This window comes from Melanerpes formicivorus, unplaced genomic scaffold (genome assembly GCF_026170545.1).
Source record: "Melanerpes formicivorus ecotype bairdi unplaced genomic scaffold, bMelFor1.0.p_v2 SCAF_502, whole genome shotgun sequence".
Classification (NCBI taxonomy): domain Eukaryota; kingdom Metazoa; phylum Chordata; class Aves; order Piciformes; family Picidae; genus Melanerpes; species Melanerpes formicivorus.
In genome coordinates, this window is record NW_027142854.1 from 1 (window position 1) to 131188 (window position 131188).

General features: G+C 60.6%; 4 protein-coding genes and 1 long non-coding RNA gene across 13 annotated transcripts; 4 read left to right on the forward strand and 1 right to left on the reverse strand.

The window, feature by feature from the left end:
• Positions 1 to 243: 243 nt before the first annotated feature.
• LOC137460073 (sentrin-specific protease 2-like) lies at positions 244 to 10897 on the reverse strand. The gene is made up of 11 exons (XM_068170671.1): positions 10845 to 10897; positions 10272 to 10701; positions 3369 to 3442; positions 3107 to 3165; positions 2321 to 2427; positions 2027 to 2158; positions 1693 to 1896; positions 1487 to 1566; positions 845 to 929; positions 649 to 744; positions 244 to 323 (listed from the first exon to the last, which is right to left on the reverse strand). Exons 1-11 carry the CDS (start codon positions 10895 to 10897, stop codon positions 261 to 263), a joined length of 1383 nt encoding a protein of 460 aa, XP_068026772.1. The 3' UTR covers positions 244 to 260.
• Positions 10898 to 15499: 4602 nt separating this feature from the next.
• On the forward strand, positions 15500 to 47370 carry LOC137460072 (obscurin-like). 9 transcript variants are annotated; one of them, XR_010992640.1, is made up of 9 exons: positions 15501 to 15778; positions 16316 to 16480; positions 23249 to 23365; positions 28705 to 28980; positions 32511 to 32786; positions 33357 to 33632; positions 34242 to 34395; positions 34850 to 34939; positions 45014 to 45649. XR_010992640.1 is itself a non-coding variant. In XM_068170670.1 (6 exons), exons 2-6 carry the CDS (start codon positions 27317 to 27319, stop codon positions 34358 to 34360), a joined length of 1191 nt encoding a protein of 396 aa, XP_068026771.1. In that variant the 5' UTR covers positions 26718 to 26750; positions 27285 to 27316; the 3' UTR covers positions 34361 to 34475. The 9 variants fall into 9 exon arrangements, 1 of the variants encoding a protein (XP_068026771.1); XR_010992636.1 differs by lacking the exons at positions 15501 to 15778; positions 16316 to 16480; positions 23249 to 23365 and adding exons at positions 26718 to 26750; positions 27285 to 27560; positions 46580 to 47370 and having other exon boundaries at positions 45014 to 45280; XR_010992639.1 differs by lacking the exons at positions 15501 to 15778; positions 16316 to 16480; positions 23249 to 23365; ... (1 more) ...; positions 34850 to 34939; positions 45014 to 45649 and adding exons at positions 26718 to 26750; positions 27285 to 27560; positions 39139 to 39300; ... (1 more) ...; positions 40979 to 41245; positions 43571 to 43705.
• Positions 47371 to 52589: 5219 nt separating this feature from the next.
• On the forward strand, positions 52590 to 72131 carry LOC137460069 (uncharacterized). Its single transcript, XM_068170667.1, has 21 exons — positions 52590 to 52851; positions 53083 to 53143; positions 53853 to 53963; positions 55652 to 55719; positions 55883 to 55953; positions 56316 to 56398; positions 56711 to 56822; positions 57123 to 57263; positions 57566 to 57669; positions 57957 to 58044; positions 58335 to 58634; positions 59001 to 59126; positions 59677 to 59865; positions 60360 to 60524; positions 63012 to 63130; positions 63668 to 63791; positions 64340 to 64457; positions 66571 to 66727; positions 68618 to 68687; positions 71379 to 71522; positions 72090 to 72131. The coding sequence occupies exons 1-21, from the start codon at positions 52590 to 52592 to the stop codon at positions 72129 to 72131; spliced, it is 2655 nt and encodes an 884-aa protein (XP_068026768.1).
• A 17080-nt stretch (positions 72132 to 89211) lies between these two features.
• Positions 89212 to 92060, forward strand: LOC137460071 (uncharacterized). Its single transcript, XR_010992634.1, has 3 exons — positions 89212 to 89350; positions 91281 to 91383; positions 91984 to 92060. It is a non-coding gene; the product is annotated as an uncharacterized lncRNA (long non-coding RNA).
• Positions 92061 to 92344: 284 nt separating this feature from the next.
• Positions 92345 to 100317, forward strand: LOC137460070 (hydrocephalus-inducing protein homolog). The gene is made up of 8 exons (XM_068170668.1): positions 92345 to 92406; positions 92514 to 92778; positions 93661 to 93812; positions 95164 to 95356; positions 96020 to 96125; positions 97584 to 97726; positions 98411 to 98617; positions 100086 to 100317. Exons 1-8 carry the CDS (start codon positions 92345 to 92347, stop codon positions 100203 to 100205), a joined length of 1248 nt encoding a protein of 415 aa, XP_068026769.1. The 3' UTR covers positions 100206 to 100317.
• The last annotated feature ends 30871 nt before the right edge of the window (positions 100318 to 131188 follow it).

Sequence of the window (131188 nt, forward strand, 5' to 3'; positions counted from 1 at the left end):
GCCCTTGGTGCCATGGTTGAGTTGATCAGATGGTGTTGGGTGAGAGGTTGGGCTCGATGATATCGAAGGTCTCTTCCAACCTGGTCTATTCTATTATTCTATTCTATTCTATTCTATTCCTATTCTATTCTATTCTATTCTATCCTACCTAACTAAGCAAGTAACTAAGTAAGAAATAAGTAAGTTAACTAACTAACTAACTGAGAAGCCAACCAACAGGCAACAAGGAGAAACCAACAAGGAGGCAAAGGAACCCAAAGTCAGAGGAGCTGCTGGTGAAGGATCTCCCAGACCATCTTCTTCCTGAAGCTGGGCATGTGTCTCTGGAAGGAAAGCAAAGAGCCATGACATGGGAAGCCACAGCAGGCAGAGGCAGACAATGGCCACGACCCCCTGGCTGCTGCCTCTTGCCCAAGAGGAACCTCACAGGTTCCGCTAGGAAGCAGGCACAGGACACAAGGATGGAGAAGAGAGCTCTGCCCTGCTGAGCCCCCTTGGAACTTCCAAGCCAAGGCAGCCATGCCCCAAAGCCAGAGAGAGGGAGGCACAAAAACTCAGCCCCTGCCCCCAGGCACAAGGCAGAGCTGCTGAGCAACCTCCCTGGCTCTCGTGCCCAGAGCTCTGGAGCTGCCCACAGCCCTCACTCACCTGGCTGAAGGTGATGGCTCTGTCCCTGCAGATGGACTCAGCATATTTACAGAGGAAGACCCCGCAGTCACTCTGGTTCCTCTGCTGAGGGATCTCCTGGGGGAAGGCAAAGCAGAGGGAGAAGTTCACTCCCTGGGCAAGAGAAGCCGCCTGGCAGCTCAGGCTCCCAGCTGGCAGCCCAGCAGTGCTCACGTACCTGGGCCCCCATGCTGTGCAGAGCCCACTCGGCAGAAGCCAGCTCCAGGCCTCTCCTGCTGCGGCTTTCCTCTTGCAGGTATTGGCTGTGCAAAGCAAACCCAGCCCTCACACCCTGGGCCTCACCTCTGGCACAACCAGTGCCAAAGCTCTGGGGCTAAGGCTGCTGGCTGCAGAGGGGCCCTGGCCACCAGCTCTCCAGGCAGCAATGGTTGGATGCAGAGCTGCTCCACCCTTCCCCAGGCAGCTGCTGTGACCTGCTCAGGAGAGCACAGGGCTCCAGGGACACTTGACTTGGCTCTGGGGGGCCACTCTCCTGCCCTGGCTCTGCAGAGCTGCTGGAGCTGCTCCTCCCTGCTTGTGCAGCACTGGCAGAGACATCTAAGGAGGAGCAGCTGCCCCAGTGCCCTTCCATGGGGACCTCTGGGGCGTGGGTGGCAGACTGCAGGCCCCCAAAACCCTGAGTGCAGGGCCTCAGGGGAGAGCAGGCAGGTAGCCAAGGGCATGCAGCTGGCAGCAGGCACATCAAAGGCTGCTGCTTTCTGCCTCCAAGAAGTAGGAAACCTTGCAGCCAGGAGGCAGAGACAGCCTCTGAACCCCTCCGAATGCACAGCACAGAAGCATTGGCTGAGCAGCTACTTACAGCAGAGCCTGGCAGATCTTCATGCCCCTCTGCCCCAGCGAGTGATAGTAGCTGATGGTCTTCCTCCTGACATCAATGACCTGTGGTTGGAAGGGGACTGCTGGACAAAGCACAGCCTTCTGCTGCACACACAGCCAGAGCCTCCTGACTTCCCTGGTGAGGATTTCACCCCCACCCAGCTCTACCAAGAAGCCACTTGGACTCACCACCAGTGCCCAGTGTATCCCCAGGTGGATGGGAACCAGGATGATGTCCTTCTGGAAGATGTCCAGGCCCCTGGTCCACCTTCTCACCCCCTCATAGCCACCAGACACCAGCCTGGGGTAGAAGAAGGTGCTAAAGGCATGGACAGAAGGGTATCCAGCCTTCCTGCTCCTCTCTGCCACCAGCTGCAGGTAGAAATTGATGACCTGTGCCAGGAAGAAGCAGCTGGGGATGTAAAAGGGGACCCAGCTGCCCCAAAGCAGAGCAGGGCAGGCAGGGCAGCAGCAGTGGCAAAGCCCTGCTGAGCTCCATGCCCCTGGGCTGCAGCTGCTGTACCTCATCGTTCAGCCACTGGCCCTCCCTGAGCGTGCCCATGGCCTCCCGGGTGACACGGAGCTTGAAGGCACTGCTCAGCACCTCCCGAGGGTCACCTGGGCCCAGGGCAGCTCTGGCTGCTGCCTCCAGGGCCTGCAATGCACAGGGAGAAGCACTTGTGAGGCACAGACCCCAGCACATGGGCCCCTGGGCAGCTCCCCGCTCCAACAAGGGCTGGCAATCGAGGTGCCCGAGGGGGAGCAGCTTCCTCTGCCACCTTGCACAGCCTCTGGCAGCTGCCAAAGCCTTGCTGACCTCTGCTGCAGGCCCCCTGGCTGCAGAGCCCTGGGGCTTCTCCTTGGCCTTCAGCGGCCTCTTCCTCGCCACCGAAACCTCCCCGGCGGCGTCAGAGGTGACCTCAGCTGGGGAACAGAGAGCCCACAGGAGACCAGGGTTGGAAAGGGCACCAGGAGCTCTCTTTGGCCTAAAGGCCTCTCCTCAGCCCCCCCTGGAGCAGTGGCACTGGCTCCAAGGCACAGAGCCCTTTGCCCCGAGCAGCTGCTGCTGGCTTCGGAGGGGTTGGCTCCTGAGCAGTGCTGCAGAGCTGGAGCTCAGAGCCCGAGCCCCGAGTCTGCCAGCCAGAGGGGCCAGCCCAGCCTGCTGGGGGGCACATTCCCTGCTGCTGCAGCTCACAGCAATGCCATTTCCCTCTGCCTGCCAGCACCGGGCAGGCACCTTCCTTCACAGCCCAGCTGCAAGGCATTTCTCCTCAGGCAAGCAGGCGCTTGGAGCTGGCAGAGCCACAGGGCAAGGACAGGGAGCAGGGAGCTCCCAGCTGGGACTTCAGCTCCTCCTCCTGCTGAGGGCTCTGGGCTCCCCGGCACAGAGAGGGGCCTGGGGGAGCTCCTGAGAGCGCCGTGCGCGGGGCCGTGCCCCAGGAGACATCCTCAGGCACTGGCTACAGCCATGGCCAGGGGCACAGAAGGGCTGCAAAGGCCACGGGCTCAGTGGCAGTGCTGAAGGACAAGAGCCAGAGCTTTCCCAGCTCCAGGCAACCCAAGGACCATCTGGCAGCTTGACCTCTCCTGCCATGGCCAGTACCTGACTTCTGCTTCTTGCGAGGCACCTCCTGCTCCTCATCCTCCACAAGCTGCACAGCTCTGAGGGAAGAGCACACAGAGCAGTGCTTGGCAGCCAGGGGCAAGCTGCTGCCAGGCTGAGTTCCCTGCACTCCCACCTCTGCCAGGCCATGGAGCCCTCGCAGAGCCCTGGCTGCCTCACTAGAGCGGGGAGGCTCTGCCTCTCCTTCTGCTGAGGCTTCCCAACCCTTCCTGCCTCTTCCCAGCCCCAAAGCATTGCTGACATCCAGCAAGGAGCTTTCCTCTTTGCTCCAGGCAAGAGCGCACCGGAGGCCCTCTCAGCTCCCAGCTCAGGACGCTGGTGGCAAACAAGAGGAGCCCAAAGCGCCTGGAACCTGCGCTCGGGAGCTGGCTCCGCACGGGAGCAGAGATGCTTCTCGGCTGCTCCTATCCTCGGCAGCCGCCGAGAGCAAGGGCAGAGAGCCTTCTGCTCCGGGAGCAGCCCCTGAGGGACCTGCCAGGCTGCGACCCCGTCCAGCCGCAGAGGGCACAGCAACCCCGCAGGGCACAGCAGCCCCGGGTGCCCTTCCCCAGCCAGCGCTGCCCGCGGCAGCAGCCCCGCTCCGCCCCAGCCCTGCCCGCCCCGTCCCGCCCGCGGCTGGCTGCGGGGCCTGCGCAGAGCTCTGCAGCGCCGCTGCCTTCCCGAGCCTCGTCCTGCCTGGGCGAGCGACGCTTCTCGCACCTCCTCCGTCCCGCTGCCGGCGCAGCGTCCGGCGGGGCCATGGCTGCAGCGCCACTGGAGGGGACGTTGCCAGGGCGGCTGCTAGGGACGCTGCCGGCTCTGACGTGCCACCTCTGTGACCTGGCCCTGCCACCCTGCCGATGCCGCAGCACCCGGGGGCCCCGCTGCAGCCTCTGCTCTGCCCAGCCGCTCCCGGCTGCCACGGATCCTGCCTGCTGTTGAGTTCGGCCTCTGGCTCCTGAGCTGTGCCTCCCCCAAGGCTTTGCCTCAGGGGCTGCCCTGCTGTGCCCCTGCCGGGGGGCTGAAGCAGTGCCAGAGTGCCAGAGCAGTGGGGGAGCAAAGTCCTTGCCCTGCAGAGCTGATGTGGGGCTGGAGGCATGGCTGTGATTGAAGGGGCACAGCTCTTTGCTGTGAGGTCAAGCACCAGCGACCCTCTGAAGCTGCCATTGCCACCTCTGGGCTTGACCTGTGCTCAGCATGGTGCCCAGCTGGCACAGCCCTGGCCCAAGGAGGTCTTGGCCAGAGAGATGTTTCCCTGCTTCCCCACCACCTCCTCAGGCAACCTCCTGCAGTGTTCTACCACCCTCACAATAAAGAATTCCTTCCTCGTGTCCCAGCTAAGTCTGCCCAGCTCTGCTTTGAAGCCTGGCCCTCTTGGCCTGCCACTCCCAGCCCTTGTCAGAAGTCCCTTCCCAGCTCTCCTGGAGCCCTCTGCAGGTACTGCTCTAAGGTCTCCCTGGAGCCTTCTCCAGGCTGAGCAGCTCCAACTCTCCCAGCTTGGGAATGTCCCTGGGCTGCATCAAGGGAGTGTGGCCAGAGATGGAGAGAGGGGATTCTGTCCCTCTGCTCTGGGGTGACCTCATCTGCAGGACCAGGTCCAGCTCTGGAGCCCCCAGCACGAGGAGGACAAGGACCTGATGGAGAGGATCCAGAGAAGGCCACAAGAAATGATCAGGGGGCTGGAGAACCTCTGCTGTGAGGACAAGCTGGGACAGCTGGGGTTGTCCAGCCTGGGGAAGAGAAGGCTCCAGGGAGACCTTAGAGCTGCTTTTCCCTGTCTGGAGGGCACCTAGAAGAAGGCTGGGGAGGGGCTGTGAAGAAGAGTCTGAATCTCTCTCCGTGTCAAACCATCCTCCCTTGTCCTGTCACAAGAGGCCCTGCTCAAAAGTCTGTCCCCAGCTTTCTGCTCTGCCTCCTGAGGTACCCAAAGGCCCCCAGAAGGTCTCTGTGCAGCCTTCTCCAGGCTGATCAAGGCCAGCTGCCTCTGCCTGGTCTCACAGCAGGTCACTGGATCGTTTCTGTGGCCTCCTCTCCCCCACTCCATGGCTCCATGGCTCTGCTGTGCTGAGGACTCCAGAGCTGGCCCTGCAGGGGGGCCTCAGCAGAGCAGAGGCAGAGGGGCAGCCTCTCCTCCCTGCCTCTGCTGCCCAGGCTGCTGGGGCTGTCTTGGTGTCCTGGGTGTTGCCAGGTGCTGTGACACTCTGTCCTGCATGCCAGCTGCCCTTAGGCACCTGGGATCCTGCCCTGGAGTTCTGCTGTGCCTCAGCAGAAGGCCCCAGGGCCGTGGCCGTGCTGCAGCTGTGTTGGGGCAGTTCCATTGCCTCTGGCTGTGGTCAATGTCTGCTCTCCCTGAGCTGCTGTTGCTGCTGGGAGATGCTCTGCAGGCATCCCCAGGGCCTTGTCCCAGCCAGCCAGGGGCACGCAGCTGGTTTGTGTCTCCTGGGGCAGCAGGAGCTGTGTGTGGGCTCCCTGCGGGAGCAGCTTGGCAGCCCTGGCTTCTGGGAGGCTTCCTAGGGCTGCTCTGGGTGAGCTGCAGCAGAGGGGCCACAGGCAGCTCCCCTATGGGCTCTGGGCAGCCCTGTGTCCTCTGCTGTGGCAACCAGGGCACAACCCAGCACTGGGAGTGCCTTGGGGCAGAGCCAGAGCTGCTGGCTGCTGCTGGCTGTCTGCTGGCTGTCTGCTGGTGGATCCTGGTGGCTGCTGGTGGCTGTCTGCTGGTGGATCCTGGTGGCTGCTGCTGCCTGTCTGCTGGTGGGTCCTGGTGGCTGCTGGTGGCTGACTGCTGGTGGATCCTGGTGGCTGCTGGTGGCTGTCTGCTGGCTGACTGCTGGTGGATCCTGGTGACTGTCTGCTGGCTGTCTGCTGGCTGACTGCTGGTGGATCCTGGTGGCTGTCTGCTGGCTGTCTGCTCGTGGATCCTGGTGGCTGCTGGTGGCTGTCTGCTGGTGGATCCTGGTGGCTGTCTGCTGGCTGTCTGCTGGTGGATCCTGGTGGCTGCTGCTGGCTGACTGCTGGTGGATCCTGGTGGCTGCTGGTGGCTGTCTGCTGGTGGATCCTGGTGGCTGCTGCTGGTGGATCCTGGTGGCTGTCTGCTGGTGGATCCTGGTGGCTGTCTGCTGGCTGTCTGCTGGTGGATCCTGGTGGCTGCTGCTGGCTGACTGCTGGTGGATCCTGGTGGCTGCTGGTGGCTGTCTGCTGGTGGATCCTGGTGGCTGCTGGTGGCTGACTGCTGGTGGGTCCTGGTGGCTGCTGGTGGCTGACTGCTGGTGGATCCTGGTGGCTGCTGGTGGCTGACTGCGGGTGGATCCTGGTGGCTGCTGGTGTATCCTGGTGGACACTGGTGCTGGCCCCGGGCCGAGGTGATGATGGCTGTGTCCCCTCCCCAGCCAAACCCCGGAGCGGGGCTTTGGGTGCCCCAGGAGGGAGGGCTGGGAGCAGGGCAAGGCTGGGAGGGGGGAGGCCTGAGCGCCGCTGTCCCACGCCGCAGTGCTGAGGACATTGCCGGCACGAAGCTGCTTTTGGGGCAGGATTGAGAGAGGAGGTTGTCCCTGGAGCCAAGCGGAGGTTCTTGTGCTGGGGGAGAGGCCCTGGGAGCTGCAGCACTTGCCATGGTGGGGACCCCCGGGGGCTGGGGCCCCTTCTCTTCTCCCTGCCCCCACAGCTGGACAGGCAGCAAACTTTCCATGACTCTGATCTTCTCTCTGGGATTCTCTGAAGTCAACTTCTTGCAGACTTTCACTACTTCAAGAGGCCTCTAAGCAAGCTGGGGACAGACTTTTGCCTAGGAGCTGTAGTGACAGGACAAGAGGGATGGTTTGAAACTCAAAGAGGGAGGTTTAGAGCAGCTGTCCTGTGAGAGCTCAGTGCTGCCAGGTGGGAAACTCCAGCTGCCTTCCCCTGGATCCTGCCCGTGCTTGGCTTGTACCCAGCCTGCCAGCACATTGCTGCCTCCTGTTCCAAAGGGAAAAACCTCTCCTAGGATGCTGCAGGGTTTGAGCTGAGCAGGGCCTGATGGCCCAAGCACAGCCCTGAAGCATGGAGCATGTCCCACTGCCACCATGCTGGACCCTTGAGAGCTGCCAGTGTGTTGCCTGCTGGCCAGGGAGCAGGGCCTCCAGGAGTCCTCTGCCAGCTTGCTCCCTCTCAGTGTGCTGGGGATGGGCTGGGGGTGCAGCCTGGAGGAGGCTCAGGGAAGACCTTCTGGCTCTCTGCAACTCCCTGGAAGGAGGCTGGAGCCAAGAGGGGGTTGGTCTCTTCTCCCAAGGAACAAGTGATAGGAGGAGAGGACATGGCCTCAGGTTGCTCCAGGTTGGACATGAGGAACAAATTCTTGCCCTTGAGGGCTGTCAAGTCCTGGCCCAGGCTTGTCCCCATCCCTGGAGGGGTTTCCTGGAGCGAAGGGTGGCTGTGTCTGCCCAGCTGCAGTTGTTGTTTCTCTCCATGAAGGAACTTCCATTCCCATGGGACATTCCCTTGGGTTTCTGTCTAGCTCTGGTTGAGTGTCTCTGGCTGTGGCTCTGTTCCCTCAGCAGCCAGAGCTGGCCTGGCTGCCCTCCTCCTCTCAGCCACACTCCTGATCTGTGTTCTTAGGCTCAGTGCTCTTTCTAAAACACAAACCCAGCTGCTCTGGTCAGCAGAGGGTGATCTGCTGGGGGTGATGAGGGTTGGATGCTTCCTAAGGGATGCCAAGGCACCCTACCAGCGAGGCCAGTGGTGCCCAGACTGACAGATAGAATCCTGGAATGGTTTGGGTTGGAAAGGACCTTAGAGATCTTCTAGTTCCATGGGCTGGGCCATGAGGAGTCCATACCCTGCAGCTCCCCACTGACATCTGCAGAGGAAGCCATCTGAGGCAGCAGCTGCCAAGGGGGAGCTGCAATGGCCTGGAGCTCTTCCTCCATCCCCTTGCAGCCAGGTCAGGCCAGCTCAGGCTCTGATCCAGGGCGACCTGCAGGCAGCTCCTTGGAAAAACACTGCTGGGTGGGAAGCACCAAGGGCTGCTGCTGGCCTGCCCACAGCAGCTGAGAGGATGTGCCTGACAGGATTATGGTCATTAATGTGATGAATGGAATGATAATTCCTGTCAATTAGGTGATTTTGATTAAAGCAAAAGCAGGAGCATGAATGGTGAAGCAAGGGATCAGACACTGGGAACTGACATATGTAACTAGAGTGAGATTCTTTTTAGGCTTCATTATAATCAGTTGTTGATGATTAATTTGACTTGCTTTACTCCAGAGTAAGATTTTAGCTTTCATTATAACCTGTTGTTTATTAATTTGATTTGTTTTAACACATGTATACAAAGGCCCTAGGGAAATGTTAGGAACTAACAGCTAACAGTTGAAGTATTATGAAACAAGAAGTTGTTCAAGGATGAGAAAGGAAGAGAGGTTGCTACAGGAGATGTGAACACAAGAGACAATTGTGACAGTCACAAGAACCTATGTGAAAATTCACCCCTGGGAAGGAGGTTGATGGCAACAACAGAGCTAAGAGGACACAACCACAAGGACTCAGCACACAACCCACCGGCTGTGCTGACCAGAGGATTACATCATGGAAAGCCCACCAGAAGGACAAGCTAATTTAAATAAACCCACCTTGCTATGCATATGTATTAAGAGTAGGAGATTTAAAGGGGAGTTAGACTGTGATGAGTGTGCACTGTGCACCCAGCGCTGTTTTGCATGTCTCTCATTGCCTTAAAATTGCTCCTTTCAAACTGTATTCCATCGACTGTCATTAATAACAGTTAATAACTGGCAGAACTATTAATAATGATATTGATAACTGTATTAATCCCAAAGTCCCCCAGAAAACGTCAATACAACTTTTGTACAGTTATGTTCAGGTTCCTGTGCCCGGCTGGGAAGGATCCACATCAAATGCACCTTCAGGAACAGCTGAACGACTTAGGCAGAGGAAGGGAAAAGACAACTCTGAGCCTAACATCAAATCCAGAGCTAGAGAGAGCCAGGAGCTGCAATTTCTGCTTCGGTCACAAGATGGACTCCCTTCAGCTCCTTCATGGAGCAGAGGCAGAGGAAAGAGGGGGAAACCCCAAACTCTGGAGCCTTTGCTCAAGCTCCAGAGTCAGGTTCCTCACACAGCAATGCTCAGGCTGGGAAATTCGGTCAGTCCAAGGCGCTGTGCCGGGAGCTGCAGGCAGGAAATTTCATAAGCCCAAGCTGTGCTCTGGATGCAGTTGCAGAGGCAAAGCGAAAGCAAGGAGCTAAGCTTCCACCTTGTCCACAGCGAGAGAAGTGGAGCCGCTGGGCACCGGCGGAGGGGGAGGCACCAGCAGCACTCCCCCAGCCGGCCAGCAGCCGGGCAGAAGCAAGGGGGGAAAGGGAAGGGTTTACCAACCCCCCTCTCTTAACTCCTGTTGGAAACAAACCAGAGCAGCAGCAGAACAGCAATCTGAAATGTAGCCAAGTAGCTGCTGAGCAGCTCACAGCAGTGAGCGGCCAGGGCCCTGCCCAGCAGCTCTGCTGCTGGCTTGGTGCCGCCGGCAAGTCCGGACCCAGCTCTGTGCAGAGCCTCTGGCATCTACCTCCAGCTGCTGCTGCTGTCCTCCGGCTCTTGGTCAAGGATGGCTGGGCTTGGCTATGCCCCATCGGGACAGTTCTGCAGGAGGATTTCCCTGGCTTGGGTGCTGTAAGGCACCTGAACATGTATCTGGCTCAGCATCGTGGGGGAAGTCATTGGGCATAAAGTTTTGGCATGGGGGAGCTTGGCACTTGGCCCCTGGGCTGAACAGGAGCCAGCAGTGTGCCCAGGTGGCCAAGAAGGCCAATGGCATCCTGGCCTGCATCAGGAGCAGTGTGGCCAGCAGGAGCAGGGAGCTCATCCTGCCCTGTGCTCAGCACTGCTCAGGCCACACCTCGAGTCCTGTGTCCAGCTCTGGGCTCCTCAGGTTAGAAAAGATGTGGAGATGTTGGAAGGTGTCCAGAGAAGGGCAGCAAAGCTGGGGAGGGGTCTGGGGCACAGTTCTGTGAGGAGAGGCTGAGGGAGCTGGGGTTTTGTCCACTCCGTTGGATTGCTCTTTGTGTCCTTACAGCTGCTTTCAGCCTTCTTTCCCTCTGCCTCGGTCTCCCTCCTTCAGTTCCTTCTCTTCCCCTTTGGTAAGCAGAGGGCTTCATGGGGAGCAGCTGTCACTCACCTGGGGGCCAGCCCAGGGCTCACCCCTGGCACCAAGATTAAACTGAACCTGCTGGGTTTCCCGACCCAAACGACTCCGTGTCTCTGCGGCTAGGCTCAGCAAACGCCGGCCGTGCAGGCGCAGAACCCGGCGCCTCCGCTCCCTGCTTCCCGCTTGCGGGGCAGCCGGAGCCGCGGCGGAGCGGCTGAAGGGGCCACGGGGTGCGCTCGTAGCGGCGCTCTGGCCACGGCGGGTCCTGGCTGTGCGACTCGGCAGCTGCAGCCTCCCCGTGCGGATCCGGGGGCCGCCGGGCCAGAGCCGCCCGGCTGGCAGCAGCGCCTCTGGAGCACCGCCGGGAGCACTGGGCGTGGGGGCTGGCAGGAAGGGCGGAAGTGACGTCACGACGCAGCACTGGAGAGCACCATGGTTGCTGTGGGTAGCACGGCCTCCCCTGCGGAAGGAAGGGCGGAAGTGACGTCTGAGGGCACCCCCGGCGGCGCCATGCCAGGAGCCTTTGGGCTTTTGGTGGCGGTGTTCAGCTCTCCCTGATCACTGAACTGATGTGGAGTGGCCAAAACAGTTCCTTGCCTGCACCCGAGCAAACGAGATTCCTTCTGCTGATCCACTGGTAGGGCATTATGTGGCATATGGTGCCACATCCAGCTGGTGGCCAATCACTAGTGGTGTGCCCCAGGGATCAGTGCTGGGCCCCATGCTCTTTAACATCTTTATTGATGATCTGGATGAGGGCACTGAGTCCATCGGCAGTGATTTTGCAGGTGACACCAAGCTGGGGCAGGAGTTGATCTGCTGGAGGGCAGAGAGGCTCTGCAGAGGGACCTGGACAGGCTGGGCAGATGGGCAGAGGCCAAGGGCAGGAGATTGAACACAGCCAAGTGCCAGGGGCTGCACATTGGCCACAACAACCCCAGGCAGTGCTGCAGGCTGGGGGCAGAGTGGCTGAGAGCAGCCAGGCAGAGAGGGACCTGGGGGTACTGGTTGATGGTAGGCTGAACATGAGCCTGCAGTGTGCCCAGGCAGCCAGGAGGGCCAATGGCATCCTGGCCTGCATCAGGCAGAGTGTGGCCAGCAGGAGCAGGGAGCTCATCCTGCCCTGTACACTGCACTGGTTAGGTCACACCAGTTCAGGGCCCCTCAGGTTAGGAAGGAGGTTGAGCTGCTGGAACGAGTCCAGAGAAGGGCAACAAAGCTGGGGAGGGGTCTGGAGCACAGCCCTGTGAGGAGAGGCTGAGGGAGCTGGGGCTGCTTAGCCTGGAGAGGAGGAGACTCAGGGGTGACCTTCTTGCTCTCTACAACTACCCAAAGGGAGGTTGTAGACAGGCAGAGGTTGGTCTCTTCTCCCAGGCAGCCAGCACCAGAACAAGAGGACACAGTCTCAAGCTGCGCCAGGGGAGGTTTAGGCTGGAGGTGAGGAAGAAATTCTACACAGAGATTGCCCATTGGGATGTGCTGCCCAGGGGGTGGTGGAGTCACCGTCATTGGAGGTGTTTAGGAGGAGACTTGTTGGGGTGCTTGGTGCCATGGGTTAGTTGTTTAGGTGGTGTTGGATTGGTTGATGGGTTGGACACGATGATCTTGAAGGTCTCTTCCAACCTGGTTAATCCTATCCTATCCTATCCTATCCTATCCTATCCTATCCTATCCTATCCTATCCTATCCTATCCTATCCTATCCTATCCTATCCTATCCTATCCTATCCTATCCTATCCTATCCTATCCTGTCCTATCCTATCCTATCCTGTCCTATCCTGTCCTGTCCTGTCCTGTCCTATCCTACCCTACCCTACCCTACCCTACCCTACCCTACCCTACCCTACCCTACCCTACCCTACCCTATCTTTGACCTGGCTTTGGGCACAAGTGGAGTTTGCCCATGGTGTTTCCCCTTGCTCTGGTTCTGCCTCCAGCCGGGGGCGCTGGCGCAGCCGCCCCAGGGGCAGGAGGAGCTGAGCAGAGCGGGAAGGGTCCCCCTGGGGGAGGTGTCCCCAGCCGGCAGCTTGGCAGCGCCGCAGCATTGCAGGGGGCCGGGAGCGAGGCCGGGCCTGGGCCAGAGCCCGAGAGCGAGCAGGGCAGAGCCTGGGTGCCCGGAGGGAGGCGCAGCCGAGCGAGGCCTGCCCTGGCTGCCGGCTGCTGGCGGCAGCGGCCCCGGGCCCTGCTGCCCCCCCCCCGGGCTGCCCCTTGGAGCGGGCACGCAGGCTGCGGGGGGCTGTGGGCTGAGGGGGCTGCTGCAGGGGAGCTGAGCTGGGGCCGGGGGTGTCCCCGGGCGCTCGTTAGCCGCGGCCCAGCCCCCTGCCGCCCCAGCCGCTGCCGGAGCCGCTCCGAGCCGGGCGGGAGCGCAGCGCAGCGCTGCCAGCCCCGCGGCAGGGGCAGGGGCAGGGGCAGGGGCAGGGGCAGCGGCAGGGGCAGGGGCAGGGGCAGGGGCAGGGGCAGCGGCAGGGGCAGGGGCAGGGGCAGAGGCAGGGGCAGCGGCAGGGGCAGGGGCAGGGGCAGGGGCAGGGGCAGGGGCAGGGGCAGGGGCAGCGGCAGGGGCAGGGGCAGGGACGGGCAGGGCAGGGGCAGGGGCAGGGGCAGGGGCAGGGGCAGCGGCAGGGGCAGGGGCAGGGGCAGGGGCAGGGACAGGGGCAGGGGCAGCGGCAGGGGCAGCGGCAGGGGCAGGGGCAGGGACAGGGGCAGGGCAGGGGCAGGGGCAGGGGCAGGGGCAGGGGCAGCGGCAGGGGCAGGAGCAGGAGCAGGGGCAGGGGCAGCGGCAGGGACAGGGGCAGGGGCAGCGGCAGGGGCAGGGGCAGGGGCAGCGGCAGGGGCAGGGGCAGGGGCAGCGGCAGGGGCAGGGGCAGGGGCAGCGGCAGGGGCAGGGGCAGCGGCAGGGGCAGGGGCAGCGGCAGGGGCAGGGGCAGGGGCAGCGGCAGGGGCAGGGGCAGGGGCAGGGGCAGGGGCAGCGGCAGGGGCAGGGGCAGCGGCAGCGGCAGGGGCAGGGGCAGGGGCAGGGGCAGGGGCAGGGGCAGCGGCAGCGGCAGGGGCAGGGGCAGCGGCAGGGGCAGCGGCAGCGGCAGGGGCAGGGGCAGGGGCAGGGGCAGCGGCAGCGGCAGGGGCAGCGGCAGGGGCAGGGGCAGCGGCAGGGGCAGCGGCAGGGGCAGGGGCAGGGGCAGGGGCAGCGGCAGGGGCAGGGGCAGCGGCAGCGGCAGGGGGGCAGGGGCAGGGCAGGGGCAGGGCGGCAGGGGCAGGGGCAGCGGCAGGGGCAGCGGCAGGGGCAGGGGCAGCGGCAGCGGCAGGGGCAGGGGCAGGGGCAGGGGCAGAGGCAGGGGCAGCGGCAGGGGCAGGGGCAGGGGCAGGGGCAGGGGCAGGGGCAGGGGCAGCGGCAGGGGCAGGGGCAGGGGCAGGGGCAGCGGCAGGGACAGGGGCAGGGGCAGGGGCAGGGGCAGCGGCAGGGGCAGCGGCAGGGGCAGGGGCAGGGGCAGCGGCAGGGGCAGGGGCAGGGGCAGGGGCAGGGGCAGGGGCAGGGGCAGGGGCAGGGGCAGCGGCAGGGGCAGCAGCAGCAGCAGCAGCAGCGGCAGGGGAGCCCTCGCCGGCCTTGGGCAGCGGCGGGGCCCGGGCCGGCTGCTCCCCGCCCTGCAGGAGGCTGCCCGCAGCGGGGGCGAGGAGGAGGTTCCGGGGTGGCTTTGGGGTGCCCGGGCTGCCGTCCGTCCTGCCGGGGCCGGGCCCTGCGTCTCTGCGGGGCGGCAGCCGCGGAGCCGGCCGTGCCCCCACGCCGCCCCCTGCCCCGGCACCGCGGCTCCCTCTGAAGCGCTGCTGCAAGGCTAAGCCTGGGCAGAACTAAAGGCCAAGAGCTGCTTTCGGTGGCGGTAAGGCAAGAGAAGAGTCTCGATCTTGTGTTTGCCGAGCAGGCTTCATTCTAAAGCCTGAGCGAGGCCAAGCCCCGCGGCACGGAGCCCTTAGCCAGGCAAGGCTGCGAGCAGCTGCAGTGCAGCTCGGTGCTGAACCCGGCTGCTTCCATCCGGTGAAGTCTGGCAGCCAGGCAGCTCCAGGGTGCCAGGGAGCCTCAGCACTTCAGCACCTGGTGATACCCGGTGGCAGGGCTGTGACTGCTGTGCTCTTCCACATCCTGCTTCCCCTGCCCAGTTCCATCAGCAGAGCAGCCACCAGACATAGTGATGATTGCACAAAGTCTCCCTGCTGAAGCTATCCCCAAGGGCAAGGGCAGGGGATGGTTGGTGGCGTTTGCTGGATTTGTTGTCTTGCTTTTTGTCATCAGATCCTGCTGTCTGCAGCTGCACTGGAGAGGATTCCCAGGGATGCAGACCAGTTGATTCCTGCTGTTTCCCAGGGTGCAGGCTTCCAGCCAGGGGAGAGATCACCCAGCAGAGGCATGGGAAGGAGCTGGCCTCTTTACCAAGGGCTTATTTAGCTGCTGGCAAATCTCATCTCCAAAGAGCTGCATTGTTACTCTGAGCATGCAGGGCCTGCTCTTCCCAGGCACAAAATGTTTGGCCCTGGGCAGGGGGCTGCTGGCAAACATCTCTGTGTCTCTGTCCCCAAGTCAATGCAAACTGGAGGAGTCGCTGTGCCAGGGCTGCTGCTGGGGAATCTTGGGAGCTTGCCTGACACTGCTGTGAGTAAAACAGTGAGCAGGGACAAGTTACTAGCCCTGGAGTGTCTCTTTTGTTGCACTCTTGAGTTTGGTCACAGCAAGGTGGTGTTTCCCTCACCTGAGTTCAGCTCTGGAGCTGGGCTCAAAGTTTTATCCCTTTGGCATCCTTTGCCCTTGGGTTTTCCCTTGCTCCCCCCTGGGCTTTGTTGGTGGGACAGGGAAAAGCTTCAGGCTTTCCTGCCCCTTTTTACCTCTCTAGAAGGAGATTTCCTGTGAGTTTTGGATGATAGACTTAGCACCTTTAGGAGCTGGCCTCGTTCTGGCTCCTGTTTCACATCTCCTGAGTGCCTTCATCAGAGCCTCTGCTCCCGGCTGTGCTTCTGTTACTCTGTTCCATTCAGCCCCTCTGCTGTCCAGCTGCAGCTCTGGACAGGTCTCAGGCTTTGTGCTCTGACAGCTCCAAGGCTCCTGTCAGGGTCATTCGTTTGGATCCAGGCTTCTGTTTCTTTCCCTTATCACAAGGTTGCCTCCCATCAAAGTGTTCTGTAGCAGCTCAGGCCTGAGTCCATAGGTGACACAGTGGCAGCCCCCAGCCGCTCTTGGCTGGCTGTGTGCTTTGGCTTTGGGTTTGCTTGTTTGTCTGGAGTGCAGGGGGGGGCAGAGGCTTTTCAGCTCCCAGCCTCCTGTCCCCAGGGAGCATTTTGCTCTCCATGAAACACAGTGTCTGTGCTGCAAGAGGGCAGCTTTAGCTTTCTGCCTTTGCTGTTGTTCCACTTTCTCTGCCAACACCTTGCTGAAGATGGTCTCAGGGCTGGTTTCAGGTCTTGCAGGAGGCTGGTCCAGCACAGCTGCATTCTTCCTCCTGACTCTGTTTCTCCAATGGAAGAGCAAAGGAAGCATCTTCTGGATTCAGGATGTTCTGGTAGGCATCAGAGTGAATGATTGTTGTTAATCTGATTTACAGCCCTTGGGGTTTGTATAAGGCTCTATGCTGAGAGTGTGGCTGCTTTAAATAGCTTGTTACTTCCCTCTTGGGAGTGAAGTGCAGAACCCCATCCACAACAGGCCTTGCAGTACCTGAGGAGGGCTATGTCATGTCAAAGAGTTTCCTTTGTTGCCTTTTGGCTGGAGATATTTCTGTGGGTTTGTGCCTCAGTCCCTTTCCAATCCATGCTCCCCTTGCTCCCCCTGTCACAACAGCAAATTCTAGTGGGGGCAAAGGTTTCAAATGAGTTTGGTTCCATTGTGCATGAACAGTGCAGCTTCCAACAGCTGCACAGAGAGAGCTCCAGTGCTAGATGGTGACAGCAGGGAAGGGAGCTGGAGTGAGCTGAGCATGGGGGCCATGGGGGTGTTAGGTTGAGGCTGGGGCTGGGTGACCTTGTTCTAAGCAAACCAGTTCCAGGGTTCCATGACTCTCTCAGGATTTTCAGTGTAAGAGGTTCTGTTCTGTTTCCAGCCAGAGGAATCCACTGCCCCTGCCTGTGCCAGGGCTGCTGCCTCTGCTCCTCCAGCACAGCCTTTGACACAGGAGCAGCTGCTGAGGCAGCAAGTGCTTGAGAAGGAAAAGGAGCTGCTGGAGCTGCGGCAGAAGCTCTCAGAGCTGGAGCAGGCCCAAGCACAGGTGAGCAGGACAGGTGGTGACACTTTGCTGGGGGGGTTTCAGGTTCTTTGGGACAGTTCTTGGCTGTGCTGGTAGCTGCCAGCCCTCAGCTGGTGCTGCTGCCTGGGAAGCAGAGCTCTGTGAGGTGTGGAGCAATGCCAGTTCATCTGGGGGGCTTGGGCAGGATTTTGTGACCTGAAAACTAAGACTTGCACTCAAAATCGAGGCAAAAAAAGGTGAATTTGTTGGGGTTTGTTCTGAGTTTCCCTCCACAATGATCCCTGCCTCTGACTCTCCTCTTCTACCCCTTCGCCGGGCCCAAGGGAAACCTAAGCCTGAGAGAGAGAAGCCAGCCAGGGGTAAAGATGCTGCCCCCCAGGAAAGGGAAAGCAGAAAGGTGTCTGAAGTCAGCAAGCAGCAAGCAAGGCTGAAAAGACATCTTGAGGATAAGGCAGAGGGTGAGGAGAAGGAGGGGAAGAAAAGGAGGAGCTGCAGGGAGAAGGAAGCCAAAGCAGAAGCCGAGACATGCAGAGGCAGAGCAGCAGGCAGCAGAGGCAAAGGGCTGAGTGGTGCTGCTCACAGAGCCTCAGAAGAAGGCTTAGAAGTTAGTCTCCTCCTTCAGCAACTCCTCAAATTAGAGAGCTGCCTCAGATAGCCCTGAGCAGGCTGAGGGGGCAGGGGGCAGGCCAGTGGCCAGAGCCGGCGGAGATTGCCCAGAGAGCAGAGTCTGGGAGGAGCTGCAGGAGCCAAGGGCAGAAACAGAGCCCAAGGAGGCTCCCTACAGCCTCAGCACTCAGAGGTGAGGAGCTCAGCATCCTGCTCTGCTCTTCAGGCCAGGCTTTGCCTGTTCCTGGCTGCTTTCTAGGCTGGGATCTCCTGGGCCAGGAGCTGCCTTGCCATTTGCAGCTTTTGAGGTGAGGTTTCTGGGTGGCAGGAAGCCAGGGTGAGGCTCTGAGTGCCAGCAGCTCTTCCAGCCCTGTGCTCTCCAGCAGCCCTGCTCTGGTGGCATTGCCAGCAGCTGGGCTCTGCAGCCTCACTGCAGGGAGCTGGATGCAGTGTATGGGGCACCTGGTGTCATTCTCTACTCTGGGACCTTCTGAGTGCTGAATCTCTTCAGCACTGAGCCAGGAGCTGACAAGAACAGAGGCAGGGACGACAGCACTCAGTATGAGTGACAGTAATCATCCCACTTTATTGTTCCACACTTTGTTATTCATAGTCTTATCTTATGCATAGTTAATTCTGTTCTAATTTAGCACACACTGTTGGTTCCTCTCTAGAAGGTTACAGCATTGTTTTCACAACTCTGTGGAATTCTTCCTACTCAGTCTAGTTGCTCTCTTTCCCAGATCTCGCCTCCTGCTTATCTTGCTTGCCTCCCTTCTCAGGGGCAGCTGGACTTCAGCATACCAGGCAATCAACTCTTTCCCACAGCTCCTACTCCACCGCTCTATTATCAACAGAGAGTTCTTCAAGGCCTGAATTGCACAGGTGTTGCTGGGACCCATGTCCCCTCTTGCTCAAAACAATCCCCAACAAGGAGCTCTCTTTCTGATTCCATGGGGTTGGTTTTCCTTCTGCTTTCAAGTGAATGGAGCTAACTCCCCTGGGGGTCTGGTCACCAGTGGTGTTCCCCAAGGCTCAGTGCTGGGGCCAGTTCTCCTGAACACTTGATCAGTGCCCTGGGTGAGGGCATTGAGGCTCCCTCAGTCAGTTTGCAGACAGGCCCAAGCTGGGCAGGAGTGTTCATCTGCTTGTGAATGTACAGAGGCACCTGGCCAGGCTGGATCAAAGCTCAAGCCAATGGCATGAGGTTCATCAAGGCCAAGTGGCAGGTCCAGTACCTGGGTCACAGCAAGCCCCTGCAACACTGCAGGCTGGGGGAAGAGTGGCTGGAAAGATGCCCAGCAAAGACCTAGGGTGCTGGGCAACAGAGGCTGCAGATGAGCCAGCCTGTGGCCAGGTGGCTGAGCAGGCCAACAGCATCCTGGCCTGGGTCAGCCATGGTGTGGCCAACAGGAGCAGGGCAGTGTAGCCTGCACTGGGTACTGGATGCACAGCCTGAGTACTGCATTGACTTTTGGCCCCCTCACTGCAGGGAGGACACTGAGGTGCTGGGGTGGCTCCAGGAGGGACTACAAAGCTGGTGAAGGGTCTAGAGCAAAAGTCTTGTGAGGAGCAGCTGAGGGAACTGGGGATGTTTAGCCTGGAGGAGGCTGAGGGTGGATCTTCTGTCTCTCTTCAGCTCCCTGACAGGAGGCTGGAGCCAGGCAGGGCTTGGTCTCTGCTCCCAAGGAACAAGTGCTAGGCCAGGAGGAAATGACCTCAGTTGTGCCAGGGAAGGTTTGGGCTGAGACATGAGGAACAATTTCTTGCCCTTGAGGGTTGTCAAGGCCTGGTCCAGGCTGCCCAGGACAGTGGTGGAGTCCCCATCCCTGGGGGGTTGGTGTGGTGCTGAGGGCCATGGTTTGGGGGTGCCCTGGCAATGGGAGCATGGTTGGAGTGGAGCTGAAAGATCTTTTCCAGCCAGAAAGGTTCTCTGCTTCTGCTGCCTGTGGCTACTTTGCTCCTTGCTTGCAGAAGGCAGCTGCAGAGCAGTGGCCTGCAGCAGGGCTGTGGTGCCCAGATCTCTGCAGCAGCCCTGCTGTGTCTCTCTCTTGCAGCCCATTCTCTGCTGAGCCCTGGCTGGGAGCTCTGGGGGCCGGGGACGCCATGCAGATGGCTGGGGAGCTGCTGCCGCTGCGGCCCGAGGACCACTGCAGCTCCCTGAGCCTGCACTGTGACTCAGGTCAGTGCTGGACACTGCCTGCCTGCACTCTGTGTCCCTGGCTGCCCACTGCAGAGGCTGACCTTTGGTTTCCAGCCAGTGCTGGGCCTGAGGGCTGACAGGAGGAGGGCAGGGCTCTGTCAGACGCTGTGGTGCCCAGGGCCTCTGGCACTCCTCTGTCCCCTGCTCTGCTTCTCCCTTGCCTTGCCTCAGACCCTTTTGCTACACTGTCCTCCACTGTAGTGGTTTGAGCCTTAACTGAGAGTTAAAAGCTCAAATGGGGAAAAGGCTGAGAATCTCTTCCCCACTCCCCCCCCCCCCCCCAAACAGGGAGAGGGAAAAAAAAAGGGTAAGGAGCAAATCCACTGAGCAACAATCTGGAGTCAGCTTGGGAGTAGAGAGGCAAAGAATTTTCCTTTAAACTATATATATATATGGCAATAACAGGAAAAGTTCACAAGGGCAAGGAGCAAGAGTGGATGGGAGGGGGACAGAAAAGAATAATACAGAACCAGTCTCTCTCTGAGGAGGGGCAGAGGCAGCAGGGAGAAGGATCAGGTCTGGCCACGTGGCTGAGGAGCAGGAGGGCAGCTGCAGTAGCTCTCATCCAGCAGAGGCAGGAGCCAAAAAGGAGCTCCAACAGCTATGATGTCCTGCTTTTTCTACCCTAGCTGGGCAGGGAGGGGGCAGTGGAACAGCCTCAGCTTTCCCAGGGGAAACGCCCTGCAGGGAGGGTAAAGTACCCGCAAGCCTCCCCCCTGCTTGCTTCTTTTGTTTGCAGAAAGAGGCCTTAACCCACCACAGCTGCCCAGCTCCATCCCACACCTCACAGCTCCAGGACTCTTCAGGCTCTTGGGCTTGGGCAGGAAGCGCTCACTGCCTCCTTGGAGAGGTGTCAAACTCCTCCTGGGGCAGGAGAAGCCAAGAGCAGGCCCCAGGAGAAGTGTCAGCCTCAGCAGGCCCTTGAGGAGGAAGTGGGGAGCGGAGCTGGGACCTCCAAATGCTGCCCACAGCCTTGGCTCAGCAGAGCTGATGCTGAGGCAGAGCCTTGCTGACAGGTGCCCTGGGGCTGTGTTGTCTCTGCCTGCAGCAGAGCTTTGCTTTGTGCCTGGGGCTGCCCTTGGCTCCTGGGCAGCCTGCTGTGCTCTCTGGGTGCTGCTGTGGTGCTGCAGCCCTGCAGTGAGCACTGGAGCTGGCTGGAGCTTGTAGAAAGGATCCAAGTGCTGCTCCAGCTGACAAGTGAGATGAGCAGAGGCTGCCCTTGGCTCTTCTGCCGGGGTGGGACCCCCTGTGCCCCCGGGGCAGACACTGTCCCAGAGCCTGGGTCCCTGTGAGCTTGAAGAAGAACCCCAGGATGTTTAACTGGGCAGTCAGTTCCTGTTGCTCCTTGATTCTTCCAAGCCCCCTCCAAGCCCAAGACTTCCTCATACTTCCAGCATGTTTGACACTGAGGGTGATTCACCTCTCTGGGCATTTTCAGATCCCTTTGCTGAGCTTGCTTCTGCTGAAAGGCTTTTAGAAGAGGCCTGTCCCAGCTGACCAGCTCAGCTGCTCACACTCACCTAGGATTTCTGCCCTGTGCCTGCTCCCTGTCAGCAGCTTGTTTGCTCCTCACCCACCTGCAGCATCTGTCATGACTTGGATGGGAAGGGGCTGCTGCTATCTAGAGAGTCAGGCTGGTTGGCTTCCTTCTGCTGCCTTCACTGAGGGAGAAGGTACAACACAGAGATGTTCACAAGGGCAGAACTGATGAAGGTGATGCTCCAGCAGCTTGCTCAGGCTGCTTGGGATTAGAGCAAACTTCTCTGTGTGCTGCTGTGGGGCAGGGACTGCCCTTGGGGCTTGCTCATCTTTAGGTAAGACCTTAACATTCTTCTGCTGGGATCCAGGATTGCTTTCAGCTGACAGCAGAACACTTCCTGCAGTAGGGCTTGGCTGAGAGTTCAGGACAAACCAATCTCATTCCTGAGAGCTGCTACTTACTTTAGTTTGATTCTGGTGACTTATTTCCTTGCCCCTCCCACTGCAGCCCTCCCTAAACTCTGCTCTCTCCTTTCTGCTTCTCTCCTCTTAAGAGCCCTCAGTACCCTTCAAGAAAAAGCTGAGGGATCTTGAAGTGAGGGAGAAGGAATCTGCCACCTTCCAGTGCAGTGCCTGTTGCTAGCACAGAGGCAGCTTGGCTCAAGGAGGAAAGCAAACTCAGGCAGAGCAAGCAATGCAGCATGGAAGCAGAGGGCAGCGATGGCCGGCTCAGCGCCCAGGGCCTCACTGCAGAGGGTGATGCTGTCTGCTCTGTGAGATGAAGGCAGGCAGCAGGAGCATGGCAGAGTTGTCTGTCCCAGGGAAGAGACAAGGTTGGCCAAGTCTCACCTGCCAAGAGTGTGATTCACAGGTGAGCCTCCAGGCTTGACCTTGTGAATAACATTCACCCCAGGCATGTGCAGAGCAGAGGATTCCCTCATGGGGTGAGAGGAGAACCACCTGTGGGCAGCCCATGGGCCCCTGGCTCTCCTGCCAGGGTGTACCTGGGCCACAGGATCAAAGAGCAGGGACAGATTGGGTTGCTGCACAAGCTGTGTCACCTGGTAGGGAGCCATGCTTCAAGGGGCTCCCTAGAAGGCCAAGTCCTTGAGCTGTAACCCAGCACTCCAGAATTCCCTTCACATGATCCCAAACACGACCTATGCCTCCTCCCACTGCCTTACACTTGTCTTGGCTGTGGCCTGGGGAGCACAAGGCTGCATTCTGCCCAAGAGTGGTGTTGACCTCCCTGGGAAGCTGATGGAGGAGTTGTGGTTTATGGTCCAATGTGTGGTGCAAGTGCAGTCAGCACCACTCTGGTTTCAGACTGGAAAGCAGATCCATTCTCTGGATCCCTGAGAAGTAAGCAGCTGCTTCCTGGTAACTGGGATGGAGGTCAAATCCCAAAGGCAGAGCAGAGCCCTCCCTGGTTTAAGTCTGCCCTGCTTTAGCAGAGGTTGGATGTGAATTCCCAGCTGCTGTGGGCAGCAGAAGCTGCACTGCTGTCAGATCTGTTCTGGGCAAGGCCACTTAGCTGCTGGGTGCCTAACAAGGGGCTCCCCATGGTAGGCTAGAAACAGGAGTGACTGCAAGCCAGACAAGACTGCTTTTCTCTCTGTGAAGAGCACAATGAGTCCTTGGGATTGTCTGTTCTGTGCCACTTGGAGCCCAGGAATTGGCTTAGGGATGTCTGCACAGTGTCCACAAGACTGGGGCTGGAGGGACAGTCCTGTGAGGAAAGGCTGAGGGAGCTGGGGGTGATCAGCCTGGAGCAGAGGAGACTTAGAGAGGACCTTATCACTCTCTCCAACTACCTACAAGGAAGCTGTAGTCAGGTGGGGGTCAGGCTCTGCTCCCAGGGGACCAGTGACAGGACAAGAGGGCATGGGATGAAGCTGTGCCAGGGGAGACTGAGGTTGGATATTAGAATAGAATAGAATAGAATAGAATGAAGCAGGTTGGAAGAGACCTTTGAGCTCATCCAGTCCAAGCTATTCTCCAACACTAATCAACTAAACCATGGCACCAAGCAGCCCATCCAGGCTCTTCCTAAGCAGCTCCAGGGCTGGGGACTCCACCACCTCTCTGGGCAGCACATCCCAGTGGCCAATCTCTCTGGCTGGGAAAACTTCTTCCTAAGCTCCAGCCTAACCCTCCCCTGGCACAGCTTGAGACTGTGTCCTCTTGTTCTGACCCAGGAAGCACTTCCTCACAGAAGAGCTGAGTAGGCACTGGGATGGACTGTCCAGGGGGTGGTGGAGTCACCATCACTAAAGGGCTGGGAGCAAAGCTTGGATGTGGCACTGGGTGGCATGGTTTAGCTGCTGTGGTGGTGTCAGACCACAGGCTGGACTCCATGAGCTCAGAGGTCTTTTCCAGCCTCTCTGTGACTCCAGGAGAGCTGTTGGCTACTCCTGGGGCAGGCTGGGAGGTCCTTTGCTGTCAGAGACTTCAACCTCTGCTGCTCTGTTTGCTGACCACCCTTGGTCTCTCCTTGCCAGGCACCATCATTAAGAAGCTGCCCCAGGAGGCTGCAGTCTCTGTGAAGGACACAGGCATCTTCTGGTGGAGCTGGACAGCGAGTGCCAGGAGTGCCCTGGCTGCAGAGCAAGGCAGAGGTGAGAGCCGGGGGCCGGAGCTCCAGTGCGCGCTGCGGCGAGCGGCACAGCGTGGCCAGCCGAGAGTGGGAGATGGGAGATGCTGCTGAGATTGCCCTCCTGGCTGAGCAGAGCAAGGCTGCCACCCAGGGCACTGGGAGCAGCAAGCTGCACTTCTCTTGGGCCTGGGGTGCTGTGTCACCCCCAGCACGCAGGTACTGTGCCAGGGGAGGTTTCGGCTGGAGGGGAGGAGAAAGTTCTTCCCAGAGAGAGCTGTTGGCCACTGGGATGTGCTGCCCAGCGAGGTGGTGGAGTCCCCAGCCCTGGAGGGGTTCAGAAAGGGATTGGATGTGGCACTTGAAGCCATGGTTTAGTAGTCCTGAGGCCTTGGGTGCCAGGTTGGACTTGATGATCTCTGAGGTCTTTTCCAAGCTTATTGATTCCACGACTCTATGCTCCAGGGGCAGGGCTGCTGTTTGAGTACCATCCTGGGAAGTTTGTTGGCCAAAGAATGCAGAAGGTTTTGATGTCTGCCAGGAAGGGCCAGGAGGATGAGCAGAGGGCTGGAGCACCTCTGCTCTGAGGGCTGAGGGAGTTGGGGCTGTTCAGTCTGGAGAAGAGAAGGCTCCCAGCAGACCTAACTGTGGCCTTCCAGGAGCTGCAGGGGGCTCCAAGAAAGCTGGGGAGGGACTGTTGAGGGTGTCAGGGAGAGATAGGACAGGGGGGGATGGAGCAAAGCTAGAACTGGGTAGTTCTAGCCAAGGTTCAGCTTGGCTGTTAGGAAGCAGTTCTTCCCCAGGAGGGTGCTGAGAGCCTGGCACAGGCTGCCCAGGCAGGTGGTGGAGTCCCCAGCCCTGGAGGCATTCAAGAACTGTGTGGCTGGGAGGAGCCTGTGAGCTGCTGCCAAACATAAACCTCTTGCTCTGTTCTTTCTTTTCCCCTGTGCAGCTCCCCAACAGCCACCCCCAAGCCCCAGCTGCCCCTGTGGTGACAAATAAAGCAGAAGCCTCAGTGAGGGCAGCCTGGTCCCCCCGAAGCCAGAGCCTCCCATTGCCGGCGCCGGCTGCGGCCTGGAGCGCAAGAAGCTGCCTGGCTCCAGCTGGGTGAGGCGCCAGGAGGCTGCTGGCCCTGCCCCTGAGCTCACGGGGAGCAGCCTGCCAGAGGAGGCTGACTATCAGTTCAGTGTCTGCTGGCAGCACCTAGGGCAGAGCCCTGCTTGGAGTTCCCAGGGAGCAGCTTGGTGAGCACAAAACCATCAGAGAGTCAATGAAGTAGGAAAAGACCTCAGAGATCAAGCTCAACCTCTAGCCTAATCCCTAACACCTCCTGACAACTGCACCATGGCTTCAAGTGCCACATCCAAGCCTTTTTTGAACCCCTCCAGGGGTGGGGACTCCACCACCTCCCTGGGCAGCACATCCCCAGGGCCAATCTCTCTGTCTGGGAAGAACTTCTTCCTCACCTCCAGCCTAACCCTCCCCTGGCACAGCTTGAGACTGTGTCCTCTTGTTCTGGTGCTGGCTGCCTGGGAGAAGAGACCAACCTCTGCCTGTCTACAACCTCCCTTGAGGGAGTTGGAGAGAGCAATGAGGTCTCCCCTGAGCCTCCTCTTCTGCAGGCTGAGCAACCCCAGCTCCCTCAGCCTCTCCTCACAGGGCTGTGCCCCAGACCCCTCCCCAGCTTTGTTGCCCTTCTCTGGACACCTTCCAGCACCTCAACCTCTTTCCTAACCTGAGGGGCCCAGAACTGGACACAGGACTCAAGGTGTGGCCTGAGCAGTGCTGAGCACAGGGCACAAGGACTTCCCTGCTCCTGCTGGCCACACTCTTCCTGCTGCAGGCCAGGATGCCCTTGGCCTTCTTGGCCCCCTGGGTGCACTGCTGGCTCATGTTCAGCCCCAGACCTCTTTCTGCCTGCTGCTCTCAGCCACTCTGACCCCAGCCTGCAGCACTGCCTGGCGTTGGTGTGGCCAAAGTGGGACAAAAACTCCCAAGCAGAGAAGCAGCTCATTATTGCCAGGAGTGTGAGAGCAGGAACAGGACCTAATACTTTGTCAGAGATCCCAGCCTCTCCAGCAGACTCATCTCAGGGCTATCTTGATAGAGCTTGCAATAACAAACCCTTTGCTCCTGCCAGGTGCTGCAGGGAGGTTTGCCAACAAGAGCAGAGATGGAGAGAAGGTCTGTGCCAGGCTGCAGGGGGGAAGCCAAACTTCTGGCTGAGCTCTCAGACACAGAAGTTGCTGTGAGGTGGATGAAGGATGGGAAAGAGCTCAAGGGCAGTGACAAATATGAGCTTCAAAGTGGGGGGAAGAAGCATAGCCTGCAAATCCTCCACCCTGCAGCAGAGGCTGCTGGAGTTCCTGAGTGCACCTGTGCAGGGGATCAAATGGTCTCAGCTGGCAGTGAAAGGTGTGTGACTGTCTGGGCTGCTCTGCTTTAGGGACTCTAAGCCAGCAGAGTCAGCAAGGGATGGGCAGAGAGTGCTCCAGAGGCTGTGCAGGGAGTTTTGGGCTTTGCTTTGATTACTGTGATTTGGTTTTTCCCCCTTGGGTTTGGTTTGGTTTTGGTTTCTGTCAATCCCCTGAGGCATAAGAACAGATTTTCCCAAGGCACAGCAGCTGGCCTGCTGGGTGCAGGGTGTTCAGACAGAAGGCTGCACAGAGAAACAGCTAAAGGCTCTTTTGTCTCAGTGGTTGCTAGGTTGGAACCAGTACTGTTTCATAGCTGCCTCCTTTGGGTATTCTTGCCCTCATGGCAGTCCCTTCCCTCCTGATGACCTGGTACTTAGCCTATGGTTTATCAAGGCTGGAAGTTAGTCTGCTTGTGCATTAGCATCTAGGGATTAGATCCATAATGAAGCATGAGTGTTTGGTCTTAGGATAAATGAATACCTCCTGTAGGTCATCAAATCACAGCAGGGGTTGGGTAGGAAGGAACCTTTAGAGGTGAGCAGGGGTAGCCTCAGCTAGACAAGGCTGCTCAAAGACCCATCCAGCCTGGCCTGGAATGTTGCTAGGGCTGGGGCATCCCCCAGCTCTCTGGCCAGCCTGTGCCAGAGGGAAGATGCACCTACTTAGGGCTCAGGGCGTGCATTTCCTGCTGGCCAGGCCATTCCTGAGCACCACTGTGTGTCTGGGTCCTGTTTCAGCACAAAGAGGAAAGTGGAGGAGCTGTCAGGGCCAGCCCTGGCAAGCAGGCTGAATTGCTTTCTGAGACCTCTGAGGCCAGCCTCATGGTTCAGTGGTACAAAGATGGCAAAGAGATCACAGCCAGCAAGGAATTCACGGTGGGAGAGAAAGGAAAGCTGCAGAAGCTTGTGGCTGCAGCTGTGACAGAAGAAGATGAAGGAACATAGCTGTGCAACATAGGAGATGACACTCTGCCTTGTGATTGAAAAGTCTCAGGTGAGTCTGGGATGCAAAGGTTGGAGCAGAGTCTGTTAGAAACTCAGGACTGTTCTGACTGCCATCCACAGTTGATTGCCACAGCTGCCACTGCTGTCTGCAAGCTGTGCCAGGGGAGGGTTAGGCTGGGTGCTAGGAAGAAGTTCTTCCCAGCCAGAGAGATTGGCCCTGGGGATGTGCTGCCCAGGGAGGTGGTGGAGTCCCCATCCCTGGAGGTGTTGAGGAAGAGCCTGGATGAGGCCCTTGGTGCCATGGTTTAGTTGATGAGATGGTGCTGGGTGCTAGGTTGGACTGGATGATCTCAAAGGTCTCTTCCAACTTGGTCTCTCCTCTCCTTGAGTCTCCTCCCCTCCCCTCCCCTCCCCTCCCCTCCCCTCCCCTCCCCTCCCCTCCCCTCCCCTCCCCTCCCCTCCCCTCCCCTCCCCTCCCCTCCCCTCCCCTCCCCTCCCCTCCCTTCCCCTCCCTTCCCCTCCCTTCCCCTCCCCTCCCCTCCCCTCCCCTGAGCCCAAGCCATGAGCTGCTTTCTCTTTCCAGATGAAGCTGTTAACTTTGTCAACAAGCCCAAAATGCCTCCAGAGGTCTCAGGCAGTCCTTCTGACAGCCTGGAGCTGGGGTGGGAGGTGTCAGGCGCCAGTGGAGCTGTGGTGTGGCAGAAGGATCACAGGGAGGTGAAGCAGGCCCAGAGGACAGCAGTCAGCTCCCAGGGGACGCAGCACAAGCTCAGGGGCAAGCAGGTGACACAAGCAGCCCAAGGGAGCTACAGCTGTGACACAAAGGATGACAGCACAACATTCCAAGTCAAAGTCAGAGGTGAGAAAATGCTGGGAAGGCCCAAACTAAAGAAACCTTCCCTTTTGGCTGGGCTCTGACGTTTGGAGGATCACCTCACAGCCTCTCTGGGGGGAAGGATTTCAGCTGGAGGACTTCAGTTCTGGCAGCTGCCCTATCAACCTTCTCAAGGTGCACTTTGGCTGCCATGGAACCATCACAATTGAAGGGCAAGGCTGGCCAGTTGTGCATCTCTCAGCTCCCTGCTGTGCCTGCAGAGAAGCTCCTGCAGAATCATAGTGTGAGGCCATAGCAGAGGTGCAAGGATAGAGACAAGGCCAGGAGGAGGTGCTGAGAGAGCTCTGATGAGATGGAGAAGAGCTGAACTGCAGTGATCCTAATCAAAGAAGGGGAACAGTTCCTGGAGAGGGAGACTGACTGAGGACTGAAGCTTCATTGACTGGAAGCTTGGGAGCAAGAGGGAGGAGGGTTCAGGGAGTGCCTGGTGATGCTCTAAGAGCCAGGTCCAAATCTGTGCTCCAATGATGACTTTTTTACCCTTTATCCCAGAATTCCCATGCACTCCTGCACTGTCAGCCAGATGGAGAGGAAAGAGTTTTCTTGCCTTGAGTGGGCTACCATGATCATAGAATCAGAGAGTTGTCAGGGCTGGAAGGGACCTCAAGGCTCTGCCAGTTCCAACCCCCTGCCATGGGCAGGGACACCTCACACCACAGCAGGTTGCTCACAGCCACCTCCAGCCTGGCTTTCAAAACCTCCAGGGATGAGGCTTCCACCCCCTCCCTGGGCAGCCTGTGCCAGGCTCTCAGCACCCTCCTGGGGAAGAGCTTCTTCCTAACAGCCAAGCTGAATCTCCCCATTTCTAGTTGTGTTCCATCCCCCCCAGTCCTATCCCTCCCTGACACCCTCAGAAGTCCCTCCCCAGCTTTCCTGTAGCCCCCTGCAGATCCTGGAAGGCCACAATTAGGTCTGCTGGGAGCCTTCTGCTCTGCAGCCTGAACAGCCCCAACTCCCTCAGTCTGTCCTCACAGGAGAGGTGCTGCAGCCCTCTGCTCATGATGCCACCTGGCAAGGGCAAGCACAGTGCAATAGGAGAGACTTGGTTAAGAACTGGAGAAGACAACTGCAAACACCCTCAAGCATGAGTGCTGTGGTTTGCTTCCAGAGACAGAAGAGATGTTTCCAAACAAGGAGAAGGTACAGAAGGAGGTGAAAGCTGCACTGACACAAAATGCCCCCCTGAGCTGGGAGGTGGCCCAGGAGAAGCCTGAGGTGAAATGGTCCAAGGAAGGGAAGCTGATCACTGCCAGCAAGAAGTTCAAGGTGGAGTCAGAGGGCAAATCTGGTGGGCTGGTGGTGAGTCAGCTGGAGAAGAAAGCTGCTGGGGAGTACAGCTGTGAGGCTGCTGGCCAGAAGCTGACCTTCAAGGCTGCTGTCCCAGGTGAGACACATTTTGGTTGGTGTTTCATTGCCTTCTCTTTGCTTCTGATTGTCTTCTGGAGGGATTCAAGAGGGGGTTGGACGTGGCACTTGGTGCCATGGTTTGGCACTCATGAGCTCTTGGGTGACAGCTTGGACTTGGTGACCTTTGAGGTCTTTTCCAACCTTATTGCTTCTATGCTATGGTTCTCTGATTCTTCTCCTGTTTTCTCTGTCAAGAGATTAGAAGTGCTGTTCATGTGCCTTCTGCTGCTGGTCTCAGCCATCATTTCAGGGAGGCTGTGTCAGGCAGATCTAGAGGTTGTGTGTAGCTCTCCTGACCCCAGGTTCTCAACTCCCTGCTGTCTTCTTAGGCCCAGGTAGTGAATCAAGGGTTTCCATGAGCAGGCACATTGATCAAGGGCCTCTTCCACTCTGATCACCACTAGTGCTGTGTTCCTCCTCTTGGTACTGATATTCTTGCCTCTTGGTTTCATCTTTGCTCTGCACAATGTCCTCCTTCCCTCTCAAAACAGGGAGTTGCTTCAGCTGGTCCATAGTCTGGCTGTGCAAACACACAGAGGTGAGCAGCAGCTCCACAGACCATGAATGGTTCATGGCTGATGGTCAGAAATAGATACAGATAGAATAGAATAGGATGAACCAGGCTGGAAAAGACCTTGGAGATCATCCAGTCCAACCTCTCACCCAGCACCATCTGATCAACTGAACCATGGCACCAAGCCACCCATCTCTTCCTAAACCCCTCCAGGGATGGGGACTCCACCACCTCCCTGGGCAGCACATCCCCAGGGCCAAGCTCTCTTGCTGGGAAGAATTTCTTCCTAACCTCCAGCCTGAACCTCCCCTGGCTCAGCTTGAGACTGTGTCCTCTTGTTCTGTCACAGATGGTTTGTGTTCAACAACCTTTCCTCCAGCTCCTCCTCTTACCATGTCTCCCATCTGTTGTTGGATGCCTGGCTGGGATGTGGCATGCTGGTGGGCATGGAGGGATGGGACAAGAGGTGATGGCTTTAAACTGAAAGTGGTTAGGCTTAGGGGAGGTGGAAGGGAGAAGTTCTTCCCTGTGTGAGGGTGGTGAGCCACTGAAACAGCTTGACCAGAGAGGCTGTAAATCCCCCATCCCTGGAAGTGTTTGAGGCCAGGGACCTCAGGCAACATGATGTAGGGCAAGGTGTCCTTGCCCATGGGAGAGGGGGTTGGAAGCTGATGATCTTTCAGGTCCCTTTCAAGCCCACCCATGTTATGATTCTCTGCTCCCCCCACCTTCTGTGTGCAGTGTGGAACCACTGCTGTAGGTTCCAGCTTTGCTCCTCCCCACAGCACACACCAGAAGCCAGCAGCTGCTGGGTCCCCACTCTGCATGGGGCACGCAGGTGGGGAGTTGGGGCACTGGCTCTGTCTCATGAGTTGTGCAGCTCCTGCTCTTGGCTCAGGGCACTGCCAGTTTCAGTGGGGGCTGGCTTACAGCAAGGCTAGACCTGAGAGGCATCTTTCAGAGAACACACAACCTGAGCCCTGGCAGAAAGCCCACTGGTATGAACCAAAGTCAGCTCAGTGCTGAACCCAGCCCATGCCTGACTGCAGAGAAGCTGAGAATCATAGAATGGCTTGAGCTGGAAGGGACCTTGAAGCTCATTCAGCTGCAGCACTCCTGCCATGGGCAGGGACACCTCTCACTAGAGCAGGTTGCTTAAAGCCTCATCCACCCTGGTCTTGCACACTTCCAGGCATGAGACATCCACAACTTCTCTGGGCAAGCAGTTCCAGTGTCTCACTGCACTGCTCTGAGGAGTCAGACAGCACAGTAACTTGGTGCTTTGGGGTTTGAATTCCTTTCCCTGAGGGCTGTGCTCAGCTGTCTGCCTCAGGAGCCAAAGGATTTCAGTTCTCTTTCAGTGCAGATGAGCTCATGGCTGGACAGGGTAAGGTAACACTGCTCCCCCTGTGTCGCCAGTGGAGAGTCCTTGCCTAGCTCCCCTTGCTGCATTCCCCATGGCTACAGCTGTACCATGGCAGTGCAAGGCCAGCACTCCCTGCAGGATGATCCAGTGTGAAAGTCAGGAGGGATTATGAGTGCTCAGAGGGCTTGGCTCTGCTGCTGCACAAACCCTTGTCTCCCTGCATCGTCCCACAGCTCAGTGGCTTGCTGGCTTCTTCATTTCTCCTGCTACCATTGCCCTCAGAAGAGTTTGCAGGGTTCCTGTACTCCAGGGCTCCACTGGGCACACAAACCCTTCCCTGCTTAAGGGCTGCTTGAGGGTTAGATGCCAAGTGTTGAGTGCTGGGATGCAGCTATGGATTTGGGGCCTTGAGGGAAGCAGGTGCTGCAGGCTTTGGGAATGAGCTGGCTGTGTAGCTGAAAGGTCTGAGGCAGCAATCTCATTAGCTCAAGCATGATGGTGCCAGTGAAATCCTTGCTTGAAATGGCCAAAGCCACATGTCCTGCAAAGGGTTTTTCATCCAGTTCCAGCAGAACTTCACTAACCAGCTGCAGCTGGGGCTGGAAATGCTGTTTGACTATTGGAACCCTAACCCACATTTCTGAGGCAAAAGACTGGGTGGTGTAAAACACTTGGTGAGCTGATGAAAAGCTTGAGTGACTTTCCCTCTTGCCATAAAAATGGTTTCCTGTTCAAGCATTCTCTGGTCTGGCAGTAGGGGATAAATATGGTTTAGATGAAAGCCCCCAACCCATTGCTGTTAAAGGGCAGGAGTGCAGAGGATGAATAACCCAGCTGGGAGCCTCTGCCAACTGCTCCTTTCAGGCACAGCCCCCAGGTACACCTTTGGGTCGTAACTCACCTCTTTGGGGCACATTGATGGTGCCAGGTGCAGACAGAAGCTGAGATGTTCCATAGTTTCACAGCCTGTTGGGACTGTGAGCTGTGGTTTGTGCTGGAGCTATTTTAGCTCTCGAGATGCTGCTTAAGCTGCAGTGGGCTGAGGTTTGCCTTTGAGGAGCTCTGCATCATGCAGTACAGGCCAGGTCTGCTGCCTTGTTAATGACACCTTAATGCCAATGAGACCTTCTTGCAGCCCTGCTGCAGCTGATGCAGCAGAGGAGCTCAAATGTAGAGTGTATAAAATGGGTTCCTGCTTCAGCTTGCTCCCTGCAGGACACTTCTCTGTCCATGGATTGTGCAGTACCCATGGCCAGCCTATGGTGTGGCTCCAGGGGTTACAAGGAGTGCCATGGTCAGCAGTGTAGGAACGTGACCTGAAGCCACCCCTACTCCTCACCCTCCCAGGCCCCTCAGAGTACAAACATGACAGAGATGATGTGCAGAGAAGAGTCTTCAAGGAGGGGAAAAGCTGTCTGTAGGAGCCTGCAGGGAGTGCCTGAGGGAGGCAGGCAGTAACTGCTTATGTTTTGAGGGTGCAGTGTGCTAGGAGATAGAAGGACCTCCAAAGCAATGCTGCTTGCAAGAGAGGATCCTGTAGAACCTCTCCACAAAACACATGGAGGATCTTCTGCTTGCAAGTTGTCAGATCTTGTGTATTTCCCCCCCTAATGTTTCCCTGTTGGAGAGGCAGAAGATGCTTTTGTCAGCAAGGAGACGGTGCCGAAAGAGGTGAAAGCTGCACTGACACAAAATGCCCCCCTGAGCTGGGAGGTGGCCCAGGAGAAGCCCCAGGTGAAATGGTCCAAGGAAGGGAAGCTGATCACTGCCAGCAAGAAGTTCAAGGTGGAGTCAGAGGGCAAATCTGGTGGGCTGGTGGTGAGTCAGCTGGAGAAGAAAGCTGCTGGGGAGTACAGCTGTGAGGCTGCTGGCCAGAAGCTGACCTTCAAGGCTGCTGTCCCAGGTGAGACACATCTGGTCTGAATTACAGGAGAGGATAAGAACTGTAGTAGCTGTTGCACAGTGGCTCAGTGGCAATAGTCTGTAGGCTTCACCTGATCTTCTGTACCTCCTTGTCTGGGCTTGCAGATGTGGAATGTTTGTTTCTAGTATGGCACAAAGGCTGAGCTCATTCTGTTTGAGTTAAAGGAGGGTTCTGCATGGTGATTTCCCACCACAGGATTGCTGTCAAGGACCCTCTTGGGGATAGGACAGGATAGGATAGGATAGGATAGGATAGGATAGGATAGGATAGGATAGGATAGGATAGGATAGGATAGGATAGGATAGGATAGGATAGGATAGGATAGGATAGGATTACCCAAGCTGGAAGAGACCTTTGAGCTCTTCTCCATCCCCAGGCTCCTGCTTCCCTAGTTCCCACACTGCAGTTGGCATCCATAGAAGGGTAGATTCTTCCCAGTGAGGGCAACCTGTTTGGGCAGGTGACAGCCCAAATCTTTTCCAGGTGCCTGCACAGAAATGTGTAAGCCTGAGCTCATTCACTCCCTCAATCAATGTTTGCTCCCTTCAGAGCCCAAGCCTGCCTTCATCACCCAGGAAAAGGTCCAGCAGGAGGTGAATGCTGTCCTGACAGAAAGTGCCAGCCTCAGCTGGGAGGTGGCAGAGGACACAACTGAAGGGAAATGCTTCAAGGATGGCAAACTGCTGATTGCCTCTAGAAAGTTCAAACTAGAAACCCTGGGCAAGCCTCAGGGCCTGGTGGTGGAGCAGCTGGAGAGGAGAGATGCTGGAGAATCCATCTGTGAGGCTGCAGGCCAGAAGCTGCCCTTCAAGTTGGAACCAACCGGTGAGCTCTCACCGAAGCAGCTCTCTGTGTGGCTTAGAGGGAAACAACAATGGAGATTCCCTACCTAGGAGAATAGAATGGAATGGAATGGAATGGAATGGAATGGAATGGAATGGAATGGAATGGAATGAACCAGGTTGGAAAAGACCTTTGAGATCATCCAGTCCAACCTAGCACCCAGCACCATCTCATCAACTCAACCATGGCACCAAGGGCCTCATCCAGGCTCTTCCTGAACACCTCCAGGGATGGGGACTCCACCACCTCCCTGGGCAGCACATTCCAATCTCTCTCTCTATGAAGTACTTCTTCCTAACCTCCAGCCTAACCCTCCCCTGGCACAGCTTGAGACTGTGTCCTCTTGTTCTGGTGCTGGGGGCCTGGGAGAAGAGACCAACCCCCACCTGGCTACAACCTCCCTTGAGGGAGTTGGAGAGAGCAATGAGGTCTCCCCTGAGTCTCCTCCTCTCCAGGCTAAACAACCCCAGCTCCCTCAGCCTCTCCTCCCAGGGCTGTGCTCCAGACCCCTCCCCAGCCTTGTTGCCCTTCTTTGTGTTAAGGATTTGAGATGGAAATTGTTAATTTTTCCTCTTTTAATGCCTGTCCTAGAAGCAGAGGCTAAATTTGAGCACAAAGCTGTCCAGGAGGAGCCTCTTGTTGTTGCAGAACATGAGAGCATCACACTGAGCACCTCAGTGACGCCTGAACCGGCTGCACGCAGTGGCTGAAGGATGGAACAGAAATCAAGGGCAGCAAGACATAGGTGATTAAGAGTGAGGGGCACCCAGGACCCTGCCAGGCACCCTGGCTGAGAGCTCAGAGCCTGCTGCCTACAGCTGCCAGACAAAGAATGCCAAGCAGGCATTCCAAGTGCAGGTGCAAGGTGGGGAGAGAGCAGTGCACGTTGTGTCCCAAAGCTCTACTGCCTTGGGAGGGTGGAGGACACTACTCTGAAACTGTTCCAGCCTCAAAGCCTGACTTGGTGGTGCAGCTGCTGTGGCTGCCCCAGCAGAGGCCAGCAAAGTTCTCCTGCTCCCAAATGCCCAAGTGTAGCCTTTTGCTGGCTGCCTGAGGGAAGCCAGCCCCTGGCTGAGCCTTGAGGTCCCTTCCAACCCTGACAGTTCTCTGATTCTGTGATTCTTAGGATGATTCATTTGCTACAGTTGCCCAGAACCAGCTTCTTGGAACAGGCTTTTGATCTTTTCCTTTCCCCACAGCTTTTCTCTTCTCCTGCATCTGTGAAGTTTGCCCAGAGCCTGGAAGCTGTTGCTGCTGAGATTGGAGGCAGCATCTCTCTGAGCTGGGAGGTGAGCCAGGCCAAGGGGCAGGTGGTGTGGTGCAGGAGCGGTGTGGAGCTCAGAGCCAGCAAACGCTTCCAGATTCACCAGGAGGGGCTCAGAAGGAGCCTGAGCATCACAGGCATCCGGGCTGAGGATGAGGGAGAGTACTCCTGCCAGCCCAGGGGTGACAAGAGCAGCCTCAGCATCACCCCCAAAGGTATGGCTCCTTTGGTGGCAATGTGGAGGGAGCTTTGGGTTTGTCCTCAGTTGTTGCACCTGGGGTGGGTTGCAATGACCCCCCCAGCCCTTCCCAACTGACCATTGCCAGAGCAGCTCAGCTGGAAAGCAAAGGAAGCTGTATTGGCAAGCAAAGCTCCAATCTAAACTATGGAATGCGATGGCTGTGTACAGAATACACAATGGTTACATCCAGTTACAATTCATCAACAACACCAGAACCCCCCTGGACAAAACCAGGGGGTTCCCAACACCTTCCCCCTCCCTGCTCCCCTCCCTCCCTCCCTCTTGCAGTAAAGAAATCTTTCCTAATAGCCAACCTAAACCTCCCCTGGTACACCTTGAGGCCATTTCCTCTCCTTCTGTCACTCAAGCTGTGCCAGGGGAGGTTTAGGCTGGAGGGGAGGAGAAAGTTCTTCCCAGAGAGAGTTGTTGGCCATTGGAATGTGCTGCCCAGGGAGGTGGTGGAGTCCCCATCCCTGGAGGGGTTCAAGAGGGGATGGGACGTGGCACTTGGTGCCGTGGCTTAGTTAGTCCTGAGGCCTTGGGTGACAGCTTGGACTTGATGATCCCTGAGGTCTTTCCCAACCTTGTTGCTGATATGATTCTATGATCCTAGGGAGAAGAGACCAACACCCACCTTGTAGTGCATTTGAGGCTGGAATTAAGTGTCCCAAATGTCAAATGGGATTTCCTCTCCCCCCAGTTGTTTGTCTCTCTTCCTGCATCTTTATGAACCAAACTTAGACCTGGGAAACATGAAGATTCATTTCAGGCAGGCCTAGAGGAAAGCTGGGCAGGAGCTGTTACGAGAAGGACAGAATGTCTTCCAGACAGCTGGCCTGCAGAGCTGGCAGAAGGAGCCAGGGAGCTGCACAGTTTCCCTATGTTCCATGAGGAGGTGTTTGGAACTCTCCTCAGCAGCTTGGATCCCCACAAGTCCATGGGACAGGATGGGATCCATCCTAGGGTGCTGAGAGAGCTGGCAGAGGAGCTGGCCAAGCCACTCTCCATCATTTTTCAGCAGTCCTGGCTCACTGGAGGGGTCCCAGAGGACTGGAAGCTGGCCAACATGGTGCCCATCCACAAGAAGGGCTGGTTGGATGAGCCAGGGAATTACAGGCCTGTCAGCCTGACCTCAGTGCCAGGCAAGATCATGGAACAGGTCACCCTGAGTGCAATCACACAGCACTCACAGCATGGCCAAGGGATCAGGCCCAGCCAGCATGGATTCAGGAAGGGCAGGTCCTGCCTGACCAACCTGATCTCCTTCTATGATCAGGTGACTGCCTGGTGGATGTGGGGAGGCCTGTTGATGTAGTCTACCTGGACCTCAGCAAGGCCTTTGACACTGTCCCCCATAGCAAACTGCTGGCCAAGCTGTCAGCCCCTGGCTGGGACAGCAGCTCTCTGAGCTGGGTTAGGAACTGGCTGGAGGCTGAGCCCAGAGAGTGGTGGTGAATGGTGCCACAGCCAGCTGGCAGCCAGGCACCAGTGGTGTGCCCCAGGGATCAGTGCTGGGCCCTGTGCTCTTTGACATCTTCATTGATGATCTGGATGAGGATCTTGAGTCCATCAGCAGTAAGTTTGCAGACAACACCAAGCTGGGGGCAGGAGTTGATCTGTTAGAGGGCAGAAGGGCTCTGCAGAGGGACCTGGACAGGCTGGACAGATGGGCAGAGGCCAAGGGCAGGAGATTGACCACATCCAAGTGCCAGGGGCTGCACATTGGCCACAGCAACCCCAGGCAGTGCTGCAAGCTGGGGTCAGAGTGGCTGAGAGCAGCCTGGCAGAGAGGGACCTGGGGGTACTGGTTGATGGTAGGCTGAACATGAGCCAGCAGTGCACCCAGGGGGCCAAGAAGGCCAAGGGCATCCTGGCCTGCATCAGGAAGAGTGTGGCCAGCAGGAGCAGGGAAGTCATTGTGCCCTGTGCTCAGCACTGGTTAGGCCACACCTTGAATCCTGTGTCCAGTTCTGGGCCCCTCAGGTTAGGAAGGAGGCTGAGCTGCTGGAATGAGTCCAGAGAAGAGCAACAAAGCTGGGGAGGGGTTTGGAACACAGCCCTGTGAGGAGAGGCTGAGGGAGCTGGGGTTGCTTAGCCTGGAGAAGAGGAGGCTCAGGGGTGACCTTATTGCTCTCTCCAACTCCCTGAAGGGAGGTTGTAGCCAGACGGGGTTGGTCTCTTCTCCCAGGCAGCCAGCACCAGAACAAGAGGACACAGTCTCAGGCTGCGCCAGGGGAGGTTCAGGTTGGATGTTAGGAAGAAGTTCTACACAGAGAGAGTGATTGCCCTTTGGAATGGGCTGCCCAGGGAGGTGGTGGAGTCCCCATCCCTGGAGGTGTTCAGGAGGAGTCTTGCTGGGGTGCTTGGTGCCATGGGTTAGCTGTTTGGGTGGGTTGGATTGGTTGATGGGTTGGACGCGATGATCTTGAAGGTCTCTTCCAACCTGGTTTGGTTTCTTCTAAATAAATATGGGTTATTCTAAATAAAAATAAATGGTCTGCTCTGCCCTGGCAGATGGTTTTTTCCCAGAGCTGCATCTGAAGGGAGGTGAAAATGGGAGAGCTGAAGCACTGCCCCTGTGAGGAGGGCCTGAGGAAGTTGGGGTTGTTCTGCCTGGAGAAGATAAACTCCAGAGGGACCTCAGAGTAGGCTTCCAGTACTTCAAGGGGCCCTCAGGAAAGATGGGGAGGGACCTCCATCAGGGCAATGTCATGATGGGATGAGGAATAAGGATTTGAAGCTGCCAGGAGGTAGATTTAGATTAGCTCTTAGGCTCACTCTGAAGAGGGTAAGGCACAGGAAGAGTTTCCTAAGAGAGGTTATGGGTGCCCCCTGCCTTGAAGTGTTCAAGGTCAGGGAGATGGAGTTTGGAACAACTTCATCTAGGGGAAAATGTCTCTGCCTATGGCAGAGGGGTTGGGGGAAAATGATGTTAAGGTTCCTTCCAACTCAGAGCAGTCTATGAGTCTGTGCTCTGAAAAGACAAACTGGCAGTGTCCTGTTCCTTACTAGATGCTGTCCTCATGTGGCCACTTAGGTTTAGCAAGAACTTCACACGCACTTGTTCTGTTCCACTGCTCTGTTGAACTCCTCCTTCCTCCCTGACTTTGTCACTGGGATGAGATGCCCTTTGCATGCAGGCTGCTTTACATCTGAGCCCTGCTCCTGAGGATGAGTCAAGGTGAAATCCCTTCCAAAAGGCAAGGGCTGCAGGAGCACAAAATGGTGAATTGGTTCTGATGAGTCAGTGCAAAGGTGCAGAGTTAAAGAGGAATATGCTGAGTGCAAGAGACTCTGAAGCAAAGCTACAGCTGGGGCAAAGCATGTGGCAGATGTCCCTGTGGCTGCTGTGGCCCAGACACACAGCCAAGGCTGTAAGCTTGCAGAGAAGGATGTGAATGGGACAGCTTTCATAGAATCATAGAATGGTTTGGCTTGGAAGGGAGCTTAAAGCTCATCCAGTTCCAACCCCCCTGCCAGGACAGCTCCCACTACACTGGCTTGCTCAAAGCCCCATCCAGCCTGGTCTTCAATACTTCCAGGGATGAGGCATCTCCAGCTTTCCTGTAGAATAGCATCCTTTGGCTTGCAAGAGACCTTTAAAGATCCTCTAGTCCAACCCCCTGGCAGTGCACAGAGACATCTGCAGCTGGATCAGGTTGCTCAGTGATTAGGATGCAGGAGATGGGAGGCTTGTGTTTAGGAATCCTTGGCAGATTTTCACTCCTTAATGTGGTTAACTTCTTTTGGAGCCTGTGTAAAGTTCTAGCAGCCATAAAATCCTCTGCTGGAGCTGGTACTGTGCCTCTAGGGTCAAGCAGAGAATGTGATTCCTGTGCTGAAGAAGGAAAGTGGCCAGGAGGGGATGTTGGTCTGGAATAACACACACTCCATGTGCTCTGTCTGCAAGCATGCAGAAGGTGATCACAGCAGAGCCAGGCATGATGAAGCTCAGGGAAATCTTCCTCTCTCTCCTTTCACAGCCCCAGAGATCAGGATTGTTAAAGCCCTGGAAGATGTGGAAGTGAATGAATAGGAGAGTGGATCTTTTGTCTGGGACATTTCACATGGTGAGGTCCAGCCCCAATGGTCCAAAACTGACAACAAGCTGAAGGCTGCTGCCAACATCAGGATGCCTCAAGAGGGTAGGAGGACAAAGGGGGATCTTGTTCCTGCATGGGGGTGGGGTGGAGTAAGTGCTGAGAAGAAGGACTGAGAAGAAGGCTCTGACCTTCCCAATCCAAGGAGGAAGGTTCAGGAGAGTTAGCCTATTGTTTTGGGGGTGCAGCTAGGCAGGGACAGGAAGGTGGTGAGAACTTAAGGCAGATTTGGTGGTGTGAGCCCATCCCATGCCACCAGCAGTGGGGAGGAATTTGTATCTTCTGATAATGGGTGGGATCCTTCTCTTTCAAGTCCTTCCCAGATGGTGGGGACCACATTCAATCAGTCCCTGGAGGAGCTGAGGTTATTGTGATGCACAAACAAAGGAATGTTTGAAGGCTTTTTGAGCCACTAAGTTCAGTAAAGATTGCAGAAGTGTGCAGAATGCTACTGAGGGATTCCTAAATCCCTGCTCTCCTGTTCCCCCCTGGATCCAGAGCAATCCATTAGCATGGTAAAGGAGTTGTGTGACGAGGATGTGACCGAGCCTGAAGAGGCCACCTTGGAATGGGAGACCTCCACTCCATCTGTGAAACCTCCCAGATGGCTGCTGTGTGGAGAAGCCTTGCAGGCTGGCAGAAACATTATCATGCAGCAAGAAGGCACCAGCCCCAGGCTGACCGTCCTGCAAACCAGTGCCAGCGTGACAGGCACCGTGCAGCTCTCCACTGGCAAGTCCAAAGCCACAGCAAACCTACTTGTCAGAGGTAAGGTGTCCTGGCTTGGCTGCACCATGGAGAGATCCTCCCTCTCACAGGGCCTGGGCAGTCATTTGTTTCAGACAGCACTGTCTAGTGTGCAGCTTCCACGCTCTGGGCTCCTGGCAGTGTAGGTGCATGTGGAAGATCTGGTCAATTCCCAGCTCCCAGTTGTTGGTTGGAACGCTGGGACAGGCTGCCCAGGGCAGTGGTGGGGTCCCCATCCTTGGAGGCATTGAAGAGATGTGCAGACATGGCACTTCAGGACACAGTTGAGTGGGCATGGTGGGGTTGGGCTCATGGTTGTACCTGCTAATCTTTGAGGTCTTTTCCAAGCTTAATGATTCTGTGATTCTATAGATGAGACATCCATGCCTTAGGAAAGGATTTGACTCCATGAGTTTGGAGTGCCTGGTATTCAAATGGAGCCAAGGCTAGGCTTTGGGTTGGTTGTTTTTTCCTTCTTGACTTTACCACAGAGGACAAAACCAAAGAAATTTGCCAGGAGAGATTATTTTGTCCCATTCCTGAGCTAGACAAGTTTGCCAGCTCATGTAATGAATCTTCTTGGTCATTGACTTGATCTGGGACCAAGCTTCCAGGCTTGATGTCTTCTGCTGTCACCATGGTAAATATCTCCAATCCCATTCTAAAGTCCTTGTTTTGACTTTCCTTTGCTCATACTTGAATGGCAACTCTAATCAGCAAGCAATTCAGTAAGTATTGATCCCTGCATCTGCAATGTAAAGTGTTGCCTTACAGAAACCTTGCCTTCCCTAAAGATCCTCAGGTTGGGTTTGCTTCAAAGCCAATCAGGTCTGTAACAGAAACCCGCAGCATCATCTGAGCAGTTCACCAAGCAGCTGGGAATGACATACAGGAAATAAACTGGCACGAAATACAGATCAGAAACTTTCCTCTTCTGCCCATTCCCCCTTTCTCCTTCCCTACCCCTGCTTTGCAGATTCCTACACACAGATCACCAGGAAGCTGGAGGACAAGAGAGCTCTGGAGCACCATTCGCTCATCTTGGCCTGTGACTTCAGGCCTTCTCCCAAGAGTGTGAAGTGGTTCAAGGAGCACACAGCCACTGAGCCCTCTGAGAAGTCCAAAATCAAGCAGGAGCAGCATTCAGCAGAGCTCAGGGTTTTGAAGGTGAAGCCTGAAGATGCTGGTGTGTCCAAGGGCAGGGCTGGAAACGCGGAGACTGAAGCCACGCTGCCTGTTGAAGGTACAGATGGTGTGCAGCAGGGAGGTTGGCCTGGTGATGATCTGGGTGAGGGCATTGAGTCCATCATCAGTACATCTGCAGATGACACCAAGCTGGGGCAGGTGTTGATCTGTTAGAGGGTAGGAGAGCTCTGCAGAGGGACCTGAACAGACTGGACAGATGGGCAGAGTCCAAGGGCAGGAGATTGAACACATCCAAGTGCCAGGGGCTGCACATTGGCCACAGCAACCCCAGGCAGTGCTGCAGGCTGGGGTCAGAGTGGCTGAGAGCAGCCAGGCAGAAAGGGACCTGGGGGTACTGGTTGATGGAAGGCTGAACATGAGCCAGCAGTGCACCCAGGGGGCCAAGAAGGCCAAGGGCATCCTGGCCTGCAGCAGGAAGAGTGTGGCCAGCAGGAGCAGGGAGGTCATTGTGCCCTGTGCTCAGCACTGGTTAGGCCACACCTTGAGTCCTGTGTCCAGTTCTGGGCCCCTCAGGTTAGGAAAGAGGTTGAGGTGCTGGAAGGTGTCCAGAGAAGAGCAACAAAGCTGGGGAGGGGTCTGGAGCACAGCCCTGTGAGGAGAGGCTGAGGGAGCTGGGGTTGCTTAGCCTGAAGAAGAGGAGGCTCAGGGGAGACCTTCTTGCCCTCTCCAGCTCCCTGAACTGACTGTGTTATGAGCCATAGAATCATAGAATACTATGGGGTTTGAAGGAGCCTTTAAAGGTAGGGCACATCCTCAGTACAGCAGGTCTGGAGCTGGTCTGACTCAGCATAGAGAAAGCAGTTTGCTGCTGTCCTTACTATGCCACATGGCTCCAGAGATGGAGATTCCTGAAGAACATTTCTGCTCCTGATGATGCAGCCAAGGGCTTCCTTAAATCCAGCCTAGCTTGTTGAGCAGCTGCTCCAGAGAAGTGTGAAGCTGTCCCTCTGGCCTTCACTCCATGCCTGCTCCAAGCCCTGTTCCCTGTGAGGAGATCTCCTTTGCCTGACAGATGCCCCAACACAGAGAGCAATATGTCCTTGCAACCTCACAGCTGCAGAGTCATAGAGAGACTGCTGCTGTAGCACTGGCTCTCATTCCTTATCCATGGCAATGCTTCTCTCCTTCCTTTCACCCACCCAGGAACAGGTTCTGCTTTCCCTAACACTCATTGCAGTCAGGAGGTGTGGGACTGCTTTGGGCTCTGCATTGGCATCAGCAGCATTGCAAGGGTTTCCTGCAGCTCTCTTTCAATAGTGGGCAGCAGCTGAAAGTGCCTCAGCTGACATATCCTGGTTGTGCTCTGGTTTGGCTGCTAGCCTTCAGAGGAACCTGCTGTCTTCATGAAGGCCTTGGCTGGTGGCTTTGGGGAGGAGTGTGGTGTGATGTACCTGCAGTGTGAAGTCTCCAAAGAGAAGGTCAAACCTGCTTGGAGAAAGGATGGTGAGAAGATCACTTCTGGTAGCAAGTAGGAGCAGACACAGAGTGGGAAGCCCCTGTGCCTCCTTAGCCATGACCTAGAAAAGACAGATGCAGGCTTACACACCTGTGACACTGGCACTGATGTTGCCAAGCCAAAGGTCAGCGTCCAGGGGAAGTACTGTGGGTGATGGACATCCAAAGAGTGCTGTAATTCTTGGTGCCCTTGGTCACTTGGTCTCACAGCTGTTCCTCCTAAAGCCTCCCATTACAAGGTGGTGTCTGAGCAAAGCCCAGTTCCTCTTAAAGGACAGCTGCAGCATTGTTGATGGTTTCACACTCACATGTGTGAGACACAGTTTGAATGTCTCTGATTTGAGCATCAGGAAGCAGCTCCATCAGACATTAGGCAGAAGTTCCTTATTGTTGAGGGTGGTGAGACACTGCAACAGGCTGTCCAGAGAAGCTGTGGCTGCCCCATCCCTGCAAGTGTTTAGGAGCAGGCTGGATGAGGCTCTGGGCAAGCCGGGCTAGCAGGAGGTGTCCCTTCCAACTGCAGCCATTCCATGATGGTTCCATGAATATTAGGTGGGGGTAGGATGGTAACAAGTGAACAAACATCCCATTTCTCCTAGCTGCACAGAGAAATACCTCAGACAACATCCCAGAGGCTTCCTACCTGACAACTTTTCTCCCCTCTAGCTCAGTGAGTCTTGACTTCTCTCCACTCAGTTCTTCCCGCAGTCCTTCCAGCGCAATGCCCTTCTCTGTAGCTCTGTGGTGACTCTGAGTGGATAATGGCTGAGAAACCCTTCCCATGTCAAACACACCTGGAAGGAATGCAGTGGTGTCTTCCCAGCTGAGTGGACAAAGCAGTCTGATGAGCTAACAATGTCCACACTCCTGCCCATGTCATTGTACTAAGCCACTTTTTGTCCTCCAGGGCTGAACGTTGGCATCACCAAAGGCTTGAAGAACACAGGAATCCAGGAGGGAGCAGATTGCACTTTTGAGTGTCTTGTGTCCCATGAAAGCATTGCTGACTTCAGCTGGACACTGCCTGGGAGCCAAGTGGAAAGCGGAGGGCGATCTGAAGCCTCCGCCGCGCGGCAGCAGTGCACACTTCCCGTCGGGGCCGTGGCTCCTGGGGATGCTGGGGAAGTCATCCTCACTGCCCCTGCTCTGACCTCCAAGGCTTCTCTGGGTGTGAAAGGTAAGGAGATGAGAAAGGCTCTGGGGTTTGCATCCTTGGCTGTCTTTCCAGGAGGTTCTGTCAGTTACCCATGAAGGCAAACTTTAGTGGTGATCCAAATGAAGAGCAGCCTTCGCTGCCAGCCTCAAGGCACTGAGCTTTGGCCTTGGAAACAAGGGAAATGCTGAAATGTTGTATAGGTGTTTGAGAAGGGCAGAACCCACTGAGCTGTCTCATTGGACAGACAATTGCTGCTCACACTGTCTGCATGTGAGAGAATCAGCCAAGGCTCTCTGTGCAGGCAGCAGACACGATGACATCCCTTGAAATGGATGCCCTCAGGACAAGTCCTCAGCTCCTGTAAGCAATTGTAGGACCACAGAATGGTTTAGGATGGAAGGGACCTTCAAAGGTCATCCAGTCCAGTCCCCCTGCAGGCAGCAGGAACATTGCAACTAGATCAGGCTGCTCAGAGCCCTGTCCAACCTGACCTGGAGTGGTTCCAAGCATGGGACTTGTACAACCTCACTAGGTGACCTGGGCCAGGTCATCACCCTCAGTGTCAAACATTTCTCTCTTCTATCTACTCTAATTTCTTCCTTAGATCTGGCTTATCAGAATCCTTAATAGCCACTGAAACTCCAGAGCTGCCATTCCTGGGCCCTGAAGATCTGCTTTTCTCCCCCTTTCCCTAGCCTGATGTCAGTCATTCACTGGGGAGTGTGAAACCTTGCTGGGCATCTGAGTTGTGAAACCCTTGATAATATATTGGTCATGAGTTGTATTCAAAGTTCCCTTGGGGTGTGGTTGGTTGGTTTGGCTTGGTGGGGGGTTGTGGGTTTGGTTTGGGTTGGGTTTGGCTTGGTTTGGGTTTGGCTTGGTTTGGGTTTCTTTATGCTTGGTTTGGTTTTGTATTGTTTTGATTTGGGTTTGGTTTGGTTTGGTTTGGTTTTAATTTGGTTTGGTTTTGATTTGGTTTGTTAGAATCATAGAATTGTTTAGGGACCTCAAGGCTCATCCAGTCCCAACCCCCCTGCCATGGCCAGGGACACCTCACACTACAGCAGGTTGCTCAGCACCACCTCCAGCCTGGCCCTCACAACCTCCAGGGATGAGGCTTCCATCACCTCCCTGGCAACCTGTGCCAGGCTCTCACCACCCTCATGTTTTGTTTTGTTCTGTTCCCCTCTTCAGAAAAACCTCCTGAGGCTGTAAAGCAGCTGGAGGACAGAAGAGCAGCAGCAGGACAGGACATCAGCCTGAGCTGGGAACTGTCAGAGCCTGATGCCGCCATCAGGTGGTACAAGGACGGCAAAGCCATCCGGAAAAGCCAGAAGTGTGACTGGCACCAAGAGGGCACAGGAGCCACTCTGATCATCCATGAGCCCACAGCCAAGGCCAGGGGGGAATACCCCTGTGAGACAGAGGCCTCTAAAGCAAAAGCCGGGATCACAGTGCAAGGTCAGTGGAAGCATGCAGGGGCCAGGGTGTACAGGAGCTGGGCTAAAGGTCTGCAGCCTGTGGGAGATGCTCTTCCCTCCCAGCTCCCTCACCAGGAGCAGTTTTCAGTTGTCACAACCTGTCATGGATTAAATATTCAAACAAACACCAAAGCTGTGAGCAACTTCAGCACCTCCAAGGCACTGAAGTAGCTCTTGTGCTGCTTCACAAGCCCATCAAACCTGGCAGTGTGAATGAGTCTGCCTTGAGCATGGGTGATCAGAACTGCCTGGGGGCTGCAAGAGGAGACCTCAGCCACACCTGTGCAGTGACAAACATGCTGGAAACACTCTGCCTCCTCTGCATTGTGACAGAGGAGAGGAGAGGAGACTCAAGGAGAGGAGAGGAGACTCAAGGAGAGGAGACTCAAGGAGAGAAGAGGAGGGGAGAGGAGAGGAGAGGATGAACCAGGTTGAAAAAGACCTCTGAGATCATCCAGTCCAACCTATCACCCAACACCATCTGATCAACTACAACCATGGCACCAAGGGCCTCATCCAGGCTCTTCCTAAACACCTCCAGGGATGGGGACTCTACCACCTCCCTGGGCAGCACATTCCAGTGGCCAACAACTCTCTCAGTGAAGAACTTTCTCCTCACCTCCAGCCTAAACCTTCCCTGGCACAGCTTGAGACTGTGTCCTCTTGTTCTGGTGCTGGGTGCCTGGGAGAAGAGACCAACCCCCTCCTGGCTACAACCTCCCTTCAGGGAGTTGTAGACAGCAATGAGGTCTCCCCTGAGCCTCCTTTCCTCCAGGCTAAGCAACCCCAGCTCCCTCAGCCTCTCCTCCTAAGGCTGTGCTCCAGACCCCTCAAGCCCCATGAGGAGAGGCTGAGGGAGCTGGAGTTGAAGCTGGTGATCCTCTAAGATTGGTTCTTCATCTGCTAGGATGAGAGCAAACAGCCTCAGGTTGTATCAGGGGGGGTTTAGGTTGGCTATTGGGAATAGTTTCTTCACCCAAAAGATTATCAAGCTCTGGAACAGACTGTCCAGGGCAGTGGTGGTTTCACCCTCCCTGGAGGGATTGAAAAGCCATCTAGAGGTGGTGCTAAGGCACACAGGGTAGTGGTGGGCTTGGCAGGGGTAGGCTGAAAGAGTTAGATGTGGTGATCTCAAGGACCTTTTTCAAGCTAAAGGATTCTATATGCTGTAATTCTCCAAGGGAGGGCAGAGGAGATCCCAGAGCACTCTGTGCTCAGCACTTGGGTAGTTAACAGAGCTCTTTCTTTCTGTCTTTCTTTCTTGGTTTCTCCCTTCCAGAACAACCTAATTATGCTGTCCAGGAACTCTCAGCCCTGAGAGCTGCTGAAAGGGGAACTGCAGTTTTGATTGGCCAGAGCCAGAGAGCTGCATCCTCTGTGGTCTGGAGGGAAGGCACTGCTGAGCTCAGGGCTACCAAGCAGTCTGAGATCACAGAGAAAGGACAAATGCTGCAGCTGGCCATCAATGACCTGGAGAAAAGTGACAGTGACACTTCCCCCTGTGCCATTGGTGATGCCCAGTCCAGAGCCAAGCTTGTGGTGCAAGGTGTGCATGAGATTGTGCCTCTCATCTCTCCAGCAGAAGCCACTGTGTGCAGAGGCAGATGCCTTCCATAGTGGTGAAGGGTCTGGAGCACAAGTCTGAGGAGCAGCTGAGGGAACTGGAGTTGTTTAGCCTGGGGCAGAGAAGACTGCAGGGATGCCTTCTGGCTCTCTGAAGGGAAATTGGAGTGAGCTGGGGCTCGGTCTCACCGAGAACAAGCAATAGGACAGGAGGAAATGGCCTCTGCTTGTACCAGGGAGCTTTAGGCTGGACACTAGGAAACATTTCCTCCCCCAAAGGGTTGCCAAGGCCTGGAACAGGCTGCCCAGGGCAGTGGTGGAATCTGCTTCCCTGGAGGGACTTACAGACAAAGATGTGGTGCTGAGGGGCATGGTTTAGTGGTGATCTGGCAGTGCTGGCTTAACAGCTGGGCTCCAGGATTGTAAAGGTCTCTTCCAAGCAAACTGAGTCTGTGATTCCATAGAAGCAGAGATCCACTGATTTCTGGCTCTGGCTCACTCATGAGCTGGAGCCACTGCATGGGGCTGGGGCAGAGCTGTATACAGCAGCAGGGAGCTGGGCACACAGAGCAATCTGCCAGCTTGAACAAGTTACACCTGGAGCACTGTGGATGGGATTTGAAACCTGAAGAGCTGGTGTGAGGAGAGGAGAAGCTGATGCTGCTGGGGGAGCATGTGCTGAACAGCATCCAGAGTGCCTGCTGTTAGAGGAGGGAAGCATTATTCTGCCCCCAGGCTTTTCTCCCTGTCCCTGGCCATGGGGGACCCCAAGATGCCAGCCCAGGCTCCATCCCTCCTGCCCAGCAGCCTCACCTGGGCAGCTGCAGCAGGCTGGAGCTGAGGGCAGGCAGCAGCACTGGCGCCTGGCTCTGTGCCCCCCGGGCAGCATCCTCCTAGGCACGGAGCTTGGCCTGCAGCTCTGCCACCTGTGAGCAAGGGGCAGCCCTGGCTCAGAGCATGCCCTGAGCCCCAGCAGCTCAGCAGGCTGGGTGCCAGGCAAAGCAGAGCTGCAGACAGAGCCCAGCCCTGCCCCCGGCAGCTCACCTCCGCTCTCAGCTGCGCACACAGCACAACGTACGGACAGACGTGGGAGTCCGGGCTGAGCAGGTTGCTCTTGAGCTGCAGGGAGAGGGAGGAGCGGAGCTGAGAGCAGCCCCAGGACAGCTCCTTCCCCTCTGCTGAGGCGGGGCAGCTCCTCAGCCTCCTCTGGGCTGGTGGGGCCCGGGCGGCTGCAGCCGACTCTGAGAGGGGCTCCAGAGGCAGCCCGGCTGCAGCAGGGAGGCGGCAGGGAGGCAGCAGCCCGCAGCAGCCTGCCCCAGGCTCCTTCCCGGGCAGCCCCAGCAGCTGCCGGCCGCGGGGCGAGGTGCTCACCGAGACCTGGATCTCCTTGGCCCTGCTGGCACACCTGAGGGTGTTGAGGGTGTCCTGGCAGCAGAGCGGCGAGGGGCTGAGGGCAGCCAGCATCAGGGTGCGGCCGATGGAGCCCTTCAGCAGCCGCCTCAGCTTGCTGTCCCGCTACGGGACGTGGCTCTGCTTGCCCTGCCCGGCACAGCGAGGCTCCGCTCAGGGGCTGGCCCTCGGCTCCCAGCCCTGGCCACGCTCAGCCCACGGCAGCTCTGCCCTGGGGACGGCGCTCAGGGCCCCTCGGCGGCAGCCTTCCCTCGGCCCCAGCCAGCGCCTGGCTGACGCTGAGCAGGGCCAGCAGCGAGCGGTTGATGCTGGCTCCCTCCCGCAGCCGCTCGCCCCTGCTCTTGGCCACCGCGGCTCGCTCCGAGCCGGCCAGGTCGCCCAAGCTCATCTCGGCCACCGGCAGAGCCCCGGCGAGGCCCCCGGCGCGGTCCTGCTGCTTCACCTGTACCTGGCAGGGCACAGGCAGGGCAGGCTGCGGCTCCGCAGGGCGCTCGGGCTCGCCGCTCGCAGCCGCGGCAGCAGCCCTGGCACGCCGGCCCTGGCACAGCATCGCCGCCTGCCCCCCTCCGGGCAGCGGTGCCAAGGGCTGCCCCAAGCACCACCCCTCACCTGCAGCACGGCGTGGGAGCGGGAGGAGGAGGCGTTGGCATCGGTGGGATGCTGCGTGCGGTTCCTGCTGCCCCCGAGCAGCATCTGCAGGAGCTGCTCTGCCGAGCTGGGCTGGCGGGGAGCAGGCAGAGGGCAGGGATCGGCGCAGCCCCGGCACGGGCACCGAGCGGCCACAGGCACACAGGCTGAGGCCTCCTGCGGCTCTGCAGGGCTCCTCTGGCCTCGGGCTCAGCGCTGCTGCCAGCCAGCACCCAGCCGGCTGGCACTCCCGGGGCCCCACAGCCCTCCCCTCCCCCCTCCAGGTCCCCCAGTCCCAGCTGGCACCCCTGGGGCAGGCGCAGTGCTGCCCACACCTTGTGCCTGCTTCCACCCCCACCTGCTGGATGGAGAGGCCCTGAACCACAGCTCCTCTCTCAGGATCCTCCCGGATGGGCAGAGGGCCCTTGGGCTCCAGCAGGTCACGGATCTGCTCGTTGTAGACCTGCAGCAGGCAGCTCCAGCTCGGGCTGAGGCTTGGGGCCTCAAAGGGCAGCAGGCAGAGCAGCTCTGGACCCCAGGGCCTGCTGCCCACCCAACAGCACCTCTGGCACCTGGAGCCAGCAGGAGCAGCTGAAGGTGCCCTAAGGCAGAGGACAGCTCAGGAGGCTTCACCAGTGAGGCACTGAGCCATTGCTCCTCCAAAGCCCTTGCAGCCAGGAAGCCCTCATTGCCCTGTGCCCTGTGGCCCCCAGCTCCAGAGGGGGCAGACCAGCAGCACCAGCTCAGCAGACTGGGTAGGGGCAGCCTGCTTCCAGTCTGGGGCTGTCCTGGCCACTGGGCACAGCTGGCAGCACAGGGGTAGCCCTGGCACTACAAGTCCAGACCTTGGAGATGGTGGCCTGGCAGCAGGAGGGGCACAGCTGGGCACAGCCTACCTCCAGGTAGGAGACCAGGACCTGGTAGCTCTTCTGCTCCTTCCTAGCCTCCAGCCTCCTGTACAGCTCCTCCATGGTGAGGTAGATGATGCCAGGGCTCTTCTCTGAGCCCAGCATGGGGTAGGTTTTCCCTGCTCCTGTTGCTCCGTAGGCAAACGCTGGGAGGAGAAAGGGAGGAGCCCTGAGAGCAGCCTTCAGCAACAGCAGCACTGGGGGGATGCTCCCAGCTCTGCCTCAGCTGGAAATGCCCCTGGGGACACAGCCCCAAACCCAGCTCCTGCTATGGGGCACTGCTGCCTCCCACTCACATCCTGTCCAGCAGGACCCCCAGGGCCCTCTGCACCAGGCTGCTCCCCAGCCTGCACAGGGCTCTCAGCTGATGCCAGCCCACAGGCAGGACTCCACACTCATCTGGGCTTGTCTCTGCTCTCTTCTTGCTGGCCTGGGCCCTGCCTGCCCCCACAGCCCTCAGGTGACATCTCCAGGTCAGCACTGGCCCTGCCAGGTTGCTCTGGGAGGGGATTGTGACAGATGCAGGTGGGGCTCACAGAATAAGCTCTCTTCACCTCTTCTGGCATTTTGAGGCCCTGGAACTGTCTTGCTAGAGGTCTACACATGTCACCCAGGGGAAAATGTGCCTTCCTCTGCTTATGCAGCAGAGCAGCTGCTTTGACACCATTCTGTCACTAGGCCAATCTATAGCTGGATCTCGGGTTTAAGCCCCACTGCACCTAAAAGAAGGAGTTTGCTCAGATGTGGCTGTTACAGTGTGCTCCAAACCCTCCTTCCCCCATCTCCACCAGTGGAGGCCTGAATGGGGAAAGACAAAGGCAGGAAATTGCCTTCCCCTGGGACAGGTCAAGGCTGCTGGAGGGGGAAGTGCGCTTGGGGTTGGCATTATGATTAGCAGGGTGCTTGGCACCCAGTGTGCCTTGGCCTGGGACACATTGTCTCTGAACAGCTTAAGCAGGGTGAGCATAAAGCTGTGGGGGCTCTCTTGCTCTTGCCTTCCTCTTGCTCACTCCCATGTTCTGCTTTCCTCTTGGCCTCGCTGCCTTGGCGGCAGCACTGCAGACACCAGCCCTGGGCCCTGGCTTCTCCCTGGCCCTGCCTGCCCTGGGGCCCTGCTCCCTGGCTGCCTGCCGGCAAGCTGCGGCTGCCTCGCACCCTTCCGACAGGGCTGCCGCAGGAGTTTGGCCTCGTGGCAGCCGTGCCTGAGGACACTTTGGTTCTGGCAGGGCCTTTCCCTTTGGGCTGTGCCACACGATCCGCAAATCAGATTACAAAGCGGCAGCTCTGGAGCCTGCTGCCGGCCAGAGACCTAGGGAGCATCTCCCAGTTCCTGCTCCATCCCCGGGAGCACAACCTGCGCTCTCCTTGGCTCTCCCTCAGCTCCTGCCTGGCCTCTGGTTTGATCAGTGGGGTGAAGCTGTTTCGTGGTTTAGCCTTTGCCATTTTCTGAATGCTCTACACTGCACTCAAGCTGCCCAGGAGCATCCTGGGGGAATTTGCAAGCAAACAGAACCTGTCCACAATCTGATAAGTGTAATACCTAATCTTGGGGGGGAGGGGGGGAAATAAAGAGAAGTCTCTTGTTGTAATTCCTGCCTGGTTAGCTTAACCCAAATCAAATCAGTGCCTTAAAAGCCAGCAGACAGAAGCAAACTTCTGGGAGTGGTTCCTGCTTTTGTTTAGGCACATGCAAGTCATTTGTCTGCAACAAAACCCCCAACTCCTCTGCAGAGCAGGGAACAGCAGAGTGCACACAAAACCCCACTGCTGAGTCAGAAATGAATTCAACTGCAGATCTAGGCAGAGGGACACAGCCTGGCAAGGGCAGAGGGTGCTGTGGATTGTGCTTCCTTAACAGACCCATGGTGGCATTTTTATCACCCAGAAGCTGGACTTCCCTGCTGGTTTTCCAGCTGCTGGCTTGAATGGACTTCAGGAGGTGTTCAGGAACACACCTGGATTCTCCTCCTAGCTTTGATACTGCCCTGGAGAACAGCTTGTGCTTACTTTGAAGGAGAGCTGTAACTGGGAATGCAAGTCTGGAAGGATCTTTGACAGCCAAAGGCTTGTTCCCCTCCAGTCAGATGTAAACTCTGAGCATCAAATGTGACAATGATCTTTGCTCCTTCTTCCCTGTGGTTGAAATTCCCCCCCAACATTACCTGTGCCAGCCCAGCCCAGCTGGAAGCAAAGGAAAGCTGTATTTATAGGCAAAGGGAAATCTGCAATGGGGTGCAAGGAATATGTACAAACTCTCCAGGAGTTACAGTGTTGAGATATATTCACAACTGCAAACCAGCACAGGAACCCCACTGGTCAAGGAGCAGGGGAAGCTACTAGCTGGGGTCTGCAGCAGCCCTCCTCAGCCAGGGAGGGATCCCCTGGGCCCCCGGGAATGGAGGGGAAGAGAGGAGGAGGGGAGGAGAGGAGCTGCTGCGAGGCCACCTTCAGATCCCTCCTGGTGCCACTGCCCTCAGCACCTGCCAGGGCCAGGGGCTGGAGCAGGACAGGGCCAGGCCCCCCCCGGCTGTGCCGCGGTGCCAGCACACAATGGGCATCGCCGAGCCCGACGGCCACGCCCTGACAAGTCCCGCCCCCCCTTGGCACTGCAGCCAATCAGCAGCGCCGCTCCGCCTCAGCCTGTTGCCTGGACACCGAGCGCGAGGGACACGAGGAGGAGGAGGAGGAGGAGGAAGAGGAGGAGGAGGAGGAGGAGGAGGAGGAGGAGGAAGGAGTTCAGTGGCCAGGGACGGCTGAGTCGAGGCCAGCGAGCGTGGCGCCATGGTGCACAGCATGCGGAGGCTGAAGGAGCTGGAGGAGGGGCTGGCGCCGGCAGCCAAGAGGCGCCGGCTGGGGCTGGGTGAGGAAGGGGCTCCGGGCTGGCCGCCGGCTGCCTCGCCCAAGGAGCTGTGGCAGCAGGGGGCAGAGTCTGAGCGTGCCGGTCGTGGCAAGGGGGATCAGCCCTGGGGGAAGCAGCTGGAGCCCTGGGTCGAGGCTGGCAGCCACGGCGGCAGCCCCAAGGAGGAGCTGACCAGCAAGCAGGGTAGGTAGAGAGGGCCGAGGGGGCTGCTGGTGCTCCTCAGCCCTGTGGCTCAGCGCCCCTCTCCCTGCAGGCGGTGAGCAAGCCCCAGCAGCAGGAGGGGACGGGGTCCCCGTGCCCCAGCAGCTGCCCTTCCCCGTGGGGCGCCTGTCCCTGCGGTGGGAGCGGCTCTGCGGGGTCGGCGCTGGGCTGCACAACCTGGGGCGCAGCTGCTTCCTCAACGCCACGCTGCAGTGCCTGAGCCACACGGCGCCGCTCGCCAACTACCTGCTCTCCGAGGAGCACGGCCGCAGCTGTGAGTGGGGAGCCTGGGCCGGGCGGCTGGCGGTGCCAGGCTGGCAGTGCCAGGGTGCCCGTGGGGAGCGGGAGCTGCCTGCCTGTCCTGCGCTCGGCACCTCTGCAGGTGGCCCTGGCAGGGGCTGCGAGTGTTGGGCTGTGCCCTCTCTGTCCCTGCTGCCCCTGTCTGCACCAGAAGCTGTTCTGTCTTCTCCTGGCCCTAGCGGTGCTCCCCAGCTCTGCAGCCTGGCACCGGCGAGGTGCTGCCTCTGCTGGCTGCAGCCAGGGCAGGGCAGGAGGCTGCCTGCGGGCAGCAGCTGCTGTGGGAGGCTCGGAGCTGGGAGCAGGGGGAGCTCTCAGGGCTCACAGCCCTGTCTGTAGGGCTCTGCTGGGACCTGCCCCTCAGGGCCAACCTGTGCCCTCCTCCGGAGAGTGCCTGTGGCTGTTTCCATCCCCATGGATGCTCTCTCCTCGGGGGGGGGGGGGGGGGAGAGGGGGAGGGGGAGGGCTGTTGCAGTGGTACTGTGAGTGGGATGGCATCAGCCAGGGTGAGGTCTGCTGGCCCCTGTGTACCCAGGGTGCCCAAGAGCTGTGCTGCAGCACAGAGCTCCTAGGAACCGCTGAGCGTGGCTGAGCTCTGTTGGAAGAGAGATCCCTGCAGCCTCTGTCCTGCCTCCATCTCTCCTGGCTTTGTCCTTGACGTCCTGTCCTCTGCTCTGCTGCTCCAGGTCGCCAAGAAGGCTTCTGCATGCTGTGCCTGATGCAGGACCACGTGGGGCAGGCGTTTGCCAGCAGTGGGCAGGCCATAAAGCCGGTGTCCTTCATCCGGAACCTCAAGAGTAAGGGAGGCTGCCCTGCCCTGCCCTGCCCTGCCCTGCTCTGCCCTGCCCTGCCTTGCCCTGCCCTGCCCTGCCCTGCCCTGCCCTGCCTTGCCCTGCCCTGCCCTGCCCTGCCCTGCCTTGCCCTGCCCTGCCCTGCCCTGCCCTGCCTTGCCCTGCCCTGCCCTGCCCTGCCCTACCTTGCCCTGCCCTGCCCTGCCCTGCCCTGCCTTGCCCTGCCCTGCCTTGCCCTGCCCTGCCCTGCCCTGCCCTGCCCTGCCTTGCCCTGCCTTGCCCTGCCCTGCCTTGCCCTGCCCTGCCCTGCCCTGCCCTGCCCTGCCCTGCCTTGCCCTGCCCTGCCCTGCCCTGCCCTGCCCTGCCTTGCCCTGCCCTGCCCTGCCCTGCCCTGCCCTGCCTTCCCTTGCCCTGCCCTGCCCTGCCCTGCCCTGCCTTCCCCTGCCCTGCCCTGCCCTGCCCTGCCCTGCCTTCCCCTGCCCTGCCCTGCCCTGCCCTGCTCTGCCCTGCCCTGCCTTGCCCTGCCCTGCCCTGCCCTGCCCTGCCTTGCCCTGCCCTGCCTTGCCCTGCCCTGCCCTGCCCTGCCCTGCCCTGCCTTGCCCTGCCTTGCCCTGCCCTGCCTTGCCCTGCCCTGCCCTGCACTGCCTTGCCCTGCCCTGCATTGCCCTGCCCTGCCCTGCCCTGCCTTGCCCTGCCTTGCCCTGCCCTGCCCTGCCCTGCCTTGCCCTGCCCTGCCCTGCCCTGCCCTGCCCTGCCCTGCCCTGCCCTGCAGCAGGGACTGATGCTGGAGCAGCAGCTGTGGGCTGGGAGCAGCTCTTGGCAGACAGCTCTCCTGAGGTGACTCAGGGAGCCTGCCAGGGGCTGGGGGCTCCGTGGGCTGCGGGGGGCTCCTCCCGTGGCCGTGAGTCTGACAGCAGGTTTGGGCTGCGGGGGAGCAGGGAGGGAGGGAGGAGCTGCATCTGTTGCAGCAGATGCTGAGGCTGGCTGCTGCCCCTCCTGCAGACATTGCCCAGCACCTCTGCTTGCGGCAGCAGCAGGATGCCCACGAGTTCCTGCGCTACAGCATCGACGCCATGCAGCAGGCCTGCAGGAACGGCTGTGCCCAGTATGTGTGGCCCTCCTGCCCTGTGCCCTCACCAGTGCCCCGTGCCCGTGGGAGGGCTGACCCTGTGCCCCAGGCTGAACTGCCAGAGGGAGGCACTGAGTGCAGGGGCCACACTGGATGGCCCAGCTCTCTGCCCCTCTGTGCCACAGTCCCCCTTCTCCCGGCTCCTCTGCCCCAGCCTAGCTGTGGCCCTCTCCCCCGCTCCTGAGGCTGCTGTGGGTCTGGATCCTGTGCCAGCAGCCCGGGAACCCGGGGTGCAGCTGGCTCAGGTGCAGCTCTGTGGCTGTGGGTGAGCAGCTTTCCTCTGGGCCCTGCGCTGCCTCAGTCTGCAGCGCACAGCTCTGAGCCGCGGCCGGCAGCTTCTGCTCCTTCTGGAGGAAGGTGCCCCTGGGAGCCTGGTGCCAGCCCTGGAGCTGTGGCCCTGGGAGAGCAGCCTGGCAGAGGCTGCGACTTCCCTCTGCCTCTGGAGCTCTGCAGCCTGTGTGCTGGGCAGAGCACAGCGGGGGGAGCTGTGCTGAGGACACGGGGGGGGCCCTCGGGCGTGGCCGTGGGGGAGGGGCGGTGTGAGCCCTGCTGCTCCTGTGCCTAGGTTGGATGGCCAGAGCCAGGCCCCGACGCTGGTTCAGCAGATCTTCGGCGGCTCCCTGCGGTCCCGTGGTGAGTGTTGGCTGCCAGCTCCTGGGCCTGGGCCTCTCAGGGCTGCCCGGCAGGAGGAATCATTTGGGAGCACTGCTGAGCGTGTGCAGAAGATGCCCAGCTGCAGCTGCTGGGGTGGGTGCAGGGCCATGGCAGGCTGCGCTCAGTGCTCTTTCTCTGGCAGTGACGTGCTTGGAGTGCAAGAGCACCTCGGACAGCTACGAGCCTTGCCTGGACCTGGCGCTGGAGATCGGGGTAGGGCGGCAGGGTGGGGGCTGGGGAGGAGCTCTGCTCTCCTGGGGCTGTTCCTGCAGCTGCAGCATCGCTGCCCTCAGGGCTCCTGAGCCTGCCGGTGCCAAGGCACAGCCCAGGCAAGAGGGAAGCCGCTGCCTTGTTGAGCTGCCTGCTGTGTCTGGCAGGGCAGTGCCCGGTGCCTGGGCGTGAGGCTGCGTGGTGCTGGGGCCCCTGCAGCTGCCCCTCGTGGTGCTGGGCGCTGCCAGCTGGTGGGGCTGAGGGGTTTGCTGCAGCCTGTGGCCCTGTGCCCACGCTGGGTGTGCTCTCTCGGGGCCGTGGCGTGGACAGCCACTGGTGGCCTGAGCTCTGCTCTGTCCTTGCAGGAGGCCAGGAGCGTGGTGCAGGCGCTGGGGCAGTTTGTGCAGGCAGAGCTGCTGTGCGGGGAGAACGCCTACAAGTGTGGCAGGTGAGGCTGGGGGCTGCGGGCGGCCGGGGGGCGCTGTGCTGGGGGCAAGCAGGTGTGCCCCCTGCTGGCTGCGGGAGGGCTCGACTGCCTGCTCCGCGGCTCAGCCCTGAGGGCCGTGGCCGTGGAAGCCTGCCGCGAAGGCTGCCTCCTGTGGTGAGGAGGAGCTGGGCCGGCAGCCGTGGCCGTGAGCAGGGGCCCTGGAGCAGCGGCTGCTGTCAGCAGGGTCAGTGCCAAGGGCTTTGCTGCCCGGCCAGGGCTGGCAGGCAGCTGGCTGGCGCAGCAGCTTGAAGAGCTGGAGCTCTGCCTGTGCAGGTGCCAGCAGGAGGTGTCGGCCAGCAAACGCTTCAGCATCCACCGAGCCCCCAACGTCCTCACGGTGGCACTGAAGCGCTTTGCCCCCTACGCCGCAGGGAAGATCACCAAGGTGAGCGCTTGGCAGCCCGGGGCTGAGGCTCTCTCCTGGCCCCAGGTGCTGCTGCCCAGAGCAGGCCGGGAGGTGCTGCTGTGGCCAGCGGGAGCTGTGCCGCGCTCCTGCAGCCCTTCCCCCGCTGTGCGCTGCAGGCGGAGTTCGGCTCCTCCTGCCGCCTTCCTCAGCACCCCCTCTGCACCAGGAGGCTGAGTGCCCTTCTCTGGAGAGGTGGCCCTGCTGGGAGAGCTGTGCTGCTCTTGCCCCAGCACAGAAGCCATGGCCTGTGCCGGCTGCTGAGCCCTCCTGTCTCTGCAGGAGGTGCGGTACCCCATGCTGCTGAACCTCCGCCCCTACATGTCTGTGCGGCGCAGGGACCCCGTCCTGTACAGCCTCTATGCGGTGCTGCTGCACTCTGGGCACAGCTGCCACGCAGGGCACTACTACTGCTACGTGAAGGTGAGCCCAGGAGCTGTGGTGCCACCCCCTCAGGGCTGGGGGGTGCTGGGGGGTCCCTGTAGGCCCAGCAAGGAGGGTGCTCAGCAGATGTGCGTGGTGGGGAGCACTGGCTGCGGGGTACAGGCTGTGCTGTGCCGCAGGAGGGGGGAAGGTTCAGCTCTGGCAGAGCCCCCTGGCCTGCCCTGGGCCTCCTCTGCCTCGTGGGGAGAGGAGCTGTGCCCACGGGCGCTGCTCCTGCTGCTCCTGCTGCCAGGAAGGTGCCTGGGCACAGCCCAGCCCTGCTCTCTCTTCTGCTGCTGCAGGCCAGCGATGGGCAGTGGTATCGAGCGGACGACGAGCGGGTCGGCTCCGCAGCCCCCCAAGAGGTCCTGCAGCAGCAGCAGGCCTACCTGCTGTTCTACCAGAGGTGAGTGTCTGCTGCCTGCTGGCCCCTCTGCCCCCTGCTCCCAGCACTTGGCACAGGGCTGGCACAGGGCTGGCTGTGGGCAGGAGCTTGGCCCGGGTACCCCAATGCCCTGTGCATGCCCTGGCTGGGAGGAGGGTGGCAGGGAGGGGCCCAGCCCCTTGTCACGGTTTCACTCTCCCTCAAGAGCACCTCATGCCCTCAGAGCTTTGGCTCCTCTTTCTCCTCTGCATCTCTGAGAGAGGCTCAGCCCCTGGCAGCTCATGCCAGCCCTTCTCTGCCTTCCCCAGGATCCCCAGCCTCAGGAAGAGCTGGCAGGGGCCCATTGCCAAGGCTGCCTCCAGCCTGCCCGGCCGCACTGGCAGCGTCCCAGAGGAGGTCAGGAAAGCTGCGGGCAGGGGGCTCCTGTCTTCAGCAGGGGTGGGCCAGGGGAGCCCTGGAGGCTGCTCTTGGCCAGTGCTCCTGGGTGCTGGGAGCTGCTGCCCCTCTCTCTGCTCTGCCAGGGCAGGGGGGCTGCAGCCTGGCAGGGAGGCAGGCGCAGGGCAGGAGGGTTTGCAGGAGGCATCCTGCAGAGCCAAGGCATGTGTGGGGCTGGGGAGGGCTGGGGAGGGCAGGGTCTGCGTGTCCTTGGCTCCTGGACCTGTCACTGAACTGCTCTCCCTGTCTAGAGAGCAGAGCTGCTGCCAGGGAAGCAGCTGCCTGGGCTGGAGGAGGTGGGAGGCCCTGTAGCCCACAGCGCCTTTGGGATGGGGTCGGAGCTGCTGAGCGGAACCAGCCTGCCAGAGCTGCCTGCTGAGTGCCCAGCAGCCAGGAGAGAGGTGTCAGCTGTGTGCCAGGATTATTGGGCACAGCTGCAGGGCCTGACACGCAGCAGCAAGTCCTACATCAGCAAGCTGACCGTCCTGGCCCAGCAGAAGGTGGCCTTTGCCAGCAGCATTGCCGCCCTGGTGGAGGCACAAGCGGCCAAGGTTTGGAAGTTCCCCTGCCTGCTGCTCCTAGCTGTGCTGCTGGGGGGAGCAGCTGGAGCCAGCGGGCTGGGGGGGCCTGGAGGGCGAGGAGGGCCTGGGGAGATGTCCTGCTGTGAGGCAGGAGAGGGGCAGAGCAGGGCAGCAGGGGGCCGAGGGCTGCTTTCCAGCCTGCCCAGAAGCCTGGGGGTTAAAAGCTGTCTGCAAGCCTGTCCCAGGGGCTGGTTTGGCCTGCAAGAGCAAACCTCAGTGTTCCAACCCTGCTGAAGTGCTGGCTCTGAGGTGTCTGAGCCTGGCAATCCCTGGGTTTGCAATGCTTCAGAGGTGCTTTGGTTGTCTCAACTCCTCCCTCTCTTCTCATGATTCCAGGCTCCTCCAGCACAGAAGCTCCCTGCTCTCTACCTGCTGGACTCCATCATCAAGAACGTGGGAGGAGCATACCTGCAGGCTTTTGCCCCAAACCTGGTGGAAACCTTTCTCTCTGTCTTTGAGAAGGTCTCTGCACCTCAGAAGAGTTCTGTAGGCCAAAGCTGTGGCTGGGCAGTGAGCCCTGTGCCCAGGGGTGGCTTTGCTTGGGTGGTGAAGCACACCAAGTGCTTGGCTTTTCTGCATCTCTGTCCTGGCTCTGCACTGAGGGCCATGGTCCCTGCTGGTGGTTTGAAGCAATCAAGTGGGCCCTGAGCCTCCAAGGAGCTTGGATCTGTGTCTCCCAGAGGGGTCTGAGGGTGCAGCTGAGCTGAAGCAGAACTGGCTGAATTGGAAGTGCTAGCCCTGCTCTGGCATCTGGTGGAGCAAAGTCCTGCAGGGGCTGGAGAGCTGAGCACAAGCCCCTGGGCTCATTGCTCGCCTCAGAGGCTGTTGCCTGACTCCCTTGGCATGGGAGTGTGAGCTGCACTGCTGAGAGCTGCTGCACACCAGGCCAGTGTGTTGAGATGCCAAGTGCTGAGAGCAACAGGACAGCCATGCAGCCTTCCTTCTGGCAGCAAAGCTGCAGGCTGTGTGTGGCAGGAGCTGAGGGAGCCCTGGGGTGGTTTTGTTGCTGCAGGGGGACACAGAGACTCGCAAGAGTTTATTCCTCTTGCGCTCGACGTGGGACAGGGTTTTCCCCCTGGAGAAGCTGCATGCCCTGGATGTCAGAGTCAAGTCACTAGATCCTGCTTGGCCAGTGACACCTCTGCCTGCAGCTGGGAGTGCTGCTGGCAGCCCTGTGAGCCCTCAGCCTGCAGCTCCCTCGGTCAGTGTGTGTGCCTGCTGTACGGACAGAGGGTCCCAGAGCAGCCATCCTTGTCTGTAGGCTGCTGGGTGAGAGTGCAGTGCCTCAGGAGTGCAGGGCCTGGGCTGTGGAGGCAGGGCAGAGGCACTCCTGAATGCAGAGCACTGGGGGGGCTTGCTTTGCCTATGTCAAACCTGTGCTCTGGAGGGTGGCCATGGAGGAACTGCTGTTAGGCGACGTCCCCCTGTCACAGCAGCAAATTGGAGTGGGGGCAAAGGTTTCAAATGAGTTTGGTTCCATTGTGCCTGAAGAGTGCAGCTCCTAACAGCTGCAGAGAGTGAGCTCCAGTGCTGGAGGGTGGCAGCAGGGAAGGGAGCTGGAGTGAGCTGAGCATGGGGGCCGTGGGGGTGTTAGGTTGAGGCTGGGGCTGGGTGACCTTGTTCTAAGCAAAGCAGCTCCAGGGCTCCCTGGCTCCCTCAGGATGTGCAGTGTCACAGGTTCTGTTCTGTTTCTAGGCAGAGGAATGCACTGCCCCTGCCTGTGCCAGGGCTGCTGCCTCTGCTCCTCCAGCACAGCCTTTGAGCCAGGAGCAGCTGCTGAGGCAGCAAGTGCTTGAGAAGGAAAAGGAGCTGCTGGAGCTGCGGCAGAAGCTCTCAGAGCTGGAGCAGGCCCAAGCACAGGTGAGCAGGACAGGTGGGGACACTTTGCTGGGGGGGGCTCAGGCTCCTGGGGACAGTTCTTGGCTGTGCTGGGAGCTGCCAGCCCTCAGCTGGTGCTGCTGCCTGGGAAGCAGAGCTCTGTGAGGAGTGGAGCAGTGCCAGTTCATCTGGGGGGCTTGGGCAGGACGTGGTGACCTCAAAACTAAGACTTGCACTCAAAAGGGAGGCAAAAAAAGGTCCTGAGTTTCCCTCCCCAATGATCCCTGCCTGTGATCCTCCTCTTCCAGCCCTTCTTGTGGCTCACAGCAAGCCAGGCTTCCTCAAAGCTCTGCTCTGTGGCAGGACAAGGAGGCCTGGCTGCTGGCAATCACATCCATTGCTCCTCAGGCCAGGCTGGTTGGAGGCCAGCCTCTGAAGATGGCAGCTAAGCTGCAGGGCTTTGCCTTTGCCATTGAAAGTTTGCTGTGCTGGCAGCTGGAGGCAAAGCCAAGCACCTCAGAAGGGCCAAAGGAGGGAAAGTGTCTCAGGGGCTGGGCAGCTGAGTGGCCTTGAGCAGGAGGGCTGGGGAGAAGCAGGAAGGCTGCAGTGAGGCCCTGTGTGAAGGGCCACAGCTTGCAGTGCTGCTCTGGAGCCCTGATTCTGCACTGGGCTTGGATTGGATCTTTTGTAAGGGGGCTCCATGGCTGCAGTGCTGGTGATGAGCAGTGCAGGGCTCCTTAGCAGGGCAGGGGCTGAGCCTCACAGCTTTCAAGACACTTCTGGTGGTGGCTTTGGTTTGCAGAGAGGATCTGAGCAGCTCAGAGTCAGAGCTGTGCCAGGCAGCCCAGTGGTGGATTTGTCTGTCTTGCAGGCTGCCTCTCTGGGTGTTCAGCAAGGATCATCTCCTGCAGCTCCAGCTCCAGCCCCTGCTGAGCAGCACAGGGCTGCCACAGCTCATCTGGCAGCTAAAGGCCCTGCTCAGCCTGCTGTGCAAGCTGAGGAGAAGCAACCCTGCCCAAGTCCTCCCCAGCGTGCTGCCCCCCAGGCAAGGGAAAGCACAAAGGTGTCTGGAGTCAGCAAGCAGCAAGCAAGGCTGAAAAGACATCTTGAGGATAAGGCAGAGGGCGAAGAGAAGGAGGGGAAGAAAAGGAGGAGCTGCAGGGAGAAGGAAGCCAAAGCAGAAGCCGAGACATGCAGAGGCAGAGCAGCAGGCAGCAGAGGCAAAGGGCTGAGTGGTGCTGCTCACAGAGCCTCAGAAGAAGGCTTAGAAGTTAGTCTCCTCCTTCAGCAACTCCTCAAGTTAGAGAGCTGCCTCAGATAGCCCTGAGCAGGCTGAGGGGGCAGGGGGCAGGCCAGTGGCCAGAGCCGGCGGAGATTGCCCAGAGAGCAGAGTCTGGGAGGAGCTGCAGGAGCCAAGGGCAGGAAGAGAGCCAAGGAGGCTCCCTACAGCCTCAGCACTCAGAGGTGAGGAGCTCAGCATCCTGCTCTGCTCTTCAGGCCAGGCTTTGCTTGGCCCTGGCTGCTTTCTAGGCTGGGATCTCTTGCCCTTGAGGGTTGTCAAGGCCTGGTGCAGGCTGCCCAGGGCAGTGGTGGAGTCCCCATCCCTGGGGGGTTGGTGTGGTGCTGAGGGCCATGGTTTGGGGGTGCCCTAGCAATGGGAGCATGGTTGGACTGGAGCTGAAAGAGCTCTTCCAGCCAGAAAGGTTCTCTGCTTCTGCTGGCTCTTCAGGCTCTTGGGCTTGGGCAGGAAGCGCTCACTGCCTCCTTGGAGAGGTGTCAAACTCCTCCTGGGGCAGGAGAAGCCAAGAGCAGGCCCCAGGAGAAGTGTCAGCCTCAGCAGGCCCTTGAGGAGGAAGTGGGGAGCCAAGGTGACCTCCAAATGCAGCCCACAGGCTTGGCTCAGCAGAGCTGATGCTGAGGCAGAGCCTTGCTGACAGTGCCCTGGGGCTGTGTTGTCTCTGCCTGCAGCAGAGCTTTGCTTTGTGCCTGGGGCTGCCCTTGGCTCCTGGGAGCCTGCTGTGCTCTCTGGGTGCTGCTGTGGTGCTGCAGCCCTGCAGTGAGCACTGGAGCTGGCTGGAGCTTGTAGAAAGGATCCAAGTGCTGCTCCAGCTGACAAGTGAGATGAGCAGAGGCTGCCCTTGGCTCTTCTGCCGGGGTGGGACCCCCTGTGCCCCCAGGGCAGAAACTGTCCCAGAGCCTGGGTCCCTGTGAGCTTGAAGAAGAGCCCCAGGATGTTTAAGTGGGCAGTCAGTTCCTGTTGCTCCTTGATTCCTCCAAGCCCCTTGGCTGACCTCCTCAGACCTCCAGCATGTTTGACACTGAGGGTGGTGAGAGCCTGGCCCCAGTTGCCCAGGGAGGGGTAGGTGCCCCACTGCTGGCACCACTTCAGGTCAGGTTGCTTGGGGCTCAGAGCTCCCTGCTCTGCCTGCAGCTGTTCTGCTGAGTGCTGCTGCTTGGGCTGGCTGCCCTTGGAAGCTCCCTTCCCACCTCAAGGCCTCAAGGAGTCATCCAATGGAACTCTCCCCCCAGGCTGTGAGGCCAGGCTGCCTCTGCACATCCAAGGGGAAGGCCGAGGGCCCTGGCTCTGCTTCAGCCTTGAGCAGCTGGACCCTGGGCAGCTGTTGGTTGGCTCCAGCAACAGCTCTGAGGTGAGCAGCAGGGGCTGGCAGGGCTTGGGGGGAAGTCCCACTGTGGAGACAGGCTGTGGGAGCTGGGGCTGTTCAGGCTGGGGAAGAGAAGGCTCCAGGGAGAGCTCAGAGCAGCCTGCCAGGAGCTGTGGGAGCTCCAGGAGAGCTGGGGAGGGACTTTGGCCAAGGGCTGGGGGAGAGGAGGAGAGGGAATGGGGTGAAGCTTGGGGAGGGCAGCTTGAGCCTGGAGCTTAGGAAGAGTCTTTAGAGTGAGAGGAGGGAGAGCCTGGCACAGGCTGCCCAGGGAGGCTGTGGCTGCCCCCTCCCTGCAGGTGCTGAGGGCCAGGCTGGATGAGGCCTGGAGCAGCCTGGGCTGGTGGGAGGGGTCTCTGCCTCTGGTGGGGGTTGGAACTGGATGAGCTGGAAGGTCCCTTCCAACCAAGCCATTCCAGGATCCATTCTATGAAGTCCTGGCTGCTTGGCATCAAACCCCCAAAGGCTGAACTCCCCTTTGGCTTCTGCCAAGCAGCAGCAGGCAGCATCCTCTGCCTTTGCCAGCTGTCAGCTTGTGCTGCTCTGGGCTGGACCTGCAGGCCAAAAGCCCAAATGGAAGCTGATGGAGATTCCCTCCCCCTCTGCCTTGGCTGGGAAGGTCAAGCAAATCAGGCAGGAGAAAGGAGAGGTAAGATCAGGACAGCAAATGGTCTGGAATCTGTTGGGCAGAAGAAAAGGTCCTTGTTCCACTCTCTTTGTGTAGATCTCAGTCCCAGGGCAGGTTCCAAAGGGATAGGGTGAAGGGCAGGTGGCGAAGCATCCAAAGGCAGCCCCAGCTGGCACTGGACTCCCTTGGTGCCAGTGGCTGCAGCTCTTCAGGAGGTGTGGATGCAGCAGGGAGCAGCAGGGGGGGGATGCAGCAGCCCTGGGGAGCCTTCTGTGCAGCAGTGGCTGTGCAGGGGAAAGAGAGAGCAGGAGCAGAGCTCTGCCCTGCCTAGCAAGGCTTGCTGGGCAGGGAGGGGCAGTGGCATAGAGCCCCTTGGAGCCAGGGGCCCCCTCCTCCTGGGAGGGGGAAAGCCAAGTCTCTCTCTGCCCAGCCAGAGCAGCTGGGGCTGGGCTCTTTTCAGCCCCCATCAAGGGGGGTGTAACCCTGCAGGGAGGTGCTTGGGCAGGACACAAATCAGCCTCCTGGAAGGAAAGAAGGTTCCTCAGGGCTTGCCATGGGATGTCTTGCAGGTGATCCTGCACAAGACAGGATCCATCCATGCCTCCTGCAGCTGCAGCTCTGGGCTCCTGTTTCAGCTCCTGCCCCTGCCAGGGCCTCCTTTGGCCAGAGGAGTTCCAACTCCTGCAGGTCTGCTTCTGTCCCCCTGTCCTGGGGCACTTGAGAGAGGAGTTGAGGTGCAGTGTGGAAGGATCCCCTGAGCCTGGGCCCTTGGCTGTCAGGTGAGAGGCTGAGTGCAGCCCCCTGTGCTGTGAGAGCAGCTTTGCAGCCTGCCAGCAGCAGTGCAAGCTGCAGGCTCTGCAGTGCTCTGCAGCCAAGCCAAGGCCTCCTCTGCTGTGTCCCCCCAGGGGCTGTGTCTCTGCACCCCCTCTGCGCTTCCATGTCCCTTGCCTGCGCTTCGGGGACGGCTCCTGGGGTGAGTGTGGCCTGGCCTTGGAGCACAGCCCGAGGGCTCTGCAGCCCCAGAGTGCAGCCTCAGAGCCTCCAGCACTGGTGGCCCTCCAGAGCAGCCTGCAGGAGGTTCAAGCAGGGCTGCAGGCTGCCTGGGCAGGGCTTTGCCATCCTGAGGGCACAGAGGCCCAAAGGACTGGCAGAGCAGGGTCTTGTGGGGTCCCTGATGGTCTGATCAGCCCCAGGCTGCCAGTCCTTGGCAGCAGGATGGCTGTGAGAGCCCCAGCAGGGCCCAGGGGCTGGGACTGCAGGAGCAGGGAGTTGAAGCTCTGGCCCAGCCCATAGCTGCCTGAGAGAGCAAGCAAGATCTTCCATCAGAAGGTGGCCAGAGGAGCCTGGCTGTGGGGGCAGGTTCAGCTGGGGCAGCCCTCAGGAGCCCAGAGCTTGAGGAGATGTTTGAGCAGCAGTGAGCCTGGATCCTGTTTGCAAGCTCTCCCTTTCCTTTGTGGAAGGTCTCTGGCTGTGGGAGTCATGGCTTTGGAGCTCTGGGATCACAGAATGCCTTGGGGTGGAAAAGACCTTTCAGATCCTCCAGGCCAAGCCTCAGCCCAGCACTGCCAGCTCAGCGCTGAACCGTGGCCCTCAGCACCACAGCTCCAAGGCTTTGAAATCCCTCCAGGGATGGGGACTCCACCCCTGCCTAGGGCAGCCTGGGCCAGGCCTTGGCAGCCCTCAAGGGAAGGAATTGTTCCTCATGGCCACCCTCAACCTGCCCTGGTGCAACTGGAGGCATTGCCTCTTGTCCTATCACTTGTACCTGGGAGGAGAGACTGAACCCCACCTGGCTCCAGCCTCCTTTCAGGGAGCTGTAGAGAGCCAGAAGGTCTCCCCTCAGCCTCCTTGTCTCCAGGCTAAGCAATGCCAGGTCCTTCAGCTTTGAACTGAGGACAGGGCTTTGAGCAAGCTGCTTTAGTTGAAGCTGTCCCTGCCCAGGTCAGGGGCTTGGAACTAGTTGAAGGTCCCTTCCAAGCCAAAGCATTCTGTGACTCTCTGATCTTCTCCCTGGGATTTGCTGGAGGAAAGTCAACTTCTTGCAGCTTGTCAGTGCTTAAAGAGGCCTCTAAGAACGCTGGGGACAGACTGTTGACTAGGACTTGTAGTGAGAGGCCAAGAGGGCTAGTTGGAAACTCAGAGAGGGAGATTTCTAGCAGCTGTCCTGTGAGAGCTCAGTGCTGCCAGGCTGGAAACTCCAGCTGCCCTCCCCCTGGCTCCTGCCCAATGCAATGTGCTTGGCTCGTGCCCAGCCTGCCAGCACATTGCTGCCTCCTGTTCCAAAGGGCAAAACCTCTCCAGGGATGCTGCAGGGTTTGGGCTGAGCAGGGCCTCTTGTCCCAAGCACAGCCCTGAAATGTGGAGCATGTCCCACTGCCCCCACGCTGGAGCCTTGGGAGCTGCAGATCTGCATGCCAGTGCATGTCCTGCTGGCCAGGGAGCACTCCCTGCAAGGAGGCTGGAGGAGGAAACAACCTTCTCTTGAGGCCGAGTGTCTCTGGGGCTGGTGAGGTGGTGGCTAATGAGGGGAGTCTGTGAGAGGAGGGTGGCACAGGGGGGTGTCAGCTCCTGCAGAGGTGCTGCTTGCAGCCCCCCCAGCTCAGCTGCAGGCAAAGGAAGCCCTTCTGGTTTGCTGCCCTCACATCCTCGCTCCTCCAGCCCACAAGAGACCGAGGGCTGTGGCTCCTGGCCTCAGCTGGGCTCTGCCTTGCCTTGCAGGCTGGCAGAGGCTGGTGCTGGAGGGTTGAGCCCAGCCGAGGAGCGATCCCCCCCGAGGGCCAGGTGTCTGTGTCTGTCACAGCCCAGCTGGACGACACGGGGCAGTTGCAGGCCGAGGTGCAGCTGCTGGGGGAGCACAGCCGTGGCTCCGGCATCCCTGTGCGGGCGCTCGGCGTCGGCAGCAGCATCGTCCTCGACAGGCCCTTGGCTGCGCAGCTCAGCCTGGGCACTCGCTTCAGGTAGGTGTCCCTCAGCTCCTGCTGCTGCCGGGGGCTCAGCCAGGAGAAGCTCCTGGCTCTTCCAGGGCAGCCCCAGGGCTTCTTCAGGCTGAAGCCCAGCAGGAGCAGGGCAGGGCTTGTGCCCTGTGCTGGGCACCGCTGAGGATACAGTCGGAGCCCTGGGCTCAGGTTTGGGCTCCTCGCTCCAGGAAGGGCAGTGAGGGGCTGGAGCGTGTCCAGGGAAGGGCAAGAAAGCTGGGGAAGGCTCTGGAGAACAGGGCTGGGGAGGAGCAGCTGAGGGAGCTGGGGGTGAAGAGGAGGCTGAGGGGAGACCTCAGTGCTGTCTACAAGAGCCTGGAAGGAGGCTGGAGCCAGGTGGGGGTTGGGCTCTTCTCCCAAGGAACAAGGGATAGGAGGAGAGAAGATGGCCTCAGGTTGCTCCAGGGGAGCTTTAGGTTGGACATGAGGAACAAATTCTTCCCCTAAGGGACAAGGCCTGGCCCAGGCTGCCCAGGGCAGTGCTGGAGTCCCCATCCCTGGAGGGGTTTCCTGGAGCAAAGGGTGGCCATGTCTGCCCAGCTGCACTTGGGCTTTCTTTCCATCCCCATGGGACATTCCCTTGGGTTTCTGTCTGGCTCTGGTTGTTCATCTCTGGCTGTGGCTCTGCTTCCTCAGCAGCCAGAGCTGGGCTGGCTGCCCTGCTCCTCTCAGCCACACTCCTGGTGATCCATGTTCTTAGGCTCAGTGCTCTGTCTCAAACACAAGCCCAGCTGCTCTGGTCAGCAGAGGCTGATGAGGGCTGGATGCTTCCTAAAGGATGGAGGCATGAAAGGGATGCCAGGGCCCCCCACCAGCGAAGCCAGTGGTGCCCTGACCACCAGATAGGATCCTAGAATGGTTTGGTTTGGAAGGGATCATCTGGTTCCAACCCTCCTGCCACGGGCAGGCCCTGAGGAGTCCACACCCTGCAGCTCCCTGCTGGCATCTGCAGAGGAAGCCAACTGAGGCAGCAGCTGCCCAGGGGAAGCTGCAGTGGCCTGGAGCTCTTCCTCCATCTGCTTAGTATCACAGTATCATAGTATCAGTCAGGGTTGGAAGGGACCACAAGGATCATCCAGTTCCAACCCCCCTGCCATGGGCAGGGACACCCCACACTAGATCAGGCTGCCCAGAGCCTCATCCAGCCTGGCCTTAAACACCTCCAGGGACAGGGCCCCAACCACCTCCCTGCACAACCCATTCCAGGGCTTCACCACTCTCATGGGGAAGAACTTCCTCCTCACCTCCAGCCTGAATCTCCCCACCTCCAGCTTCATTCCATTCCCCCTAGTCCTATCACTGCCTGAGATCCTGAGCAGTCCCTCCCCAGCCTTCCTGTAGCCCCCTGCAGATACTGGAAGGCCACAATGAGGTCACCTGGGAGCCTTCTCTTCCCCAGACTGAACAGCCCCAACTCCTTCAGTCTGTCCTCACAGGAGAGGTGCTCCAGCCCTCTGCTCATCCTCCTGGCCCTTCCCTGGACACCTTCCAGCACCTCCAGATCCCTCTTGTCATAGGGGCTTGCAGCCAGGTCAGGCCAGCTCAGGGTCTGATCCAGTCTGACCCTCAGGCAGCCCTTTGCTAGAACTCTGCTGAGTGTGAAGCAGCAGGGGCTGGTGCTGCTCTGCCCACAGCAGCTGAGAGGATGTGCTTCAGGAAGCTTTCCCTGGCTGGGCACAACCAGAGCTGCTGCTGGGTGGGGAGAAGCTCAGGGGTAGGCAAGGGCTGGCTCCCGCTGAAGGTTTGAGCTAGGTCAGCAGTTCAGAGGTGGTTCCATTGCCAGCTGTGTGGTCAGACAGCAGCAGCAGCAGCTGGGTGAGTGCTGGGCAGTAGCAGCTCTCCTGATCTTTTCCATCTCTGCTCCTCTTGCAGCCTGGCTCCCTGCTGTTACAGCTCCAGGGTCACCAACCGAGGCCGCCGCACCCAGCGGCTCCGCTGGACCGTGGGAGGTTGCTCCCTGCCTGGCCAGCGCCGTTGGCTGCCTTCCCTCAGCAGCACCAAGGGCAAAGCTTCCTCCCAGGGCCCCCCTGCTGCCTGCCCTGTGTTCCAGCTTCGGCCCAAGAGGATGGAGCTGAGGCCAGGCCAAACGATGGAGGTGATGCTGGAAGGCTTCTCCAGCACTCCCCAGGTGAGGTCCCTCACAAGGGCTGAGCCTTCCCCATCAGATCACCTCCCCTGGGACTTGTCCTGCAGCCCCCTGGCACTGGCCTGAGAATGTGAGCAAGAGAGTGTCTGAAGGCCACAGGTTCCCCCTGCCAGAGTCCTCTGCTTTCCTTGCTGGCCACCATCAGTGGCTGGGGCTGCTCTGTGTTCCATCCTGCAGCACTTGCTGCTACCAAAGCAGGGGCTGAAGGCAGCTGCTGCTGTGGCAGGTGCCAAGGTGCCAGGTGCTGAGGCAGGAGGGAAGGGCAGAGAGAAGAAGTGACTCACAGCCTGGGAGCAGAGGCAGAAAGGAAGGCAGGAGGGCAGGTTTCCTGTGTCTGGGGGAAGCCAGCAGGGCAGGCAGTGGCTGGAGCTGCAGCATTTCTCCTCTGCAGACAAAGATGGGCAGAGGCCTTGTCTGGCACCAAGTGCTGGAGGAGAGGAAGGAGCCCAGTGCCAGCTCTGCTGATCAGGGATGTTCATCCCCATGGCACCACTGCAACTGGCAGCTTAACTTGCTTTCCTGGGAACAGTGACACTTGCCCCAGGCTCCCAGCCAGCCCTGCTGTGCCAAGGGCAGCCAGGTCTTGCCAGCACCCTTGGATGGGTCGCTGGGCCTCCTCCTGCCTGGAGCCTTCTGCCAGGGGAATGCAGCTCTGCAGAGGAGCTGCACCCTGATGTGCACTGCTGAGCTCCAGCAGCACAGAGGTTGAAGTGGAGAGGGCTTGGACTGGATGACCTTGAATGGTCCCTGCCAAGCCAAGGCAAGCCATGAGATGATTCTCTGTGGAACAGCTCTAGAGGAAGCTCCTGCTGATGTTCATGGTTTGAAGGGTGTTCTAAAGGCTTGCCTCAAGAGTGGCTTGAAGAAGACTTCGTTGCTCACCTGGGTGGCTGTATTGGGGCTGTCCCCATGCAGTTCTGAGCCCAAAGGTTTTGCTGAGGAGGAGCAAAAGGCACCAAGCTGTTGAGTGCAGTGGTGAGAATGTCTCCCTGGAAAGCTGGCAGGGGCTCTGTGCAGCCAGCTGTGCCTGCCTGGCCCTGCAGTCAGAGCCAAGAGCTCTGGGAGGAGTTGGGTTGTGGTGCTGTAGCAGAGGAAAGAGTGAGCAGTGGAGAAGTGATCCCAGGAGCTGTCCAGAGCAAGGCTTGGCTGTGAGCCCATCCAGCTTGAGAGAGGACTTTGCTGGGACATGCAAGGCAGCTCTGTCCTGGGGAGGTCTCTTTCCAAAGCAGCTCTGGGAAGGAGGGCAGGAGGCATCCTAGTGGGGAGTGATCCCTCCTTGACCTGAAGGCATCTGCCTGGGGGGGGTTCCTGTGGGTCACAGAATCCCAGCATGGGGGAGGTTGGAAGGGACCTCTGGGGATCATCCAGCCCAATCCCCCTGCTACAGCAGGGGCACCCACAGCAGGTTGGCCAGGTTGCCAGTGTCCAGGGGGTGTTTGGAGTCTCTGCAGAGAAGGAGACTCCACAACCTCTCTGGGCAGGCTGCTCCAGGCCTCAGCACCCTCGCTGAGAAGAATTTTCTCTTCCTGCTCAGATGGAGCTTCCTGGGTTCCACTTTGTGCCCCTTGTCCTGTCACAGGCTCCATCCTCTTGCCCCTCACCCTTTAGCTCTTGCTGAGCATGCAGAAGATCTGCTCTGGGGCTGCTCTTCTTTTTGAGGGGGTTGGACTAGAAGACCTGTGGAGGTCCCTTCCAGCTCAGAGCCTTCTGTGCTTCTGTGTGATTCTGTGATGCTCCAGGCTCAGCAGCTCCAGGTCTCAGCCTTTCCTCCTCAGAGAGGTGCTCCAGGCTCCTCAGCATCTTTGTAGTCTTCACTGGGCTCTCTTCAGTAGTTCCCTGACTACTTTGAACTGGGCAGCCCCAAACTGGAGCCAGCTGTGGCCTCAGCAGGGCAGGATGGAGGGGGAGGAGAGCCTGCTGGCCACAGTCTCCTTCAGGAATCCTCTTGGCCTTCTTGGACACAAGGGCAGCTTGCTGGCTCGTGGGCAACTTGCTCTCCAGCAGCGCTCCCAGGTCCCTGTCTGCAGAGCTGCAAGCTCCCAGCAGGCCAAGGCCTCAGCTGTGCTGGGGCAGGGGTTGTTCCTCCTCAGGAATCATTTCCACTGAGCTTCCAAGGCAGAGCTGACTGCCCTTGGCCTTTCTGTCTCCTGTTTTTCTGCCCAGTTCCATCTCCATCTTCATTCCATCAGCTCCTCCAGCTTTCTGTAGCACTGTGCTCAGCACTGGGGCACATCAAAGGAAGAACCCTTTGGGGCAGGGATTGTCCCTGGCAGCACAAGCCTCCCCAGAGCTGTTTGTGGCTGTTGGCTGCAGCCTGATGGCCACTGGAGTGCAGGAGAAAGGGGATGCAGCACAAGCTGTGGAGGGCAAGGGGAAACCAGCAGTGAGGGGGGCAGTGGCAGGGCCGTGGCTGGTGGCTGGCAGAGGCAGGCTGTCCTCTGGCCACCCTGCTGGCAGCCCCCATGTGCCCTGTGGCTTCTCCTGCAGGCGGTGAGGGAGCAGCTGCTGTGCCAGGCCGCGGTGGGCAGCGAGGCCAGGAGCACCCAGATCCTGCAGGTGGAGCTCAGCTGCCAATTCCTTGCTCCTGCCCTGCAGATGTCCTCCACAGCAATCACTTTCCAGGTGGAGAAGGTGAGTGTCTGGCTGGCATCCTGGCCCTGGATCTGCTGGCTGGAAGCTGTGGCTGTGCTTGGCTTCAAAGGAGGAGGGGAGAGAGCTGCTCTGAGTCCCCAGGGCTTTGGCTGTTGACTGCAGCAGGACCAAGCTTTTGCTGTTAGCACTGAGCTCATTCTTTGCTGCCCTGGGGCTGGCAACAGCCTCAGCAGCACTGCTTTGCTCTTGTTGGTGTGGCACCACTGAGGAGAGTGGCCCCAAGCTCTTGTCCCCCACCCTTTAGCTCTTGCTGAGCATTGAGCAGATCCCCTCTGGGGCTGCTCTTCTCCAGGATCAAGAGCCCCAGGGCTCTCAGCTCCTCCCAGAGCTGCTCCAGGCCCCTGAGCATCTTGGCACTGTAGCAGGGGCAGCAGGAGCCTGGAGGTTGCTGGCTGGCTGTGCATACTCAAAGCCAGCCTTAGGCTCCTGCAGGCTCTCTGCTGCATCCTGCTTGCTTGTCTCCTCTGCCCAGCACCCCTGGCCTTAGGAGGCTCCTAGAGGCATGAGTGTAGGTGACTGGAACTCCTCTTGTGCTGCTGTCCCCAGGAGAGGACAGGCCACTGCAATCAGATGGGCTGGATCTCTTAGCAGCAGCTGCCTCCTCTCAGGGGCCTGTTCCCTGCACATTCCTGAGGCTGTTCCCCCTGGGCAATGCTGTGGTTTGCAGCCAGCAGCAGCATCTGCTGTGCTTGGAGAAAGCCCTTCCAGAAGGGCAGAAACCTATCCAAAGAGTCCAGAGGAGCTGTTGGGAGCTCTGGGGGCTGAAGGGTTTGGAAAGGCAGCGGGTGGGGAAGGAGGGCCCTGGGCACTTGGGGGTGAGTGATGCTTCTCTCCTGTGCCTGCAGCAAGCAGGGGATGTCCTAACTCCTCTGGCCCAGCCTCTGTCTCTGAAGAACATCTGCCCCCTGCCCCTCAGCATGGTCCTGGCCTTAGGGCAGCCCTTCTCTCTCTGTGATGTGGAGCAGCAGCCCCTGCCTGCAGATGCTCAGGTGAGCAGCCCTGGGCCTTGCTGCTGCTGGAGTGTGAAGAGGGAGCAGTGTGGTGGTGTGCTCCTGCTGGGAGGGCCCCAAAGCTCAGCTCCTGTGCAGGGCCAAGAGGTCCCTTGGGGCTGGGGGTGCCCAGGTGAAGCTGGGAGCCAAGTGTCCAGCTCTGCTCTGCTGCTCTGCTGCACTGCCTCCCTTGGCTCCTTCCCCAGTGCCAGCTGCAGGAGATGCCCAGTGCCAGGCCTGTCTCTAACTGCCCACTCCTCTCTCCTCTCTGCAGCTGTGGGACGTGGTCACAGAGGTGGAGCTGCCCCTGCAGAGCTGTGGGAAGCTGCCCTTCCCCTTCGTGGTGCTGAGCCCTGGCACGGGCACTGCCCGCAGCCCCCTGCCCGCTGTGCCCCTGGTGGTGCCCAGCACGGTGAGGATGGGGGCAGCACAAGGGCCTGACCCTGGCCCTGTGCCAGCCTGCCCTGGCTGGGCTTGGAGGGGAAAACCGGGGAGAAAGAGAAGAGCAGGAGGGAACTGTCCCAGCAGCAGGCAGGGCTGGGAGCTGTCTCTGCTGAGGGGATGCAATCACAGGATCCTTTGGCTTGGAAGAGCCCTTTCAGATCCTCAAGGCCAGCTGGGAGCTCAGCACTGCCAGGCCAGCCCCAAACCCTGGCCCTTGGCACCACATCTCCACAGCTTTTCAGTCCCTCCGGGGCTGGGGACTGCCTGCTGCCCTGGGCAGCCTGGGCCAGGCCTTCACAGCCCTTGTGGGGAAGAAATTGTGCCTGATGCCCAACCTCCCCCTCCCCTGGCACAGCCTGAGAGCATTTGCTCTTGTCCTGGGTCACCTCCTGTGGGAGCAGACAGGAACTGCCCTGCCTGCCCCTGCCAGGGCTGCCCAGGAGACTGCCTGGCTCTTGCCTGGCCATGAAGCTCCTGTGCCAGGAGCTGGAGCAGCCCTTCCCTGCTCCTTCAGCCCTCCAGCTCTGCTCCTCTGCAGCAGCTGGGGGGGGCAGTGAGGGGGCCAGGGCTGAGCAGGGCTGGAGCAGTGCAGAGAGGAGTTTGCAGCATCCCAGCAGCCTGCCCTAGCTGCAGCTGTCCCTGCTCACTGCAGGCCTGAAGGAGCTGCTGGCACAGAGGCTGGCTGGAGCTTCTGTAGTGAGTGGTGGTCCCCAGGGGGCAGGAGCTGGTCAGGACCTGAGGGAGCTGCTTGAGAGGGTCCAGCCAAGGGCTCTGAGGGGACTGGAACATCTGTCTGGTGAAGAAAGGCTGAGGGGCTTGGGGCTTTGTAGCCTGGGGAAGACAAGACAGAGGGCAGATCCCCTCAGTGCTTCTGAAGCCTTCAAGGGGACCCAGGGGGCTCTGGCCAAGGCTTTGTCAGTGGTGCCCAGGGAGAGGACAAGGGGCAATGGGCACACACTGCAACAGCCAAGTTCCATCTGACAGCAGGAGGAACTTCTGTGTGTTGAGGGCAGTGGGGCACTGGGGCAGGCTGCCCAGAGAGGCTGTGGAGTCTCCTCTGGAGCCATTCCAAAGCCTCCTGGCTGCACTCCTGTGCAAGCTGCTCTAGGTGACCCTGCTCTGATGATCTCCAGAGGTCCCTTCCAAGCCCTGTGATTCTGTGACCTTGAAAGGTCCCTTCCCAGCCAAAGCCTTCCAGGATTCTGTGACCTCAGCTCCTGAGCCTTGGGTGGATGTCTCTGGGCTGGAGCAGCATTCCTCTCTCAGGCCCTTGGTGCCATGGGCAAAGGAAGCCAAATGGCTTCCATCTTTCCTCCTGCCTGCCTCCTGCAAGAGGTGCCAGGCTCATGCCCTCTTCCTGCCAGCTTCTGAAGGCACAGCTCTGCTTGGTGCTGCTGTGGCAGCGTGGATGGTGCTGGCAGTGGGGCTGGGCTGGCTCTGGCTGTGTCCTGTGCTGGAGTGGGGGCTCAGGGGGCAGGTCCTGGCCCACTCCTCAGCTCCTCCCTGCAGCCTGAAGGGGAGCAGGGACCTGCAAGTGCAGCCCTGTGTGCAGTGGGCAGCTGAGGAAGGCTGCAGATGTGTCCTGTCACCCAGAGCCAGGTGCCTCTGGATCTGCTTCCTTTTGCTCTGGCCTGGGACAGCTCTTCTGGAAGCCAGAGACACTTCTGGAAGCCCCAGTGACACTTTCTGTTCTAGATCTTGTCCTAGGCTCTGCTGCTGTGTGGCCAGAGATGTGTTTGCAGCTCACAGGATTGTCAGGCTTGGGAGGGAGCTCAAGGCTCAGCCAGTCCCAACCCCCTGCCATGGGCAGGGACACCTCACACCACAGCAGGTTGCTCACAGCCACCTCCAGCCTGGCTGCAAACACCTCCAGGCAGGAGGCTTCCACCACCTCCCTGGGCAGCCTGGGCCAGGCTCTCACCACCTTCATGGGGAACAACTTCTTCCTAACACCCAACCTGAATCTCCCCCTGTCTAGTTTTGCTCCACCCCCCCAGTCCTGTCCCTCCCTGACACCCTCAAAAGTCCCTCCCCAGCTTTCTTGGAGCTGCCTGCAGAGACCTGAAGGCCACCAGAAGGTCTCCTGGGAGCCTTCTCCTCTCCAGCCTGCACAAGCCCAACTCTCTCACTCTGTCCTCATAGCAGAGCAGCTCCAGCCCTCTGCTCCTCCTTGTGGCCTTTCTCTGGAGCTCAGCATGAGCCAGGGCAGGCTCCTGCACCTTGAGTTGAACTGCACAGGCAGGAGGTTTGGTGGGAGTCCCAGGTGGGGCTCAGAGCCCTGGACACCCACCTGCACTCCCAGGATCCCAGGAGGGGGGGTGGTTTGCAAGGGGCCTCTGGGGTCATCCAGCCCAACCTCCTCCTTCCAGCAGGGCACCCCCAGCAGCGTGCCCAGGGGGGGTTGGAATCTCTCCATAGGAGACTCCACAACTTCTCTGGGCAGCCTGCTCCAGGCCTCCAGCACCCTCACAGCAGAGAATTTTCTCCTCCTGGCCAGATGGAACTCCCTGGGTTCCAGCTGATGCCCCTTGCCTCTTGTCCTGTCAGTGGGCACCACTGACAAGAGTCCAGCCCCATCCTCTTGTCCCCCACAAGCCCTTTAGCTCTTGCTGAGCTTTGAGCAGAGGCCCTCTCTGGGGCTGCTCTTCTCCAGGCTCAACAGCCCCAGGAGTCTCAGCCTCTGAGCCTCACAAAGATGCTGCAGGCCCTCAGCATGTGTGTAGTCTCCCTTGGACTCTTTCCAGCAGGTCCCTGTCCCTTTTGAGCTGAGGAGCCTAGTGGACACCACTGAGGTGCTGTGAGAGGAGCTGCTGGCCCTGCAGAGGGCAGGGGCACTTCCCTTGCCTTGCCCAGCACTGCTGCTGGAGCTTTGCTTGGTCAGGCCTGGCTCCTGCTGGCTGAAGGCAAAGCCTGGGAGCAGCAGAGCTGTGCTGGTGCTGAGCAAAGGCCAGGCTGTGCTGAGGGAAGGCCTCCTCCTGCTCTGGAGGGATTCCAGCTCCCCCTGGCCATGCTGCTCTTGGGCAAGCTGCTGGGGGTGCCCTGCTTTAGCAGGGCAGTTGGAGTGATGACCTCCAGAGGTCCTTTCCAGCTCTCCCCACGCTGGCACTCTGGAGGGGACCTGGCAGCCTGGGGCAGGAGACAAGCTCTTGGAAACCAGACAGCTAGAAGGTGCTGCTGTCTGCTGTCTTCCAGAGGAGAACCTGGCTGAGCATCACCCCCTCCATCAAAGCCTCTTTGGTGCATTCCCTCCCTGCAGGGTAGCCTTGGAGCCGGCCAGCAGCAGGTGCTGAAAGTCTCTTAGCTGCCAGAAGCGCCTGGGGCCTTCTGCAAGGCTTTCCAGCTCCAAGTGGGTCACCTGGAGCCGCAAGAAGTCTGCCTGAAAGGAGAGGGAAGCTTTCCCAGGCTCTGCCTGCACCTGCCCAGGAACAGCCAAGGTGAGCACTGCCTGGCTGCTCCTCAGGATGCTCCCCTGGGCTTTCCCCCAGGGCCTACCCCCAAGGCTGTCAGAGCAGCACTGGTGGCTTCCCCAGGCTCTGCAAGTCCCTGTGGGCTGTGTCCCAGGAGCCACCCTGCAGAGCTGGGGCTGAGCTGCTCCTCTGGGGGAGGAAGCTGGGCAGGGCTGAAGCTCAGCATGCAGCAGGAGGATAGGCACCCACTGCCGGGTGCTGCACTTTGGCCACGGCAGCCCCAGGCAGAGCTCCAGGCTGGGCTCAGAGTGGCTGAGAGCAGCCAGGCAGAGAGGGACCTGAGGGTGCTGACTGACAGCTGCCTGAACACGAGCCAGCAGTGTGCCCAGGTGGCCAGGAAGGCCAAGGGCCAAGCAGCCTCCCTCTCTCTGCAGGCAAGACGTCGGCAGCGGCCGCCCTGGCCAAGCACTATGGCGCCGCCTGCCTGTCCCTGGGCGCTGTGGTGAGCGAGGCCGTGGCGGCCGGGAGCAGCGCGGCAGGGCGGCGAGCCCGGGAGCTGTGCAGCGCCGCCGGCAGCCAGCAGAGCCTCCAGCAGGCACAGGATGGCCGTAAGGAGCCAGGCTGGGCCCGGAGCAGCGCTGCTGCGGCCCCCGGGGCTTCCTGCTTCTGCTGGCTCCAGAGCAGTGGCACAGCCCCGGGGGCTCTTGAGGAGCAGGGGTGCAGCACAGAGCAGGGCAGAGCCCTTGCAGAGAGCAGTCCTGGGGACTCAGGCTCCAGCCGAAGGGCTCATGCAAGGGCACTCTGCCTGCCCTGCCCTGCCCTTCTCTGCACAGCTTCCTTTGCTAGGGGTGGGGAAGCCCCCAGCATCTTTCTCAGAGCTTTTCCCTTGCCTGCGTGCAATCTCCACCCTGTCCCTCATGGCCATCAGGCAGAACTTCTGCCTGCTTTCAGCAGGCACAGCCCTCTGAAGTGGCTCCTTAGGCATGAGGTGACTGACTTTGTGGCTTCACAAGCCCAAGAGGAAGGGCAGGAGCTCCCAGAGGAGTCTGAGATGAGAGCCATGCTGTAGCTGAGCTCTTTTCTCCCGCGGTTTCCCTGGGGGTGCTGTCAGCTCCTGCAGCTCCTGCACACTGAGTTGTTTTCCACCTGAGTCCAAGCTCTTGGCGGAGCCTTTATGGGGCAGTGGGTAGCCCAGGCTCTGCTGGCTGAGGCCATAGCTTGGCTCTGCTTGGGCTACCTTGGCATTGCTCAGCTTTGAACCTGCCTGGGTTGAAAGCTGGTGGAAGGAAGAAGGGTCTGGGTCCCTGGCAGGGTTGTCTCCCGTGGAGATGGACAGTGGAGGTGGGGCAAGGCATCCAAACCTCTCTGGCTTGTAACTGCAGTGCCAGGTTGGTCTGTCCTGCCACAGGAAGAGGAGAGCAGGGAAGGAGCTGCTTCTGGAGAACAGCGAGTGCAGTGTCCCTGCCAGGGTGCCCACTGGGGTGGAAGGTGCTGGTGTGCTCCTCCCAGCAGCCCCCTGAGCCTTCTGGGCCCTCCGCAGGTGTGAGGGCAGCTGCTGCCCTCTGGCGGCGGCGCAGCACCAAGGCCAGGCCCCAGAGCTCTGTGGACAACGGCAGGCAGCAGCCCCTCAGCTCCCGAGGCCAGCCCAGAGCTGCGGCCGGCAAGGGGCAGGCTTCTGCTGAGAGACAGCTTCCGACGGAGTCCTCAGGCTCCCAGGTGAGGCATGGCCTGCCCTGGCTGATGCCAGGGAACTCTCTGTGACCTTTGAGCTGTTTTGGTCGGGATAGGACTCCAAGATGATCAAATCCAGCTGCTGACCCAGCACTGCCAGGTCACCACTACACCCTGTCCCTCAGCACCACATCTTTCTGGCTTTTCAGTCCCTCGGGGATGGGGACACCCCCCTGCCCTGGGCAGCTGAAGATCAGGCTAGTCCAGGAGGCCTGGTCAGCTGCTTGTCCTTCCTGTGCTGTGTGCTGGTGCCAGCGCTGGGGGCTGCTGCTCCAGGGCTGTGCTCTGCAGGGTTGTCCCCCGGAGCCGCTGGCCTGCGCTTTCCTTTCAGTCCCTTGCTAGGGAGAGAGCTCAGCTCCAAGGCCAGCAGCTGGGATTGCCCAGGGGGTGCCAAGGGGGTTTATGTTGTGGTGATGTTCAGTGTGGTGCTGTTCAACACTGCAGGGCTCCTCCGGCTCTCCTCTCATCTCTGCCCCTCCTGCGCAGCCCTGGCTGAGCCCCAGCGGCAGCACGGTGGCAGAGCTGGGCCCGGTGAGCTGCGTGCTGCCCGAAGAGCTGCTGGTGGCCATCCTCTCTGAAAGGCTGCAGGTGCGTGGCCAGGGGGCAAAGGACACCTTCCTGCTGGAGAGGCACAACTGGGAGAGCAGGAGGAGTCCTGCTGTTGGAGGGGTCCTGGGCTCCTTGGGGGAAGCTGCAGATGCCAGCAGCTGGCAGGGCCGTGGGGACAGCTCAGAGCTTGGGACAGCTGCTTGGTGACCTTTGTCACTGAGTGGCCCAGAGCTGCAGCATGGCACAGCTGATTTTCTCTTGGCCTTTCTTCACAGCTGAGGGACTGCTCCCAGGGAGTGGTGTTTGATGGCCTGCAGAGCCTCTTTGCAGGCAGCACAGTGTCTGCTCTCCTCTGCCTGCTCAAAGCTGTTGGAAACCAACCTCGCATCTATTTTGTCAACCTGCTCCAGGATTTTGCCTCTTGGCAAGCCAGGCAGGCAGCTGCAGAGGAGCAGGAAGGTGAGAATCCTCATCTCCCTGCCTCCCAAGGCTTCTCTCCAGAGCCCTCAGCCCTGTCCACAAGTGTCTGGTTCACCAGCAGAGCTGGTGAGAGGTAGTTTCAGGAAGCCTTCGACTTCCTGCCTTGGTGCAGCTCACTGTTGCTTAGAACACAGCAGAGCTGAGGCTGGGAGACTTCTCTCAGTCTCCAACACTGAAGCTTGGGCCCAGGTGCAAGCTGCTGGGGCTCAGTGTCTGAGCAGCAGCCGGCTATGCACCATGCCTCTGTGCCAGACTGGTGCTGGTTTGGGGGTTCTTTGGAGCTGGGAGCAGGGCTGTGAGCTCCCTGCTGGCTCCTGGCAGGGCTGGGCCAGAGCTGTGGCTCCTCGCAGCTCCCCCAGCACAGCTCTGCTCTGTCTCTCCTCTGGTGCCTGCTGAAGGCCGGCAGCGGGAAGCAGCGGCCAGGAGGGAGGAAGCAGAGCTCTGGGAGCTGGGGGAGGAGGAGTTTGATGCCCTCACGGAAGAGCAGAAAGCTCAGCTGGAGAGCAGGATCCGACAGCTCCAGAGGGAGAGGAGGCAGAGGTCTGTAAGCCTTCTGTGGGGAGCTGCCCAGCACAGTGTCCCTGCAAGGTGTCCCTGCTCTGGGGACCTTGGTTGGGCTTGGGGAGGTTCCAGAGAAGAGGCCAAAAGTGTCCCTGCCGAGCGGCACAGGGATGCTGCCTTCCCCCTGCCTGGCTGCCAGCAGAGGAGAGACCTTCCTGCAGGGAGCTGAGAACATCTCCTCCTGCTGCTAGTGCTGAGGCCTCGGGCTCAGAGCCTGCTGCAGGCAGCTGGGCTCTGTGCTGGCCTTGCCCTTACGCTTCTGAGGGTCTCTAATTTCATGATGTTAATTCCCATCCCCTTCAGCCCTTCCTCACCTCAGCAGAGGGGCTGTGGTGTGGGGCTGTGTGAGGCACATCTCCCAGGACAGACAGCACAGGTTTCCCACAGTCCCAGCTGGCTTCCAGCAGGAATCCTGTTTGCTCAGAGCCTGTTTTGCAGGAGGGGAGCTGCTGCAGCCTTTGTTTTCTGACTGCTGTGGCTGTCCTCCATAAGGAGCAGGCCATGCCCATGGAGAAGGGCTGGACAAGCTGAGCAGAGTTGGCATCAGTGAGCATCTTGGGTGGGGTCAGCAGGAGCAGGGAAGGGATTGTCCCCCTGTCCTGGGCACTGGGGAGGCCATAGCTCCAAGCCTAGATTGTTTTGGAAGGACACTGAAGGGCTGGAGTGTGTCCAGAGAAGGGCAATGAAGGTGGGGAAGGCTCTGGAGAACAGGGCTGGTGAGGAGCAGCTTAGGGAGCTGGCATTGCTTAGCCTGGAGAAGAGGAGGCTGAGGGGAGACCTGCTGGCTCTCTACAGCTCCCTGAAAAGAGGTTGGAGCCAGGGGCAGGGTTTGGTCTCTGCTCCCAAGGACCAAGCGATAGGACAAGAGGAAATGGCCTCAAGCTGCACTGGGGAGGTTTAGGTTGGACATGAGGAAGAGTTTCTTCACCACAAAAGGGTTATCAAGGCCTGGCCAGGCTGCTCAGGGCAGTAGTGGAGTCCCCTGGAGAGACTGCCAAACCCCTGTGGAGGTGGTGCTGAGGAGCATGGGTTAGTGGGCAGCTGGCAGTGCTGGGCTCCTGGTTGGACTTGATGATCTGAAAGATTTCTCCCATCCAAAGGGATTCTGTGAGTCTCTGATTCTGAGCACTGGTGCAGGGAGAACTAGGGGTAAGTGCTTGGTCAGCTGCTTTACTCGGGGAAATCAAGAGAGAGCTTCAGGCATCAGTGTGGAGTGATGGTGGAGCAGCCTTTGGCCGGTGCCTGGGGGGACCTTACTGGAGCAGCAGCAGGATTTAGCCCTTCCAACAGCGAAGCCTCACTGGGGCTGGCCTTGCAGACCCCCTCCCCCCTTTCCTCCCTTGGAATGTTCCCAGCCTCCCCAGCTTGAGGGAGATCCCTGGAGAGGTTGTAAGGGCTCTGCATGGGCTCAGGGTCAGTGGCTGAAGTGCAGGAGCCCAGGGCTCTGGTGGGGACTCTCAGAGCTGTTTTCCTTTTGCCTTGCTGCAGGGCGCTGCAGCGGCTGGCTGAAGAGCTTGAGGAGCAGCAGCAGGAGCTGCAGCACTGGAAGGAGGCAGAGGAGCTGAGGCAGTTGAAGCAGAGCAAGAAAGAGCAGAAAAGGCAGCCTCTGGTCAGGGAGGTGGGTGGCTGTGTGAGCAAGAGCCCTGGGGATCTTCCCGCTGAGCTGCAGCCCTGTTGAGAGTGCAGCAGCCCCAGGCCGTGCTGGGCAGCCTGCTCCTGGCTGGGGCTGTGCTGGGAAACAACAGCTGGTGCCTGATGGTGCTGCTGCTTCACCAGGGGCTTTGCCACAGCTCTGTGGGTGAGCTGCTCCTTTGGGATCAGGCTGCCTTGGAGTCCTGGCTCCACACGACTCCAGACATGCCCTGGGAAGTCCTGGGTGGCTTTGGTCCAGCATTCCTCCCCACCCTGCTTGTGCCCTGCAGCTCTGAGCCAGGGCCTGCCTGGGAAGTGGGGTCTGCTCCTGCCTGCCTGGCAGGAGGGAGCAGCAGGACCCAGGTGTTTGTGAGCAGCCAGGCTTCCTAAAGAGTCAGGGGTACTCAGCATCCCCAGAAACGAGCCCCAAGGACTGCTCAGGAGGAAGGAGGGCTCTGGAGTTTCCTGCTGGGCTTGGGGCAGCTCCTATGTTGCTGACTGCTTGTGGGTCTGGCACTGAGGGCTTTGGTTTCAGTTGAGCTCACCTGGGTACCAGCTGTGTTCTGGCCTGGGACTTGTAGAGCACCTGGCACAGATGATGCCTGGGCTGCTGTTGTAAAGATCATCAGTGTCCTGCAGCATTTGAGTCCTGCTTTGAAATGCTGATGGCTTTCTCCTGCTCCTCCTGCCCAGAGCATCAACACATCCAGCAGCAGCACCAAGCAGCTGAGTGTCAGTGAGCAGGCAGGCAAGAAGGGCTCTGCCAAGGAGGGCCCAGACTCTGCTGCAGCTGGCAAGGAAGATGAGAAGAAGCAGAGCAAGCTTGCCCCGGCAGACACCTGCTCAGAGCTAGAAGCCCAAGAGCAAGGCCAGGCTGACAGCAAGAACTTGGCCCTGAGCTTTAAGGCCTATGAGGCATCACAGAAAGATGTGGCACGTGTTTTGTCATGCTGGGACAGGGTGCAGGGTGTCCTGCTGTCCCCTTCAAAGCAGGAAGATCAGCAGCAAGCAGAAGATCAGCAGCAGCATTTATCCAGGCCCAGAAGGCAGAAGGCTAAAAAGAAGGAGCGTCAGGAGAGGCAGGAGAAAGAGCTCCTGGAGAAACTGAAGCCTCCTGAGGCCCCCGAGTTGTCTCAGCTGGAAGGGGGAGGTGCAGCAGGGTCAGCCAGTGGCCAAGAAGTCGGCGTGCCCTGCTTGGACATCGAGGTGCTGAGCTCTGCAGATGTGCTGAGCACCATCCTGGAGAGCAGGAAGCTGCCAGGGGCAGAGCAGGTAGGGCCCCACAATGCTCAGGTGCTGAGCCTGCCCCGTGGGGGCCCTGGGGCCTTGTGTCCCAGCGGGTGCCAAGGGCACAGAGCCTTCTCCAGGCTGCTGCTGCTGTCCCTCAGCAGCCTTGTGCTTTGGCTGGGGGCAGAGGGAGTGCTCTCTGTGCAGGCCTCCTGCCTGTCAGCTGCTCTGCCAGTCTGGGGAGAAAGGGGGTGCCAGGGCAGCCCTGGGCTTTGCTCCCTTCAGCTGAGTCACTTGGGGCAGAGATTCCTCTGCAGGTGCCACCTGTAGTCCTGGCCCTGCTCTGGAGCCTGCTCCCCACCCTGGGCAGAGCAAGGGCTGTGCTCCACCTCAATCAATCAGAGCTCCCTAACAGCTCAGTGTCTTTCAGGAGGTGTGAGGATAGAGGCCACAGGAGCATGACCAAGGTTTGCTCTTCTGCTTTAGGTCCTGGATGAGCTGGGCCTGGGTCCCTCAGGGCCCCCCATTCCTCCCCCTGCTGTCTACTCTGTGGTTCACTGCCCAGCCAAGCGGGAGGTGCCTGCAGAAGTCCTCCAGCACTTTGTGCTCCTGCCAGCAGCTGCCACAGGGCCAGAAGAGGAGGAGGCTCCTGAAAGTGTCGTGGATGTCCCCACTGTGCCCACAGTGAAGGTGCCAGGACAGGGACCAGGCTGGATGGGGGCAAAGGGGCAGGTGGGATGGAAAAGGGTGAGAGTGGCAGGGCAGTGAAGATGTGACAGGGCCCAAGCCTGCAGAGATCCCTTCTGGCTGTCCAGAAGAAAGAGCTCTGCTTGAAACACAGGGCCAGTCTGAGAGGAGAGGCAAAGCCTCAGCAGCAAACCCTGCTCTGCCCCTCAAACCTTCAGCTGGGAGGTGCAAAGATGGAGAGGAGCTGGCACTGAAAGCCCTATCCTGGGCTGATCCCCAGCAATGTGGGCAGCAGGTCAAAGGAGAGGCTTTTGCCCCTGTGCTGTGCTCTGCTCTGCTGAGACCTCCCCTGCAGTGCTGGCTCTCAGGGCAGGTCTCAGCTGTCTTTCCCTTTGCTCTCTCCCTTTGGGGTGAAGACCTCAGAGGAGCAGGGCACCCCAGCCAGAGGCCATTGGAGAAGGGAGAAAGGCAGCAGCAGCCAGGAGGCTGTGAGGGGAAGGCAGAGCTCTGGCTGTGGCAGGAGAGATCTCCAGGGACCAGCCACAGGACCCCCCAGACGTTCCTCTGAGGGGGACCAAAGGCACGTGGACACCCTGCCCCCCCCAGAGAGCTGTGCCAGGTGAGCTGTGAGGGAGGAGGGATCCCTCTGCTTCAGGGCCAGCTTGCCAAGGAGGTTTCCCACCCCAGCTCCACCATGGCTCCTCCTGCTCTCCTTTGCTCCTCAGCAGTGCCTGAAGGTTCCTCTTTCCCTGCCAGGCTCAGCAGCTGCCGCTGGGTAGTGCCTGCCCAGGGCCAGGTGGTGCTGCAGGTCCACTTCAGCTCGGCGCTGCTGGGCAGCTTTGAGCAGAGGCTGCACTTGGAGCTGCTGGGCACCAAGCGCCCCTACCAGCTGCACTGCAGGGGCACCTGCCTGTACCCCAGCATCAGCCAGGAGCCACGGTAAGGCTGGCCCCTGGGGCCGTCCCGCTCTGCTGCCCCTGAGCTCAGAGCTGAGACTCTGCCCCTTGTGCCCCTGGGACCTGCCTGAGCCCCCCAGCATCTCTTGCCGTGCTTGGAGCTGGGCAGCGGTGCTGTGCCTCGGCCAGCACTAAGAGTTCAGCCTTTGGGAGCAGGTTTTGTGCTCAGAGAATCTCCCAACTCTTCCTTCTCTCTGTGCCAGGGAGGTGTTTCCTGGCTGCAGGCAGAGCAAGGCAGCTGATGCCATCATCTCCAAGCAGTATGTCCTGAGCACGGGGATGTTCCACTTGGGGCCGCTGCTGTGTGCCCAGGCAAGAGACAGGTAGGTGCTGCCCAGCCCCCAGCTGTGCTGCTTGCAGGACCTTGTGCTTCCAGGAACATGCACCCAGGGGCACCATTCAGGGCAGGCCCGGGCAGAGAGCTGGGGGTTTGGTGGCTTTGAAGGAGCACAGCTGTGGCAACTTGAGCACCTAGCAGGCACAGGAGTGCTGGGGGGGATGGAGCTGATCTTCCTGCCCCCTGGGGGCTTTGGTGGCCAGAGCCAGGTGCTGCTTGCAGCCTGAAAGCAGCTTGGGGTCACTTGTCAGCCCCCACCTCGGCTTCAGCAGCTTTGTGCTGTTTGTTTCAAGTGCTGGGAGCTCTGTGGGTCAGCCTGAAGGAGCAAAGGAAGTTTTTCTGCTGAGGGACTGGAAACCCTCCGTGAAATCTGCAGTGTCAGCAAGACTTGATGGTTGGAGCTGCTGTTGGGGGACAAGCACCTGCAGGGCAGGGCAAAGGGGATTTCCATTTTCCTGATCCTCACTGCTGGATAGAGTCTGGCCTTAAAATAATGTCCCTGCAGCTGCTGGCATCTTTCTGTTTTTCACTTCCCTCTTCTTTCAGCATTAGGAATGGAGGTTTGTCTCCAGGGGAGCTCTGGAGAGCTGGTGGCATTCTGACACCCCAGGGAGGGTAAATCAAAAGAGTTTAAAAACCAAAAGAGGATTTGGCCAGGCTGAGGCATTGCCTTTCTTTGACCTTTTCCCACCAACCTCTGTCCCACACCTGAACCAGGAGGTGTTTGTTAACTCTGGGATTCCTCTCGGGAAGGAATCCTTTTGCTTTCCCGCCCTCAGCCTCAGGCTCACCCAGGAGCTGGGCCCAGGCAGTCTCCTGGCTGCTTTGGAAGAGAGAAGCTGAGCTCTCTCCACACTTTTCTGGGAAGCCTGCAGGGAGGGAAAGCCAGCAGAGGAGGGGAGGAATCCAGGTGCCTGCTGTGCTTCTGTTTTGCCAGGCACCTTTGAGGTCCTGGTTTGTCGAAGGCCTCTTGAAGTGGCCTGTGCACACCTCTGGGATGGAGACACCAAGTGTGGGCTGGGCATCCAAGGAAGCAGGGAATGAACACAGGCAGCATGCAAGGTGTCCCACATGAGCCTTTCTCTCAGGCTGCTTGACAGAGCTCCCCTGCAGCCTTTGCCCTTTCTGTGGCCAGCTCCAAGGCTGTGCTGCAGGATGACAACTGCGAGCAGCTCTCCATCTGCAATGTCAGCCCCTGGGAGGCAGAGGTGCACTTCTCCTTTGAGAGGGGTGGCAGTGGGGGCACCTTCCTCTTGGAGCCTGCCAGCATGCAGCTGGGACCTAAGGAGAAGCAGGTAGGAGACAGGCAGGTGGGACAGGGAGCAGCAGCAGAGCCCAGGAGCTGCCCCTCCTGCTCACTGAATGTTCTTCTGTGCTTCTCTTTGTGGGGCTGGGGCCAGGAGCTGAGCATCTGGGCATACCCCACTTCACCTGGCCTGGTGGAGGACAGCCTCATCTGCTGCATCAAGGGCAACCCAGAGCCAGTGGTCTTCCACCTGTGCTGCCAAGGGGTGCAGGTGAAGCTGGGGGTCAGCCCCAGGCAGCTGCATTTCAACAGGGTGCTTCTGCACAGGTCAGTCAGGCCAGGGGCACTCTGCTGGGGGTGGCTCTGCTGCAGCTTCCCTTTCCTCAGCTTGGAGGCTGGGCCAGCAGCCCTCTTGCTCCCAGCACTTGCCAGCCTCTTGCTCACCGTTCCTTGCTGGCTGGGATGTCCCATGACAGTCCCCAGCTCTAGCCCCCCAGCAGTGGGTGCCCTGATGCATTTGCTTCTCCTCTGCTGGTGCAGAGAGAGTGGCTCTGGCTCTGGCTCTGCCTGCTGTTGGATCCCCTTCTGCCACCAAGCTCTCCCTAGGGGCCTCCCCTCTCAGGCTTGTGGCAAAGAGCAAAACCTGCAGGGTGGTTTCAGCCCCATGGGGAGGGCTGCTGCCAGCGGCAGGGCTGCCGCTGTGCCCCTCAGCAGCTGGCACTGAGCCTTGGTGTCTCCGCAGCCAGCACAGCAGGAGCCTGCTGCTGCGGAACAGCTGCCCCCTGCCGGTGGCCTGGAGGCTCAGCGGGCTGCAGAGCCTCGGCGAGGGCTTCTCGGTGCGGCAGAGGCAGGGCACGGTCGGGCCCCGCTCGGAGCTGGCCGTGCAGCTGTGCTTCAGGAGCACCAAGGCTCTCGGCGTGGAGAAGAAGCTCCGCTTGGAGGTGAGGGCACAGGGCCCTGCCTGGCAGAGCTGGGCAGAGTGCTGTGGGCCCTGGGGGATGGAGGCTGTGTCTGAAGGCAAAGAGGGCCAAAGGATGAGCCCTGAGGAGATTCCTTTGAGCCCACATTGTCTGGGCCCTTAGCACCAAGGGACCCTCACTGAAGGATGCTGCTTAGGAATACCTCAGTGCTGAGCAGGAGCTGAGGGTGGGGGGCAAGAAGCTGGAGCCAGGCAGTGGTGCCAGCACAGAACAAGGGGGAAGAGGCAGGAACTGGAAGCCAGGAGGCTCCAACATCTTTGGTGTGAGGGTGCTGGAGCCCTGGAGCAGGTTGCCAGAGAGGTTGTGGAGTCTCCTCCTCTGGCTATTAAGGCTTTGTTCCCTGGGGTTTAGAGGCTGCATTGCAGTGAGGCTGCTGCCTGCTAAGAGAGAGTTGGCTGTCATTGCCACCTGCTCTGGGACACCTCAGGACTCTTGTGGGGGTTTGTACATCACACTGCCTCCCAGGCTGGGTAAAGACAGCTGCTAGAGACAAGGACTCCTCTTGTTTAGCAGGAACACTGAGGAGAAGGACTTTAGGGTTTGCTTCTTGCTGCCTCAGGTTTCAGCTGCAGAGAATGTCCAGGGTGTTGTTCAGGTGGAGAGCATTGAAGTTGTGGCTGAGGCCTACGAAGTTGCTCTGAACATCACCCTGCCTGAAGGGCAGTGGCTGGCCCCAGAGCAAAGGAGTTCAGCTGCATTGCATTGCTGGGGCAAGTGGGGGATGGGATGGGATGGGATGGGGTGGGATGGGATGGGATGGGGTGGGATGGGATGGGATGGGATGGGATGGGACAGCAATGCAGGCCTGGCATGGATCCATGGCACAGGTCTCTTGCCAGCTGTGTGGAGTAAAGCACTGTCAGGTCACACAGTGCCTTGCCTCTCTCACACCTTGAAGTGTGCCCCTTTGAAACACCAGGGGTGGGAACAAGCAGCTGGCAGTTCCTGAAGGCTCAGTACAGCACATCAAGTGGTTGATCTGTGCTTGGAAGCAAGGAGGTAGAGGCTGAGCTCCTTGGCTGCTAAGCCCTACAGATCCTCTCTGAGTAAGAAGAGCAAAGGGCAGCAAAGCAGCCAGAGAAACCTTGCAAGGCTGGAGACTTGCTGAGCAGAGCTTTGTCCCACCTGAGCTCTCCCAGTCTCTGTCTCCTGACTGGGTGCAGCCTGCAGCAGCTGCAGCATCCTCCCCATCCCTTCCCTCGCTCTGGGGGTGTCCTGCAGGTGCAGATGGCTGTGTGAACTTTGGAGTCCTGGAGGTCCTGGGTGGTGCCAAGCAAGTGCTGACCCTGAGGAACCAAGGGCAGTGCAAGCTTGCATACAGGTTGGTCCAGCTGCCTGCTCTGGGAGTGCCTGGGGCCAGCACCTGCCCAGGCCTGCAGTCTGCTCCTGTGGCTAGAAGCTGTTCCCATGCTGGCTGCCTCATGGTGTGTGTGACCACTGGGACTGTCCTGAGCTCCAGGCTCCATTGCCATGGAGAATCCAGCCCCAGCCCAGCAGTTCTGCACAGCTCAGCAGGCACCACAAGGAGAGCCCCTGGGCTCTGGGGTGCAGTAAGAAGAGTGTGGCCAGCAGGTCAGGGGACATTCTCCTCTGCCTGTCCTCTGCCCTAGGGAGACCACCTCTGGAGTCCTGGCTCCAGCTCTGGGCTCCTCAGTGCAAGAGGGAACCACTGGAGAGAGTCCAGCAGAAACTAGAAAGGTGCTGAGGGGCCTGGAGCAGCTCTGTGAGGAGCAAAGGCTGAGAGCCCTGGGGCTGCTGAGCCTAGAGAAGAGCAGCCCCAGAGGGGAGCTGAGCAATGCTCAGCAGGAGATGAAGGACCTGTGGCAGGCAAGAGGTTGGAGCCAGACTCCTGACAGTGGTGTCCAGGGACAGGCCAAGGGGCAGTGGGCACAAACTGGAACCCAGGAAGTTCCATCTGAGCAGGAGGAGAATCTTTGCTGTGAGGGTGCTGGAGGCCTGGAGCAGGCTGCCCAGAGAGGTTGTGGAGTCTCCTTCTCTGCAGAGATTCCAACCCCCCCTGGCCCTTGTGCTCCTGGGCAAGCTGCTGTGGGTGCCCTGCTTTAGCAGGGGGGTTGCACCAGATGATCCCCAGAGGTCCTTTCCAAACCCTCCCATGCTGGGGGTCTGGGATTTTGTGCCCCTGAAGTTGAGGCCAGTCCCTGCTGAGCTCTGCTGCTGTCCTTCCAGGGCTAAGTCCTTTCTCTTCAGGAGACTCTTCAGAGGAGGAATGAAAACGCTGGGGGTGGAGGGGAGCTGCCAGCACTCAGCACTGCCTGGCTCTGCCAGGGCCTGGGGCTCCTAAGCACAGCAGAATTCTTTGGTTGGTTTTTACTGGTCCCATGCCAGGTCCTGGCTGTGCTGCTGGCCCCTGGGCTGTTCACTGCAGAGATCTTCTTCTCCTTCCCTCCCCAGGTTCAGGCTGCGCCCCACAGAGCCCGGAAGCCGTGACCTGGCCTCCCACCTCACTGTGCAGCCCCAGCAGGGCCTGCTGCCTGCCTCTGAGCATCCTGTCCCTGTCCAGCTGCTCTTCCACCCCCAGAGGGAGATCAGCATTGAGGACAAAGCCATCCTGCTGTGCCAGGTGAGCTGCCTGGGGCAGGCAGGGTGAGCACAGCTGGGCTGAGGGGGTCAGGAGGACATGGCTGTGCTGGAAAGCAAGCTTTAGCTGGGGAACCTTCTGTTATTTGCACACAGCAAAGGCTTTCAGAAGCCAGCTCTGGCCCTTCCAGTGCTGGAGGGGGCCAATCCAAAAGCTGGGGACAGACTTTGGATCAGGGCCTGCTGGGACAGGACAAGGGGTGATGGTTTGAAACTAAAAGAGGAAGATTCAGCCTGGATAGGAGGAAGAAATGTCTGACACTGAGGGTGGTGCCAGCCTGGCCCAGCTTGGCCAGGGAGGTGGTCATTGCCCCATCACTGGAAGCACTGCAGGTCAGGTTGTTTGGAGCTCTGAAGCACCTGCTCTGCCCTCAGCTGTTCCTGCTGACTGCAGGAAAATTGAGCCAATGACTCCTCCAAGCCAACCCATTCCATGATTCTAAGAGGGGCTGAAAATGCAGTTCTGGAGCAGGACTTCAGAGCAGGGGGATGAGCTGATGGGCACCTGGGCTGTGGCCACAGGCCAGAGCCAGAGGTTGGGCTCTGCTGGATTTACCAAGCCCTGCCCTGGTTGCAGGTGCTGGAGCCCAAGCTGAGGGCAGGAGGGGAGCCCATGGCCAGCATCCCAGTGAGGCTCTCAGCCAGAGCTGTGCTCAGCCAGTACAGCATCAGCCCTGCGGCGCTGCTCGACTGCGGGGCCATGGCCAGCGGCACCAGGAGGGCCTGCAGCTTCCTGCTGCAGAACAGAGGCCTCCTGCCCTTCGAGTTCCTCATCTGCAGAGCAGAGCAGGCTGCAGCTGAGCCCACAAAGAAAAGGTGAGAAGGCCTGCAGCAACCTTCCTGCTGGAGGAGGCCCCACAGCAGGGCTGGCGTGTGGCAGGCAGCCAGGACACACAAGCAGGCTGCACTGTGAGTCCTGGGGCCAGGTTTGGGCCCCTTACTCCAAGAGCATTGAGGTGCTGGAAGGTGGCCAGGGAAGGACAACAAAGCTGGGGAAGGGTCTGGAGCACATGGGCTGTGAGGAGCAGCTGAGGCACCTAGCATTGTTTAGCCTGGAGAAGAGGAGGCTGAGGGAAGCCCTTCTGGCTCTCTACAACTCCCTGAAGGGAGGCTGGAGCCAGCTGAGGTTAGTCTTTTCTCCCAAGGAACAACTGCTAGGACAAGAGGACACAGCCTCAAGTTGTGCCAGGGGAGGTTTAGGCTGCACATGAAGAACAATTTCTTCCCCTTGAGGCTGTCAAGGCCTGGCCCAGACTGCCCAGGGCAGTGGTGGAGTGCCTGCTCCTGGAGGGGTTTCAGAGCTGTGGAGAGGTTGGTGCTGGTCTCCTCTCACAGGTAATTAGGGACAGGAAAAGAGGGAATAGCCTCAAGCTGTGACTGGGTAGGTTCAGACTGGGCATCAGGAAAAACTGTGTCCCAGCAAGAGTGGTCAGGACAGGAATGTGCTGCCCAGGGAGGTGGTGGAGTCACCAAGCCTGGGTGTGTTTGAAGGTCGTTTAGATGTGGTGCTTGGTCTGTTCCAGCCCCAACACCTCTGTGACTCTGTGAGGTGTGGTGCTGAGGGCCATGGCTTAGTGGTGACCTGTAGTGCTGGGGTCAGTCTTGGCCTTGCTGACCTTAAAGGTCTCTCCCAACTAAACAAGTCCATGTTCTGTGAGCCCTGGGTTATTGTCTGCCTGTGCAGTTGGCTTGTGAGCAGGGAGGAGAGAGGTGCCACAGAATCCTCCTGCTCATCCTCATGCAGCTGCTGCTGGAGCCCATCTGCCCATCAGCTACAGCCACAGGTGGTGCAGGGGGCTGTGAAGAGCAGGAGGACTTTCTTCCCTGGGGAGGAAGGTTTGGCTGTGGAGAAGGGCAGGAGGAGCTCAGCCTGAGGGATGTTCTCTGCTCTCTCCTCTGGGTGCACATCAAAGGAAGTTCTCCGACTCCCACAAGCAGGGGAGCTCCAGTGGAAGGTCTGCTGCAGCCAAGCAGAGCAAGCCCTTGCTGCCAAAGGAAACCAAGCCCTCTGTGAAGGTGGGTGGCTCCTGCTCCCCAGGACAGGCTCCTCCACTGCTGTGCCCAGGCTGGGGGCTTGTGCCCATGGCATGGGACACGGGCTGCATGGGGGAGACCCATCCTCTGCCAGCCCTGAGCAGAGGAAGGAGCTGCTCAATGCTGTGCTCTTGCTCAGCCCTGGAGCTGTGGGGCCAAGGGGAAGGGATCTGTACCTGGGAGCTGCTGGCCAAAACAAGGCTGTGAGTGCCACAGCTGTGGAGTGTCCCTGCTGAACTCCCAGTCCAGGGACAGGAGATGACCTTGCCTTGCCTTCTGCCCAGTCTGCTCTCCTCTCTGATGGTTTCTCACAGTTCTCTCTGCTCTCTTGTTTCACATTGGAGGCTGAAGGACCCCAGCTCCCACCTTCACCCTTACAACCCAACTCCTTTCTCTAAGCCACTCAGGCTAGGCCTGCACATCTCCTTAGCTTGTTCATCTCATCCTGGGTTGTGCTCTGGGCCGTGGTGTCATCCCTGCCTGCCCTGGGCCCAGCTGGAGGCCAAGGCCCAGGGTCCTCCTTGCTGGGATGCTCAGAGTGAGGCTGTTTGCCATCAGCCTCTGCTGGGACTCTTTCTGCAGGCTCGCCTCACCCTGGGCATGTTCACAGTGTCCCCTGCCTTTGGCTCCATCCTTCCTGGGGAGCAGCAGCTGGTGACAGTAGATTGTGCTGCGGAGCTGCCAGGGCCCTGCCAGGAGCAGCTGCTCATCGACATCAGCAGCAGAGACCCCGGGGACAACCCTCTTGGCATCCCCTACACCCTGCTGGCTGAGTCCTGCCTTCCAGGTGAGTGCTGCCCACGGGTTCCTGTGGCCAGGCTGCTGCTGCTCGGCACCCAGCCTCAGTCCTGGGACAGAGCAGACAGCCTGAGCCTGACCTTGCATCTCTCTGCGAATCCTCAGAGGTTCTTGCCAAGCCCACCAGTGGGAGAGGCTGGGAGGGATGCATGGAAGGATCAAAAGAAACCCTTTCAGACTGAGGGTGCCTGAGCTCCATCCTCACAGGCAGCTCCCCCAGCCAAGGCTGGGGTTTGCAGCTCCCTGGGCAGAAAGAGCTTCTCAGAGGCCAGCAGGGGCAGGGCAGGTCAGCAGGAAGGATTCTCCATCCTCAGCCCTCCCTCTGCTCTGCTCACAGCATTCCTGGCTGATGACCTTGAGTCCATCTTTGAGGGGCATCAGATCTGCAGCAGCAGCAGCAACCTCTGCCAGGTCCTCCAGACAGTGCAGGAGCAGCAGGGGGTGTTCCTCACAGATGAGAACAAGTTCATCTTCACCAAGGTCCTGGTTGGGCACCAGGCCACGGCACGCTTCAGGATCTGCAATGTGAACAGAATCCCCTGCGATGTGCTCCTCTCCAGCAAACCCAGCCCCAGCAAGGTAAGAACAGGAGGCCTTGGGGAGTCTCTGAAGGCTGTGTGACATCTGCCTTGTTCTCCAGCTTCCTTGCTTCCTTTTGCCCAGCCTAGTGCAGCTCAGGGCAGGTGACAGCTGGGCTGCATTCAGTGTGTCTCAGGCAAGGTTTTAGCTCCAGGCCCCTGGGGCTTTGGAGTGAGACCTGAGCCCTTCTGAACATCTCTTGGAAGCACAGGCAGAGGAGGAGCTTTTCCTCAGCTTTGAGCCAGGGCTCCAAGCAGACCCTTTTGGGGTGGGCTTGGTCTCCTCTCAAAAGGAATAAGTGCTAGGACAAGAGGACATGGCCTCAGGTTGTGCCAGGGGAGGGTTAGGTTGGACATGAGGAGCAATTTCTTTCCCTTGAGGGTTGTCAAGGCCTGGCCCAGGCTGCCCAGGGCAGAGGTGGAGCCCCATCTCTAGAGGGATTTCAGAGCTGTGGAGCTGTGGTGCTGAGGGCCATGGTTTGGTGGTGACCTGGCAGTGCTGGGCTCAGAGTTGGACTTGATGATCCTAAAGGTCTCTTCCAACCAAAGCCATTCTCTGCTTTCCTTAGGCTCCCTGCTCTTTGCCCCTTCTCTTTAAAGGCCAGGGGCAGGTTCTTTGCAGGGTTTTCCATGCAGTCCCCACTTCCCATGCGTGCTGGGGCTCTGACCAGCGCTGAAAGCAAGCTTTGCACTCCTGGGCTTGATGGCAGCCCCCTGGGGCAGCACTGCTTTGGATTCCCCTCCTGAGACAGATGGAGCCTGTCTAGGGAAGCCAGAAGGGGGCCACACTGTCTGGGGCTGTTCCTCATGATCCTTGTATGGGTGAGACAGCAGCACATGGAGAAAAGTTTCCTCCTAACAGCCTTCTCTGGGCTTCCCCAAGCTGAAGAGCCACTCTGGCCAGGTGTTTGAGGTGGATCCTGTCCGGCTGTCCGTGCCCAGCTGCTCCCAGGCCTTTGCCACGGTCACCTTCACTCCACGGAAGGTGAAGAGCTACCATTGCACTTTTGAGGCCTCCCTCGATGTCCACACAAGGTAACTCACCTCAGGAGAGCTTGGGAGGGGACCTTCCTGATGGCTTCTAGCTCTTGGAGTAGCCTTGGGTAGAGTACTCAGCGTTACAGCATCCCAGCAGGGAGGGGCTTGGAAGGGAGCTCTAGGGATCATCCAGCCCCACCCCCTGCCTGAGCAGGGCACCCACAGCAGCTTGCCCAGGATCCCCATGGCCAGGGGACTGTGGAATCTCTGCAGAGAAGACTCCCCAAGCTCTCTGGGCAGCCTGCTCCAGGGCTCCAGCACCCTCACCTCCAGGATCCCCTCTGGGGCTGCTCTTCTCCAGGCTCAGCAGCCCCAGGGCTCTCAGCCTCTCCTGCTGACAGAGATGCTGCAGAGAACTCAGAAGCTGTAGCTGCGAGATCCAGCAGAGCCGGGGAGTCAGTGCCCTGCTGTAGCCTGCAGCAGTGCCTGTGAGGGCAGTGGGACACTGACACTGGCCCAGGGTGCCCAGAGAGGTGGGGAATGCCCCATGCTTGGAACCATGCCAGGTCAAGTTGGCTGGGGCTCTGAGCAAACTGCTGGAGTTGCCAAGGGCCCTGCTGCCTGCAGGGGGCTTGGACTGGATGAGCTTTCAAGGTCCTTTCCAAGCCAAAGCATTCCAGGATTCTCTGATGCCAAGGAGCCAACAGGGAGTGGATGAATCAGGAAGCAATGGAGCTGTGCAGCTTCAGCTGAGCTGGAGAATGCCAAGGACAGAGGATTGTTTCCATGCCCTGAGCCAGCTGCCCTTGTTGCCTCCTTGTTCCTATGCTCAGGAGGTGATCTGGTGGATCTCCTGGGGTGCATGAAGATCTTTGATGCTAAAGGAGCCATTGGATCCCCTCTAAAAGACCCCAGCTCTTCTGCCCTAGGCCCTGTGTGTGTCCTGGGCCTGCCCTGCCCTTGCCCAGCCCTTTAGTAGCTGAGCTGGGAGTGGATCCATCAGTCTGCTGCCCTAAGGAGCAATTCCTGCTCTGAGCCTCTGTGGAGATCACCTTCCCTGCTGGGGTCACTGATTTGCCCCTTCTTCCTTGGAGACTTTTCCATGCTCTGCTCATGCTCCTTGCTTCTGTCTCACCTCAGCACAGCCAGGGAACCTGCCCCATGGCCTCTGTCACCTCCTCATGTCTCTGCTGCCCTGCAGGGCTCCTCTAAGTGAAATGGTTTGAACTGGTGCTCTGGGAGGCTCTGGCTCTGCAGAGCAGATTCCTCTTGGATGGGACTGGGTGGAGAGGGGAAAGGGGGAGCTGTGTCCTGGGGGCCAGGAGCCCCAGGCAGGGGAAATGCAGCAGGTGGCCCTGGCTTCACTGCTTGCCAAGTGAGCAGTGGCTCTGCTGCCCCTCTCCTGCAGCCCTGCAGCAGTGAGAGCACAGAGCCTGAGCTTTGAGATCAGCGGCGAGGGGAAGCTGCCGGAGGTGAGGGTCCTGCGCCCGGCGCTGAAGGACAGGAGAGGGAACCCCCTGCTGCTCTTCAGGAGGCTCCTGCTGGGGGCCTGGGAGAAGCTGCCCCTGGTCCTGCAGAACTCTGGCCCTGTCCCTGCCCAGGTGAGAAGCTGCTGAGGGAGCTCTGCTCTGGGAACAAGGCTGCTGCTGGGCAGGAGAGGGCCCAGCGCAGCCGGTGAGGGTGGGCAGGGGCCCCACTGCTCTGCAGGTGCCCTTGGAGCCCAAAGGAAAGCCTTGGCTTGTGCTCAGAGCCCCTCTGTGGCAGGAGGACGACCTCCTGAGCTTCTGCTGTGGCAAAGCAGTGGGCAGAGGCTCGTGCCTCAGCAGCCCTTCACTTTTGCCTCCACCTCCTTTGCAAGCTCTGCTGCTGTCCTTGCCAGCCTTGACCCAGCCCTGGGGTTTGTGTTTTCCCTGCCTCAGGGAGCAGCCTGGGAAGGGGCCTCAGAAAGTCTGTTGGAAGCCCCTGGCTGACTTCTGCTTGCCAGGAAGGGAGTTCCTCTGGGAAAGGGGATTTTGGGACCTTCTCAGGGAAACACAACTCAGAGAGTCAGGCTGGAGCCTTCCTGTCCTGCCTGCTTCTGTTTCCATCCCCTCCCAGTGTCTCTGGATGCCTGGCTTTGGGCTGGTTTCGCTCCAGCCTTGTGCTCAGAGCTGTGTTGGAAGGGGGGCAGCGTGCTGGGCTGCCCGTGGTGGAACAGCAGCAGTGTGGGCTCAGGCCCTGGGCCATGCTGTGCCCACCCCAGTCTGGTCCTGCTCTTTTCCCAGGTGCTGCTGGACCTGCTGGATGAAGAGGGAGTTTTCTTCTTGAAAGCCAGGCCCAGCACCAAATGCCTCTCCCAAGCTGTGGGCATGAAGGACTCTGCTGGAGAAGGTGAATTCATCACCCATGAAATGTGGTCACTCACAGAGGGAAAACTTGTGTCCTGCTGCTGGCTTGGCCAAGCAGCAAGCAGCTGTTGGCCATAGCTTGTGTCCTGGGGCTCTCTGGGGCTGTTGCACATGGACTCTTTGCAGGGTTGATTTCTACCTGGCAAGCTCTAGGAAGCTTTTCCATTCTTATGGAGGTGGTGGGTTGAGTCCTGGGGGGGGTAACACCACTTCAGTGGAGCATCTGAGGTCTGTGCTGCATATGGGGAGTCCCCAGCCTGAAGGGAGGCTGCCCCTGAGCCCACAGCCAGCCAGCAAAAGCCCAAAGCACTCTGACTCAGCTGTGCTTAAGGCAGGAGCTATCTGGCTGCAGTTTGAGCCAGAGCTGAGCACTGAGCTGAGCTTAAGACAACTAACAGGGATGGCCCTGGTAGTGTCACAGCTTTGTGACCATGGGAGGAGGGTCTGGAAGCACTGGTGAGCCAGGCTGTGCTTAGAGACAGCTGGTTTTCAAGCTCCTGTTCCTTTTCTGGAGCATGGAAATGTTTGCAGTGCCTCACCTGTCCCTGGTGTCCATCTCTGTGCAGAGAGGAAGCCCCACACTGCTTCCCTGCTCCTGCAGCGTGGGCAGACAGCAGAGTTTGAGGTGGTTTTCAAGCCCACCCTGGCCCAGTGCCTGGAAGGGAAGCTCCACCTGTCCGTGCTGGACAACCCCTCTGAGACCACCAGCAGGCTGCTGGGGGAAGGCTATGGAGATGACTTCACCCTGGACAACATCCAGGGACTAGTGGCAGACAGGGAGGAGCAGAACCTCCCTGAGAGCAGCCTGGAGGAGGACAGCCTGGAGGGTAAGAGGAGAGGCTGCCAGGGTGTAGCAAGGAACCTCCAGGGCTGGGCACACCTTGTGGCAGCACAGGGCTGGCCCAGATTTAGCAGCCAGCTGCTGTCACCTTTTGTAGCCTGCAGAGCAGCCTTGCTTGGGAGCCCCAGGGCAGGTGCCCTGTCAAGGGAGAAGTTTGCAGGCCAGCAGGGAGGGCTCAAAGGAAGCAGCTTTTGATTGAGGAGCTCTAAAAGGAGGTCTGCCAGCCCATGGGGTGCTGTGGAGAGCACATCTGATCATTTGTGTCCTCTCTGGGTGGACTGCTTGGTGGCTAAGGAATTGGTTGGATAGTCACAGCCAGAGGATAGTGATCAACAGCTCAATGTCCAGATGGAGACTGGTGTCCCTCAGGGGTCCATGCTGGGCCCAGAGCAGCCCTGCAGAGAAGGACTTGGGGGTGCTGGAAGGTGCAGATCTGGAGGTGAGCTGGCGCTGTGATCTCAGCCCAGGCCCAGACATGTCCTGGGCTGCATGTCCCAGGGGAAGGAAGGCTTGGAGAAGGTAGAGCTGGAGTCCTGTGTGTCTGTGGGGGGCAGAGGGCTCTCCCCTCATGCTGAGAGCTCTCTCTCTCATTGCCAACAGCTGACCCAGGGGATCACATCCAGTTTGGGTTCTGTCCCGTTGGCACCCCCTGCACCGTGACCTTCACCATCGCCAACCGCAGCAGGGGGCAGGCCCTGCGCTTCCAGTGGCTGCCTGAGCCTCCCTTCCACTTCTGCCCCCAGGTGAGCTTGGTTGTCTCTGCTTTTCCCTGCTGCTCAGACCCTGCCTGGCAGCTTTCTGGGAGCCACCATGGAGCAGTGAGAACCCCTTTCAGTGCCACCTAGGAGATGCCACCCCTGGCTTTGCTGGGGCCATGTTGTGGGACATGGCATCTTTTGGTGGTGTTCTTCTCCATCAAAACCCAGATAAATCCTCAGTAAGATGCAGTTTGACACAATCCCAGCATGGTGGGAGTTGGAAGGGACCTCTGGGAGTCATCTAGTGCAACCCCCCTGCCAAAGCAGGGCACCCACAGCAGCTTGCCCAGGATCACAATGGCCGGGGAGGTGTGTTTGAATCTCTGCAGAGAAGGAGACTCCACAACCTCTTTGGGCAGCCTGCTCCAGGGCTCCAGCACCCTCACAGCAAGGAATTTTCTCCTCTGGCTCAGATGGAACCTCCTTGGTTCCAGTTTGTGCCCCTTGCCCTGTCCCTGGGCACCACTGAGAGGAGTCTGGCCCCATCCTCTTGTGCCCCACCTTCTAGCTCTTGATAAGCTTTGAGAGATTGTCTCCCAGGCTGCTCTTCCCCAGGCTCTCAGCCTCTCCTCACAGAGGTGTTGCTGGCACAGCTGCTCCCCACGCCCACAGCCTGTCCTGTCCTTGCCAGTGATCCCAGGTTGGTCTTGGCTCTCTGCTTCTCCCTAGGTGGGACACCTCCACGCTGGCTGTGTGAAGGACATCACAGTGACTTTGCAATCAGAAGTTGAGGTCACCTTTAATAAGCACCCAGTGAAGTGTCAGGTGTCCAGGATCTCCTTCCAGCTGCCACCAGAGGAGGTCCCTGACTGGGATGACAGCCTGCATGCCATCAAGTGGGTGGATACCACAAGGGCCCCAGGTGCCCAGAAGAAGGTGAGAAGCACAGCAGCAAAAGCTCCCTGAGCTGCCACAGGAAGGTCTGCTGATGGCAGCAGATCTCCATCTCTGCTCCTCCTGACAGTGAATCCACCCCTGAATGGGAACCAGCAGGATGTGTTAGAGGAAAGGATGCTGCTCAGGGATCTGAGGGCTCAGACAAGATGGGCAAGTCTCTTGGACAAGAGAGGCCAACCCTAAACCAAGAGCTGAAGTGTTGCAATCTGTGTTGGATGGGAGCTCACAGTTTTGAACCCACTTGCACAGCATGGTGGGGGTTGGAAGGGACCTCTGGAGGTCACCCAGTCTCAACGCCCTGCTAAAGCAGGGACACCCACAGCAGCTTGCCCAGGATCACAATAACCAGGGGGGGTTGAGATCTCTGCAGAGAAGGAGACTCCACAGCCTCTCTGGGCAGCCTGCTCCAGGCCTCCAGCACCCCCACAGCAAAGAATTTTCTCCTCCTGGTCAGATGGAACCTCCTGGGCTCCAGTTTGTGCCCCTTGCTTCTTGTCCTGTCACTGGGCATGACTGAGAAAAGAGTCTGGCCTCATCCTCTTGCCCCCCAACCTCCTGCCCCCCACTTGCTGTTGGTCAGCACTGAGCAGATCTCCATTCCCTGGAGTTCAGATCTGGTTTAGATTCAGTGCCTTTGAACTCCCAAGGAGTTCAATCCCCTGCTTCTTGTTTTGGGTGCAGAGCAGCAGTAGCAGCACTGTGCTGTGTGTGCTGCGGAGCCCCCCAGCACCCTGGGGCTGAGCTTTGAGCGTTGTCTGCACTGAGCAAGGCAGCAAAGCTGGCCAAGGGTCTGGAGAGCAGGGCTGATGGTTGGACTCGACAATCATCCAGGTCTTTTCCAACTCCAACACCCTCTGCTGTTGGCTGTGGGGATCTCAGCAGCAGCTCCTGCTTTGACTTTCCTTGCCCAACACACTTCTCTTGGGTGATGACTCTGCCCCAGCTGCTGAACCACTGCAAGACCTGGAAGCCAAATCATTTTGCCTAGCAGAGGCAGAGCAGTCAGAGACTTTCCAAATGAGTTCACTCCCACCCCCAAATGCCCCTTCCCAGCCCCCAGCAGTGTGGTGGCTGCCCCACACCAGACATCTCTCCGGAAAGTCCTTTGTCCTAAAAAGAGTTTCTGGAGCTGTTCATTCTTGGGGTTCTCCACCCACAGCCTCCAGGAGGGAAACTGGAGGCTGCTAGGTTTATAGGGGCCAGGAAAAGCAAGGTCAGGCACTGGTACCCAGTGGCAGTTCCCACGTGTGTGCTTGCAGTGCTGGCGCTGCTGGCTTTGGTCGGCAGGTGACACACAGCCTACAGCAGAAGGGTCTCCTGCTGCCGTCTTCATGGGATGAGCCATGGGAATGTCCTTCCTAGCCCCTCTGTGTGGCTGCTGTTGGAGGCTCCCTGATCAGCCTGGCACTCAGGGCCCTGCTCAGTGACTCTTCTCTTCTCTTTGCAGGTGCTGGAGCCAGAGGCAGAACCAGCTCACACTGTCTTGGAGAGCAGCAGCCGTGAGGTGCAGATTTTCCTCAGCGCTGTTGTCACTGGCTCGGGGTGTGATGAAGAGGTTATTAATTAATATGAAACACAGAAATATTAATTGTATTAATTATTAAAATAATTAATAACCACTATTTGATGTACATATTCTAGTGCACAGTTGTGCAATACATCCCATAAGTGGTTTAGTATTTATCATTTGGACTCCATTGGAATATTTACAGAGTTAATTTCTATGAATCTAAAGAAGGGTGCAATTCCACTGCGTGCCCACCAGATGGCGAGCTGATGGGACATTGGCAGCTGCCCAACTAGAGAGAGAGACATTACAATGCATCAGAGGTGACTTTGCTAGACGCGGGTGCCTTTAACCAAATGTTAATGAGTAAGTGGAAAGCACGGGGGAAGATTCACTGTGTCCTTTGTTGTAGCAGTCTGCTGTCACCGGGCTGGCTCCTGACTGGTCCAGATGGTGACAGTGGGGGGCAGCCTTCTCCCTCCCACGGCAGCAGAGAAGAGATGGAATGGAGGCTAGCTGGCAGGCAGGTTCCCTTGGCAGGACTGTGGCAGCTCCCTTCAGGTGGCAGGGAGCGGTGTTGTGGGATCGGCCTGGCTGGGCCGGTAGGGCTGGTCCCAGGATGGGGTCAGCCCTGTGGCAATGACCTTCGGGGCCGGCGTGGACAGCCCTGGGGAAGAAGTGCGGCTGCATGAAGCAGCGACTTCCCCTTTGCTTGGCTCGAAGGTGTGGACGGGACCGTATCGGAGTGGTCCCAGCTTTGGAGCACAGGGCATGGACTCCTCTTCTCTCCCACAACAGTGGCATCATGCAGGCATGGTCCTGCTTGCTGAGCTGACACCCAGGGTTGTGCAGCTTGTTAGTCTGCTGCTTAAGGCTGAGGCAGATGTTAGTGAGGGGCTTGGAACACAGCCCTGTGAGGAGAGACTGAGGGAGCTGGGGCTGCTTAGCCTGGAGAGGAGGAGACTCAGGGGTGACCTTATTGCTCTCTACAACTACCTGAAGGGGGGTTGTAAACAGGCAGAGGTTCGTCTCTTCTCCCAGGCAGCCAGCACCAGAACAAGAGGACACAGTCTCAGGCTGCACCAGGGGAAGTTCAGGCTGGAGGTCAGGAGGAAGTTTTACACAGATAGAGTGATTGCCCATTGGAATGGACTGCCCGGGGAGGTGGTGGAATCGCCATCACTGGAGGTGTTCAGGAGGAGACTTGACAGGGTGCTTGGTGCCATGGGTTAGTTGATTAGGTGGTGTTGGATGATAGGTTGGACGCGATGATCTTGAAGGTCTCTTCCAACCTGGTCTATTCTATTCTATTCTATTCTATTCTATTCTATTCTATTCTATTCTATTCTATTCTATTCTATTCTATTCTATTCTATTCTATTCTATTCTAAGGGGGTGCAGGGGGGGAACCCTCCTCAGCAGAGGAAGGAATTTCATTCCTGCGTTACCATATTTCTTTTTACTTTGCTGTATATTTCTGTGTATATATTGTAAATACTGTAAATTGTGTATATATCCTGCACTCCCTAAAAACTGCTTGTAGGTATAGCATTTCCCTTTTCGCTTCTCTGGCTGGCTAGCTGTGGTTTTAATTTTTTTTCTCTCTTTGTGGGGGGAGAAGGCTGGGCCTTTCTCTCTAACCCTCGACATGGGGGTTGGTCCCTTCTCCCAGGCAAGCAGCACCAGAACAAGAGGACACAGTCCCAAGCTGCACCAGGGGAGGTTTAGGCTGGGGGTGAGGAGAAAAGTTCTTCCCAGCAAGAGAGATTTGCCATTGGAATGTGCTGCCCAGGGAGGTGGTGGAGTCCCCATCCCTGGAGGTGTTTGAAAGGGGACTGGACGTGGCACTTGGTTTAGTTAGTCATGAGGTGTTGGGTGACAGGTTGGACTTCATGATCTCTGAGGTCTTTTCCAACCTGGTTTATTCTATTCTAAGTATGTAAGGGGTGGGCAGGGTTGTTCTGAGGCACAGACTCAAACAGCCATCTGAAAGGCCACAATTAGGTCACCTGGGAGTCTTCTCTTCTCCAGACTGAACAGGAGTTGGGGCTGTTCAGTCTGGAGAAGAGAAGGCTCCCAGGTGAACTCATTGTGGCCTTCCAGTATCTGAAGGGGATTTACAAGAAGGCTGGGGAGGGACTGCTCAGGATCTCAGGGAGTGATAGGACTAGGAGGAATGGAATGAAGCTGGAGGTGGGGAGATTCAGGCTGGAGGGGAGGAGGAAGTTCTTCCCCATGAGAGTGGTGAAGCCCTGGAATGGGTTGTCCAGGGAGATGGTTGAGGCCCTGTCCCTGGAGGTGTTTGAGCCCAGGCTGGATGAGGCTCTGGCCAGGCTGATCTAGTGTGGGGTGTCCCTGCCCATGGCAGGGGGGGTGGAACTAGATGATCCTTGTGGTCCCTTCCAACCCTGACTGATACTATGATACTATCTGTGTCTCAGGGTGTGTTGTCAGACAAGAGGGGACATGGGTCCCAGGAACACCTGTGCAATTCAGGCCTTGAAGAATTCTCTGTTGATAATATAGTAGCAGAGTAGGAGATGTGAGAAAGTGCTGATTGCTTGGTATGCTGAAGTCCAGCTGCCCCTGAGATGGGAGGCAAGCAAGATAAGGAGGAGGCGAGATCTGGGAAAGAGAGCAATTAGGCCGGATGGAAGAATTCCACAGAGTTGTGAAAACAATGACGTAACCTGTTAGAGAGCAACCAATAATATGTTGCCAAGTGGGCATAATTATAGCAAACTGTATATAAGATGTGTCTGATGCTCAATAAAGTTGGAATCCGCTGATCAAATTGGTCGTTAAAGCGGCCCCCTTCTTGCAGTAAGTGGCGCTCGAACACGGGACCCTAATGAAGACAAACGTTAGGGTTTAAGAAGTTCTTCGGGACGTTGGGAGATTCGCAGTAAGCCGGGAGGCAAGAAGACGGCCGGCCCGGGATAGCAGTACCGGAGGCTGCAAGAAAAGGGAAGACAGCCTTGAAGCCGAAGACGCTGTAGAGCCGGAAACTGCTTAAACGAGGTCGGTGCGCACAGGTATTAACGTTTAAATACGGACATGGATAGGCAGGCAGCGTATGATTTATTTATATGCTTTTTAGAAAAGCGACAGTGTAAGTTAAATTTTACAAAGGAGTTGGTGCCGCTGTTAAGCTATGCAGAAGAGTTAGGATATTTTAAGGACCCAAATGAGGTGTTTGAAAAATTGCAGTGGAAAAAGTCTGGACAAGACTTGTGGCTGCATGGCTTAGATGATGAAAAACGAGCAAAGGAGTGTGGAAAATGGTGGAAGATGGTTATGACAGCATTGGATCAGCATCGTGCTGAGCAAATGGCAGCTTATCAAGCCAGGGTATGATTAGATCATACGGACCCAAATGGAGCAAGTGTTACACATGCTGGGTTGCCTTTGTCAGAAGAGGTTCAGGATTATTTAAGAAAGGAGAAGGCTGCGTGTGTAAAAGGACTAGGTGGCAGAGTCGAATTACAATCTGTAACGCAGGACTCTGCTGAGGAGCCTTCCCCGTCTCTTTTAGCTGAGCAAATTGTACAGGAGAAGAAAGTAGGTGAGGGAGAGGAGACAAGCAGGGCGATAGATCCTGGAGGTGGTGTTAAAGATCATGCAAGAAAGCACGCAGAGTATTGGCGAAAGGTTGCAGAACACTTAAATGCCGAAGGAGATCAGGAAGGGCTTAGCCGGCTGGCTGCTTCACATCAAGCTTTTCCAGTGATGTATACACAGGTCCCTGGGGAGCAAAATGTTTTTCAGGCTGATGTAACCCAATTGCCATGGAAATTGTTATCTCAATTAAGACAGACTGCGAGTCAATTTGGGGTTCAATCTGAACCAGCTAGACAGATGATTGATTTTATTTACATGAACTATAATATGTTACCTAGAGATTCTTATAATGTTATGAAGCTGATCCTAACAGCATCTCAATTTATGACATTTTTGAATGAGTGGGAACACCTAGCTAGACAATCAGCTGGAGTACAAAGACAGCAAAACGATCCATTATTTGGTGTAACAGTAGATCAGTTGTGTGGAACGGGACAGTATGAGAGACCAGAGTTACAGGCACTTTTACAGCTGCCTGTTTTGCAAGCATCAGCCCAGATAGTGAGGATGGCTTTTGACAAGCAGAAGGATGGAAATGCAAATCCTCACTATATGGGAATTAAGCAAGGTAGACAGGAACCTCTTGGTGAATTTGTGGATAAGTTGCTTGCCGCACTTAGAGCAGCAAGCGTAGGAGAAGGTATCCGAGAGGCAATTTTAAGGCAGTGTTTAATGCAGAATGGGAACCAGCAGACGCAGCAGCTTATTACATCAGCAGATCCTAGATGGACGGTAGCCGAATTGTTGCAGAGGGCTCAGGACTTGCCAAGCAATCCGATGGCCATGTTGACGGAGGTGATTGATAAGGGATTACAAAAACAGGCTGAGGTGTTGTCAATGACAATGACAAAACAGCTTGAGCATAGTCAGCAGGTTATGGCAGCCTTAGTACCTTTGCGCACAAACTCGGAAGGGCAAGGCCGACCCTATAAGCAGTCATCAGACGAAATACAGTGTCATCGAAAAGCGTAAGGCGGAGATATTGTCTAAAGTAATGCCTGGACTTTTGGCCCATAGATCCGCTTTAGGGCATTTCCCTAGCGGAGATAGTTATTTTGATGAAGCTTGTTGGAGAGAATACAGGAACAAGTTGTGGGACTTGGTTATAGATGGTGATAAAACTGCTATAAAGCTGCAAAGTCGTGGCGAGAATGCATGAACTGTGTTAAAACCTACGAACTGAAACAGCGAATGGCTGCTGCAGTTAGAGCAACTTTGTCAGGACGAGATGCAGCGCCAGGTGTATCTGAGTTGCAGCTGAAAGATGTGTCTGAGAACTGTCGACCGATCGACCGGGGCCGCCCCCGATACATCTTGCGGTGACCACACCGCGTTTACCAGCTGTCACCACTGCCGTTTGCACACAGCGGGGAACCTTCCTCTGACATCGCCAGCGACGGCTCGGATTCGGAAGACAACACCGGCAGCGAGGAATTCAAACAGCGCCGACTTTGCTTTACGGCCCCTCTTAGAGCCGTAAATGGAGCGCTTGGAGGTTTGCGGTTACAGCGTTCCTGCCACCGCACTCCTCCCGTGAGCCCTGCCGGCCCCCGCAGATACCGACGGCTCCGACCAAGGCGGTACCGGCTGACGCACCACCGACACCGACAGCGCCGACAGTAGCAGCGAAGCAGCTGCCACGGCAGCAGCCCCCACCCCTTTCCCCCGCAGCGGCTTTAGCCGCACTACTCTGTTTTGATTTAAAGCAACAGTACTCATTTTGTCATTTCTGATTGTAGCGTCTTTCAGAGATTTGTTATTTAGAGTTTTGTTAAGTTTTTCTAATAAGCATAATGAATAAGTAAGCATTTGGTATTTATAAGTACTGAGTACATAGTAATTGCAGTAAGGTGTATGCACTTAGTTAAGAGTTCAAATTGTAAGATTTTCTTTTGGTTCGAACCTTCTTAGTTGTCTGCCTAGGCATTTCAAAGGAGCTCCATGTAATATAGTTAAGGAATGTATAAACAGCTTTTAATTTTGGAAAGTGTTTTTTAGTTAATGTAACAATTTTATTTCTTTTTAGACACTGATTTGATGGATTAATTTTAACATAGTTTTTTAAGGTCTTAAGGATTTTTTGGTATTAGCATAAGTTAAAGTTTGTAGTAAATAGGTATTAATTTTAACAACTATTCCTTCACTAATGAGCAGAAGAACCAAGACTAAGAGGAAACAGCATTTCCCATGAAGTCGAACATCGATCACAATAACTGTTCTGATAATCTGAGGTCAAAAGCATCAATCAAAAAAATATTTTGTCCTGAATGCTGAATTTGAAAATAGGCAGTTTGGGCTGGTAAATACAGAAAACCTATTTTGTGGTGAGAAAAAGGATTTAAATCCCCATGGAAAATTATTGAAAGGGATTGGCATAAGTGGGAAATAAAGACTAGAGAAATTTTAGTTGGGAAATATCAGGAATAATTAAAAGGATTAGTAAAAGGAAAAGTAAGAGACATAAGATTTTGAAGGAAGAGGAATTGAAATAACAAAAGCACAATGGGAAATGGTAAACAAACTAACCAAGGAAGTAGAGAAGAAACTCCAAATGGAATTTTGAAGTGGGTTAAGGAGTTAAAAAATCTGTAGGGCTCCTGAAGAATGTAACTGCTGCCGAGAAGAAAATACACCCGGCTGCTGGTTGCACCCCAGCAGGCCGAGGAGGCAGAGTTCACATATACTGGTGGAGCCTAATTTTGATCCTAACCCTATTTGTACATAAGGAGTCCAATCGAAATCAAAAACCACATTCCCATGTGTGGAATCTTGATCAGACCGGAGAGAAAAGACTTGAACTTGAAAAAGCAATGGTAAATTTTTCTGCTACAGTTGAAATCATGGTAAATGCAAGCACAGATGCAATAAAAGCACAGCAAATTGAAATCAATAGTCTCTCGAAAATATCTACTCAGAATAGATTAGCTTTGGATTTTTTATATGTTAAGGAAGGGGGTGTATGTGTAGTCATAAATGTAAGTTGTTGTAGTTATGTTAATCTAGATAAACGAGTGGAAACAGATTTACAGGCGATTGTAAACCACAATCAGATATTACATCAGATTTCTTTAGATGATACTTCTTGTGGATTTAAAGAAATATGGGATAAATTAACTTTCTGGTTACCAAATCTAAATTGGCTTAAACATTTGTTTGTAATATTGTTGGAACAATTGTAATATTGCTATGCATAATACTCTGCAATTGTTGTTACAAAATACTAAGACCTTTAAGTAAGATTGCTCATGTCAACGAGTTACAAGTAGAGAATTATGATCAGAATGTGATCAGAACAGATGAACTTAATTATGATCCAATTAAGAAGGTTCTGAAATATCTGGAAATTTTAACACAAATCAATGGTGACAAAAAAAAAAAAAAGGGGGGGGAATTGTGATGAATATACTGGTGATTTGTGTCAAAATTGTAAGACTTAGAGTGCACTGGGATTAAGGGTCAGGATCTTGTGAGGCCTGTTTAGAGGGTAAAGGGAAAGAAACCTATCTTGCAGACTTGCAAGGACACTGTCTGGTTAATTGGAGACATCACGGCTGAAAAGGAGCTGTCTTAAAGATAAACATTCAGAACTAGGAATTTGTTTTCTTCAGATAAGAAGCCTGCACAACTGAGCATGCGTGAAAGTGGATGCTTTGACCCTTACCACACTGAATGTAGGGAGAAGGGATTTATATGTTATCTCACCAGTTCGCTATAATTTTACACACCTAGAGGGAAAATCAAAATTCATAACAACACAACATGCATTTTCATTTTCGGTTGAAAACATCAACAAATGGTACCAATAAGAGATCAGTATTACTAGGATGAGCAAAAATGCATTATTATGGGTAATTTTATATTGGGCAAAGCAATGAAGCTCTTTTGCTCTTGCTGATTGCCTGCAAGTTTTCTGTCTGTGAAGCTAGAGCCTGGCCAGATCTACCTTTACAGATTAAAGAAATCTTGCTACCCTTAAACAAATTATGAGTTTTGACCATCCTAGAGAAAATAAAGATGCAACATAACAGGTAATAATGAATTGATTGAACTTTTTCAGACGTGTCTGATAGGGATACCCAGACTTAATGTAAATATGTTTGTTAATTATAGTAGTAAGTTTTAAGGTTCTTAGGTATCATTGTACTCATTTTGATTATTGTTAAGCTTGTTATAATTGTATTATGCAAAGTGTTCAAAGAATAGCCTCCAAGGCCTTACTTGCACAAAAGAAAACCGGGGGAAATTGTTGTGGATTGTTTTGAGCAAGAGGGGACATGGGTCCCAGGAACGCCTGTGCAATTCAGGCCTTGAAGAATTCTCTGTTGATAATATAGTGGCGCCGTAAGAGATGTGAGAAAGTGCTGATTGCTTGGTATGCTGAAGTCCAGCTGCCCCTGAGAAGGGAGGCAAACAAGATAAGGAGGAGGCGAGATCTGGGAAAGAGAGCAATTAGGCCGGATAGAAGAATTCCACAGAGTTGTGAAAACAATGATGTAACCTGTTAGAGAGCAACCAATAGTATGTTGCCAAGTGGGCATAATTATAGCAAACTGTATATAAGATGTGTCTGATGCTCAATAAAGTTGGATTCCGCTGATCAAATTGGTCGAATAAGCGGCCCCTTCTTGCAGTACCAACCCTGCCCCAGCCCTAGGGCTGCCCCAGCCCTGCCCTAGCTCCAGCCCTGCCTCCAGCGTATCCCTGTCCCAGCCCCGGCCCAGGCCCCGGCCCCATCCTCAGCCCTGCCCCAGCCCTACCCCAGCCCTGCCCCAGCCCAGCCCCAAACCCAGCCCCCAGCCCAGCCCCAGCCCTGCCCCAGCCCCAGCCCCAAACCCAGCCCCCAGCCCAGCCCCAACCCTGCCCCAGCCCCAGCCCCAGCCGCAGCCCTGCCCCAGCGCTGCCCCAGCCCAGCCCCAGCCCAGCCCCCAGCCATGGCCCCAGCCCAGCCCCAGCTCGCTTCCAGGCTCCAGCCCAGCCCCAGCCCCAGCCCAGCCCCATCCCCATCCCCAGCAGTAGCCCTGCACCGGCCTCCACCCCAGCCCCAGCCCTGGCCCAGCCCCGGCCCTAGACGGGCCCCAGCCACAACCCAGGACCCAGCCCCCAGCCCTGCCCCAGCCCTGCACCAGCTCTGCCCCAGCCCTGGCCCTAGCCACAGCCCCAGCCCCAGCCCTGCCCCAGCCCTGCCCCAGCCCTCGTCCCAACCCAGCCCTAGCCCTGCCCCAGCCCCAGCCCTGCCCCAGCCCTGCCCAAGCCCTGCCCCAGCCCCAGCCCAGCCTCAGCCCCCAGCCCAGCCTCCAGCCCAACCCTGCCCCAGCCCCAGCCCAGTCCCAGCCCAGCCCCCAGCCCCAGCCCCACGGCTGCCCCAGCCATGGCCCCTGCCCAGCCCCAGCCCCAGCCCAGCTCCATGCCCAGCCGTAGCCCTGCACCGGCCTCCACACCAGCCCCAGCCCTGCCACAGCCCCGCCCCAGTCCCGGCCCCAGACCTGCCCCAGCCACAACCCAGGCCCCAGCCCCGGCCCCAGCCCTGCCCCAGCCACAACCCAGGCCCCAGCCCCGGCCCCAGCCGTGCCCCAGCCCAGCCCTGGCCCCAGCCCCTGCCTAGCCCCGGACCCAGCCCTGGCCCCAACCCTTCCACAGCCCTGCCCCAGCCTAGCCCCAGCCCGGCCCCAGCCCCAGCCCAGCCCCCAGTCCCAGCCCCAGCCCCAGCCCCAGGGCTGCCCAAGCCACGGCCCCAGCCCAGACCCAACCCGGGCCCAGCCCCAGCCCCAGCCCCAGCTCCTGCCCCAGCCCTGGCCCAGCCCCTGCCCCAGCCCTCCCTTTGAACAGCACCAGCCCAGGGCTCTTTCCTCCCCCCCAACCCAGCCTCGGGCCTGGGCAGGCCCAAGGGAGGCGGCTCATGCCATTTTACCTAGGCTGCAGCTGGGGACGAAAGAGCCCTGGAGACCCCGCATGGGCATTTTATAGGGGAGCAGGGCATTATGGGATTGAATACCTGCCTGTGACCACCCCCTGGGCTGGGCCCACCCGTAGGGACCTCCCAGGTGTGTTCTGTGCAGTGGCATCCAGGCCAGCACCCAGCCTAAACCACCACACGCCACCCCTTATTCAGTACCATATTCCCTGCACCCAGAACATATCATCAAACTAGAACTCTTCTGATGACATGTCTAGCAACAGTCCAGGTCTTCATCTGGGCGTCCTTCCACACAGTCTCTCATTCATGCTCAAGTACCAGTCCATTCCAGTTCTTCTTCCTCATATGATGCAACCTCCCAGTGACACAGAGTCGTTCTCCTGCAGTGTGAATTCCTTGTGGACTCGTTGGGACATCCTGGTCACCTGGCAATACCTCACAACTTCTCAGCCGAGCCTTTGTTTGCTTTTACAGTTAATCAGCGGCTTTTTTCCACCCCTGGGGCAAGCCGGTCAGAGCAACGACCGCTTTTCTCCATCCCTCCAGGGAGCCTCAGCCGACTGCTTCCAGCTGCGGTCCGAAACTACACAAAGGCACATCGCTGGCACATCGCTGGCACATCACAGGCACATCGCAGGCACATCGCAGGCACATCGCCCCCCCCCGGGGGGTTCGCGTACCGAGGCATCACCGCATCTGGTTCACAGCCTTCCCCCAGCAGAGGGGCGGCTGCAGCACAACTCGCTGAGAAGAGAAGAGGCGGAGCCAGGTGCTTGGCGCCATTCTCGGAGCATGTCCGAAAACACCAGGGAAAGTTTTACAGCTGCCGCTGCCACTTGAACGCAGCCCGGCTTGGCAGTGCCGCTGCCACTTGAACGCAGCCGGCCTGGCCCCCGCTGTCTCTGTCGCCGCGATGCAGAGTCCAAGTCACCTCCACCCCCTCGGGTTTCAGAAGCCGTTGCTTGCCCGCTCGCCGCGGGAGGCCATCCCCCGCAGCGGCCGTGGGCCGATCCTGCTCCGCTTGCCGCTGCCCCTCCTCCGTTCCGCTCCCTGCCACTCGTCGCTCCGCAGAGAACGAGAAGGAGAAGGCAGGTCTCGCCTTCTTAGGCTAGTTGAGCATTCTTAAGCCGTCCTGGGCAGAAAAGTCACAGAAAGAGCCACCCCTCGCTGTTCCCAAGCAACACAAGGGACTTCCGTGCTATCAGCACGCACCAGGAGTCCTTCTGCAGTCCACAGGAGAGTTCACACAGTCGCCCCAGCAACAAAACTTGAGCCCCAAACTTGCAAACCCAAACCGACGCCCAGAACTAAATTCAAACTCTCCGTCTTTTGCAATCGATCTGCAGAGTGGGCACAGCAGCCAGCCCCATGTTGGTGCACCAAAATGTAATGGGTTGGGGCAAACCCCCTCCCCACCGCAGGGCAGAAACAACGACTCAGACAAAGGGATTGCAAAAGGGATGGAAAGTTTAAATAGCAAAACAATTCAAAAACAAACACCAATGAAAGCTTTACAGAGAACCACAAGCACCGTGACAAAGAGAGAGATCCCAGAACATGCCCAAGAGCATCCCATCCCCACCTGGGGGTACACCCAACCCCCCCCCCCCCAGGGCTCTTTCCTCCCCCCCAACCCAGCCTCGGGCCTGGGCAGGCCCAAGGGAGGCGGCTCATGCCATTTTACCTAGGCTGTAGCTGGGGATGAAAGAGGAAGTGGAGACCCCGCATGGGCATTTTATAGGGGAGCAGGGCATTATGGGATTGAATACCTGCCTGTGACCACCCTCTGGGCTGGGCCCACCCGTAGGGACCTCCCAGGTGTGTTCTGTGCAGTGGCATCCGGGCCAGCACCCAGCCTAAACCACCACAATCAGTCTGTTAGACATGCTGCACTACAGAACTCTTGCTTTTGCTACACAGCTTAGCTTTACCTTGCTTGCTTCTGCGTTTGCAGTAGCATCTTGTATGGGATGAGAACAACTCCCATGACCAGATTGCTCACAAAAACAAAAAGGGGGATTTGTGGCAATGCCAGCGACGAGCAGGGTGAGCAATCTGGCAGTGCAGGCCTAGAGCCTGACATGGTGGTAGGCCATGCTCAGCATAAATGCAGAGTCAGCTAGCAGTGGAGCAAAACAGTGCTGTGCCTGCAGCATGGAACTAAAACAAGACACTGGTAGCTATAAACATGGACAGTTATCTTGGGACAACAGGACATGCACCTGCATCAACAAACCTCGTGTGTCGTTAGTAGTTGGACCAATCATCTGTAATAGTGCAATGTGTGGTCACTCAGAGGGAACCAATGGAGCTGTGCCAACAGGGCACTCCGAGCTTACATAAGTTGCAGCAGTTGCCTTGCTACGCACTTCTGCCTTTCCTGTCTCCTCTTCTTCTACACTTTTACTGTGCTATACTTGCACTACAGGCCTGCTCCATAGGCCTGCACCTCAGGCCTGCACCGTCGGCCTGCAACACTGGAACAATAAAGGAACAATACTCGATCACATTGGTCAGTTGTATTGATTCCTATCTCCGTCGCTGATAACCATACTGCTCTGCCTGGCCCTGCCTTGCAAAGCCCTGCCCTGCCCTACCCTGCCTTTCCCTGCCCTGCCCTGCCCAGCACTGCCCTGCCTTGCCCTTCCCTGACCTACACTGCCCTGCCTTGCCCTCGTCTACCTTTCCCTGCCTTCCCTTGCCCTGCCTTGCCCAGCACTGCCCTGCCCTGCCTTGCCCTGCCCTGCTCAGCCTTCCTCTGTCCTGCCCTGCCCTGCCCTACCTTGCCCTGCCTTGTGTTGCCCTTTATTGCCCTGCCCTCCCTTCACTTGCACTGCCTTGCTCAGCCCTGCGCTGCCCTGCATTTGCCTGCATTGCCCTGCCTTTCTCAGCCCTCCTCTGCCTTTCCCTGCTCTGCCCTGCCTTGCCCTGCTCTGCCCTGCCTTGCCCTGCCCTGCCCTGCCTTTCCCAGCACTGCCCTGCCCTATCCTACCCTGCCCCCCCCCTCCTACCTTCCCCTGTCTTGCCCAGACCTCTGCAGCCCTACCCGGCCCTGCCATGCTCTGCCCTGCCCTGCCCAGCCCTGCCGTGTCCTGCCCTGCCCTACCATGCTTTGCTCTTCCCTGCCCTGCCCTGCTTTGCCCTGTCCTGCCCTGCACTGCCTTGCCCTGCCCTCCCTTCCCTTGCACTGCCTTGCTCAGCCCTGTGCTGCCCTGCATTGTCCTGCCTTGCCCAGCCCTGCCCAGCCCTGCCTTGCCCAGACCTGCCCAGCCCTGCCCAGCCCTGCCTTGCCCAGCCCTGCCCAGTCCTGCTTTGCTCTCCCCTGCCCAGCCCCGCCCTAAACTTTCTTGCCCTGCCCTGCCTTCCCAAGCCCTGCCTTGCCCAGCCCTGTCTTGCCCTACCTTGCCCTGTCCTGCCCAGTCCTACATTGCCCTGCCCTTCCTGGCTCTGCCTTGCCTTGCCCTGCCCTGCGTTACCCTGCCCTGCCATGCCTATCCCAAACCTGCCCTGTCCTGCCCTGCCTTGCCTTCCCCTGCCCTGCTCTGCCCTGCCCTGCCTTCCCCTGCCCTGCCTTGCAATGCCTTGCTCTGCCCTGCCCTGTCTGCCCTGCCTTGCCCAGCACTGCCCTGACCTGCCCTGCCCTGCCTTGCTCTGCCTTGCCCTGCCCTGACTGTTCATGCTTTCAGTTGCCCTGCCCTGCCCTATTGTGCTCTGCCCTGCCCTGCCTTGCCCTGCCCTTGCCTGCCCTGCCTTGTCTAGCCTGGGCCTGCCTTGCCCTGCCCTGCCTGGCTGTGCTTTCCCTTGCCCTGCCCTGCCCTATTCTGCACTGCCCTGTCCTCCTTGGTCTTGCCCTGCCCTGCCTTGCCCTGCCTAGCCCCACCCTGCCTTGCCCTGCCTAGCCCCACCCTGCCTTGCCATGCCCTGCCCTGCCCAGCCCTGCCATGCCTTGCCTTGTCCTCCCTTGCCCTGCCTTGCCCTGCCCTGCCTTGCCCTTTTCGACCCTGCCCTGCCCTGTCCAGCCTTGCCTTGCCCTGCCCTGCCCTGCCTTGTCCAGCACTGCCCTCCCCTGCCCTGCACTACCTTCCCATGCCTATGCCAAATCTGCCCTCCACTACCCTGCCTTGCCCTGCCCTGCCCTACCCTGCCTTACCCTGCCTTTACCTGTCCTGCCTTGCCCTTCTCTGCCCTGCCTTGCACTGCCCAGCCCTGCCTTGCTCTGTCCTGCCTTGCACTGCCTTGCCCGACTCTGCTTTCACAGCCCTGCCCTGCCCGGCCCTGCCTTGCCCTTCCTTGCCCTGCCCTGCCCTGCCATGCCCTGCCCTGCCCTACTTTGCTCTGCCCTGCCCAGCCCTGCTCTGCCCTGCCTTGTCCTGCCTTGCCTTGCCCTGCGCTGCCTTGTCCTGCCTTCCCCTGCCTTCGCCAGCCCTCCCCTGCCTTCCCCAGCCCTCCCCTGCCTTTCCTTGCCCTACCCTGCCTTTCCTTGCTCTGCATTGCCTTGCGCAGCCCTGCTCTGCCTTGCCTTGCTCTGCCCTGCCCTGCCCTGCCTTGCCCTTCCCTGCCCTGCCTTCCCAAGCCCTGCCCTTCCCTGCCCTGCCCTGCCTTGCACTGCCAGCCCTACCTTCCCCTGCCCTGCCCTTTCGCTGCCTTTCCCTGCCCTGTCTCACCCTGCACTTCCCTGCCCTGTCCTACTTTGACCTCCCCTTCCTTGCCCTGCTCTGCCTTTCCCTGCCTTGCCCAGCCCTACCCTGCTCTGCCCTGCCTTGACCTGACCTGCCTTGCCCATCCTTGCCCTACACTGCCTTGCCCATCCTTGCCCTACACTGCCTTGCCCTGCTATGCCCTGCCCTAGAATGCCTTGCTCTGCCTTACCCTGCTCTGCTTTGCTCTGCCCTGCCCTCCTGTCGTAGTTTGGGCTGGGTGCCCTCTGTTACAGGGGTGTTTCCTGTGTCCAGAAGTCCAGCCCAGTGGGTGGACACAGGAAATTAGGTTATTTTCTACCATGATCCCTTGCACCACTATAAGTTTCGCGGCGGGGTCTGGCACGTGCTCTTTTCTTCCTCCTCCGTCAGCCGGTAACATGGGGGAGAGATCTCCTGGCTTTGGGCCTGGCTAGGCCCAAGGCCACGGGGGGATGGGCAGTCTCAGATCTGGCCAGCTGAGACTAGCCTAGCAATGGGAGGGGGAAGAAGGAGCCCTGGGGGTCTCGGGTGTACCCTCAGGTAGGGATGGGATTTCTCTGGGTCTGTTTTGGGTTCTTTTCTCTCGTCACTGTATTTCTAGTTTTTTTTTCCTGCACGCACTCACCGTTCTATTTAAACTTTCCATCACCTTTGCAATCCATTTGTCTTGAGTCATTATTTCTGCGCGTGGTGGGGAGGGGGTCTGCCCCAACCCAACACACCTGCCCTACCTTACTCTGCCCTGCCCAGCCCTACCCAGCCTCCAGCCTAGTTCTGCAACAGCCCTGGCCCCAACCCAGCCCCAGCCCCAGCCCCAGCCCCAGCCCAGCACTAGCCCAGCCCTGCCCCCAGCCCAGCACCAGCCCTTCCCCAGGGCCAGCCCCAGCCCCAGCCATGCCCCAGCCCCAGCCCTAGCCCAGCCCTGCCGTCAGCCCAGCCCCAGCCCGGCCCCAGCCCTGCCCCATCCCTGCCTCCTGCCCAGCCCCAGCCCCAGCCCCGCCCCAGCTCTGACCCCAGCCCAGTCCCAGCCCAGCACCAATCCCAGCCCCTGCCCCAGACCTTCCCCAGCCCCAGCCCTATCCCCAGCCCAGCCCTGCCCCAGCCCTGGCCCCAGCCCCGACCCCAGCCCTACCCCAGCCCTGCCCTAGCCTCGGGCCCAGCCCTGCCCCAGGCCCAGACCCCAGCCCAAAGCCTAGCCCCACCCTCAGCCCCATCCCAGCCCCAGCCCCAGCCCTGCCACAGCCCAGCCCCAGCCCTGGACCCAGCCCCAGCCCTAGCCCCAGCCCCAGCCCAGCCCTAGCCCAGCCCTACCCTCAGCCCAGCCCCAGCCCTGGACCCAGCACCAGCCGTGCCCCGAACCCAGCCCCAGCCCGGCCCCAGCCCTGCCCCAGCTCCGGCCCTAGCCCTGTCCCCAGCCCCGGCCCCTGCCCCAGCCCCAGTCCTGCTCCATCCCAGCCCCCATCCCCAGCCCTTCCCCAGCCCTGCCCTCAGCCCAGCCCCAGCCCCAGCCCCGGCCCCAGCCCAGCTGTAGCCCAGCCCTGCCCAAGCCCCAGCCCTAGCCCAGCCCTGCCCTCAGCCCAGCCCCAGCCATGCACCCAGCCCCAGCCCTGCCACAGCCCCAGCCCAGCCCCAGCCCTGCCCCAGCCCCAGCCCCAGCCCCAGCCCTGCCCCAGCCCCAGCCCCAGCCCCAGCCCTGCCCAAGCCTTGGATCCAGCCCTGGCCCCAGCCCTGCCCCAACCCAGCCACAGCCCAAGGCCAAGCCTCAAGCCTAGTCCTGCCCCAGCCCTGGCCCCAATCCAGCCCCAGCCCTACCCCTACCTCAGCCCTAGCCTCAGCACTGTCCACAGCCCCAGCCCCAGCCCCAGCCCCAACCTCGGCACCAGCCCAGCCCCAGCCCTGCCCCAGCCCTGGCCCCAGCCTCGGCCCCAGCCCAGCCCCAGCCCCATCCCCAGCCCCAGCCCCAGCCCCAGCCTCAGCCCTGCCCCAGCCCTACCCCAGCCCATCTCGGTCCCAGCCCAGCCCCAGTCCTGCCCCTCCCCCAGCCCAAGCCCCAGCCCCATCCCTGCCCCCAGCCCAGCCCCAGCCCTATCCCCAGCCCAGTCATGCCCCAGCCCCAGTCCCTGCCCCAGTCCCAGCCCTGCCCCAGCCCTGCCTCAGCCCAGCCCCAACCCCAGCCTGGCCCCAGCCCTGCCCCAGCCCTGCCCCATCCCCATCCCTAGCCCAGCCCTGCCATCAGCCCAGCCCCATCCCGGCCCCATCCCTGCCCCCTACCCAGCCCCAGCCCCAGCTCAGTCCCAGCTCTGACCCCAGCCCAGTCCCAGCCCAGCTCCAGCCCCAGCCCCTGCCCCAGCCCTGCCCCAGCCCTGCCCCAGCCCCAGTCCTAACCCCAGCCCAGTAGTGCCCTAGCCCCAGCCCGGCCCCCAGCCCAGCCCTGCCCCAGTCCTGCCCCAGCCCCAGCCCCAGGCCTGCCCAAGCCTTGGTTCCAGCCCCCTGCCCCAGCCCTGCCCCCAACCCAGCCCCAGCCCTGCCCCAGCCCCATCACTTCCCAGCCCCCAGCACTTTCCAGCCCACAGCACCAGTCTCAGCCCCAGCCCCAGCCCCGGCTCCAGCCCTGTCCCCAGCCCCAGCCCTGCCCCAGCCCCAGTCCTGCCCCAGCCCTGCCCCAGCCCAGACCCAGCCCTGCCCTCACCCCAGACCCAACCCAAGCCCTAGCTCTGTGCCCAGCTACTGCAAGAAGGGGGCCGCTTTAACGACCAATTTGATCAGCGGATTCCAACTTTATTGAGCATCAGACACATCTTATATACAGTTTGCTATAATTATGCCCACTTGGCAACATATTATTGGTTGCTCTCTAAAAGGTTACATCATTGTTTTCACAACTCTGTGGAATTCTTCTATCCGGCCTAATTGCTCTCTTTCCCAGATCTCGCCTCCTCCTTATCTTGCTTGCCTCCCATCTCAGGGGCAGCTGGGTTTCAGCATACCAAGCAATCAGCACTTTCTCACATCTCCTACTCTGCTACTATATTATCAACAAAGAATTCTTCAAGGCCTGAATTGCACAGGTGTTCCTGGGACCCATGTCCCCTCTTGTCCGACAACACCCAGCCCCAGCCCTGTCCCAGTCCCAGCCCCAGCCCTGCCCCACCCCCGGCCCCATCCCCGGCCCCAGCCCTGCCCTCAGCCCAGCCCCAGCCCCAGCCCTGCCCCACCCCCGGCCCCATCCCCGGCCCCAGCCCAGCCGTAGCCCAGCCCTGCCCCAGCCCCAGCCCTAGCCCAGCCCTGCCCTCAGCCCAGCCCCAGCCCCAGCCGGGCCCCAGCCCTGTCCACAGTCCCGGACCCTGCCCCAGACCCAGTCCTGCCCCATCCCAGCCCCCAGCCCCCATCCCCAGCCCTGCCCCAGCCCCGCCCTCACCCCAGCCCCAAGTCAAGCCCCTGCCCAGTCCCAGTTCCAACCGTGCCCCAGCCCTGCACCAGCCCCAGCCCTGCACTGAACCCAGCCCCAGCCCGGCCCCAGCCCCAGCCCCAGCCCCAGCCCCAGCCCCAGCCCTGCCCTCAGCCCTGCCCTCAGCCCAGCCCCAGCCCAGCCCCAGCCACAGCCCAGCCCCAGCCCCGGACCCAGCCCCAGCCCAGCCCTGAAGCCAGCCCCAGCCCGGCCCCAGGCCTGCCCCAGCTCCAGCCCTAGCCCTGTCCCCAGCCCCAGCCCCTGCCCCAGCCCTGCCCCAGCCCCAGCCCCAGCCCCAGCCCCACCCTCGGCCTCAGCCCAGCCCTGCCCTACCCCAGCCCTGCCCCAGAAACCGGGCCCAGCCTTGCCCCAGGCCCAGCCCAGCCCCAGCCCAGCCCCAGCCCCAGCCCCAACCTCAGTCCCAGCCCTGCTCCCAGCCCTGCCCCAGCCCCGGCTCCAGCCCTACCCCAGCCCTGTCCCAGCCTCGGGCCCAGCCCTGTCCTAGGCCCAGCCCAGAACCCAGCCCAGCCCCAGCCCCAGCCCCAGCCCCGGCCCCAACCTCAGTCCCAGCCCTGCTCCCAGCCCCGGCCCCAGCCCTGTCCAAGACTTGGTTCCAGGCCCAGCCCCAGCCCTGCCCCCAGCCCAGACCCAGCCCAAGGTCCAGCCCTGCCCCAGCCCTGCCCCAGCCCCAGCCCCAGCCCCGGCCCCAGCCCTGCCCCAGCCCCAGTCCTGCCCAAGACTTGGTTCCAGCCCCGGCCCCGGCCCCAGCCCTGCCCCCAGCCCAGCCCCAGCCCTGCCCCAGCCACAGCCCAGCCCCAGCCCCGGACCCAGCCCCAGCCCAGCCCTGAAGCCAGCCCCAGCCCGGCCCCAGGCCTGCCCCAGCTCCAGCCCTAGCCCTGTCCCCAGCCCCAGCCCCTGCCCCAGCCCTGCCCCAGCCCCAGCCCCAGCCCCAGCCCCACCCTCGGCCTCAGCCCAGCCCTGCCCTACCCCCAGCCCTGCCCCAGAAACCGGGCCCAGCCTTGCCCCAGGCCCAGCCCAGCCCCAGCCCAGCCCCAGCCCCGGCCCCAACCTCAGTCCCAGCCCTGCTCCCAGCCCCGGCCCCAGCCCTGTCCAAGACTTGGTTCCAGGCCCAGCCCCAGCCCTGCCCCCAGCCCAGACCCAGCCCAAGGTCCAGCCCTGCCCCAGCCCTGCCCCAGCCCCAGCCCCAGCCCCGGCCCCAGCCCTGCCCCAGCCCCAGTCCTGCCCAAGACTTGGTTCCAGCCCCGGCCCCGGCCCCAGCCCTGCCCCCAGCCCAGCCCCAGCCCTGCCCCCAGCCCAGACCCAGCCCAAGGTCCAGCCCTGCCCCAGCCCTGCCCCAGCCCCAGCCCCAGCCCCGGCCCCAGCCCTGCCCCAGCCCCAGTCCTGCCCAAGACTTGGTTCCAGCCCCGGCCCAGACCCCAGCCCAGGCCCCAGCCCAGCCCCTCCCTCAGCCCCGGTCCCAGATCTGCCACAGCACAGCCCCAGCCACAGCCCCGGCCCCAGCCCAGCCCTAGCCCAGCCCTGCCCCAGCCCCAGCCCTAGCCCTGGACCCAGCCCCAGCCATGCCCCGAAGCCAGCCCCAGTCCCAGCCCAGCCCCAGCTCTGACCCCAGCCCAGCCCCCATCCCCAGCCCTGCCCCAGCCCTGCCCTCACCCCAGCCACAGCCCCAGCCCAGCCCCAGCCCTGGACCCAGTCCCAGCCCTACCCTCAGCCCAGCCCCAGCCCTGCCTCGAAGCCAGCCCCAGCCCGGCCCCAGGCCTGCCCCTGCTTTGGCCCTAGCCCTGTCTCAGCCCCAGTCCTGCCCCATCCCAGCCCCCATCCCCAGCCCTCCCCCAGCCCTGCCCTCAGCCCAGCCCCAGCCCCAGCCCTGCCCCACCCCCGGCCCCATTCCCGGCCCCAGCCCCAGCCCTAGCCCAGCCCTGCCCTCAGCCCAGCCCCAGCCCCATCCGGGCCCCAGCCCTGTCCACAGCCCCGGACTCTGCCCCAGACCCAGTCCTGCCCCATCCCAGCCCCCAGCCCCCAGCCCCAGCCCTGCCCCAGCCCTGCCCTCACCCCAGCCCCAACCCAAGCCCCAGCCCAGTCCCAGTTCCAACCGTGCCCCAGCCCTGTCCCCGCCCCATCCCCTGCCCCAGCCTTGGACCCAGCCCAGCCCCAGCCCTAGCCCTGCCCCTGTCCCCACCCCTGCCTCAGCCCCAGCCCCAGCCCTGCCCCAGACCTACCCCAGCCCAGCACCGGTCCCAGCCCAGCCCCAGCCCTGCCCCAGCCCTGGACCCAGCCCCTACCTGCCCCCAGCCCAGCCCAGCCCCATGCCCATCCCTGCCCCCAGCCCAGCCCCAGACCCAGCCTAGCCCCAGCCCTGCCCCACCCTCAGCCCCATCCCCGGCCCCATCCCAGCCCTAGCCAAGCCCTGCCCCAGCCCCAGCCCTGCCCCAGCCCCAGTCCTGCCCCAGCCCTGCCCCAGCCCAGACCCAGCCCTGCCCCAGCCCTGCCCTCACCCCAGACCCAACCCAAGCCCTAGCTCTGTGCCCAGCCCCAGCCCTGTACCCAGTCCCAGCCCCAGCCCTGTCCCAGTCCCAGCCCCAGCCCTGTCCAAGACTTGTTTCCAGGCCCAGCCCCATCCCTGCCCCCGGCACAGCCCCAGCCCCAGCCTAGCCCCAGACCTGCCCCACCACCAGCCCCATCCCCAGCCCCATCCCAGCCCTAGCCAGGCCCTGCCCCAGCCCCAGCCCTGCCCCAGCCCCAGCCCTGCCCCCAGCCCAGACCCAGCCCAAGGTCCAGCCCTGCCCCAGCCCTGCCCCAGCCCCAGCCCCAGCCCCGGCCCCAGCCCTGCCCCAGCCCCAGTCCTGCCCCAGCCCCGGCCCCAGCCCTGCCCCAGCCCCAGCCCTGCCCCCAGCCCAGCCCCAGCCCTGCCCAAGACTTGGTTCCAGCCCCGGCCCCAGTCCTGCCCCCAGCCCAGCCCCAGCCCCGGCCCCAACCTCAGTCCCAGCCCTGCTCCCAGCCCCGGCCCCAGCCCAGGCCCAGCCCAGACCCCAGCCCAGCCCCAGCCCCAGACCTGCCACAGCCGCAGCCCCAGCCCCAGCCCCAGCCCCACCCTCAGCCCTAGCCCAGCCGTGCCCTCAGCCCCAGCCACAGCCACAGCCCCACCCTCGGCCCCAGCCCAGCCCCAGCCCCAGCCCAGCCCCAGCCCTGGACCAAGCCCCAGCCCAGCCCCAGCCCTGGACCAGGCAACAGCCGCAGCCCTGGCCCCAGCCCAGCCCTAGCCCAGCCCTGCCTCAGCCCCAGCCACAGCCCTCCCCCAGCCCTGGCCCCAGACCCAGCCCCAGCCCCAGCCCAGCCCCAGCCCAAGGCCCAGCCTCCAGCCCAGTCATGCTTCAGCGCCGGCCCCAACCCAGCCCCAGCCCCGGCCCCAACCTCAGTCCCAGCCCTGCTCCCAGCTCCGGCTCCAGCCCTACCCCAGCCCTACCCCAGCCCAGCCCCAGCCCTGGCCCCAGCCACAGCCCTACTCCAGCCCTGCCCCATCCTCGGGCCCAGCCCTGCCCCAGGCCCAGCCCAGACCCCAGCCCAGCCCCACCCTCGGCGCCAGCCCGGCCCCAGCCCTGCCCCAACCTTGGCCCCAGCCCTGCACCAGCTCCAGCCCTGCACCGAACCCAGCCCCAGCCCGGCCCCAGCCCTGGCCCCTGCCCCCAGCCCCAGCCCCAGCCTCAGCCCAGCCCCAGCCCTTCTCCAGCCCCAGCCCTAGCCCAGCCCTGCCCTCAGCCCCAGCCCCAGCCCCAGCCCAGCCCTGAAGCCAGCCCCAGCCCGGCCCCAGGCCTGCCCCACCTCCAGCCCTAGCCCTGTCCCCAGCCCAGCCTCAGCCCCGGCCGCAGTCCTGCCCCGGCCCCAGCCCAGCCCTAGCCCAGCCCTGCCCCAGCCCCAGCCCTAGCCCTGTCCCCAGCCCAGCCTCAGCCGCGGCCGCAGTCCTGCCCCGGCCCCAGCCCAGCCCTAGCCCAGCCCTGCCCCAGCCCCAGCCCTAGCCCTGGACCCAGCCCCAGCCATGCCCCGAAGCCAGCCCCAGTCCCAGCCCAGCCCCAGCTCTGACCCCAGCCCAGCCCCCATCCCCAGCCCTGCCCCAGCCCTGCCCTCACCCCAGCCACAGCCACAGCCACAGCTCTGTCCCCAGCCCCAGCCACAGCCCCAGCCCAGCCCCAGCCCTGGACCCAGTCCCAGCCCTACCCTCAGCCCAGCCCCAGCCCTGGACCCAGCCCCAGCCCTGCCCCGAAGCCAGCCCCAGCCCGGCCCCAGGCTTGCCCCAGCTCCGGCCCTAGCCCTGTCCCAGCCCCAGTCCTGCCCCATCCCAGCCCCCATCCCCTGCCCTCCCCCAGTCCTGCCCCGGCCCCAGCCCCAGCCCCAGCCCTCCCCCAGCCCTGCCCTCAGCCCAGCCCCAGCCCTTCCCCAGCCCCAGCCCTAGCCCAGCCCTGCCCTCAGCCCCAGCCCCAGGCCAGCCACAGCCACAGCCCAGCCCCAGCCCCAGCCCTACCCAAGTCCTGCCCCAGCCCCAGCCCCAGCCCTGCCTCAGCCCCAGCCACAGCCCAGCCCCAGCCCCAGCCCCAGCCACAGCCCAGCCCCAGTCCTGTCCCAGCCCCAGTCCTGCCCCAGCCCCGGCCACAGCCCTGCCTCAGCCCCAGCCACAGCCCAGCCCCAGCCCCAGCCACAGCCCAGCCCCAGTCCTGTCCCAGCCCCAGTCCTGCCCCAGCCCCGGCCCCAACCCCAGCCCCTGCCCAGCCCCACTCCCATACCTGACCCCAGCCCTGCCTCAGCCCCAGCCACAGCCCATCCCCAGCCTTCTCCCAACCCCAGTCCTGCCCCAGCCCCAGCCCCAGCCCAGCCATAGACTTGGTTCCCGCCCCAGCAACAGCCCTGCCCCAGCCCAGCCCCAGCCCAAGGTCCAGCCTCCAGCCCAGTCCTGCTTCAGCGCCGGCCCCAACCCAGCCCCAGCCCTGGCCCCAACCTCAGTCCCAGCCCAGCCCCAGCCCCGGCCCCAGCCCTACTCCAGCCCAGCCCCACCCTCGGCCCCAGCCCAGCCCCAGCCCCAGCCCTGCCCCAGCCCAGCTCCAGCCACCACCCAGCCCCAGCCCTGGACCAAGCCCCAGCCCCAGCCCTTGCCCCAGCCCCACCCTCAGCCCTAGCCCAGCCCTGCCCTCAGCCCCAGCCCCAGCCCCACCCTCGGCCCCAGCCCAGCCCCAGCCCCAGCCCAGCCTTAGCCCTGGACCAAGCCCCAGCCGCAGCCCTGGCCCCAGCCCAGCCCTAGCCCAGCCCTGCCTCAGCCCTGGACCCAGCCCAGCCCCCGCCCCATTCCTGCCCCCAGCCCAGCCCCAGCCCCCAGCCCTACTACAGCCCAGCCCCAGCCCCTGCCCTGCCCCAGCCCAGCCCCAGCCACTGCCCAGCCCCAGCCCTGGACGCAGCCCCGGCCCCAGCCCCAGCCCCAGCCCCAGCCCTGGACCAAGCCCCAGCCACAGCCCTGGCCCCGCCCCGCCCTAGCCCAGCCCAGCCGCAGCCCCAGCCCCAGCCCCACCCTCAGCCCTAGCCCAGCCGTGCCCTCAGCCCCAGCCCCAGCCCCAGCCCCACCCTCGGCCCCAGCCCAGCCCCAGCCCCAGCCCAGCCCCAGCCCTGGACCAAGCCCCAGCCCAGCCCCAGCCCTGGACCAGGCCCCAGCCCCAGCCCTGGCCCCAGCCCAGCCCTAGCTCAGCCCTGCCTCAGCCCCAGCCACAGCCCTCCCCCAGCCCTGCCCCCAGCCCCAGCCCCAGCCCTGCCCCAGCCCTGCCCCAGCCCCAACCCCAGACTCGGCCTCAGCCCAGCGCTAGCCCAGCCCTGCACCCAGCCCTAGCCCAGCCCAGCCCCAGGCCAGCCACAGCCCCAGTCCTGCCACAGCCCAGCCCCCATCCCCAGCCCTGCCCCAGTCCTGCCCTCACCCCAGCCCCAGCCCCAGCCTGCCCCAGCCCTGCCCCAGACCCGGCCCCAGCCCTGCCCGAGCCCCAGCCCCAGCCCTAGCCCCGGCCCCAGCCCTGCCCCAGCCCCAGTTCTCCCCCAACCCCAGCCCCAGCCCTGCCCGAGCCCCAGCCCCAGCCCAAGCCCCGGCCCCAGCCCTGCCCCAGCCCCAGTTCTGCCCCAACCCCAGCCCCGGCCCCAGCCCTGCCCCCAGCCCAGCCCCAGCCCAAGGCCCAGCCTCCAACCTAATCCTGCCCTAGCCCCGTCCCCAGCCCCGGCTCCAGCCCTGCCCCAGCCCCACCCCCGTCCCCATCCCCGGACCCAGCCCAGCCCTGACCCAGCCCCAGCCCTAGCCCTAGCCCAGCCCTGCCCTCAGCCGAGCCCCAGGCCTGGACCCAGCCCCGGCCTCAGCCCAGCCCTAACCTAGCCCTGCCCCAGCCCCAGGCCTAGCCCAGCCGTGCCCTCAGACCAGCCCCAGCCCTGGACCAAGCCCCAGCCCTGAGCTGAACCCAGCCCCTGCCTGGCCCCAGCCCTGCCCTAGCTCCAGCCCTAGCCCTGTCCCCAGCCTCGGCCCGTGCCCCTGCCCCAGTCCCAGTCCTGCCCCATCCCAGACCCCTGACCCAGCCCTGCACCGAACCCAGCCCCAGCCCCACCCTCAGCCCCAGCCCAGCTCCAGCCACAACCCAGCCACAGCCCTGGACGCAGCCACAGCCCTGGACCCAGCCCCAGCCCAGCCGCATCCCCAGCCCTGCCCCAGCCCGGCCCCAGTCCTGCCCCAGCCCTGGACACAGCCCCACCCTGGACTCAGCGCCAGCCCCAGCCCAGCCCCAGCCCAGCCCCAGCCTAGCCCCAGCCCCAGTCCAGCCCCTTCCCTGGACCCAGTCCCAGCCCCAGCCCAGCCCCAGGCCAGCCCCAGCCACCGCCCAGGCCCAGCCCTGCCCCAGCCCAGCCCCAGCCCCAGCCCAGCCCCTGCCCTGCACCCAGCCCCAGCCCAGCCACAGCCACAGCCCCAGCCCTGGACCCAGCATAAGTCGCAGCCCCGGCCCCAGCCCAGCCCTAGCCCAGACCTAGCCCAGCCCCAGCCCCACCCTCAGCCCCAGCCCAGCTCCAGCCACAGCCCATCCACAGCCCTGGACCCAGTCCCAGCCCCAGCCCAGCCCCAGGCCAGCCCCAGCCAACGCCCAGGCCCAGCCCTGCCCCCAGCCCAGCCCCAGCACCACCCTGGACCCAGCCCTGCCCCCAGCCCTGCCCCAGCCTAGTCCCAGGACCAGCCCAGCCCAGCCCTGCCCCAGCCCCAGCCCTGCCCCAGCCCAGCCCTGCCCCGGCCCAGCCACAGCCCACCCCCAGCCCCATCCCCAGCCCCAGTCCTGCCCCAGCCCTGCCCCAGTCGCAGCCCCGGCCCCAGCCCAGCCCTAGCCCAGCCCCAGCCCAGCCCCAGCCCCAGCCCTGCCCTAGCCCAGCCCCAGCCCTGGAACAAGCCCCACCCCTGAGCCGAACCCAGCCCCAGCCTGGCCCCAGCCCTGCCCTAGCTCCAGCCCCAGCCCTGTCCCCAGCCCAGCACCAGGCCCAGCCCCAGCCCAAGCCCCGGCCCAGCCCCAGCTGCAGCCCCAGGCCTGACCTCAGCCCTGCCCCAGCCCTGGCTCCTGCCCCAACCCTGGCTCCAGCCCCAGCCCCAGCCCTGCGCCAACCCAGCCCCTGCCCAAGGCCCAGCCTCAAGCCTAGTCCTGCCCCAGCCCTGGCCCCAATCCAGCCCCAGCCCTACCCCTACCTCAGCCCTAGCCCCAGCCCTGTCCGCAGCCCCAGCCCCAGCCCCACCCTCGCCACCAGCCCAGCCCCAGCCCCAACCTTGGCCCCAGCCCAGCCCCAGTTCCAGCCCTGCCCCAGCCCTGCCCCTGCCCCGGCCCCAGCCCCAACCCCGGCCTCAGCCCAGCTCTAACCTAGCCCTGCCCCAGCCCCAGCCCCAGCCCAACCCCAGCCCCAGACCTGCCCCAGCCCAACCCCAGCCCCAGCCCAGCCCCCAGCCCCGACCCTACCCCTGCCCAGTCCCGGTCCATGCCCAGCCCCAGCCCTGCCCCACCCTCGTCCCCAGCCCAGCCCCTGCCCCAGCCCTACCCCTGCCCAGTCCCGGTCCATGCCCAGCCCCAGCCCTGGCCAGCCCCAGCCCCAGCCCCAGCCCTGCCCCAGCCCTGCCCCAGCCCCAACCCCAGACTCGGCCTCAGCCCAGCGCTAGCCCAGCCCTGCACCCAGCCCTAGCCCAGCCCAGCCCCAGGCCAGCCACAGCCCCAGTCCTGCCACAGCCCAGCCCCCATCCCCAGCCCTGCCCCAGTCCTGCCCTCACCCCAGCCCCAGCCCCAGCCTGCCCCAGCCCTGCCCCAGACCCGGCCCCAGCCCTGCCCGAGCCCCAGCCCCAGCCCTAGCCCCGGCCCCAGCCCTGCCCCAGCCCCAGTTCTCCCCCAACCCCAGCCCCAGCCCTGCCCGAGCCCCAGCCCCAGCCCAAGCCCCGGCCCCAGCCCTGCCCCAGCCCCAGTTCTGCCCCAACCCCAGCCCCGGCCCCAGCCCTGCCCCCAGCCCAGCCCCAGCCCAAGGCCCAGCCTCCAACCTAATCCTGCCCTAGCCCCGGCCCCAGCCCCGGCTCCAGCCCTGCCCCAGCCCCACCCCCGTCCCCATCCCCAGACCCAGCCCAGCCCTGACCCAGCCCCAGCCCTAGCCCTAGCCCAGCCCTGCCCTCAGCCGAGCCCCAGGCCTGGACCCAGCCCCGGCCTCAGCCCAGCCCTAACCTAGCCCTGCCCCAGCCCCAGGCCTAGCCCAGCCGTGCCCTCAGACCAGCCCCAGCCCTGGACCAATCCCCAGCCCTGAGCTGAACCCAGCCCCTGCCTGGCCCCAGCCCTGCCCTAGCTCCAGCCCTAGCCCTGTCCCCAGCCTCGGCCCGTGCCCCTGCCCCAGTCCCAGTCCTGCCCCATCCCAGACCCCTGACCCAGCCCTGCACCGAACCCAGCCCCAGCCCCACCCTCAGCCCCAGCCCAGCTCCAGCCACAACCCAGCCACAGCCCTGGACCCAGCCACAGCCCTGGACCCAGCCCCAGCCCAGCCGCATCCCCAACCCTGCCCCAGCCCGGCCCCAGTCCTGCCCCAGCCCCAGCCCAGCCCCAGCCTAGCCCCAGCCCCAGTCCAGCCCCTTCCCTGGACCCAGTCCCAGCCCCAGCCCAGCCCCAGGCCATCCTCAGCCAACCGCCCAGGCCCAGCCCTGCCCCAGCCCAGCCCCAGCCCCAGCCCAGCCCCTGCCCTGGACCCAGCCCCAGCCCAGCCACAGCCACAGCCCCAGCCCTGGACCCAGCATAAGTCGCAGCCCCGGCCCCAGCCCAGCCCTAGCCCAGACCTAGCCCAGCCCCAGCCCCACCCTCAGCCCCAGCCCAGCTCCAGCCACAGCCCATCCACAGCCCTGGACCCAGTCCCAGCCCCAGCCCAGCCCCAGGCCAGCCCCAGCCAACGCCCAGCCCCAGCCCTGCCCCCAGCCCAGCCCCAGCACCACCCTGGACCCAGCCCTGCCCCCAGCCCTGCCCCAGCCTAGTCCCAGGACCAGCCCAGCCCAGCCCTGCCCCAGCCCCAGCCCTGCCCCAGCCCAGCCCTGCCCCGGCCCAGCCACAGCCCACCCCCAGCCCCATCCCCAGCCCCAGTCCTGCCCCAGCCCTGCCCCAGTCGCAGCCCCGGCCCCAGCCCAGCCCTAGCCCAGCCCCAGCCCAGCCCCAGCCCCAGCCCTGCCCTAGCCCAGCCCCAGCCCTGGAACAAGCCCCACCCCTGAGCCGAACCCAGCCCCAGCCTGGCCCCAGCCCTGCCCTAGCTCCAGCCCCAGCCCTGTCCCCAGCCCAGCACCAGGCCCAGCCCCAGCCCAAGCCCCGGCCCAGCCCCAGCCGCAGCCCCAGGCCTGACCTCAGCCCTGCCCCAGCCCTGGCTCCTGCCCCAACCCTGGCTCCAGCCCCAGCCCCAGCCCTGCGCCAACCCAGCCCCTGCCCAAGGCCCAGCCTCAAGCCTAGTCCTGCCCCAGCCCTGGCCCCAATCCAGCCCCAGCCCTACCCCTACCTCAGCCCTAGCCCCAGCCCTGTCCGCAGCCCCAGCCCCAGCCCCACCCTCGCCACCAGCCCAGCCCCAGCCCCAACCTTGGCCCCAGCCCAGCCCCAGTTCCAGCCCTGCCCCAGCCCTGCCCCTGCCCCGGCCCCAGCCCCGGCCCCAGACTCAGCCCCAGGCCCAGCCCCAGGCCTAGCCCTGTCCCAGTCCCCGCCCCAGACCCAGCCCTAGCCCTAGCCCTGTGCCAGCCTTAACCCAGCCCAGCCCTGGTCCCAGCCCAGCCCAAGCCTCAGCCCTGACCTGGACCCAGCCCAAGCCCCAGCCCAGACCAGCCCCAGCACTGCCCCAGCCTAGCCCCAGACCCAGCCCAGCCCCTGCCCTGGACCCAGCCCCAGCCCCAGCCCAGCCTCAGCCCCAGCCCAGCCCCAGCACTGCCCCAGCCCCAGCCCTGCACCGAACCCAGCCCCAGCCTGGCCCCAGCCCTGCCCCAGCTCTGGCCCCAGCCCTGTCCCCAGCGCCGGCCCCTGTCCCAGCCCCAGCCCTAGCCCAGCCCTGCCCTCAGCCCCAGCCCCAGCCCCAGCTCCACCCTCGGCCCCAGCCCAGCCCCTGCCCCAGCCCTGCCCTGGCCCAGCCCCAGACCCTACCCAGCCCCTGCTCTGGACCCAGCCCAGCCCAGCCACAGCCCAGCCGCAGCCCTGGACCCAGCCCCAGTCGCAGCCCCAGGCCCAGCCCTGCCCTAGCCCAGCCCCAGCCCCACCCTCAGCCCCAGCCCCAGCCCCAGCCCTGTCCCAGCCCCAGCCCTAGTTCAGCCCTGCCCTGCCCCAGTCCCAGCCCCAACCCCCGCCTCAGCCCAGCTCTAACCTAGCCCTGCCCCAGCCCCAGCCCCTGCCCAGCCCCACTCCCATACCTGACCCCAGCCCTGCCTCAGCCCCAGCCACAGCCCATCCCCAGCCTTCTCCCAACCCCAGTCCTGCCCCAGCCCCAGCCCCAGCCCAGCCATAGACTTGGTTCCCGCCCCAGCGCCAGCCCTGCCCCCAGCCCAGCCCCAGCCCAAGGTCCAGCCTCCAGCCCAGTCCTGCTTCAGCGCCGGCCCCAACCCCGTCCCAGCCCTGGCCCCAACCTCAGTCCCAGCCCAGCCCCAGCCCCAGCCCCAGCCCTGCCCCAGCCCAGCTCCAGCCACCGCCCAGCCCCAGCCCTGGACCAAGCCCCAGCCCCAGCCCTTGCCCCTGCCCCACCCTCAGGCCTAGCCCAGCCCTGCCCTCAGCCCCAGCCCCAGCCCCACCCTCGGCCCCAGCCCAGCCCCAGCCCCAGCCCAGCCTTAGCCCTGCACCAAGCCCCAGCCGCAGCCCAGGCCCCAGCCCAGCCCTAGCCCAGCCCTGCCTCAGCCCTGGACCCAGCCCAGCCCCCGCCCCATTCCTGCCCCCAGCCCAGCCCCAGCCCCAGCCCTACTACAGCCCAGCCCCAGCCCCTGCCCTGCCCCAGCCCAGCCCCAGCCACTGCCCAGCCCCAGCCCTGGACGCAGCCCCGGCCCCAGCCCCAGCCCCAGCCCCAGCCCTGGAACAAGCCCCAGCCACAGCCCTGGCCCCAGCCCAGCCCTAGCCCAGCCCAGCCGCAGCCCCAGCCCCAGCCCCACCCTCAGCCCTAGCCCAGCCGTGCCCTCAGCCCCAGCCCCAGCCCCACCCTCGGCCCCAGCCCAGCCCCAGCCCCAGCCCAGCCCTAGCCCTGGACCAAGCCCCAGCCCAGCCCCAGCCCTGGACCAGGCCCCAGCCGCAGCCCTGGCCCCAGCCCAGCCCTAGCCCAGCCCTGCCTCAGCCCCAGCCACAGCCCTCCCCCAGCCCTGGCCCCAGCCCCAGCCCCAGCCCAGCCCCAGCCCTGGCCCCAGCCCAGCCCTAGCCCAGCCCTGCCTCAGCCCCAGCCACAGCCCTCCCCCAGCCCTGGCCCCAGCCCCAGCCCCAGCCCAGCCCCAGGCCAGCCCCAGCCCCAGTCCAGCCCCTTCCCTGGACCCAGTCCCAGGCCCAGCCCTGCCCCAGCCCAGCCCCAGCCCCAGCCCAGCCCCTGCCCTGGACCCAGCCCCAGCCCAGCCATAGCCACAGCCCCAGCCCTGGACCCAGCATAAGTCGCAGCCCCGGCCCCAGCCCAGCCCTAGCCCAGACCTAGCCCAGCCCCAGCCCCACCCTCAGCCCCAGCCCAGTTCCAGCCACAGCCCATCCACAGCCCTGGACCCAGTCCCAGCCCCAGCCCAGCCCCAGGCCAGACCCAGCCAACGCCCAGGCCCAGCCCTGCCCCCAGCCCAGCCCCAGCCCCACCCTGGACCCAGCCCCAGCCCCAGCCCTGCCGCAGCCCTGCCCCAGCCTAGTCCCAGGACCAGCCCAGCCCCTGCCCTGGACCCAGCCCCAGCCCCACCCCAGACTCATCCACAGCCCAGGCCCAGCCCTGCCCCAGCCCAGCCCAGCCCCATCCCCATCCCTGCCCCCAGCCCAGCCCCAGCCCCAGCCCTGCCCCAGCCCAGCCCCAGCAACCTCCCAGCCCCAGCCCTGGACCCAGCCCCAGCCCCAGCCCTCTCCCAGTCCCCGCCTCATCCCCAGCCCCGGCCCCAGCCCAGCCCTGCCCCAGCCCCAGCCCTGCCCCAGCCCAGCCCTGCCCCGGCCCAGCCACAGCCCACACCCAGCCCCATCCCCAGCCCCAGTCCTGCCCCAGCCCTGCCCCAGTCGCAGCCCCGGCCCCAGCCCAGCCCTAGCCCAGCCCCAGCCCAGCCCCAGCCCCAGCCCTGCCCTAGCCCAGCCCCAGCCCTGGAACAAGCCCCACCCCTGAGCCGAACCCAGCCCCAGCCTGGCCCCAGCCCTGCCCTAGCTCCAGCCCCAGCCCTGTCCCCAGCCCAGCACCAGGCCCAGCCCCAGCCCAAGCCCCGGCCCAGCCCCAGCCGCAGCCCCAGGCCTGACCTCAGCCCTGCCCCAGCCCTGGCTCCTGCCCCAACCCTGGCTCCAGCCCCAGCCCCAGCCCTGCGCCAACCCAGCCCCTGCCCAAGGCCCAGCCTCAAGCCTAGTCCTGCCCCAGCCCTGGCCCCAATCCAGCCCCAGCCCTACCCCTACCTCAGCCCTAGCCCCAGCCCTGTCTGCAGCCCCAGCCCCACCCTCGCCACCAGCCCAGCCCCAGCCCCAACCTTGGCCCCAGCCCAGCCCCAGTTCCAGCCCTGCCCCAGCCCTGCCCCTGCCCCGGCCCCAGCCCCGGCCCCAGACTCAGCCCCAGGCCCAGCCCCAGGCCTAGCCCTGTCCCAGTCCCCACCCCAGACCCAGCCCCAGCCCCAGCCCTGTGCCAGCCTTAACCCAGCCCAGCCCTG

Bases quoted from the DNA above. Each gene is read 5' to 3' on its own strand.
- LOC137460073 (XM_068170671.1), bottom strand. From the start codon at position 10,897: ATGCCACATAATGCCCTACCAGTGGATCAGCAGAAGGAATCTCGTTTG. The intron at 2,159-2,320 runs GTCAGCAAGGCT...TGTGCATTGCAG, and splicing joins CCAGGGGGCCTGCAGCAGAG to GCCCTGGAGGCAGCAGCCAG. The intron at 324-648 runs GTGAGTGAGGGC...CTTTCCTTCCAG, and splicing joins GAGCCATCACCTTCAGCCAG to AGACACATGCCCAGCTTCAG.
- LOC137460072 (XM_068170670.1), top strand. From the start codon at position 27,317: ATGCCTCCAGAGGTCTCAGGCAGTCCTTCTGACAGCCTGGAGCTGGGG. The intron at 27,561-28,704 runs GTGAGAAAATGC...GTTTGCTTCCAG, and splicing joins ATTCCAAGTCAAAGTCAGAG to AGACAGAAGAGATGTTTCCA. The intron at 32,787-33,356 runs GTGAGACACATC...TGCTCCCTTCAG, and splicing joins CTTCAAGGCTGCTGTCCCAG to AGCCCAAGCCTGCCTTCATC.
- LOC137460069 (XM_068170667.1), top strand. From the start codon at position 52,590: ATGGTGCACAGCATGCGGAGGCTGAAGGAGCTGGAGGAGGGGCTGGCG. The intron at 52,852-53,082 runs GTAGGTAGAGAG...GCCACGCTGCAG, and splicing joins GGAGCTGACCAGCAAGCAGG to TGCCTGAGCCACACGGCGCC. The intron at 57,670-57,956 runs GTGAGTGTCTGC...TGCCTTCCCCAG, and splicing joins TACCTGCTGTTCTACCAGAG to GATCCCCAGCCTCAGGAAGA.
- LOC137460070 (XM_068170668.1), top strand. From the start codon at position 92,345: ATGCATGGAAGGATCAAAAGAAACCCTTTCAGACTGAGGGTGCCTGAG. The intron at 92,407-92,513 runs GCAGCTCCCCCA...CTCCATCCTCAG, and splicing joins CCTGAGCTCCATCCTCACAG to CCCTCCCTCTGCTCTGCTCA. The intron at 96,126-97,583 runs GTGAATTCATCA...CATTGCCAACAG, and splicing joins GAAGGACTCTGCTGGAGAAG to CTGACCCAGGGGATCACATC.